This window comes from Anopheles ziemanni, chromosome 3 (genome assembly GCF_943734765.1).
Source record: "Anopheles ziemanni chromosome 3, idAnoZiCoDA_A2_x.2, whole genome shotgun sequence".
Classification (NCBI taxonomy): Eukaryota; Metazoa; Arthropoda; class Insecta; order Diptera; family Culicidae; genus Anopheles; species Anopheles ziemanni.
Window position 1 is genome coordinate 13362588 of NC_080706.1, and position 142050 is coordinate 13504637.

General features: G+C 46.7%; 12 protein-coding genes across 12 annotated transcripts; 6 read left to right on the forward strand and 6 right to left on the reverse strand.

Annotated features, from left to right (window-relative positions):
* Positions 1–1164: 1164 nt before the first annotated feature.
* LOC131287702 (mitochondrial 2-oxodicarboxylate carrier) lies at positions 1165–3058 on the forward strand. Its single transcript, XM_058316779.1, has 6 exons — positions 1165–1416; positions 1485–1667; positions 1731–1828; positions 1898–2072; positions 2575–2679; positions 2752–3058. The coding sequence occupies exons 1-6, from the start codon at positions 1255–1257 to the stop codon at positions 2944–2946; spliced, it is 918 nt and encodes a 305-aa protein (XP_058172762.1). The 5' UTR covers positions 1165–1254; the 3' UTR covers positions 2947–3058.
* A 7162-nt stretch (positions 3059–10220) lies between these two features.
* LOC131284114 (nematocyst expressed protein 3-like) lies at positions 10221–11405 on the forward strand. Its single transcript, XM_058312969.1, has 2 exons — positions 10221–11199; positions 11266–11405. The coding sequence occupies exons 1-2, from the start codon at positions 10221–10223 to the stop codon at positions 11403–11405; spliced, it is 1119 nt and encodes a 372-aa protein (XP_058168952.1).
* A 2560-nt stretch (positions 11406–13965) lies between these two features.
* On the reverse strand, positions 13966–14390 carry LOC131288858 (keratin-associated protein 19-2). The gene is made up of 2 exons (XM_058318037.1): positions 14379–14390; positions 13966–14286 (listed from the first exon to the last, which is right to left on the reverse strand). The coding sequence occupies exons 1-2, from the start codon at positions 14388–14390 to the stop codon at positions 13966–13968; spliced, it is 333 nt and encodes a 110-aa protein (XP_058174020.1).
* Positions 14391–23398: 9008 nt separating this feature from the next.
* LOC131286531 (eukaryotic translation initiation factor 3 subunit F) lies at positions 23399–24670 on the reverse strand. Its single transcript, XM_058315494.1, has 3 exons — positions 24512–24670; positions 24290–24436; positions 23399–24204 (listed from the first exon to the last, which is right to left on the reverse strand). Exons 1-3 carry the CDS (start codon positions 24633–24635, stop codon positions 23612–23614), a joined length of 864 nt encoding a protein of 287 aa, XP_058171477.1. The 5' UTR covers positions 24636–24670; the 3' UTR covers positions 23399–23611.
* Positions 24671–26243: 1573 nt separating this feature from the next.
* LOC131289275 (autophagy-related protein 9A) lies at positions 26244–32491 on the forward strand. The gene is made up of 13 exons (XM_058318492.1): positions 26244–26369; positions 27782–28121; positions 28191–28368; positions 28447–28657; positions 28724–28848; positions 28918–29045; positions 29118–29302; positions 29369–29547; positions 29622–29753; positions 29825–29978; positions 30053–31119; positions 31187–31289; positions 31814–32491. The coding sequence occupies exons 2-13, from the start codon at positions 27968–27970 to the stop codon at positions 32099–32101; spliced, it is 2904 nt and encodes a 967-aa protein (XP_058174475.1). The 5' UTR covers positions 26244–26369; positions 27782–27967; the 3' UTR covers positions 32102–32491.
* Positions 32492–35783: 3292 nt separating this feature from the next.
* LOC131287088 (ceramide synthase 5) lies at positions 35784–48671 on the reverse strand. The gene is made up of 5 exons (XM_058316104.1): positions 48328–48671; positions 42900–43020; positions 36527–36970; positions 36165–36425; positions 35784–36089 (listed from the first exon to the last, which is right to left on the reverse strand). Exons 1-5 carry the CDS (start codon positions 48510–48512, stop codon positions 35928–35930), a joined length of 1173 nt encoding a protein of 390 aa, XP_058172087.1. The 5' UTR covers positions 48513–48671; the 3' UTR covers positions 35784–35927.
* A 2599-nt stretch (positions 48672–51270) lies between these two features.
* LOC131284115 (uncharacterized) lies at positions 51271–57450 on the forward strand. The gene is made up of 2 exons (XM_058312970.1): positions 51271–56470; positions 57437–57450. Exons 1-2 carry the CDS (start codon positions 51271–51273, stop codon positions 57448–57450), a joined length of 5214 nt encoding a protein of 1737 aa, XP_058168953.1.
* Positions 57451–57670: 220 nt separating this feature from the next.
* On the forward strand, positions 57671–60019 carry LOC131284117 (uncharacterized protein C2orf42 homolog). The gene has a single exon (XM_058312971.1). It carries the CDS (start codon positions 57671–57673, stop codon positions 59681–59683), a length of 2013 nt encoding a protein of 670 aa, XP_058168954.1. The 3' UTR covers positions 59684–60019.
* LOC131288895 (uncharacterized) lies at positions 59762–63831 on the reverse strand. The gene is made up of 3 exons (XM_058318075.1): positions 63498–63831; positions 62491–63328; positions 59762–62414 (listed from the first exon to the last, which is right to left on the reverse strand). Exons 1-3 carry the CDS (start codon positions 63744–63746, stop codon positions 60181–60183), a joined length of 3321 nt encoding a protein of 1106 aa, XP_058174058.1. The 5' UTR covers positions 63747–63831; the 3' UTR covers positions 59762–60180.
* A 1614-nt stretch (positions 63832–65445) lies between these two features.
* Positions 65446–66968, reverse strand: LOC131289291 (ras-related protein Rab-7a). Its single transcript, XM_058318517.1, has 4 exons — positions 66706–66968; positions 66414–66632; positions 66184–66321; positions 65446–66107 (listed from the first exon to the last, which is right to left on the reverse strand). Exons 1-4 carry the CDS (start codon positions 66883–66885, stop codon positions 66027–66029), a joined length of 618 nt encoding a protein of 205 aa, XP_058174500.1. The 5' UTR covers positions 66886–66968; the 3' UTR covers positions 65446–66026.
* A 9616-nt stretch (positions 66969–76584) lies between these two features.
* On the reverse strand, positions 76585–86764 carry LOC131287867 (homeotic protein empty spiracles-like). Its single transcript, XM_058316954.1, has 3 exons — positions 85837–86764; positions 77553–77707; positions 76585–76797 (listed from the first exon to the last, which is right to left on the reverse strand). Exons 1-3 carry the CDS (start codon positions 86762–86764, stop codon positions 76585–76587), a joined length of 1296 nt encoding a protein of 431 aa, XP_058172937.1.
* Positions 86765–102222: 15458 nt separating this feature from the next.
* Positions 102223–119874, forward strand: LOC131284118 (homeotic protein empty spiracles-like). Its single transcript, XM_058312972.1, has 3 exons — positions 102223–103075; positions 117375–117529; positions 119629–119874. Exons 1-3 carry the CDS (start codon positions 102223–102225, stop codon positions 119872–119874), a joined length of 1254 nt encoding a protein of 417 aa, XP_058168955.1.
* Positions 119875–142050: the final 22176 nt, after the last annotated feature.

Here is a 142050-nt window from a genome sequence, read left to right on the forward strand (position 1 = left end):
ATCGCACTCCACTTCCTGCTTACTGCTGGCTCACTCGGCATGCTTTAGCGCCGTAGTACCGCGCGCACTTCACCATCCGACCATTTATCCGAATGTTTTCGTACGTGCCCGCAAGGAAAAGATTCCGTGCACATCCACACGGCCTTCCCAAAACCGGACCTGCGTTCGACTTGAGATCTGCGATTTTCCTACCACCGCACGATGCACTTTCTCAAAAAACGTTGGCCGACCCCCAACCGAGAAGAATTCACTTGCTGGAGGAGAACGATCGCACCAGCGACGGTACGACGAACGGTGCTGTAACGCGCTGTTTTGTGCCCCCGGATTGAGACTGCTTTTCTTCTAGCCCGTATCGGGACGATTGCTGCTTGCTTTTACGACACCTTTTCCACAGGCGGACACTATTCCGATAGGGCAGACTACGCGGAACCGTCTCGGAGCGATATGCTAACTAAAATTAGATGACTAATATTCGCAGCATTACAAACTATTTCGCACACGGACTCGCTGAAACTCGAGGCTTGCTTTACTCCTTTCTTTTCTTTGACTGTTTCTTCAAGACTTTTCTTTCCGTCTTCTCGCCCCCCACCGCACTCTTTTCCGCATCAAAGTCCGCTGACAGCTGCTTTTTGACAGCGGCGGACTGTCAAAACCCCCCCAAGGTGCAGATATACGACCGCTTGTGTATACCTTGGGCTGGAAAGGTAAACAAGCACCCCGCGCTGCACACCGCAAATAATCGCACATCATCGCACGAAACTTATCAGTCGTTTTTTAAAGCGGCTCGTCGCTGTGAATTTTTCGTGATACTCACGATCGGCAGTGACCTCGCTCAGTGTTATATCCGTAGTTTCTTATTAGGTAAGTTTAATTTTATGAAAGTTTTGCTAGTTTTTGAAGGCAAAACATCAGATGTAAAGCGATTGTTTACAGCTGGGAGGGTAGCTGTTATCGTTCTTCCTCTTTTTTAAGGTGTCTTAAATTTTGGTTCCTGATGTACTGTACATGATAAGCCGTTTACCGAGGAATCTTTGTTTGACATTCGCCAGGAAAATTTTAAGAAGAAGGTAATACGCTACTTTGCGACGATTTAGTTTTACGCTATCTTACCAAACAAATATTCCGTTCACAGATACTCCCCATACTGCCGTTGACCTTGTGCCTTCCGAATTGTCTGGTGGCGGTGAACCGAAGCGAGAAAGTTAATTGGCTAGATTGATAGTGCAAGACGTAGCCTTCTCACTGCCCTCCAAAATGCCCTCGGACGTGAAGGAATTTTTACGCCAAGCAGCAATGCAAGTCGGCGCGGGCGGATCCGCTGGCTTCGTGGAGGTTTGCATTATGCATCCACTCGATTTGGTCAAAACGAGGCTGCAACTTCAAGCTAGTCCCGCTGCTGGTGCTTCCAAGTCTGCTGTAAAGTACCGCAATGAGAAAACGAATGAGATGATTCGTTATTTATTTCTCCATTCTTGATATTTCAGACATACTATAATGGTGTATTCGATTGCATCCGTAAGATGGCCAAAGCGGAGGGAGTCTTTTCGCTGTATAAAGGTATCTTACCTCCGGTGTTGGTTGAAACACCGAAACGAGCCGTTAAATTTTTAACCTTCGAACAGTACAAGCGATTCTTCATGTTCGGATCTGACAAAGCTACACCTCTGGTATGATAGATTACCGCATTGGGAAATATTCGACAACCACATCAAAACCATGTTTCGTTCTAGACTTTCTCCTTAGCTGGACTAGGAGCGGGTGTAACGGAAGCGATCCTTGTAAATCCCTTCGAAATGGTTAAGGTGACCTTGCAGGCTAACAAAAACAAGTAAGAATGAACATGCCGATGGCACGAAAATAAAATTAAAGCTTTAAAACATATTTTATCCATTTTCAGAATGGGACAGGTACCGACCACTTGGGCTGTTACCAGGCAGATCATCAACGAATCTGGCTTCGGTTTGAACGGGCTCAACCGTGGACTGACGGCTACCATCGGGCGAAACGGGGTGTTCAATATGATTTACTTTGGTTTCTATCACAGCGTCAAGGGCATTGTGCCCGAATATAAGGTACAGAAAATGGTTTGGTTTCATCAGATTGTACGTTCAACATCATCATCGAACTATGTGACGCATCTCTCGTCTAATGCTACATCACATCGAACAATTTGCCTCATATTCATCGTGTTTCATGTTTCGTCCGCTCTAACACAACAGCTGCCCTTAGAGTATGGTTAGGGAGAAATGGTAAGTGGTGGGTGATCTGTTATTTAATGTCAGTGATATTGTTTTCTGGTTGTGGGTAGTTTTTTTTTCTTTTGCTCCATCCCGTACTTGTCGTATCTAACCAACATGATCTGCCACTTTCTTTGCTTGAATGATCCGCTGCTTCCATTCGTATATTGCTTGATTATATAACGCAAAATTATGGCTTTCGCCAATCGCTTCTTCGTTACTAATATTTGTTCATTTCAAAATCATTCCCGATATTACTGTTTGTCCATCCAAACAATAGAAAAAGGTTAACTGCTGCATAACTAAGAACATTTAATATTGATTTAATCTGTATCAGGATCCCGTGCAAGAATTCCTGCGCAAAGTTGGTATTGGATTCGTGAGTGGAACCCTCGGATCGGTCGTGAACATTCCTTTCGATGTAGCAAAGTCTCGAATTCAGGTTTGTAGTGAACAGACTGATAGTTATGTTTTTTTGCTCCTAACCATCCCTACGTTGGTTGTTGTTTCCTAGGGTCCACAACCGGTACCCGGACAAGTGAAGTATCGTACCACATTTGGCTCGATCGCCATTGTCGCCCGGGAGGAAGGCTTTGCGGCGTTGTACAAAGGCCTCACTCCGAAGGTGATGCGTCTGGGTCCGGGCGGTGCAATCATGCTCGTCGTTTACGAGTATGTGTACGAATTTCTCGACGGGTACTTTAAGTAGTTGTATAACCGAGTAATGGGACATGCAATTAAAGGAGGAGTGCCACGAAGAGCATAAAACAACATACCGTTAGACTAACCCCAGCGGCGATCGTTTGGAAGTTCCTTGTTTGAACAAAACTCTTTGAAGATTTATCGTAAACGTGTTGCATTTAAATATTGAGTATTTCAGTCAGCTGTTTGCAGGGTTTTATATAAACATTTTTTTGTTAAACAAACTATTCCAGAACAAATCTTTAGGCCATGATATAAGTATTATTTTGAGGTGTAATGTTACAAAATGGATACCTGTATAAATTGGGTAATTTGTTGTTTTAAATAAAAATGTTTTCTTATTCAAAGTTGAACTTCGAATCTTTTTTAAACATCATAATGCGATCTTAAGCAGCGAAATGAGTATAAATAAACGTGTTACTACTTACGCTGGTTGCAATAAAAAAGGTTGACTAAAACGTAACTAATCAATGTTTTTATTTGTCTTCATTTTGTACAATTATGCTAACATCACGTTCAAACACTTCTTCCACTTAATATTAATTAAGCTGCTGTTCATCACGGTACCCCGTAGTGAAAAAGAATTTCTTTCATGTGTAATGACTGATATTTACAAATGGTGTGAGGATGAGAATTTGTCAAAACTCCGTTCGCTACAAACGGATGCTGCGGAAGGCTTCCGCCTTAGGAAAGATATTTCGCTAAAGGAAAGGTCCAACTATTAGTACCGCTGTCCCCGATAGTTGCCGAATGTTTGCATCTGGTAGGTGGATGCAGCCGGTTCGGTGTCGTCGTGGTACGTGACCAGATCGTAGGGATTGTCGTGTAGCTTCACACGGCTGTGCGACTTGGCGATCGCCGGGGATGCCGCGGCCGTCGGATAGTACAGTCGGTTATCGTACAGTGGCTGGTTACTCGGGTAGCCCTGGCTCGGCTGGACCTGCTGCACCTGGAACGGGCTGGCTAGCGGGAATTGAGCCTGCGCCGGGAAGAACACGTTGTTGCCGAAGTATTGCTGCGCGGGGAATTGCGCCTGGAAACCGGCTGTCGGTGGCCACACCGCTGGTGCCTGATGGACGTAGTGCTGATAGCTCACCAATGGGATCGGTGTCGGTTGGAATCTTTCATCCCCGAAACCGTTTCGCACATCAATCCGCGTATCGGAGAGAGTATTTACCGCTGCCGGATCGATTGCTGGAGCTGCTTCGGTACTGGATGCGCCGTCCAATTCTTCCTGAGGTTGATCTTCGGCAGCTTCTGGTGCAGGGGAGCTTTGATCGAGCTGCTCGGGTTGAGAGGACGATGCCTCGGGAAGTACCGTCGTTGCTTCCGGAAGTTCCTCCGGGAGTTCGGTGGGAGCAATCGGTGCACTCTCGGGAGTAGTCATTGGAGGAGCCTCTGTAGTCGTCGTTGTCGTCGTGGTCGTGGTCGTGTCCTCCGGTTCCGGCTCCTGCGTTGTGCTAAACAGTGAAACTCTCGTCGGTTCGAGTGCGTCCGCTTCGAACGCTTCGCTGTAGGGATTCGAAGTTTTCCGATCCTCAATCCACGTGGGAAGATCATGCTGCAGCGTGGGCTCTCGGTGAGATGTTGGCGAAGGCTTCTGCTTACCCCCACTGAAACCAGAGAATTTGCCTGCCGATGCCTTCAGAATGCTGGTCAGGGGATTCGCGAACACATTGTCCTGCTTCGGTTCCACCTTCTTCGTACCCGCACTCGCACTGGGGCCACTTAGGCCAAGAAATTGAACAAAATGGTTCACCAAAAACTGTACAGTTCTCCGGTTGCGCCGGAGGGCTCGCTCTTCGTCACGTCGATCGTCGCACAAACCACCAGGGACAAGGATGGCCAACGCGGCCAGGACATACAGCAGCACCACACACTTCATCGTAGAGCAGTTTTTCAAGGTAAGTTGCACAAAAATCTTCAAATTCACAATTGTCCCAAACACCCTCTGGCCATCTGAGGCGTTAGTTAACGCACCGCAAGCAGTGTTTCAATTTCACAGATCACCGTCCGATCCGGAGCACGGTCACAAGTAGACTGATTAAGCGACCTCCACCGGGCGTAGCTTATTAGAATGGTTCCTGCCGCCCAACGAGCCAACAGCTCCCCCATCTCGAGCTGACTGATTCATTTCACTGGTTAAGGCCCTCTTTTTCATTTTTCTTAATGTCCACCCTTCACTCCACCGTTTCAGGTTGTCCGGTTCGGCATCCCACCACCCAGAGGCGAACCATTACTCGGGCGACCTGGGCGACTTTTGGAGGTACTTTTATTGCTTGTGGTTGGCTTTTTTGTTTACCTTTTCGTCGGCAAAACGCAAAACCACGCTCGTAATGTATCATTAACCCAGCTGGTGGAGCATAGTACGCAGCAGGCACGGTCCCCATCGTCTGGTTAAGCGGTTCAAACAACCCCTTAAACCTCTTCAGCTTCAGGTGGTTAACCAATTTCATACAAAGTGAGCAGGTTAAATTTGTACCCGTTCAAGATATTCACCACGACCAGCATACCCTCTTCGCCATGGCGCAGGGCGGTCTTCTTGTGCACTGGCCCAGCATTAGAACATAATCCGGTCGAATCGCGCGCACGCGCGTAGGAACGAAGTCGAAAGTTGTCCTGGTCCGGACGAGTTCTACGTGCTCGCGCTGCTACTCCACCCCTAGCGGTGTACATTTTTCGAAGGACCGAAGGATTTACTCCCCTCCTCCCCCCACCCATCCTCGCTTGACAGTCGAGGCGGTAAATTCGAAGCCAAAGGGAGGTGCAGAATAAAAACCTATGTACCGGCCGCATGAACCAGTTTTGGCCGCAAGAATCAGCGTCAGCGATCTTAAAATTCGTATCGATCGGGTTCGGTCGGAAAACCGAAAATTGCAAAATATGCCGTACCTGTTTTGCGTGGCGACACTTTTGAATGGTTGTACGATTTTGAAACGATAGGCATCTGATCGGTTATTACTTTCGGATAACCGGATCTGGCCTTAAGAATCATTCCGAGTACTCGAGAATCGTATTTCTGCATTACTTTCACATTCCGTGATCGCTACTTACAAAAGTTTTTTATTAAGTGGCTTTATTTTATCAAAAATCTTATCTCAATAATATGCAAACAACAATTACGATATTCCCTCCTATTTTTACAAATAGCCCGAATGAAGTCAAACGGATGTAGAAACTATTTTTAAATATCACTAACATAAATGAAACAAAAAAACGAGGTTATCTCCAAACATCTGCCCAACGCCTTACTACCTTTAACCTCATTCGGAGACATATAAATGAATATGATAATGAACTGGGCAAGTAATTATTATGGGTCAGCAAACACATAAAACCGGCTTTGGCTTTGGGATGATGTGTTCAAATGAGCTTTCTATTACGCAACGGTGGTAACGGATACAGTCCGAAGCTGTCGCCAGATTAGCTAAACTTTATTGCCTGCCTAACCTAGTACTTCAAGAAGCGCTTGTTTTTACAATGCATTTACCGGAATGTAGTGTTTGTTGTTTTGCTCTGTATGGAAGAAATATTTTAATATTGTTTTGAAATCATTTTACTCTGTCCATAGTTAATTGAATACTTCACACTCAAACTGCTAAATCATGTCGGCGCATTAGCTCCGTTTAAAACTTCTAACTTGCCGCGTCATGCTTTTTAATATTTTTTTAACGTTTTAGTATAGCCTACATTAGAGGTTTTTTTTTCTTTATTTCCAGAACGAAGCAGATGGAAAGATTCCTAAACGCACGAAACGTTCTGTTGACCGAAAGGACTCGATCGTTCAGATAGTTCTAGTTATTCTTATGCTAACTAATTATGCCTTTGCCAAGCACGATTTAGCTTCGTGCGTCGAACGCCTTTGCTGTTGGAAAAAGAAAAGTGAATGTAGGGCGTCGAGCAAAGTTTAATAGATCCGCGGGCACGATGGACCTTCGACTGCGAGTCCGGCTACTAGCTGGGAGGTGTTTTCGGTGTTATGTTTTTTTTGTTTCTTTGCTCCACTTGTATTCGCCACTGCATGAATCACACATGCATTTAAATTGCCATTTGCCAGGCCTCCAAAAAAGGTGGGAAACGGAGGAAGTGGGTAGATTAAGGAAACACATAAACTTGATCTGATTTAAAGCAACAATTTTGCTGCTGCAAAGAATAACACGCATTTACGAATTACAAAGTTATCTTTGAAATATCCTTGAAAAAGGGGAAACAGCCGAATTAAACGAATAAACACAGCCTATATGGTAACATATACCCGATTACTTTGCCGGCATCGGTACTTTTCGATCGACCCACCAAAGGCGCGATTCGAAGCCGGCACGAGACGTTAATCGAGCCTGTCAAATCGAGAGAGTGTGTGACTGATCCGCTGCAAGTGCATTGTACGACGGGGCGTCTACGGAGCACGGGGAGGCCGGTTTCAGCACGCGAATTCAGGGTTAACCGCCAGAGACACCCTCCCGATCGGTCGATGTCAAACCTGCTGCTCGCTGGATTGTTCGAAAATGTATATTTTTTTACTTCTGCAAAACCAGGTTCATTTTTTAAGAACTAATTTCGGTAAATCCTGAACGAGGCTCGTGCACGCGTGTCCTTGGCTTTGCTGTACCATGCTTGATGGACAATTTAGACGTACCACCCGACATCTGGTGTCCCGCATGCCAGGACTACTTGAGTCGTATCCTGCACAAATTTTGGAGGGTTTGATTTTCATGGGTTTTTTGTTTTTTGTTTTGAATAATGTACCATTTACTTTCACAAAAAACCGGACCCGTTTAGTCTAGTCTAGATGGAACCGTTCAGAACGGTGAGACGGCGTCCTCCATCCTTCGATCGTGGCGCAAGGACTCCACTGCAGCGACCCTGGATGCACAAACCCACTCACCTAGTGTTTCGTTCGACTACGCTTGACAACCGCTTGTTTCCAAACTGCTTGCAGGGCTTGAAAAAAGGGGGTTCTACCCAAACCCATGTGAAAGTGAAAGCATCGAGTCGGGGTTTTTCGGGGCGACAGTTTCCTTTTCCCGCGAGCGATTGGGATTTGGACTCACCACTTCTTGGCGATATTGTTTATGTGCATTCTGACCGTGCGACCGGTGCACTCGAATGGTCTGTTCGTTCGTCCGAAGGACATAGAGCGGTGGTTGATGAATTTTGTTCTGAAGTTGGAACCCCAAGGTTTATCGGGAACGATTTCGTGAGACATAAATAAACTCGAACATTGGAAGCCGTTCTGTATTCTTGCTGGGAAATGAAGGATAATTAAGTGTTCGATGATAAATTTGCGTTATAAATATAGAACTCTTTGGAATTGAATTAAAACCATCTGGGGTGGGAATTCCTGCAGTACCATATTCTACGAGTTTGAGTACATACCCGTGGTGGTAGCGTAAACAACATTTTAAGATTTTTCAAAGAAGCATAAAAGGTACATTATTTATTACTAGTGATTATATGCTGATAATGACCGATATGACTCATTAAGTCATTGAGTTCTGCTAAACATCTCTCTTCGTTTCCTTTTTTATAAACCATAATTTTTAGTTTCGTAAAATGAAAATATTCTTTGAATGTTTATGTATTTCGCTGTTTCAATTTTGTTCTTAACACCAGACTACATTGCTTTGACACCATGCGAAGCGTTTTTAAAATGAGCGATCTAAGCATCTTCTTATGAATAGAGCAACAAGCATAAACATAGTATAAGAATGCAGTTTGTGAATCTTTAGAATAGTTTAAAACATGTACAGCCGTTTTCGAAATATTGAACGAAAAAAGTTAATTCGTAAACAAACCCGTCTTAGTCATCTTTTGATGTAAAGTAAACAGTTCATTTCATATTTAAATTTTTGCGAAGTACGTGTTAACGTACTTCCAATTTTAAATTTCATATAGAGTTTTCTTCGCATAAACCGTGCTGTAGTTTTGTTTCATTTGGAAGTTTTGCTCAACCAAGGTAATAAATAAAGCCGACATTTACGATCCGAATAGTGAGTGCGAGGATTTGAGTCCTTACACCGGTGGAAATGGTAAAAATCGATCCCTCGCCCCCGATCCTTACGCAACCCTCTCGACTGCGTATGCGCAATCGCAATGATAATGCCGGTAAAAATTAAATCCACCACGTCCCGCCCATGTGCAGAACTGGGTAGAAATGGAGGGAAACCCGCATTGAAGATAATCGGTTTCGCATGGTGAATCGATTTAAATATAAATCACCACCATCGTAACATCGGAAGCAGCTCATCCCTTGGTAGAGACAAACCTGGCGGGGGTCAATAAAATTGCAAAACGAAGCTACGCAAAATCGGCATCGCAGAAGAAGAGGAAGAAGGTCCCTGGTACAGGTGGATTACAAGATTACTTATGTATGTATGCGATGCACAGCTGATGCGCCACGGCGTGTACGAATCCCTTTACGCTCGGTCGGCAAAGAAAGCACACCACGAATGGGACGAGGGACCCATTTAGGGGAGCATCGCCAAAAAATCTAACCGTCTGTGCTGCACCGGCCCGGAAAGATGCACTTTTGCTACAAGCAAACAACACACATTCGGGCCCAAAAAATGGCCAACATTCCCAACGCTCCATTCACGGGTTGGCGCACCGGTCTTTCCGCTCGTCGAACGGTGAACGTGCCACGAGAGATCGATTATGCTACCGATGGCGTTCACCGAGTGTGAGAGAAGAGGTAGTGCGTGTGAGAGGAAGTCCGGGTGTGAAATACCAGAGCACGGGGGGAGACAGGGCGGCCGACGTTTTACTCACCCAGTACACGTAGCCAAAAATATAAACTGGCCGCAGTGAAAATTGAAAATCCAGCAAAGCTCACCAGAGTCCGGCGAGGAGGTGGAAGCCGTCCCTAACGTGCGAGACTCATCGTGCATATCAAGAAGCACGCACTGTCCGTACGTAGCCGATGCCGGTCGGCAGGAAAGCAAATCACTTTTCATTTCATTGCGAACACCACGACGAAATACCAACACTTGCCGCGATGGGCAAGGGCTCGAAGGAACGAAGAAGCCCCCCACTGGCGGCCGAACTACTTCGAAGAATCCCTCCATCCTGCTGGAGGTAACGATAGTTCCGCATTATAAATATGACCCACCGGGACCAGTGGTCAACTCATTGTCAAGTTGGCCTTCGGTTGGGTCATTAGATAAGTCGGTGGACATATGCGTGCGTGGCTGTGAAGTTGGAGTTTCCGGTGCCATCCCTATTCTGCTCCTCCGTGAAAGTAGTGTAGTTTCGGTGGACATTCTCCCCGCACAGTGTGACATCATGAACCGGAGCGTAAAGTGTTTGCTTGTGGTGCTTCTGGTGGGCTTGATCGTGTTGGACCAGGTGTCCGGTTTGCAGAGGAAGAAGAAACGCGGTATATACCACGGTCTGCACGGGTACGCGCTGGCCGGCGTCGGTTCTATTCCCTTCCACAAGGGCTACCATCCAAGCCCGTACGCTCGATTCCCGGGCCTGCACAAGGGTTCGTCGATCGGTGGGGTACTTCCGCCCGGATACGCGCTCTTCCCCGGTGGCGCTAGCGTTGCGTCCTACCACCGTAACTTCCCGCGCTACCCGACCGTTTACGGGGCGAACCTGTTCCCAGGATTCGGCGTGGCTCCGGTGAAACCACTCGCCGCCGGTTTTGCACCACCACTCGCCACCGGATTGACACCTTTCGCACCCGCGCCAGCTCTTCCTGCAGTTCCTGCGGCCGTACCCGCCCCATACCCACAGGCCTACTACCCGCTGGGAGTCGCACAGGCCGCCGGAAACACGCAGCAGACGCAGTTCTTTGCCACCTACCCCCAGAAGCCGTTCATCCCTGTGGCCGTTCCGGTGCAACCGGAGCCAGCGCCCGCCAAGGTGCCGGTCGTTATCCAGAAGCCCTTCTTCACCGCCTTCTCGACCGCAGTCCCAACGGGAGTGTACAACCCGGCCGGTGTTGCCGTATCTCACGTGCAGCCACAGTTCGTCGGTGTTCCCGTGGTCACCGGAAGTGCGAGCGGTGTAACGCCTACCTTCGCCACGACTGCCAGCAGCGGCACGACGGTCACACAAGCACCGCAGCAGCCTTGGCGGCCGGTGGTGGTGAACCAACCGGCACCACCAACCCCAACACCACCGTCCAACGCGTACCTACCATCGTACGCGACCTCGCAGGGACAGATCTACATCAGTAGCACACCCGCCCCATCGCTACAGGACCATCAACAGCAGACACAGGCACACCACCAAGCACTGCTGGAGTACGAGCAGGGTAAGCAACACTCGTCCAACAAACCTAAGAAGTCACAGATCCTTATCAAATATCTCTCGTCCATAGCATCCCTTCACCAGCAGGGCGGAAGCGGTGCGTTCAACGGTCAACCGTACGATGTCGCCTCCAACCATGGCCGGTACACGGGTCCCTCGAGCTACGACGTCGACATCACCCACAATGGCTACCAGAAGAAGAAGAAATAGGACACTCCAGCCCGGAGGCGCCGTTTGGTGGTGTTTCCGTGTTAGTCACATGCCAGCAGTTTCTTGTTTCGCTAGACAGGGAGGCAAGTTTCACTTTTCGTGGGCTGAGCCCATTTGTGTAGGATCGTGTTTTTGTTGAACTAATTTAAATCGAATAAATTATTACCTTTTTCGTCCCCAAAATGACACTGTGAGACGGTTTTATTGCGATTGGCCTTTTGGGAGCCGGCATGAACGAACGACTTCAACGTTACCCCTTAAGCGACGAACCCATAAAGACCACCCTTGACACTTTCGATCACGATTTGTCACGGTGAACCGACGGTATGGCACGTTTCGGCTCACAAGGTACGTGATCAATGTTTGAGGCGGAAGTACTGTTGGAGCCCAGGTCGTGACTAATTTCACCGAAATTCAATCTGATGGGTTAAATAATTTTCTAATACCTAACCACAAGCATACCTTCCCTGCAGATGGGAAAGTAAACTGAACGGGCATTCAGTTTCCGAGCACCCCTACGGGACATGCATAATTTTATCGCGGCATATTTGGAAACATTATCGATTGCATATTAATTTAATAACTTTTCCCTTCGGTGCCTTGCTCAATACGCACTTTGCCTATCGATCACGTGCGATGGAACGTGTGTCAGGGTTGTTTGTTGTTAGTTTACCAATTTAAAAATAACGCTCTTTTGGAAGTAACCCATATTGCATACCTTCGGGGGTATTGATACTACGTTCAATAGCGTTACCAAGCGTTACATTGTCTTGATCACAAGAGTTCGCAGTGCATTAACCCTTGCAGCATCAGTTCGTAGCGGTAATTTTACAGGTGCTAGGAGGGTCCGCGACAGCCGAGCGGTAGCGCCGGTTAGAAAACCGGCCCATGAGCGCCGGGGCTCACCACCTCGACGGCGTGGGTTCGAATCCCAACCGAGACCGGACGCTCCCCTGTACGAGAGGACTGACTATCCACGTACAACAGGGAAGCAAGTCTCGTAAGCCCTTAACGGGCAGGCATGACCAAGAGGTCGTTACGCCAAGAAGAAGAAGAAGAAGGGAATGATTTGTAGGTTTGAGGTAAAACAGCGGGAATATCGTACTTTCATCGGGGTTAACGCGTACTAATGCGGAACGAGGAAATCTAAAACTTATCGCTCATTAAAAGATAAGACTCCGATCGGAAAAGGCATCACGATTTGTCGGGAGATTATTTTCTAATCAGCATGCACAATCTATCGCATTAGTCCACAATACAAGTGTTTACCAATCCATTCATGGTTTTCACAAAGTTCATTCATTCAATGAACGGTAAATACAATTCAAATGGCGTGTCGTGGTACAGTTATCGTCATTAAAATAATTAACATATTCACACTACTATTTAAAGGCAATTATTTTCAGGGAATAGGGACCTCTATGTATGTACTAACGATGAATCAAAAATGGGAAGCATAGTGGTATGGGCAAATTCAATTTTAAATTAGAGTCTCATGTATCAATACTAGAAGTCAAAATAATTTTACTTTATTGGTAATCTTATAATACCAAACACATATCGCGGAAGTAAAGAAAATTATTCTAGACATAAATAACATATGTAACAGAACAGTTATCTCATGAAGCAAGCAACATTTGTTTTGATTTTTTTTCAGTTGTAATTAACACTAATAAAGTTATGAATTTGAACAAAAGGTTCTAAGGGTATTCTGTAGCATGAGCTCTTGTTTATCTATTTAATTGATATCCGCTTGAAGTAGTGCATGGTGTTTTAATACTAGAAGACATCAACATTTAGTAGCGTCGTAAAACAAACTGTTGAAAAAAGACTATTAATGGATTCGTTAGACAAAATCTAAATTGAGTAAATTTAGTTTCCATTTTTATTGATACCATAGATTCGAAGTAAGCTTTAAAGAAGACCATTGATATGAATTTGAAAACGATTTTCTCAATAGACGGTTTATATTCATCATAGAAAGCACGCATATTTTACGTAAAAGATTTTTTCCATTCTTTTATTGTACTGTACAAATGCTAGAGACTAAAGTAAAAAAGAGTAGTTGTAATAACACAGTAGTAGGCAAAGTAAAGTAGAATATAAAAAAACACACTCATTACATTAGTCGTATACTTTCGAAAGTATTCACAGCATCGGTCCAAGGGGGGTTCATTGATCAAGAGAGAAATTTAGAGGGGGGCCAAAACTCCCCCGATGGGTGTACAACCCAAAGGAGGGGCAATTGAAGGTGGAAATTCTCTGCAGTACGGATCAAAAAACGCTGCTTTGCGCCAGAGACACTGATCCCATCACTTTCCAAGGGTCCCTAAGGATGTTTCCATGAGCTTGAGGGAACTCCCGAAGAGTTGGACAACTCTTTTATCGGCACCGGAGCTTTCTGCACTCAGGATACACACACACACACCCAAACTAAGGCACGCACACACTTGCACATACACTAACACACTAAGGAAGGAAGCGGTGCTTATCTGGATGCACGGATGTTGGGCTTCCTTGAGGAAGATGATGAGTTCGTGGTGTCTTGGTAGCTGGCAGCTTAGTGAAGTCCGTAGCCGAGACCGTACGGGTAGCCGGAGTATCCACCGGTGTAGCCACCGTAGTATCCGGAGTGCGCGCCATAGCCCGGGTACGAGCCGTAGTAGCCGAGGCTGGATCCGTATCCGAGACCCGAGCCGTAGCCGAGTCCGTGACCGTATCCGTATCCGCCCAGTCCGCCGTAGTAGCCGTGTCCGGCCAGACCCGGGTAGCCGGAGTATCCGTAGCCGAGTCCACCGTAGCCGATTCCACGCTTCTCGGTCACCTTCGACTCCTCAGCACCGTAGACGGCGGCGACGGCCAGGACGAAGAACAGAGCAATCTATTCGGAGCGAGGAAGAAAAGCGCAGACCAGTTAGTCGGTTCGCTGGACACGAAGGATCCTGCCACGACTTTGGTGCGTTGGACACTTACGAAGGACTTCATGATGATGCGTTTGGGTTGGTTGAGTTGGGCTTGGGTTGACGAGTAGAACACGTTTGTGGAGTGATGTACCGTGCTGTACGCTGGGATTGCAGGAGGCGAATTGATGCCGTCGTTGAAAATCGCCATTACTTTTATACGAAAAGCGGTACCGTAGAATTTCCCTGCCCGAGCCGTCGTTTCGCACGCTCGCCGCTGCATTCGTCGCTGGGTTGCCCTTTCCCTTTGGTTCTACAATTGCACCCAGTGCAGCCGGCCCGACTGACTCATTCGTTCGTACGTCGTACAGGTTCCCCCCTCCTTTCAGCCGTTTGTGGCCGGCAACAGATGCATTTTCTCCCTCACGCCACCGAACCGCGGGTTCACGACAGTGCGAATTTTCCTCTCCGTTAACCCTCGAACCTGCGGGGCATGGAGTACTTTACCGATCGACCGGCTGGGGGATGGCGGTGGTGGACGGCATCGACAAATGCAGATGCAACCCTTTGGGCCTCCCCGTTCTTCACCCCATTTCACATCCCTGCAAGAAGGCGGGGAGGGTTGCCCACGACGATTCGTTGTTCTTTTCAAACGCCGGCCACCCGACGATGAAGAATGGCATTTGTTCAGGCGCAAATCACACCACCGGGAGGCACTGTTTTTCCCGCGGCTGGCAAAACAAGCACCTAAAAAAATACCCCCAATTGTTTCCTAATCGTACGGACACGCCAGGTGGAGGAACACACGCGGGGTGTGGAGGAGTTTTATGCTGTCATTCTATCGTTTGAGTGCCGCTTTGCGCCCCCTTTGGCGGAACCCCGAAAGTTCGTTGGGGGTGTGAAATTAAAACGACTAAAGCGCTAATCACACCGGCCTAGAGCCAGCTACAATGTGTTTTCCTTGGGGGATGCCGAAATAAAAAAACACCAACTAACAGCACACACGAAGAAAACGGGAAAATCACACGCAAAACCCGCAGAACCACCGCCGGATCGGTCAACGTAAGTCAACGGATTTATGACTCTATTTTTTGCCACCATTTTTTCCCAGCTCCTCCCATCGAACACCATCCGAAAAACATTCCTGATGCTGATAATGGTAGAAAGAATCGTACGAATTGGGGTCATCGTGCGAGAAAACATCCCCCAATGGTACGGTTAACGAATTCATTAATTGTTCATTAATGATCGCCAAGGGAAGCGATCGGATGCGATGCTAATTTTGTGCAAATAGGCACTCAGTCTAACATGGAGCAGCCAAGCTCATTACATTCGTGGGTACTTGCTTAGCGAACTGACTTGTTAGATCAATAAAATTATGACCATTTACATAACCGCAATGATACTCTAACAAAATGTGTATTTTTAATATCTTTCATTCCACTAAACATTTATCAGGAGCTTCAATGTTTATCATTCTTGATCTTTGATTCAATTAGTACAGTTTAGTACGCAAGCTCTGAGCATATGACTTTTATCGCATCCCAAGAACACCACCAAGCAACAGCTACTGCTGCCTTGGATCGACCCGTCGATGTGGCTAGAAAATATCAGCAAACTAATAAATAACACTGCCGATGTTAGCGAGCCGGGTCGTGAGAAACAGTCCAACCGGCGGACGCATGTCGAGAACCGACAGCACATTTCCTGCCCCAGTCAACATCGCAAGCACCCTTCAATTCACCCCTCAGATGGAGAACCCAAGCAGGAGTATGGCTTGGTACTTAGTTGGCCCTCTTGAGGTGATCTAACGCACGAAAATAGGCCTCGACCGGGGCAAGGGAGGTAAAGAAAGTGACCAAAACCCGATGCGGCCGGGCGCCTCCAAGAGGTGCGTCCATGTCCAAACCGAACCCTAAACCGAACCTCCAGCCACCGTAACACCACCCGTTTACTGACCAGCTGACTATCTCCATCGGCCGCTTGTTGTCGATGCTCTTTCTCTCCATGCCGCACGGAAAAGAAAGGCCACCTATTTGAAGCATTGGAGCTAATGCGCGAGGCTGCTGCAAGAGAGACCGTGCCGGCTCAAATGGGGCTGACAACGGCAGACCAGACCACGCTTCCAGTCTAGACCACGCCAACGAGATATATGATGCAACGCGCGACCAGGGCGCACGCGCGTCCATGTTATCCGTTACGCAGCGCAGACGTCGGGAAAAACAACGCTCCGTCCGTGTCGAGGGGGTTGGGGCAGGAGGAAACAAATCGTTCACGGCCGAACTGAGTGTCAATGCGTCAATTCGACCGGGGCGAGAACGGCGTAGGACAGTGTTGACGAGGACGAAACACAATCCCGGGACTACGCGGAGTGTGAATGAATTATCGTTTCGGCCGCGTGGACGACCGCGTGGAAATATTAAGTTGTTTTCGGTTTCGATCGTTTGCCGACGGTTCGAAAACGGGCCCGTTCGTCGGGGATCATCGAAACCGCGTATTTTGGGTTCCGACGCGTCCGCACCACGACATGCCGATCACGTGTATCCTAGTTTATGGAGAAAACTTTCGGCACCGCTACCGTAGTTATGTTTGATTATTGTTGACTGCTGGGGCATGGCGGAAGTAAAGGGGTGTGTTCAGGAACTGATCAAAAAGAAAAAAATACCACTTTTGTTTTCCATTTCAAAGTAGTAAATTAGTAGGAAATATAAAAGTAGCTTCGAAACAACACTAAGACAAAGTCAAAACTAAGAAACAACTTCAAGTGAAACAAATGTAGAATCCAGGAGAAATATTGTTAAAAATGTAAAAATAGAAAAACTGGTTTCTACAGTGCAACATGAATAGTGTAAGGACTTTAATTTAATTTTCATTCCAACATTCAATAGGATATGATGGTATGATAAGGAATATACTGTGGCAAATAACAATATTGATACCTAAACTACTATTTTTCTCCATAGTCAGTCTTCTGGAACAGGGGAGGTTAAGGTCTTAGTTAGTTTTCAAAACTTGAGTAAAACTGTGTATACAATTCACTTTATTCAAATGATGCCTACACATTATTGCAGCAATCAAAATAAGAGATCAAATGTACATGATCACTGAAGATAAATATCAGTGTTTAGCCCTTATGACCCTAAATTATAATTTTAACAGATTGTAGCATCTATGACGTTGAGGACTTTGTTTGGTGCATACGTTTACTAATATACTTATTAATTGACGTTTGACCTTGTCTATCATTTCTCATTCTGTAAAAGACCCTACGCTATTCTTTACCCCTCTAACTGAAATGTGGACAATTCGTTTTGGTTGGCTTAAAATATGGTCGTGTACAATTTTGACAAACGATGTACCACCAGGGAATATCACTCGTCAACCCCGCTGACCTCAAGACGACGACATTAAGCCGTAAGCTGTCCTATCGGTGGGATAAGGCGTACCACCAGGTTCCTCCGACCCACAGTCCATTATTGGTAGCGATGATACGCGCTGCACGCAAATCTCACCATGCAGAAGCCCATGTGCCGGGAAACAATTGCGCGGTTGCCCTTGCCACACACAGGTACACACATATTCTCACATTTGTAGGGCCCTTGGCAGGGTGACAATTTACCAAACCAATTGCTGCCCCGTGTCGCTCCCGGTCGCCCAGGTGGTGACTAACGGCCCCCGCGGAAGGTGCAGGAGAACATAACGTGACAACCCCCTCACAAGACACCCCACGCGCTCGCACAATCTCACGGCCCCGCTACACACGTTGCAACCCCTCAGGGGCCGCCGACCGAAGTGGCCAACAATGGAAGCTAACATATAACTACCGTGCAATGTCCGGCTGGGCGTCCGACAGTCCCTTTCGGAAGGGCGCGTAATTATCGGAGTCGCCAAATGTTGGCCCTTGGCAACGTTCCGTCACACGCTATCGGATCGGGTGCTCGGTCCATCGGTAGCGTCGTAATCATCCCCGGCTTGGTTCTCCTCGGATAAGGTTCGCTTGTCCCGTCGGCTCCCTGAGGTTTCCTCTTCTCCGAAAGGTTCTGCAAAAAATACCACCAGCGAAACTCAAGGTTCTAACCCTCTGGGAACTATGCTTCTGAGGAGCTCGTTCTCTAGAAGACAACAAACAACATAAAGCCCACCGGCAATGCGCCGGAAGGTGTGAAGCGTGCCGGCGTCTCGCAGCGGCTCGATTGTTTCCGAAAGGGTCGCCGCGCGAAAAAACGGGGGCAACAGTGTCACTGCCGGGCAACCCGTACTTCTTCCTCCAATTTCACCCACCAGCAACGAACCTCCCCAGCGGTAGGTAGGTTCCTAATGGTGGAGATAACCATCTAATGAGCGCAACGGGTGCCATTGCGGGAAACGCTTACTGACTTTACTCCTCCGGCGGCGATCGTCTATCGTTTACCGAGACGGACCGATTTCGATCGCGGAAGACATGCGTCCTTGCTGCCCTCTTCGTAGGAATAAAGCGCGAACCGAATCCAATTCGCGCCGGGCGACATTTCAATCCAACCGTGGATCCTCGTGAAGCCCGAAGAAAATGAGCAATTTATCAGCATGTCAAAAGAATGTTAACTTAATTACCGCCACCGATCGGAGGGTTGATATTTCGCCGTAATCTGCATCGGCCGGTTCAAACCCCGTTGGGAGCGGTGCATGATTAATAGTCACCCGGTTGGGTTGGGAAAATAATTTAGCCCACACCTTGCGGCGGAAAACAGTAGGTCGGGGAGGGGCTTGGATCGAAAAATAAAACATCAAATAACCTTTTATGACGATCGATGGAGATCTTTTCTTTACCGAAGGGGAGCAAGGGTTGAGTTGCTAGAACAAACTCGATCATTACTGCCCTTGACTCTGTGACGAACACCTATCCTAGACGTTGGGTGGAAAACACGATAATAGTTTTCCTTTCAGCTCCAATATCCAGGCCGTTTCCGTGTTGGTTCCAACATACACTGCCTTGGGTTTGAAAACCGCCGTTCAATGTTGTATCAATTTGCCAACTCAACGAACGCCGCGGTCAAGCGTGAAACCGCAAATTGGTTTATCGGACCATCAGGAGTTGAACCGCAGTTCAACCCGCAGTTTGATGCCGTCATTATTCCTATCACAACAAATCAGGCACACCGGAGACCCTGCGCTGGTGACGGTGGAGTCCGAATGGCGGCTCTTTGTCCTACGCCACCAATCTTTCAGCTATCAGGTCTCTAGAGCCCAAGGTACTAAGAATGTTTGATCATAACTTTCAATTAAGCCAAAAGTGCTGATGGGATTATGATTCATCGCGCCTCATTGGAAGGCCTATATTTATAGTCTGGTTTAACTCGGGCATGGATCTAAATTATCTTGTAGAACTAGGGCTCGGAAAGGTTAAGGGCAGAGTAAAGAACAAACACCGCGACAAGTTACACCACCTCATGCACGGTTGACGTCATCTCTGGAGTTTGACTATCGAAGTACTCCAACACAGTTCGTGTTAAATGTTATACTCCTCATTTATTTAGTTTGGAAGCTTCCTTTAAACAAACTCTCTCAAGCCAGAAGATCCGTCGGGTTGCAAACGTTTAGCCCCATCCGATGGGGACCTTGTTTGTAAAAAAGGTTAAAAATAAATAAACCACACTCCGGGAGCGCGTGGTAATTGAAGACCCTCCGGCGTTCCGGTCTGCTCTCTAATGGCCGCTGATGGCAGCGTTCACCATGCCCACCGTGTACACGTGGTCTGTGAGGTGTTCAATCTTCGTAACCACGGTGATCACGATCCAATGTTTTTCTGGGAAGGGAGGATCTGATTTAACACCAGCTTGTAGTAGCAGTCTGGTAGGATGCTTTACCAATCGACTGATTATTGAGCCCGATTCTTCGGCGGAGAGATGAAACAAGGGAAACCGTTCTTAGCCTCCGCAGACTACCAGTCAGTCAGCGAGCGGGAACATTGGTTAGATCCACTCCTAACCTCCACTCACCAGGTCATCGTTTTTGTGGTGGCCAACGAAAATGTTTACCTTCCTCGCAGAAAGTACATTTTAATCACGACCATTATTTATAGCGCAACAGATCGAATTGAAAATGTAATTGCCAACGGCCGGCTACGATCGGTCGGCATGGAGGCTTGCGTTGATCTCCCGCAGGAGAAGGAGTGCGGACGAAAGCTGGAACCGGCAGCGCTTTGTCCCATGTTCTGCTTTGCATTCTGGTTGTCGACCACCGGACCGGTCCATTATTACCAGCAAAGCGCGATCCGATTCGGTAAGATGCCAGTCAGGGGGTGTCAGTGGCCGAGTTTAAGAAGCACTCTTTTGGATGGAGCCGATTTTTAACAGACTCTTGTTAGCCGGATTGATTCATGAACCGATTGTAAGCGGCGGTAACAACGCGGTTTATTCGCCGGAGGATTAAAAACGAAGCAACAACACGATCTTTACCGTTTTTCTTGTTCTTACAGAGATAAGATTAACACACTTTCATAAAGCTTAAAAGATAAACAATCGAATAAATATAATTTGAAAAACCTCCAACGGACAACCCAATAGACCGACTCTGGCTAGTAAATGTTAATTCTGTTCATCGCAATCCATCAGCCCTGACATGCGCATTCTCACAATCGCCAGCTTCCTTCAGCCCGTGGGGACAGAAGAAAAATGAAACGCTACGTTTAGCACCGGCCTGCCATTAATTAAGCCATCACATTTAAAGTTCTTGCCCAAAGGCCTTCGGTTAACATTACGGCCTGGTGCATTGGGTGCCTCGTGTGGGCTTGACTTAAATATCGTAGGCAAATCCGGTTCATGGGGTTAATCTGACATCTACTAGGTATGTCTTGCAAGTTCTTATCTTTTCAGGTGATTATTCTGCTCGGTTTTTCTGTTTTACGCATGCGACAAATACGAACTAAAATACAATAATTTTGGGTTTCAATTCAACCAAATACACAGGAATTTTCATGGTGTACGAAGGGGTTTTCCTGCTCGTTAATCGTTAATGCTAGTAGGAAAAACAAACAACATAACCAACTCTGCTCTAACACGTTCATTGAACGAAATGGTCCTGTGCCTCGCATCCCGTGCGATCGCGAAAAGGAATGCACCTCAACCGAGGGGGGAAAGTGGTCCACTCGGATCACTTTCAACTATGGGTACCGCAATTTGCAGGCGAGGTCTTCGATAAGAACCACCGCCAGCCGGTACGAGCGTATGGGAGGCGGCCGGTAAATAAGTCATCGCGATTACCAGCGTCTCAAGAGGTTCGGTTTGGGTCGGGCCGTTTGCCGGTTGACACAGTTCGACCCAAAGGTTGCGATGGTCCAGAAACTGGTTCCAGCGTTCGGTTGCTGCTGGTCAGTCGAATGCAAGCAATGAGAAAAGACGAAAGGGACCGTCTAGGGCAGACTGATTTGTGTTATGTGTTGTTGTTTTAGCTTTTTCTTTAAATTTCCCTTTCTTTTCCTCCGTTGCTTGGGAAATCTACAAGAGGAATATGAAAAAGGCTCTACAATTCGTAACACGTGCTGATATGCGATAAATCAAATAAAGAAAGTTACCAGCAGGTTGTCAATAGTTTTGATTCGAATAGAATACACTCCACGTGGATGTAGTCGACGGTTATCAATCATAACAACTTCATCGTATGGTGCGACGTAATCTAAAATTCTATCATCGAGTGCATTTGCAGCAACGCGACATTTACCGTCCTAGAATGTCCGAAAGATTTGAGCCAGCTAAATGCCATTATCTTCGTTCTTGCGTTTGAAAAGGGCCGGACGAATTTTCTACCATACACCGAACCAGATATCCAACGGTCCGGGTTGAATTGCACCCGTGCCAGGTACTGGACCGACATACCACGGTCAACTGTTGCCCCCTAGTGGGCTCGTGAGCTATGAGCGCCGGAATGCAACGCCAAGCGGAGACGCCAAGGAGTTGCATCGCACGCAGCGAACCGTGCATCTCGATCGTGTCCTCATCTCTTGCGCTGATGTCATAGAGCGCCGTTCGGTGTTTGCACAATCGATGAAATCGAGAGTGGATAATGACCGGGTACTTGCGTTGCCATCTATTAATTCGCTAATCAGTACGTCCGATGCGCCCGGTTCGAATGATCACCGGTCAGCAAGCGAGATATGCAATCGATGGTTTGTTATTTTATTTCAAACCTGACCTTCGCCGCCCGTGTCCAGAATGATTTTCTAACTGGGCGGATATTACGGAAGATTCGGCGTGTAACGGATCATTGTTTGCGAGATCGTGGTTGATTGATTCCGTTCTATGGCAGATCGATCAATCGGTCCTTGCTGTTTGTCATCAGCTGGGAGATTAATAACTGTGCTTTGGCGATCCTGGATCGGCTGCACGATGATGAAAGCCTCCGGGGATTAAAATGATGAGAACATGATACGTTCGGAGGAAGTGCCCTATGAATCGAAAGTCTGTGGGGATTGATTTATTGCCGGCACATCATGTCCAGTACCGATGATGAGGTCAGCTCCAGTGACGTTATTTAAGCCAACAGCCTGTGTGCAAAAGAGTAGACCGATCGGACATCGTAAATAGGTCACTCGAAAAGTGCAGTTGGTCGATATGTTGAAAATCACGTATTGCCATTTGCATATTGGTGTGCATATTTTTGAACATCTTCGGAAAAGACCTACGAACGGAAGGGCCTTCTCCGGATGGTTGATGGGAACACGTACCGGCGAGTTGGAAGCATGCTGTCGGGTACCAGAAGTGCATTTTAATTTCACAAAGATGTCAAAAGCATTCGCGAGCGCTGATGGATGGTCATATGTGGGACAAAACATGTGTTACCACATTTCACCACCGTTCACGGCGCACGTATCGATCGGTTGGGCGTGTGATGTTGCATAAGTTTTTTTGGGTTCAGTTTTGTAGAAATATAGCTTATTCAAGTCTAGCAGAATAAAGCATACTTAAATGGAAATTTTAAAGTGCACCTGAACTGCTAAAAAATCTAAAACAAAAATTTTTAAAAGTATCCAAAATTTAAAAAATTGATATAGACTAGAAAGAAAAATATTAGTATTGCCATGGCCGTGATAAAGATTCAAACAAGAATAGGATTGTGGTGTTTCACCAGCTCGATGATACTTTTTCTTTTTATTAATACCCATCGGCGGATTCTGGAATAATTTATCGTTATCGTCTCAGTTGTTTGCTCGAAACTCCAAGCGTTCCTTTACCACCCTCGTAACTTTCCTCGCAGTGACGGCCACAGGCCCGTTTCCTTGCCCACGTCGGGTCGATGCCACTACGCCGAGTGCTCTAATGTTCCGATCCGGCTTCAGTTGAGGAACGATGTGAGTGACGTTAGTCGTTCATTAAGTTGCAGTTGAGTTTTAATTAGCTGAGACAACGTGACCACCATCAACAAATCCTTGACGTTCGAGTTGAACATTTGCGCAAATTGATCTCCGCTCATGTTCGGCACCGAGTGAATCAGGTCCAACAGTGCCCGGCCGACCGTATTGTCGGGCTGCTGCTTCTCGCTCAGCACATCCTCCACGTACGCCAGCACCTCCCCGAGCAGTGTCAGCAGCTTGCCCGAGGCTTCGGTAACCTGCGCCAGGTCGAGCATCGGCGAAACGGTGCGCGGACGGTTGGCACTGGTCTGCAGTCCGATTGTTTTCATGCACAGCTGCAAGCCCACCACCTCCGGCTCGTAACTGGTCACTTCCACGTTGATGGGCGTGAACATGCAGCCACTCTTGCCACTCGGTACGCCGAGCGACACACAAACGTACGCCTTGATACCCATCCGGGCGCCCGTCAGCGAAGTGTCCAGCGTCAGATGGATCGGATTCGTGCACTCACGCGCATAGTACTCGTGGATGACCGAGCTATGGTTCGTCACTTCCTGGCCGGTTGCCCACCATCCTTAGAAACAAAACGAGACACGGGGTTTGTAGTGCCCATTGTCCAGAGCAGCACCATTCCTCCTTGTCAACAATCCATGACTTACCCACAACATTCTCGGACGCATTTACCCGCTGATTCAACTCATACAGATCGCTTGCGTAGCCTAGCTCAGCTTCCACCTGATCCGTATGCTCCTTGTGCGGCAAGCAGAAGCAATTGGTCACCTCTACGACACCCTTGTCGGTGGAACCTGCGGAAAAGTGCAAAAAGTTGTGGTTATGTTTGTCGGATACCAACTGGTGCTAGGGAAACCCCGGTTCCTTACCGAGCAGCGTGCCGATAACACGCTCCGAGTCATTGTTTCGTCTTTCGTAGGCATCCACAATCTGGAACAGCACTACCGGATGTACCCGCACGGTTAAATTCAGTGGCAAATTAATCGTCGACATGATGCACGGGGATCGGACCAAAGACACACTTTGACAGAGACATATTAGTGTTGGCAGAATCGGGATTCGGAAGATTCTAAGATTCGATCCCTAGACGGATTCCAAAGATTCGAATCGCATTTGACGGATTCTAAAGATTCGAATCCCATCGGACAGATTCTAAAGATTTGGATCCCATTTGACGGATTCTAACCGAGGAGCCACACGTAACCGGTCGTGCCCGGTTCCGATTTTCTGACAGCAATATTGCTGCCAATGGCCATTTTACACTATCTTCCAAAATCGACGGACAGAAATATTCCTCGTCTATTAAGGGTATAAACAGTAAACAGTAAACAAACAAAGGTTTGACAGCCAGTACCTCTTTCCACTGCGATGCCTCCCAAAAAAATTATTGGTTGGTTATGAGGAGTCCATGCCTACCAAAAATACACTTGGCAAGGTTCTTTTTGGTAGGCTTGTATACCTTTGGTAGGAAAGTGCAGCAAGGTTCTCCTTGGGTTATTATTAACTCGCACTTCCGAACAAGTTGCTTCGATTTCATTAAAAAGAAAACAAATTTTGGCAATCGAAGCCACATGACGTTTCGTTCGGCGATTGGTAGGAAAGTGCAGCAAGGTTCTCCTTGGGTCAGTTGGTCTGCATATTTCCAAAAATGACTACATTGTTCGTGTTGTTTGAATACAATTAGAAGAATAATGTCAACTATACTGATATTATTATGTAAATCATTCTTTGAATTAAACGCATCATATGAAAAATCGGCATTGGATGATCATGATTCGGATGATTCGGATTCGAAGACCCGGATCTCATTATGGATTTGAATCGAAAGATTCGAATCCCTGTTGGGATTCAGTTTCCCCATCACTAAGAGACGTGATAAACGTCAACCTCGTGTTTACTGATTTTATTACTATGACCAGTTCAGTGTTTGACATACAGGTGGCGCTAATTTAGTTCTCTAAATTACATTATTTAAGGCCTCATATGAGTTTTTTGATCTTAAGAATATGTTTAATGTAAAAAGTAAAATTTGATATCATTTATAGAGCTTCCTTGTTCAAATTTAAACGCATTTTTAATCTCTATCTTTGTGTAACCTCCTCTATATCTCACAAAATCAAACGTTACCGCGCCTATCAGCTGTCAATGATAGACAGAAAAACAAATATTCCCCTCGCAGCACCCCCACCGTCGCATCCTATCCCTTCGCTTGTTTTGATTTTCATCACACTTACGAAGTCAGTTCGCGAATTACCAGCAACAAGAGCAGCAGCAGCAGTAGATAGTGTGTAGGTAAAACGAAAAAACCAGCATGATTTCGGAAGAACGCGAAATGCTGTTGATCACCAGTTTGTGAAGTGAATTAGTAAAGATGCTCGCACCATCTTTAACCCGCTAGAAACGTTCGGTGAATCATTTGCGTTTGTGCATTACCGCTGGTACTGTTTCCTTTCTTTCCTACACACCTTCGCTCGCGTGTTGAAGGGAAACTAGGTTTGAAGAAAAAAAGCCAGCCCCCCTCCCTCCCAGACGGTGGCATTGCACTTCCTTTGTTTGAGTGGGTAGCAGTGCTCCACCGGACGACGGGCCTCGTGTGGCAGCAGGAAAAAGGAAGACCCGTGCAGACGCAACGCAAAATATTTTAACTACGCCTCACTCGAACGGTGGTTTAAGATTTTCGCACCGCTTTCAGTCTTCCTCATTGATTCCTACTGCATTAATGGTATGGTTGGTAAAAATAAGGGCGTTCAACTGGAGGGGAAGGAAACATGGATGTTGATATTATTAAATCACTCGGATGGCTTTCAGCACCGCCAGTCATGATCGTCGCTTGATGTGCGCTCTGTTTCGAAAGCAGAATGTTTCGGTAACCTGGTCGTATGTAAATTGAAATCAGCTGGTAGAAAAGTGGTACGATCGTAAACACACAGAGGGTTTCAGCTGTGCGAGCAAGTGTGGCGAGTGCAACTGTGTTCGTTGTTCATTGTATAGCCAATGGGCAATAGATGTGCCAACCGCTTGTCTTTAAAATGTAGCGTATCTCCTCCACCGTAGCTAACCAGTATTTTTTTCCTCTTACCTTCCGATATCGTGCACGGTAAACAGCAGGAAGCTCCCCTAGTTTAGAGTTGGGGAGACATAAAAAAACAAAGTTGTGACGCACTTGCGGGCAATCGTGCAAATGTGACCCACTCGAACCTCCTCAGTTAGGAATCATTATTGACCGTCACCGCAGTCAACATACTGAAAAGAGATAGTGCCTCGGAGTCGCTGAGAATCCTTGCTCGTATCAGCAACGCAGAGCATGCAAATATCTCCACTTTTAACTAAAGAACGAAAAAGGAATTCATCTTGGAAGCCAAAGCGTTGATCATCATCCCATCAACCATAAAAAAAAAAAAAACAATTTCTTACAGTCAACCCAGGTGAGCAATTGGGGTGTTGTTATTATTGCTTGCTGAGCAAAAAGTGCGTAATTCAGTAGCAAGCAGCAAAACTATACTTGATGGCAAAAAAAAGAAATTGTTACCTTTTTTTTCGTGTTGACATTGAACCACAGAAAAGTTGCCCCCGCGACCAGCTGTGTGCGCTAGTGTGTGCCTCTCCGCCCAACTTGTTGTGTGTGTGGATGGATCGCGTAGTTTCGCGTGTTTTTTCTTCACGTTGTCTACGCTTTGCTTCTTGTTTCTTGTTTTACCATCTGTTCGATTGACAACATACAGTGAGGAACGTAAACATAGGTGTACAGTTATCAGAAAGACAATTTTTGTAATTAATATCATATAAAGTGAGAAATTTATGCTTTATTGATAACAAAACGGATAAAAAAACTATTCTTTCATAGTACCGAAAGAAAGTCAGATAGCAATGAAACATGATTCACTATTCAACAACAGTACTTCATTGTTATCAGTAACAAGTGTTTAGTAAACAGATGAATCAAGTGCACACACCGTACACGCGTGGCGTTTCGTTTTCTAAAATGTTTCCTCTTTTTCGCTTCATACTCCACTCCAATCAAGTCAGCATTTGTTTACTCCACAAGGATGGTGCTGCTCCACATTTTCCTCTGACATTTATAAACAAGAAAAATATTGCTGCATTAGCAAACCCATCTAATCGGCCGGCCTTGTTCCCAGATGCTGCTGCGGCTATCCCAATCAGAGACGCAGACGAAATAACCGCACGGAGTGTATTTTGCATCCCTTTGGATGTCGCGCAAACCGCAATCCGACACCGACATTTGAGACGGTCAACCGCAGACACCGCATTCGCTGTTCCCTGGACAAGGGCATTCCACACGCGAGCGCGTGTGCGGCATAACCATGACATCGAACAGGCAGTACGACACCAAAACCTACGACACGCTAACGAACCAGGACACGAACCCGTTCGCCGGCGACAAACCGCCGGGATCGCCCACGATCGAGGAGGAGGACACACCGCAGGTGATCCACGTTGTACCGGAAACGAGCAAAGGTAAGAATGTCGGCGGTGTGATGACCATCCGTACCGTTTTGACGACATTCGGTGTCTTTTCCGTTTTAGCACGATGGAACCACATAGAAGATTTGGATTCGTTTTTCACCCGGGTCTACACTTACCATCAAAAGCACGGTTTCTACGTGATGATGCTGCAGAAGCTGTTCGAACTGTTTCAGTTTGTGTTCGTGGTTGTGCTGATCACGTACATGTTCAACTGCATCAGCTATGAGACTCTTTTCCGGTGCGTGCACAAATGCCAACGGGGACAGTTCGTTTTAATCAAAGCAATCTTTTTTTTTTTTTTTTGTACATTCTACAGTGACAAGATCATAGAAAATGAAACAAAAGTGTCCCTAAGCGATGCCATGATAAGCATGCCGGAGTGTGCCGCCACACTCGGTGGATTCCAGTGGCTGGCGTTGCTGCTGGCCGGACTGTTTTGGATGTTTCGGTTGTTCAAATTTTTCTACCAATTCTTTCAATTTTGGGACATTAAAATGTTTTACAATACGGCGCTGAAAATCGATGATGTAAGTTATGGCATTTCTTTTGGCAGTTGTGTGACATCAACCACTGATCGGTTTCTCCGTTCACAGGCTGACCTGGACAATCTCACCTGGCACGAGGTGCAAAAGTGCATTCGGGAGGTGCAATCCGAGATACAGATGAGTATCAACAAGGAGCAACTGACTGAGCTAGATATTTACCATAGAATCTTAAGGTAAGGTGGTCACCGCACACGAGAAAATGCTTCGTGATGGGTTTTAATGGATGAAACGTTTGGTTTCAGGTTTAAAAACTACATGGTAGCCATGATGAACAAATCGCTGCTACCAGCCACGACCAAGCTGCCATTACTAGGAAACGTAGTACTAATGAGTCAAGCGTTACGCTACAACATAGGATTAATTCTATTCTGTAAGTACACCGTGCGAGCCGCAAACCGTTAGGAACGTTCCTTATTCCCATTTCCTACGTTGTAAATCACAGGGGGGCCATGGTCGCCGTTCGAAAACAACTGGCATCTGCGGGAGGAGTACAAGCGGCCCAGCATGCGCTCCGAGTTGGCCGCGAAACTGTCCAAACAAATCCTCTGGGTTGCCATAGCCAACCTCGCCCTATCACCGTTCATCTTCCTCTGCCAGCTGATGTACTTCTTTTTCAATTATGCCGACGTAAGTTTAAGACGATCGACCGGGAAGACATTAGTCCTACCTTCACCGATGTGTATTCTTTTGTAGCTGATCAAAAAAGAACCCGGCACGCTCGGCATTCGATGCTGGTCTCAGTACGGGAAGCTCTACCTGCGCCACTTCAACGAGCTCGATCACGAGCTGGACGCCCGACTTACGCGTGCCTACCGACCGGCAGTGAAGTATATGAATTCGTTCTCTTCCCCACTGCTGACCGTTATCGCTAGGTAGGTTCGTTGATTGAGAAGAGTTTAAAATCGACTGGCATGGAAGAAAATAATGCTAATTATTTGTCCTGTAGAAACATTGCCTTCGATGCGGGTGGCGTAGCATCGCTTATTTTGCTGTTGGCCGTGTACGACGAGGATGTATTTCAGGTGCAACACGTGTTTACACTCTTCACCGTCCTGGGAATGATCAGCGTGGTCGCAAGGTAAAACGATTTATATCACACCGAAGGAAAGACGATGGATGAAATCTGTTTTAACGCTCCCTTTCTGTTAGATCGCTCATCCCGGATGAAAATATGGTCTGGTGTCCGGAGCAGCTGCTAAGAAACGTGCTGGCGCACGTACACTACCTTCCGGCGACATGGCGTGGCCACGCGCACTCTTCACACGTGCGAGATCAATTTGAGTTGTTTTTCCAACTGAAAATTGTAGGTCTTTAGCTGCGCGTTTACTTTTGTGTGGTCATTGTCTTATGCGAGGTGATATCTTTTTTCTGTTCTAGATGTACATATTGAACGAACTGTTCAGCCCATTAGTGGCCCCGTTTGTGCTGCTGTACGATCTCCGCCCGAAATCACAGCAGCTGGTCGATTTCTTCCGCAACTTTACCGTGGACGTCATCGGGGTGGGCGACGTTTGCTCGTTCGCCCAGATGGACGTACGGAAGCATGGCAATCCAAACTGGCAGGTGCCGGTCGTGGCGGACGACAAGGATAGCGAAAGTGAAACGCCTCTCATCACGCCCACATCGGATCCGGGAGGACCGGCGCCAGCAATCGGTACCGGTGGTCGTCCCGCACCGCCGCTCGGTGCCACGCCGTACAATCAGGGCGAACATGGCAAGATCGAGCTGTCCCTCGTACACTTCACGCTCACCAATCCCACCTGGCAGATGCCACCGGAAGCGAAACAATTCGTGCAGGGCATAAAACGTCACGCGCTGCAAGACCTGAACCGCCAGCGGGGTATGATGCTCGGGCTGCACAACCCCACCGCCATGGGACAGAGTCTGCTATCGATGGAGAGCATGGGTGCGGAGTATTCCTCCATCATTCAGCCGATCCTGCAGACGCACAATCTGTCCAACTCGCAGCATCTGGGACTTTCGATGCATCTCGGTGGGTTCGGTTCGCCCATACCTCCGATGACACCGATGGGTGCTGCGGTTCACCAACCCCCGGCCGTACACCTCCCTCCGCAGCAACTGCAACAGCAGCAGCAGCAGCAATCTCACTACCATTTTTCGCCACCGTCGTACGACTTTGAGCGGATGCTGCAGCAAAATCTGACCGACGCCAGCACGGTGGTACCACCGATGCCCACGCGGAGCACCTTCCTGGCCGACATCAATGAGAACGATGACGAGAATGCGGGCATGGGTGGTCCCTCGATGGAACCACCACCGTCGGTCGGAGCTGGTCGCATGCAAGGTGGCGATCCGGAAGTGGAAGCGAGTCGCTACGGAGCGACACCGGCGTTGGGTGGAGAGGGGATGATTTTCAGCACGCGCGGAGGCATGTCGCGTCGCGAAGGTCCTGCTAGTGGCTCCCGCAATGGGCTGCTGTCGAGGTAAGATCCAACGAGTGCCTTTCTTCAAGGGGGAACCCATAATGCATCCGTTCCTTTCGTTCCACAGTCTCTACGGTGATATGCCGGCGTATGTGCAGGCACCGCACGAATTTACGACCGCCGACATGTGTCTTAGTACGTTGTACCTGCACGAGTTGCATCACAATCATGTAAGTACGGGTTTGGTGAACCCGAATGAAACATGTTGTCTTGTTATCCTTTTGGTTTGATTCGATTAAGTCAATTACGATTCCTTTAGTCCATTCTTTAGTTCTATTCATTTTCAATTAACCATTGAACCGAGCAATTCCACTATTTTCGTTAATATTTGAACTGACTCCTTTTCCTCTAAATTTATAATTTTCCATAATAACAACGAAAAGATAAAATACCTTCTATTTTTTTCAATAATTAACTAATTTTCATCATTTTAGATTCATTTGTATCATATTTGCTACTTCAACTCCTTTTTTCCGACAATTACTTTTCTTTTTTCGTTCATTTGGCGCATTGTTCCTGTTCTCTGGATTCCTGTTATCTCCATTGTTATGTTGCAATTAGAGAATAATGTTTTTAATCCAATTAAAGTTTTCATGAACCGTTTCTGCTCCCATCTTTTTTGTATTCTAATTTCTATTTTCATTAGTTAACGTACACCTCACACTTTCCATCTTCTCTCCTCTCTTCCTTCCAGCTGCGACGTCAAGGTGCTAGCTTGCAGCTTGACATGGACGCACCGCCACCGGGCGCCTTCCATCGACCGTCGGGCGGCGGTGCGGCTGGCCGCTTCCTGGGAGTGGGCAATATTCGCCCGTTCGGCTCGGTAGTCCAGCCATCGCTAGTCAGCCACCCGTTGCGCACGATCGCGCCGGGCATCATCGGTACGGGTGCCGGTGGAGGAACCGCAGGGCCATCGAGCTCTTCATCGTCGTCGGCGGCAGCGGCCGAACGGACGCCACTGCTCGGAGGCAAAAAGTCATAGCACCGGGCCGAATGGGTCTAACGGCTGTGGGAGGACAGACCGAGCGAGGGGGCGGCGGGCGTGACGACGGTGTGCAATGTTAAGTTTGAGCAAATTGTGTGAAAAAATGTACGCGAAGCACACCGAGCCTAGATGAATGCCCCCCGCACCCACTCACCACTGATACTCGTACCCTCATCTCATCGGACCGAGAGATAAAGGAGGAGGTTTACTAGTTTTGCGTGATAATAACATGGGTAAATCCAACTTAATATAAGGGGTAAAAACAGTGAAAGCAATGATAGATACAACGAAGAGTTAAAAAAAACACCTGTGAACGGTGGCTGAATGCTTTGTAAATACATCGACTAAGAACAAAACTGTTATTTGCACCACACAACTAACAACAGTCACGAGAACTACTCTGAGCGATAGGAAACGGCAGCTTCCAACAGTCTCAACCTCCAGCGGGAACCTACTGTGGGATATTATTGAACGCAATGGCTGTTTGTTCAATAAGATATCTTTCCCACATTGCAACCGATTTCGTCAGTTTTCAATACAAGCGCATTAGCACAATTTGTAAATGACTTCAAACGAATCATGTAAAAACAACAAACAAGCCAAACCACTATTCGTAACAGCACCAGAATCAAAACAGCAATACGGAAAATCACGTTAAAGATTGGAGTCGTCACAGAAAGGCGTCGTAAATGGTACAAACGGAAGATTGCAGCAAAGATTGGGGAAACGGACGAACACTCGGGGCGAAAAAGTTCTAGAACGGAGTGTCACAGTGCATCCTGTAAAAAACGACATGAGTGGTTTAAGAAGATCGATTGTAAAAAGCTTACGTAAGATGATAAAATAAAGAAAAGGCATATTTTTTAAATTTTATACCACGTGACATCTTTCATTTCTGCTCAAACCATTTCAAAAAACTTTGGAGTTTGAGTAAAAACTATTAAAGCGATTAATTTCGGATAATTCAACAACACTTTTTACATGTGATATGTTTTGTGTTTTAATTGTATTGTGAACTTGCGAACATTGCCCCCCTGTCCCCATCGTGTTGTTTCTCTGAAACAGTAAGACCTCGTTATTACTTTCCATTTCTATTGGTTTATTTAGACTGTTTATGCGTTTACCCTCTGTAACACGTGACTCGCCGCTCCCCCCAGTCTACACAGTGGCCACTACCCATGACCTCCTCCCTCTGGCACCCGACAAAAGTAGAAGAAGTTTGGTTTGTTACATGTATATAAAGGTTGTTGTTGTGTATTGAAGAACATTTAGTCAAAAAAGCTGGTACGGGGTGTTTAGTTCCTATGTTCCTTGCCAACACCATTCCCTCCATTTCGGTTAACCCGCGTCGAGATGTAAACAGAAAACAATAGGATGCAACAGGAGAATATATGCGTCGAAAAATACACTCGTGGTTATGGTTGTGGCGCAAACGACAGCACCCCAACCCCACGCACAGTACCCCCACAAACTAAGCACAAACACGCTGCAAACATCGCGGCAATGGGGTTATACTAACTTTAATCTATACACATTCGATAATGCAATCCGCGGTTGTTGGTTTGGGGAGCTGTGCAAAAAGATGCTCCACCGTTCGATGAGTGCGGAACGTACGGGCACTCACAAGCGGAACTATATAGTAGTAAATGTACTTCAATGTCGTTTATCTAGAGTTTATAAAAGAAAATCCCAACCCCTTGTTTATCTGTTTTCTACAACGCTTTTGATTACCTTCAACATCGCATTATTTATTCCTTTTTTTTCCTCTCGTTTCGTTAGTTTGTTTTTAATTAATGTCTTATCACTATCGCAATGCGACTTTTCAAAAGCCGCTTTTTCCGCTAAGCCCACTTCTTTTCTGAACAACAGTTTTTCGATCTCTTACCATACGCATTTACATTTAATTTTTGGAGAGTTCAAAATTAATTTGCTTGTTTATACTCGGGATTAACAAGGGATGGTGGAAATTTTAATTAGGTCAAGATCCTACACCTGACGGGCAATTGCAACTAAAAGTGAATTCTGTCCCGCTGGGAACATAAAGAGTATGAATTGGAAGCGAATGCCTTGAAAAATGAGGTAAAAATCGGTAAAGATGGTGATTTACAACATCACAGTTTTCTCAATTTAGTTGTATTGAAAAGAAGTTCTATTGCAAACCAAGGTTCTGGATTAATTTATCAAATATTCACTGGAAACCCCCGCGGTCGGCATCCAAAGATGTTTTTGTTTTCTTTTTCAGCCATTATAGAAGTGGAGTGGTATTAATTTCTAATTTATATTATTCATATGAACAGCAGCCGATTTCCTCCTTCCAACCAGTTTATATTTAAGGTTAACCAGTTTAGCCACCTGCACCACGTCCCGATCGGATCCGTTGGGGATGAAGCTTTGCGCTTATTATCATTCTACAGCTTAAAGCTGATAATAATGTATTTTGGTTCACTATCCAACTGATCCCCGTCGTTTGAAAACGTGAGTTTAAAACATTCCTTTCACCGTTCACCGATCAATTTCAACCAACTTTACTTTGTGACAAAACAAAATGACTGAGAAAAAATTTTCATCATCCGACCAACATATTATTTATGTTTTTGCGTAAAACGAAGATGTAGACACGGAATGTCTTGTTCGGTATGAGTTCGCCCGTATCAGCAAACTTTTTGCGGGTTCTAAGCACTTAACTAATGACGGTCGAAAAGTTTATCATTTTCAATACTCCCAAAATGACCGGAGTATTCCGAAAAGCGGCCGCGTTTGTTTCAACACAAATACAAATGTTTTTTTTTCAGCGTTTCCTCCTTCCAAATGGGACAACAAATGCGACACCGGTATTAAGAAAAAGCTATTGACTCGTTCGTTGGACCATCCCAAGGGGGATTTTATGGTTTGTTCAGTTTTGTTTATGAAGTTTCAGTTTTATTCCACCATTTGTTTACTCTTTTCCTTAGCTAATAAATACTTATCTATGGTTCGTTCCGCCCGCCTAATACGTTCTGCGGATAATATAATCTTTGCCCTAACTGCGCGTCGTACTTCTGTTGTATCAAGTGTGTCTTCGTCCTATTTTTTTGTTTTTGTTCGACTGTTATTATCCCTTCGTCTAGTTTATCATTTCCTCGCTAGCGCCTCGCCCATCCCCATTACAATGGATATTTTCACCTCCCAAAACAAGGGATTCTCAAAGACTGCAATTCTGTGTGTTTATTGATCGCCCTCCCTAAATCTTCTATAGCTTAAGTTTAGTGTGTTATAGAAACAAACAAAAAAGAAAAAAGAATCCACAAACTAAATAATAATGATTTATAACTGGTTTCTGCACAAGCCCTGTGCTTCGTGTCTACCTTATATGCGCCTTATTTTTGGAGCTAATTCCGCAACATATCTATTCTCTAAGAAGAAACCCACCTACCCTCGGGAGTGACAACTTCGAGCTTAGCACACAGTAGTGCAGCCCCCGGTAGGGAGTCGCGATTCAAATGGAGCGGATAAAACCGACGGCACTAGCAAACACACGCAAGGGCTTCAGAGTGGTGGTCAATACGGGTGAAGGTAACAGTCCCCCGTCCCGTTTGTAGGTTAACCGTGGGCAGACAGGCACGCAGAGGAGAAGCGGCAAATTGTGAAGCGAAATTGTTCTCTTCGGTTGGTAATTTTGATTCCCGGCTGTGACTGTGTGGTCTTTTTCTGGTTGACCGACCGCGAGCAGAAATTCTTCTCCTGCTGTTACCGGTGCTGCTGCTGCTGTTGCATTTGCACTTCGTGATGCGCTTCTTGGTGATGAGTAGCCAGATACTAGCGAAACAAGTGTAGGATTATCGCTTTACTGTTTCTTCTTCGGGGAAGCACTTGCTTGCGGTGTGGTGCCGTTCTTGCTCAGCGGGTGCGGCTTTTTCGGCGTACCGCCGTTCGATACGATGGGACGAGAGTTTTCCGAGCTGTCGGAGATTTCCTCACTGGAGCTGGACCGCACGTCACCTTCCATCTGAAAACGGAACAATATGTTGCCATTGAACGTAACGGTACTAAGGAGGCAGGATGATGTTGAGCCCTAACGTACCTGTCCCGATTTGATCGCCTTTATCACGATCTGCATAATCAGATAGGTCCAGCCGATGTGCAGCACCAGCAGCAGTATCAGGAGCGTGTTAAAGATGTAGTACGCCGGGAACATGGGCAAAATCTGTGGCGCCTCAACCGACGAGCTGTAGATGACGCGCGGGAACAACATCAGTCTCGTCACGATCCAGACGACGGTGAAGATGGCGAAGAGCGTATCGCACACCTTCTGGTACTGTGCGTACTTTGTCAGCTTGGCGGACTGGTTTAGGTAAACAGAAGAGGAACAATATATAACCCCGTTTAGGCAAAACTTTGGATACGCTCGTGAATGCACGCACGCACGCACGCACGCATTCCTACCTCCAGGAAAATGTCGGCACAATCGTGCACCAGCAGCACCAGCGACCCAACGCGGTGCAGATTGCACACCCAGCTGAGCGCCATCAGCAGGATGGTGATCATATGGTGAGCGAACATCTGCAGGAAGTCTTTCCGCTTCACGTCGTAGAACTGCGACGCGGTCAGCGACCAGTAGAAGGCCATCGAGATCATGTAGTACCACCAGATGTCGTTCGTCACCGACTGGTGCGGGTAGCCGTACCAGCACTGCTTGATGTCCCAGAGCCACGGCTTGTCCCACATCACGATCGAGCCGAAGATGAAGCTGTACGTGTAGTAGATGCACCGCCAGGACGTTTCGCAGAACTTTACCAGCGTCGTCGGTTTGTCCTGGGCCCGGCGCCTTCTCCACCAGTACTCGATCTGCCGCTCGGTCATGTCCACCTGCTTCATCATCCGTACGATCTAGCGGGTGAGAGAGATGGGAGAAAACAGTGTCATTCAACATGAACCAGTTCCAGTTCCAGTCTTTGAGTCAAATGTGTTCAAAGTCTTTTTCTTCAAGTAGAATTAACACTTTGTTGACAGGCACTTTCTGGGAGAAATATGCCGCAATCAAAGTATGCGTGTATAGAGTTGCTCCAATCTCTACCTACCATGTGCGCTTGCTACGAACATGTTCGTCTTGCCATCACAACGTTAAGCCAAGCTAGCCCGAGTATACTCAGGCTCTGTCAACAAAGTGTTAAGTGTTGCCATATCGAAGTAGCAACTACGAGCAGTTAATTGTTTTGAAAATATAAGTGGCAAATCATCCAATTTCCATAAAAAAAGAATACGTTAGTGAAAATAAAACATATGTTAACGAAAGTATAACATATCTGTAACCTCGTTTTGTACGGATTCATCACTAGTGTGGCTTCATTGGCCACTAGTGAGCAGGCTGGCTTGGCACTTCTTTTACCGAAAAGATACAAGGTGAAAATATGCAGGCTTAACACACTAACGTCCAACACGCTGTTGTTTACTCCGTCAGGAACTGTGGTGGCCTGACATTGCTGGCCAAAATGACTTTCAATATCGAGCAAACATTTAGTTAGTTAAAATTATTTTGAAAAATGAGAAATCAAGTACACTAGATTATAATTGGGGATCTTTGGTACGAACTAAGCTGTAATAATTGTTACAAATTCAGACTATAGTAGAAATCATTGCAAAAAACAATTTTATATCCTCCCTAGTAGCGCTTCTCACTACCACGCGACCTAGAACTGATCCGCTCTTGCCCACCATTGTAACATTGTGCAAGACCTAGGGCGATTTTAGTACATCCACTCGGCATTTCCATGTTTCCATCGGGGTTTACGACCGATGTGACCTCATTAAATGGCATGTTTTTGCTCCCTCGGGCACGTCGTCGTCTTGTGGGATTCCCGCCCCGATTCTCCACCGCCTTTCACATCGGGTTCACTTTCCCTTTCAGCCATTCCAGGAGCGCCATCCTACGGTACGGCCAGGGTGTAGTAGTAAGTAATAAAACCAACCATTATGTACGATCAAACCAAGAACCGCAACGGTTGCATGACGGGAGATTTTTCCGCAAATGAAAAGACCTAAATAAACACTTGGCGCTACAAAATTCTTTGCTGTTGTTGGCTGCCCCGCCGGATGGGGCAATTTAAATCACCCACCGCTTTACTCAAATAAGACCATCGGCACGTCTCTCGGGGCACGATCGATAACAAACGACGCCGATCGCACCACCAAAGATCCGAACGAACGGAGCATGGAGCAACAAGTGGTGATGATTCAATAGCGAAGACTTTCCTTCTCCCGTTCCACCAAGTCGACGAGCACGGTCGTGGCGGATCTTAAGCGCCAAAGTTATGAAATATTATCGACTGGGAAAATCTTTTCTCCGACGAAGAACGAAAGATCGAGGGAAGGAAAGCCCCGACGGGAAATGCGTATCGCAAGCAAGTGTTTTGTTTCAGAGGCGTATTCCGATGGTTCGAAACCTTCGCTCGAACACGGTCTGCGTGCGTTTGCGTCTGTTGGAAGCGGCCACGAGCACCGTTTAGCAGATTGATAATAAACAGTTACGTGTTTGTAACGGATTTCAAGTGGTGCACGAAAGGCAAGCGTGGCATCGGGGATGCAACGGGTGCTCCAAAGTAATATTGACCTTGGTTGCATTAATAATCTAACGTTTGATGTTTGGGCAATGTTCAACTTTGTTTGTCTAGAAAAAAAAGGTTTGAATAATCCAACATGCACAACAACAAAAAACCCAACCAATTGGAAATAAAACTTTACGGTGGCCATCTTCTCTACGCCGGATGTCCCACAATTTCCCTCTAACCTCGTCGGATGAAAAAAAAAATAAAGTAAAATCACTACAGTGAAAACCGATGATAGAAGTAACTTCACGGGTTGACGATAGTTGACCCGAATTTCCCATTCCATACCAAGTGCTCAATGAGGCACGTTCTTCGCTCGTAAGATTTCCTACAAACTCAAACCAACGCACCCGCGTTTAATATTCATGATGGGCACCCGCTGGAACCTTTCGATGTGCGTAATCAAATTGTTTGCCCTTTGTCTGCTCTAGCGAGACGAAAATTCCTATCGAAACGAAAAAGGTTTTCTGTACGAACGCAATCTTTTGGTGCCACAATACGCTTGACGTTTGTTCAACCGAATTCCAGCAAATAATTCATCCCATTTGCAAAGTGGGGATTTTTTTCCCCCTCACTTTAGAACGTGTCGACAGTGTGTGCTGTTGTTTATCCTTCGGCTTAAGTGAATGCATTTTGACTGCGTGTCGCGGCGATAACACGGTCACAGAACGATCTCTTGCAACGGGTGTGTGTCGTGCGCAAGGTTTGCTTACATAATCTCCTCTAACTAAAGACCGGCTGTTGGCTGCCGGTACCGGCAGCATCTACTAGCGATCATACGACCACCTAAGCATCGGGATTCGCAAACACTCCATCATTGCAGTTCGTCCGCAAGCATGGGTGTCACTTGGTAAAGTTCACTTCAATCGTTCATTATCACCCGAAAGCACAGCGTAGTGGGCACGTGCGAAGATGGGGTAGGGGAGTGGGATGGCAACGAACCGGCACCATGCCCTTCAAAAATCGCACCCCTCCTGCACCGGGGATTCGGGTTGTCTAGAAAAGCCACAGTCGTTGCCGTCTAGCGTTATCACGAAAGCAGACATCTGTTTTTGTCTCTTCGTCATGTACTTTTGTCTCTAGTCGAAATGAATAGAATAAAATAGGAATTAGAAAATTTAATAGGAATTGATGCTTTCAAACTAATTTGTGTTAATTACCATTTATTTTTACCCAAAAAAAAAATCGTTGCAGTATATTTTTAAAATTACAAAACTATAATTTGTGAATAATTTTACAAAATTTCCATCTTGGGAACCACTTTATCCTTTAATTGTTAGTAATAACAATAACCTTCATCTTTATATTCTTGTAAAAACCAGATGAACACGAGACAAAAGCTAATGAGTTAGCGGCATAAGTGTGTGAGTTAGTTCAAAACCAGATGTCTGAGGGACAAAAGTTGATGCGCTTCATCTAGTAATCGGTGGGTTAGAAGCAAAGCTAGGTGGCAACGACTGTAAAACCAACACACCATCCGCGGATGAACGTGGACTCACACACTGGTCTCTTCACTGGTAGCACGAGATTAAATATTCCATCGACGTAAGTTCCACTCCTTTCCACCGGCACAGCCGTTGTCCCCGCGGGTTGTTTGTCGCGGAATGCAAAAGTTAAAGGAGGTTCTGGTGATGGGTGTTTTGTTTTTTACCACCAGTGGCCGGACGCCCAAATGGGGAGCCGGGATGGAGACACACCATGGATGCCCATACAATCGCTCGAGGTTGGTTTGATTTGGAAAGAACCTTACTGGCTGTACATGTCTACCTTTGGCTTCCTATAGTAGTTTATGCCATGCAATTGCTACTTGTGGGCGTAAGTGGGAGGAAGGAACTGGACTTCCAATTGACCAGCATTTAACTACCTCGCCACCATGGTTCCGGTGCTGGACGCGAAAGTATCCAGGCGATTCGAAAGGAAGTGAGGCTTATGAAGATCGTACGATCGTAGAATATTCTTGTGGTGGATCGTCATTCCTGTGATGGATCGTCGTGCTTACGGCATCTAATCAATGCACTCGCCGTTCATTTCGATGCAACTGCCATCATCTAATGTTCAGAATTGGGATCCATCTTAGCGCTAAAATGGAAGAAGAAAAATCAGTTCTCGTACGATGCGGTACAGCGTCGCCATGGTTAGTCACTTGTGATCGTCTAATTAAAATGAATTATTCAATATTTTACGCCCGCTAGAGAACGATCCGACAGTTCCAATTTAAACTTCCACCCCGCTCGCCTTACGTCGCTGGGTCAGGGATGGCGAAGATGAAAAGTTTGCGGACTCCCGAACTTGACCGTGTGCGAAGGAACCGGCGTGTTTGTTAATTGAGTTAAATTCATACGACCATCCTCGTTACCGACCGGAATCCATCGGGTTGTGAGGCGCTCTTTCTTTTTTACAATTCTACCAAACTTTGGCTTGAATGGAATTTCCAAAAAAAGGAGCCAAAAGAGAGGTTTCCTAATCTTTGTTCGCATCGAAACTCATCGAGTGCAAGGGCAAATTCGTTAAACATAACAAACATAACACACATTCATATAAAAAAACCATTCGTTAATCAATGTTTGCAAAGTGTAAAACATACATATCTCTCTTTTGCATATTAAATTTGGATTTTAGCCAAGGCATAATCCATTAAGCTTTGGCGTCCCCCTAGCGGAACACTCGTGCCAAGCAAGTAAATAAGGACTTACAAAAACGGATGGCGAAACTTGGAACGAGCAAGACGCTGCCGCGCTGGTGGTGAAAGGTGAAGGTGTCATGAATAAATGGAAATGGGCTTCGCGCGGCATCGGAGTGTGGTCGCTCGAACCGGAGGGTAAACATAGCTCGTGCCAACGCGTGCCCCCGCCCGCTCTTATCGACTGGTCATCAACAACAAAAGGGGTTAGAACCGAGCCAGCATTAGAGCATTACCCATTTTGCCGTAATGAGTCGCCCGCCGTTTCGTTACTCGTCGTGTCGTAGTGGACAAATGACGTAGTGCTTTAGATCTTGCGATAGTGGTGGACACACTACCGTACACCGCCGGTTTGGCACCGTCGCGACATGCCGTTGTGCTGTTCCATCAAATCCGACCCCCAGGGGGTATCAGGTTGTTTGGCGTGTTTTGGAAGTCCAATCGATTGTCGCACTCGTGGAGGGGGCGCGGCATAGCATAGGTGTTCTTTTTATTGTATGTTGTGGCCAGGTGCTTCTGACAGACGGTCACCTCACGGTGTCCACACGCCGGCAGCCAATTCCTCCAACCAGCACTAGAAAAAAAGGGTATTACCGGACGAAAACAGTGTATTCTAGTATCGCATCCATCGCATCAACTGGACCGACCAGGGTTTGGCTGGTGTGTCGTTCGTGATAGGTAGTAATTATTGTTGCACTCTAGAGTTATTATTTTCCTTTTTCGTCCGCGTTTGTTGCAATCCCATCAAGCCCGAAAAGCCCCCAATAACGATCACTTTCTGGCCGCGTTTTTAATGGATATTCAACACCGCCACGGTGCACCGTAATAACTCCACCCCGTTGCATGCATACGTTGCTATCAATATTATCATCCAGTGAAAAACAATTCCAGCTGAAAGAGTCCAGAGTGTGTGGCGTTTGGTGATTCGGTGTCATTCTCCGGTCCGGAAATCCGGAGCAATTTCTTGTCTTCAATCTTTAATCTCACCTAAAACACACACACACACACACACACACACTCGAACTGACTGACAGATAGAAAAGGCCAGAGTGGGACGTCAAAAAAAAAAGGTAAAAGGTGGCCGAGAGTGGAGGCCATGTGCGCCGGCTTATCACTTCCGGTCGGACGAGCTGCGCTTGAGTGATTCATTCGACGTCGACGTCGACGTGCCGTTCGTCTTTCCGATTGCTTTGCTATCGCGCCCAGCACGAGGAGTACGCATGGAATTGGGAGCGTAGAGGGACGCTTCGATTTTCGCTCCGGACTGGGTCGGTTTGACCCAGGCGACACCCAACCTAGATCCCCGAAGTTTGTTCTTCTTTGATAGTTTTTCACACGTGCAGGGGTTTTTTTTAGCAACGTTCCGCTCCGACACTGAAAGGTCGGCTGGTTTAATATTCATTAACCTGGCAAGAGCGGTGATGTTTACATTCGCCCAAGCAGCAGCAACACTTTGGCCCCAACGACCGACCGGAGTGGTGTCCGCACCACTAACGGCCCGTTACCCATCCTTTTCGCTGCTCCGATTGCCTACCGTTTTGTGATTGAGCCGACTGTTGACGTTGTAGGCCGCTTCCAGGACCGCATTTGGTTTCGGGGGCTTTGGTCCGGTGCTCTTGATTCCTATCGCTTTGCCAACCGGGGCAATCCAGAATCTGGAAGGAGAAGGAACGAAACAGAAAAGATGAGTCGTTGTAGTCTGTTATCTTGCGTTTACCATATACCAAACATAATTCATTAGTTTCGATTCAATAGAGCGTCGGAAGCGTGAATTGCCAAAAGTCAAAATTATTCAAACTTATTATTATGAGGACAATTGATTATTTCTTATCATGCCAGAGTGCCTTCAATCACCCGTTTGTTCATCGCTACAATCATCGTGATTACTCATAGCGAACGCTTTTAGAAAAAAAATAATAAAAAAAATAAAAATAAAATAATAAATTCCCAAAGGTTTCCCTTCGAAACTAAAATAAGTACTTGGAAGAAAGCATGGAATCTAAATATTTAGTCAAAATTTTATAATATTAGCGTTTGAACTGAACTAGGAAAATATTATAGAGACTGCACAACATTTCACCGGATATAACAAAAAATCATTTTCAATTAATTTTAGCAGCAACAGGAGTCAACATAACTGACCAAATTTAATTGGTCCCTTTCTAAATGATTTTAAATAATACTTCACAGTGTTGAGTTACAGTATTGGTGATATTTTTTACAGCGCATCTGATTTAACTAGAAACTGCTCGACACACAATAGAATTATTCCCATTCATGATCTATTGGGTGATGAGTTCAATCTATTCAATAACTATTCACGCAAATCATACCCTATGGTGTATACTCGTCGGTCTGTATGTAGGTACACATGTAATGTATGTGTGCACACTTATTACAAAATACATGACCCCAATTTTCGTCAATAATCTCGTCGAGCACCCTAACCCGCACCCCACATAAATAAACCCACGCCAGCGGGGTGTGTTGAGGGAAGAAGAACCGATTTATATTGATATGCAATGGTTCACCCGTTGGCCTCCACCAGTCATTCCAAGCCAACGATAACGGATGGCAATGGTCCGTGTTACGGCGGTCACATCTCTCCGGGCACCGAGAGAAGCAAGGGTTCGAATTCCAAACCGGAGGAAATGCGACTATCGGTAGAATGACTTTGTTGTCCACGATAACTTATCGATGAAGGTAAAGCTGAAGGGACCCGCCGAATTGTCCAAGTTAAACCAACTTAGGGCGAGTTCGGAAAAAAAAATTGAAATTCAATCATGCGAACCTCCTCGCGAAAGTCTTCCGACAGTCAAAACTCATGAGTCGCTTTCGGCTTATCAGGGTGATTTGAACGCCCCCACGTGCTAACCCAGCCACGGGTGCACTTGAATCACACCCGAGGAAGTCTAGCCAGCCGTTGGTCCAAATGGCGCTTTGAAGGATTAGCTACACCCCCGCCCGAAACCTGGACGAAACTGTAGACAGCGCGAAATGTGGCGTGATGCCTCATCATCGCCAAGGGAGTCCGAGTGCATCAACGCAAGCATTAGCGAAGAAAATCGTGACGATATTGTACCGTTTTTTTCTACCCAACCCTAGGAAGCCTTCCCCAAAATTCCCGCCACACACAACACGCGGTGCGTCGCTTATCGTTGCTGCATTATCGCAAGTCGATGGTTGGAAAAAAGGCCTGGATTTAAGCAATGTTTATATCTTCAGATAATACGCACAACGGCCAACCGTTGCCATTTGTGTTAGCAGTGTCACCAAGGGCGCACACCACACCTTCGCTTTGCTGGTCCACCAAAAAGAACCCAAAGTCGCCGAATCATTTGGGCGAAAGTGAACGAACATGCATGAGAACACACAAAAATTAACCACTTCACGAATGACTCAACAAAAATTTGCGTTAAGGCAGCGTGCTCTTTTGGCCCATCAATTTGGGGGATCTAAATAAGGCCTCGAGAGTGGTGCAATTTGAAACATAACGTCTATACGCTTAGGAAAACGAATTAGAAATTAGTCTAAAAGCTACAGAGTGTAAATACTGTTGACAATAACAGTACATGCATCATACATGAAGAAGGCACGCTACCGAAAAATGGTATACACATTGTGCCTGCTCAACAAAATGACCCAACTCTCACAGGACCCACACCACCAGGTGATAAGCTGATACGAGGCGAGGGAAATAGGTAGATAATAGTGCCCCAGAAAAGGCAAGTACGCAAGCGATAAGAGCGTACAAGCGCTGTTGATGATGAATACGAGCAAAAAAGAAAAGGAAAAACACAACCGATTATCGTTTCGAGTGCTACTAAAAAACATTCCAAAAATTGCAGGAAATTAAGGGAAGAAAAATGGGAAGAATGTTTTCAAAGTTATCCATCTAACGAAAACGAAGAACCGGTACAATTGGGTAGGAAAGAACACAATGTGAAATCACTTTCATCCGGTGTAGTACTCTGTTCCCAACTTGGTGTAACGTTATCAAAAAGGAATGTATTTTTGAAAAAGGAAAAAATTATCAAAAGTGACTTATGGTTACGACGTTTGATCCCAAAAAAAACCTTCTACCGCGGGCGATGACTAAGGCTTCCCCGACTGCGCGCGATGCGGTACGTCATTCTGGTGACGCGTTATCGATAACGGAAATCAGCGCCGTAGCCAAAGGTTCGTCGGTGAAGTACCAGTTAACGGTCCGTTTGAAGTGCATTTTATATTCCTCTATCATTTTTCCTCTCAGTTTTCCTGAAGTGTTCGCACCCGGCGAAACGGAATGATAATAGTTTTTCAGAAGGTCATTGGCGAGTGCTGGGAATGCAATTGTTCTGGTCGGTCTATTTGAAAGTCATTTCTGCACTCATACTAAATTAAACAGAAATAAGACCAAGTCCTAATATAATGGTATCAGCTTATGAGGCAATCTACTGCTCGTATCGCTGAGAAAGGCAGATGGAAGATAAGAAATATTTGAAAGAATTCGACTAATTTTTGAATTCTTCTTCTTGCATATTAAATGAAAAATAAACTGTCAAGTAATAAGTCAAGTTTATCGTATTAAAATAATATATAAGTTAACATAAATTTACTACAAACACAATTTGTCTGATTACTTCAGGGAATCCGTCGTTGAGAACCGGCACAATAATCGTTGGCGTACGCACAACACCACGACACCGAGTGCGGGTGATTCACCTGTTTTCAAAAGAAGTCCCCCGCAGCATAGGAATGTGTTAGTCATGATTCCGATCAAGCCTGATTACGGTTCTCTATTACCTCGAATTTGTTGAATACGAAAAAAAATCATGATCGACATTTGTTCGCGATACCAAAATTGAGATCAATCGTACGATTGTTTTTCGTTTTGTTTGTTTAAACAACTGCCGTCATATGTTAGTGTGTGTTTTTATGACCATGACGATTCATCATCGAGGATTAATCATTGCATAACGACAGGCCCGAACCTTCGCCACTTCCTCCCTTCCCGGCTCGGCCGGCCTTGTGTTTCCGTGTATATTCAGCTTGTTGGGCAGCATATTTTGCAACGTTTGGCATGCGGGGTTCGATTAGATTACCCACTATCACCCGGTGGCTGCTAAGTCCTCGCCGGGGTCTGAAGCTCCGCAAGTCCGTGTCCACCGGGGTCGCGTCGGTTTTTCGTTGGACGTTGAACGAGTCACGGCGGTGTAGCTGGGTGATAATGAACCATTGGAGGTCGAAGTCAACCGATTCTTATCGTCAACGTTATAATTTGCCCGGATCATGCTTTCGTAGCGAATATTATTCGTGCGTTCGTTGGTCACCACATTTTTCAACTGGTTACATTTTTCGAATGAACAATTTTAAATGTGTGTATTTCGTGACGGTCGTTTCCAAGCGATTCTATAGGGATTTACAGCACGCAGGAATCAGGATGTTAAAAGGGTCAAACTGAAAAGCAAACAACCATCAGTTCTATGGAAAAACGGACGAGCAAAATAATGCAATAAAACTAGCATTTACGGCGCTCCCAACTCATCGATTGAGCGTGTCTAATAGGCACATCGGACCGTAAATCATGATTAATCCTATTAACCGAAAACTTACTTGGCGTGTCAATGGGTCAAACTCTGACTACTAGCTTGGGTGGAGTCAAGCTAGGGAGGAGGACAGTACAACCTCGTGCTATCGAAAAGCAAATGGTCCTTTTTCTCCTGAGTAATAGCTACACGTTCAACTCTATTTGGTTTACAAAACTCGGAAAGACCCAAGAAACTGGCCAGGGACCGTTGTCGCTATGTAACCCTTATGCTACTGGGCCGTGATCTAACCAGCATAAGCTTCAATAAAGTATTTTGTTCCATAGAAATCTAGTATACCAAAACTCTGTTCCGCCTGCATATGTCTGCATGTCCAGCAGCTCAAGTCTTAATATATATGATATGTCCGGCATTTTTCAATTTTTTTCTAATATTCAATGAAGATTGGTTCTTTCTGAAATTGTTTGGGAATTAAAACATATTTCAGAAATAATTGTATAAAGCAAATTCACTACTTAAGGGCTATAGGTAACTTGCCCTAACCATCCGGTAAAGCACCACCAACAATAACTCTTCCGCTGGCCAAACACTCCTCGTACCTTCCCTCTGCCAAACCCCGTTCCAACATGCACGTGAGCGTCGGTGTTAAAAGACCGGACCGGTGTCTGGTTCACCGTTTGCATGCCGCCCGAATGTCACCTCCATTCCGAAGACATTCCCAAAAATAATCAATAACAAAATTCCCCGCGTAGTTCCCTCTGCATCGTTAAGCGAAGGCTCACACGGGAAAGAATATGGTGAACGGAAAATAGGTACGGTCATTTGAAACCCACGGACCAGGAAAAAGGTTATCGCTTGAAATACAGAGGTTTGGTAGGAGTAAAACTTGCGGACGATAATGGGCGAGTGGGGTAGAAAAGAAAAATAGAAATATATAAGACCATGCACTCCCTTCCTTTCGTACCGAGTGGCCACTTCTATGCCGCGCTTGAACGAATCTTCCAGCAATAAGATGATGTGCGTCTCTGCAGTGATCATTCGACTCCTCTCCTCCAGATGGACCGAATGAATGGGTTTCTTTTTCGATTTCTCCCGTTTCGGGAAGTTATAAGGGCGTAACCGTTTTCCCGTAATGGACACGACGACGCGAGAGAGCGACGTTCCACAGCGCAAAAACATTCCGGACCGAATTTCGCGGGCACGGGTTATGCTGCGCGGCGAACGCGCGCATCCACTTTGCGCTAGTCGAGAAAACGGTATCATCGTTCGATTGAGGTTATGTGTGCGCGGCGGGTGTTGTTGTATGAGCGCATTTGTTTTTTTCTAACCAACAACAGACAGAACGCCCGCGTGGAGCGTGGAAGCGTATCATGTGGGCTCCATAATTCCATAATGCTTTTATCCCCTCTACAACCCTTCCACCCCTCTACGTACCGTTCAACGACGTTGCGCAGCAGCAGGATGACAGCTGCGATCGGGATCGGATAGATCAGATGCCGGTAGTCGGCGTAGCTCACGTCGTCCCGCACCCCTGGCCGGATGTCCTCCCAGGTGATGTTCGGCGGAAGCCATACTTTCGTCGACCAGAACGTATCCGACACGGCCCGAAATATCTCCATGTTGGCGTGCTGCTGTTGATCCCGAGAGCCGTGGGAACTCGGTCGAACCTCAAATCCGTTTCACTATTCACTTCGATTTCACTGCACACGCTGTGACTTTTCTTCCGAAGAAGTGGGTTTTTTACTATCTTGCCTAGTATCGATGTTGTTTATCACTTGATTATCATGCGCTAGAACGAGTCGAACGGGGTGATTATTATAGCTACCCTGCGGTTTTACAACACTTCCCTCGGTATCGTCATCCGCGTGACCATGTGTCACAGAGATACGGCGAGAAGCGAGGACAGAAACATCACAATTCACAATGTAGGCGGCGTGGAAATGAATAATGCTTTTGCACAACTTAACGAGCGAGAATGATGAACAAATGCACTGTACCTCCCGCGAAGGAAGGAATTTGTCCGCAGAATCCCAACCACCCCTTGTTTACCCACAGCTTTGGGCTTCAAATCTCGAACGAATGCTGTTGGAACTGAAAGAAAATAAAACACTGAAAATGCTGGAAACCCGCAGCCTGCTTAAATGCTAATGAAAATAAGAACGCGTGATTCACAGTCACTTGTAATGGAAGGATGGTCGCTGGCAACGCGTCGTTAACCGAGATGTTTTTTTCTCCGTGGATCAGTTGGTGAATCGATAAAATGGGCCACGAGTGACACTTGCAGCACACCTGACCGATTCTTGGCGCATCAATGCACTGACGTCCGTCGCATACCAACACACTCTGGCTGGCGGCCGTCGATGAGCTCACTCCATAAACATACGGTGTGCGGTGTGGCGCCTCGAAATTTTGCCCGTGTTACTTTCGTCCGGCCGGCCCGAAACGGATGATCACCAGCTTTCTACTTTCGGGGCGTTGGAGCGAAATTTCCTACAAAGTAAGTGGATTGACTGTTGATTACACTCCGGGCACGTTCCCTAGAAAGCCTATGTTTTCCTTCACTTGGATTCCACGGCGATCAATAATGAAATGTGGTGTGCAAGCGCGACCTGACGACGTAGAACTTTGTTCCACCGGGAGGGGCAGTTCCGCCAATGGATGCAGTGTTGCCCCCGTGCAACTCGTGTGTGGGATGAAGTGGAAGCACGTTTTTGCACTTACTGGACGCCGTTTGTACACCACACTTTTCGGCTTCTGCAACACAGCAATTTGCATCGACCGCAAGGGGGGTGGAATTTGGAAACGCGTGGATGAAACCCCGCTTTAGGAAGAGTCGCCGGAACCGACCGAAAAACCGTACCGTTCCGTGCAACTGTCCGCTTATGACAGCTGCGGCGCATCGTACGATCAAAGTGATTACTATCCAAATTAGAAGGTGAAGTCGTCCAGAGTAAAATGACATTTCATGACTTGACATAACACTACTGGAGAATTCATATGGGAAATAGGACGAAGTAGCACGATTGCTCGAAAACGTCCTGCATTTGCCAGGACGAGCTGCCTAGCGTGATTATGATTTGAAAAAATAATTCCAACATAATTTTAAATTATAATGCTTTTTCTATCCATTAACTTTTTGGAGGTGCTCTTCGCAAATTAACTGATAACTGCTCGACAAGTTCTAACCAATATGAAAAGTCGAGCACCTCATCGAGCACTTTCGAGCGCACCATCGTCACTAGACCGTGCCAGGTTTTGGGTATGGTACGCTTAATGTAGTCTCTCGGTAAGGATCCCGCTTAGTGATTTCGAGCAATCGTTCTAAAAACGTCCTAAAGCGACCCAAACAACGAGCAGTTTACACCGGATTCAACCGGATTCAACAGGATTCAACCCAGATTCAACCTGACTCAAATGGGTTCAACCCGGATTCAAATTCAAATCGACTCCCACATTAACACTAGAATACATTGCTTTGGAAACTTGCCCGAATGCTTTTTTGGGGGCAATTTGAACCCTTTTTTGAAAACGCTATAACTTCACTATTTTTGAAGATTTTTCAAATCCGTAAACTGTTACGTTTTAGTATATTTATTGACTATCTTTTGGTGTTTTTAATTTTTTGATGTACCACTTCACCATTCCGCTGGCTCGGTGTATATAAAAAAAGATTGATATTAGTCGAATTTTAATCCTTTTCAACTTTTATTCTTTCAAAATGTGTACGATATTGCGACGCCTAAAGGTAGGCCACAGAACTCTACAAGGTTCTGAACAGTTAGGAATTTTGAATTTAACGAAACCCTACAAGTTCCGGAGTAGGCCGTACCCTACATTTTGGTCCTTCGAACCGGATCGGCGCAACGAACCTATCGTGCGCAGATTATTTCATACATTCGTCGTCGGAAGAGGAACTTTCGTCAACCGGACGGGTTGATTGAACATCGGTGGCAGACCACGGACACCACACGAGGCCGATCCAGTGCGCATCGGTGCCTCAAGGGGAGAGAACCCAAGTCGGGAGTTCTCTTCAGTGGATCAGTCCAGCGCTTCGTGCCCAGCGTTTGTTCAACCCAGCGTATACAGGAATCGTGTATCAACCGGACGGGTTGATTTTCCATCGGTGGCAGACCACGGACACCACACGAGGCCGATCCAGTGCGCATCGGGGCCTCACGGGAAGATAACTCAAGGTGTGAGTTTCCTTCGGTGGTACCGTCCAGCGTCTCATCGCCACGAGAAGTTTACTCAGCGTGATTGTGAGTACCAGTCCAGAGTGTCGTAGCAGTCGACGCTGACAAAACAGTGAAGTGAAAAAGTGAAAAGTGCAAAAGACTAGTCAGAAGTGACACAATGAACACACGCAGGAATAAAGTGATGCACTCCCCGCCACCAGAACATGATGGGAGTGATAATTCCGACCAAGAGGCTACGGAAGCCAACGTACAACAGTGCGCGAGTGACCACGTGACGGAAACAACACCACAGCACGTGTCACCAAAACCGTCGACGTCATCGCCAGGGGATCGCGAGTTGGCCGTGTTGCGGGCCAAAATGAAGCTGGCCTATCGTCAACTATCACAGCTTCAGCCGGACATCACCAACAACAAACTCCCTCCGGCCACTGCGCGGGTGCACTTACGCACATTACGGGAACTTCAAGGCACCCACGGCAGGATTATGCAGCACATCATAGATCTCCTGCCAGATGACCTCGAAATCGACATGGACGCCGACGATGCCTTCCGGAAGATCCACACCACCTGCACAGCCATTCTGGAGGCACAGCTGGACGAAACACCAACACCGTCAGCAGCTCCGGTAACTTCGGCAGCGCATCACCTCAGTGTCCCGATGCCAACCTTTGACGGACGCTACGAAGAGTGGCCCAAATTCAAGGCCATGTTCCTCGACATCATGGGAAGGACACCTGTTTCGGATGCAGCAAAGTTACACCACCTGAACAAGGCACTCACCGGAAAGGCAGCAGGGATAATTAACGCAGCAATGGTGAGCAGCAACAACTACAAGAGTGCCTGGGAGGTGCTAGAAAAGCGGTTCGCGAACCCGAGAGCAATCGTCGACAAGCACATTGCTGGGTTACTGCAACTTAAACCCGTGCAACGCGAATCAGCCAGCGAACTTCGATCACTAGTAGAAACGTGTAAGGGTCACGTTGATGGGTTGCAGTTCTTAGAGAAGAACATTGATGAAACCAGCAACCTCATCATCACCCACATCCTCGCGTCGTGTATGGACTCCAGCACTCGTAAGGCATGGGAGCTTACATTGCAGCACGGCGAGTTTCCGGATTTGTTCCGTACGTTCGACTACATCACGCGACAATGTGAAGTGTTGGAGAGCTGCGCAGCAGGCAATACGGACAAACCATCTCGTCCAAAGCCGGCTCCTACTAAAGCGTTCACGTCGACCGTTACTCCATCATCGACCGCAACGTGTGTGATGTGCCTGGGTCACCATATGCTCAGCAAGTGCGCGGATTTCATAGCACTATCGCTACCAGACAAACGGGACAAGCTCCGAAGTTGGAAACGTTGTTTCAACTGTTTCGGAGCTGGTCATCTCAACAAAAGGTGCCCCTCGAAGTGGACGTGTCGTCGATGCCAGCAAAAACATCACACCTTGCTCCACGACGAAGGGACTAGTTCCGCCAGCGAGATCCGCCACGAACAGCCAACATCTGCAGCAGAACACCGTACAGCTACAATATCGCTTCACACAGCGATACCATCCACAGTGTTGCTGTCAACCGTCATGTTGTACATCACTGACAGCGCAGGGAAGAACCATGCTGCAAGGGCTCTCTTGGACAGTGGAGCACAGTCCAACTTCATTACGGGAAGGTTGGCGCAATTCTTAAACCTACCTCGGAAGTCGGTGAGCATTCCGCTGTCGGGGATTGGTGGCAGCCAAGCGACGAACGTAAAGTCATCAGTACGAGCCACCATCCAGTCGCGCTGTTCATCGTTTTCGACGTCGCTGGAGATGCTGGTACTGCCCAAGCTGTCAGCAGATGTGCCGGCCCATCGTATACACCACAGCCAGTGGACGATTCCAGCAACCTGCGTCTTGGCTGACCCAACATTCCACAAGCCTGGTGGAATCGATATCATCCTGGGTGCGGCGTGCTTCTACGAGCTTTTAAAAACCGGACGCATCTCACTTGGAGAAGGTATGCCGTCACTCCAAGAAACAGCATTTGGGTGGGTTGTAAGTGGCACAGCCCAGATAGCAGAGCAGTCGCTGCCAGTTGTGTGTTCAGTCGCCGTACACACCAACGAGCTGACTACGATGATGCGGAAATTCTTCGCAATAGAAGACGTAGGCAGTCTCCCTAGTTGGAGTATCGAGGAGAGAGCCTGTGAGGACCACTACGCGGCCACTACAAGCAGAGACGAAGCCGGCCGATATGTCGTCCGACTTCCGAGAAAGTCTGACATGATCGGGAAACTAGGTGACTCGCGGACGATCGCCCTCCATCGGTTTCTGGCTATCGAGAGACGTATGCAGCGAGAACCCGAAACAAAAAAGGCATACGTGGAGTTCATGGCCGAATACCTCCGCTTAGGCCACATGACAAAGGTGGCAGCAGCAGTTGATAGTCGGGAAACATTCTACCTCCCACACCATCCTGTTTTTAAGGCCGACAGCACCACCACGAAGTGTCGGGTTGTGTTCGACGCATCCAGCAAGTCATCGACAGGAGTGTCGTTGAATGATACGCTGATGATCGGACCAACAATTCAACAAGATGCTACATCGATCCTGATGCGATTCAGAACTCATCAAATTGCACTGACAGGAGATGTGGCAAAAATGTACCGCCAAGTATGGGTACATCCCAGCGATCGCGCCCTACAGCGCATTCTGTGGCGAGCTTCGTCCCATGATCCCATCGAAGAATATGAGCTGAATACTGTAACTTATGGAACCGCATCTGCACCATTCCTTGCGGTGAGATCTCTGCAACAAACAGTATTGGATCATGGGAGCGAGTTTCCAATAGCAGCAGCTCGGTTCGCTGACTTTTACGTGGATGACTTTGTGTCTGGAGCTGATTCACTCGAGGCTGCTCAAACCTTGCAACAGCAAACCGAACAACTGTTTGCCAAAGGTGGATTTGAGCTGCGGAAATGGGCATCAAACGAGGAAGCGGTGTTGCATCATGTGGACCAACAAAGCCGAGCATCCAGCCCATATCCCAACGACGATGACGACGGATCGTTGGCAACACTTGGAATCATATGGGATACGTCAGCGGACACTCTGCGCTTCAAAGTCCAAGCCCCGGAGGTCATCGAAGATGCGACCAAACGCAAGGTATTGTCCACCATTGGGAAGATCTACGATCCGGTGGGGTTTGTTGACCCAGTGAAGGCGGTTGCCAAGCAACTTCTTCAACGTGTATGGACTCTGAAACACGTCAACCAACAACCCTGGGGATGGGATGCTGAACTTCCGCTGCAGCTACGAACAGAATGGCTCAACTTTCTTGAGCAACTGCATTACCTTCACAACATCAGCATTCCGCGAGTCGCCATTAGATCTTCAGTGACCACCATCCAATACCACGTCTTCTGCGATGCTTCAGAGAAAGGATATGGAGCATGCTGCTACATCCGTAGTTGCGATGCCCAGGGACATGGCACAATGGAGCTCTTCGCCTCAAAAACCAAAGTGACGCCCCTCAATAGCAAGCACTCTATCGCTCGGCTTGAACTGTGCGCAGCACAGTTGGCCAGCTTGCTATTCGACCGAGTAAGGACTGCGGTAAACCCAGGATCTCTGGCAGTTTTCTGGACAGACTCCATGACTGTGGTACATTGGCTGCGAGCATCACCAAACTCCTGGAAGCCATATGTTGCCAACCGGGTATCGCAGGTGCAACAATTGACGGAAGGTTGCACGTGGCGTCACATCGCAGGAGTCGACAACCCGGCTGACCTTGCTTCGAGAGGATGTTTGGGCAAAGATCTCCTCTCCAGTACTCTATGGTGGCAGGGTCCTTCCTGGATGAGCCTGCCAGAAGATCAATGGCCTCCACCATTGCTTGCGACACCAGATCCTTCAGTGCAAGCAGAGCAGCGAGTAGCAGTTGTGGCATGCGCTGCCATTGAGCTGCCAGCTCATCGCATCTTTACGCTTTTCTCATCGTACTCGAAGCTCAGACGGATGACGGCGTACTGGGTTCAGTATTGGAACCGATGCACCAAACGCCGGGCGTACGAGAACCCCGGCCTGACGACGAAGGACTTGACGGATGCAGAAGAAGTGCTGTGCCGCTTGGCTCAACGAGACCACCTGCAGCAAGAAATCAAGGCCTTGCAGCAAAACAAACCCGTTCCTGCGTCGTCCCCGCTCAAATGGCTACATCCGCAACTGGGAGCTGACGGAATCATCCGAGTTGGAGGACGTTTATCCAACTCATCGCTAGCGGAGGATGTGAAGCATCCACTAGTTGTTCCGGCCAGCCATCCATTCGCTCGTCTGCTGATGGAACATTTTCATAAACAGTTACTTCACGCGGGACCGACTCTGATGCTAAACACGTGCAGACAACGCTTCTGGATTACAAGTGGCCGAAATCTCGCCCGGAAGGTATTTCACCAGTGCCACACCTGCTTCCGCGCCCGACCATCATCGTCAGCAACTATCATGGCTGACCTGCCGGCTGTCCGAGTAACACCGGCCCCTCCTTTTTCGATCACCGGTGTTGACTACTGTGGTCCAGTGTTCCTGAAAGGTGGCCACCGACGGGCGGCGCCCGTGAAGGCATACGTCGCCATATTTGTATGCTTCACCACCCGTGCCGTACACATCGAGCTGGTGTCAAACCTGACAACGGAAGCATTTATAGCAGCATTACGACGGTTTGTGTCTCGTCGTGGTTTGCCATTGGAGTTACACTCGGACAACGCGACGAACTTCAAGGGAGCAGCAAACAAGCTGAACGAGTTGTACAAGCTGTTGCGTACAACTGAACACCAGCAGAGCGTTCAAGCTTGGACACTAGAACGCAAAATTTCATGGAAGTTCATCCCACCAAGAGCTCCTCACTTCGGTGGACTGTGGGAAGCCGCCGTCAAAACCATGAAGTACCACCTAGTGCGCGTTTTAGGAACGACATCACTTTCGTATGAGGACATGTCTACGCTGCTGGACGAGATAGAATGCTGTGTCAACTCCCGACCTATAACATCGATGTCAGATGACCCACACGATATGACAGCACTCACTCCTGGACATTTCCTGGTTGGAACGAACCTACAGCTTGTTCCGGACCACTGCTTGCTGTACGAAGCCGAAAACCGGTTGAACCACTGGCGTCATGTTCAACAACTTCGCCAGCACTTTTGGAACCGTTGGCAGAAGGAGTATTTACAACAACTGCAGGCGCGTTCTAAATGGACAAAGGAAGGTACAACCACAGTAACGCCAGGAACGTTAGTTATAATTAAGGAAGATAATGTGCCTTCGGCGTGTTGGCCATTAGCACGCGTAACCGAGGAGCATCCTGGAAAGGATGGCAAAGCGCGTGTCTTTACATTGCGTACAAGTAAGGGAAGTACAGTGACTAGGCCATTGGTAAAGCTGTGTGTATTACCAAAAGCAAACAGTTAAAATTATTCAATTTTAAGGTGGCAGAATGTACGATATTGCGACGCCTAAAGGTAGGCCACAGAACTCTACAAGGTTCTGAACAGTTAGGAATTTTGAATTTAACGAAACCCTACAAGTTCCGGAGTAGGCCGTACCCTACAAAATGTATCATGTAAATTTAGAAAAAAAAAGTGTGCGCTATGATGTTGATATATTAGGCCACCTTTGAAAAATAATATCATATTTTTAAATTAACAAATAACGCCACAAATTGATCTTAAAGATGTGGATTTTAACATTTTCCATAGGAAGTTTCCGTTCTGCGCTTTGTTCCGTTATTCCGTACGCGAGCGTTTCGAAGCGTTATGCGCGATACGTTACTATGGGAATTGGCGTTATTTTTAATCTTTGCGGCCAATTTATGGAGTCATTTGTTATGGCAAAAATATGATTTTATTTTTGAAATGTTGCTCAACATACTAACTTTCTAGCGCAACCTTTTTTTCTAGATTTAATTCAAAGATTTTGAATGAATAAAAGCTGAAAAAACGCAATTTCAAACGTTTTTGCTATACACCGTGCTTGCGGAATTATGAAGAAATGCATCGAAAAACCAAAAACGCCAAAAGATAATCAACAAATATACTAAAAAGTAACAGTTTACGGATTTGAAAAATCATCAAAAATAGTGAAGTTATAGCGTTTTACAAGTAGGGGTCAAATGACCCCTAAAAAGCATTCTAGGTATAATCAAGTTGGTTCTCGGAACTGGTCGAACAGAAAAGTCTGAAATTTTTTTTTTAGATATAGCTTTGGATTTTAAGAAAAGCCTTATTTTTTTTTGTAAAAATATTCAGCCGTTTTCGAGATATTAAAATCGAAAATTGCGTTGGGGTCAAAATGACCCCAATTTGGATTCTAGGGTTAAAGAACTAGAACAGAAGAGTTTTAAGCCTGTTAGTTCCTCTCGTTGCAAATATTACCAAATATAAGTTTTGCGAAGGTATTTTATCATTTAAAAAAGATAAACCAATCCGAATGTACGAATTGGGAAAAAAATTGTTTACAGCAGGGTTGATCATCCACCTTGACGGCAAACTTCAGCTGATGTTATTGTATCAAAACAATTCGTGTGGTAAAGCTGCTTTTCGCGATCATGTCCATCAAGCTGGACTACAGAAGCAATTTACGAGGCATAAGAAAATGCCCACGATGCGAAACGTTCAACGGGAATCGGGCTACAAGGTGCAAAAATCGATCCTGCCAGCAAAAGTTGCGCGATGATACCATTCGCGATAGAAAGGTGCTCCCAACGCAACCGGCAAGTGCTGTGCAGCTGCTTCCAAATTATGCCCATTTGTACAGCGTTCACCTTCGAACGGGTGTCCGATATTTTATCAAAAAAGACACCCAACCGGATGGAACGATCACTGTGGCATCGATTACATCGGGATTGGCCAGTATCAGCATTCAATCAGACGAGAAAGAATTGATCAAACAACATGTAAGTGGTTGCAAAACTATTGCCAGTACTTTACCTCTTAAACGGGCTACAGTGGATATGCTACTAATCCCCGAGGAGGAAAAACGAATCCTTTGGGAAAAGGAAACGCTATGTAACGTGCCATTGGTGCAACGCCTGGGGAATGACCTTTTCGCTGTGGGTCGTTTGCAATCTTCGTTCGGCTTGCGTCACGTAGCAGCACAGAAGAAGAATCTAAAATATACCCAGTTCCACTGCGACTGTCGATCGGATGGGCACCAGCACAAGACGTCTCCTGATGCCTGTTGGCATATACTGGCAGTTGTTGCTGGCCTGATGAGCGCCGCAGAGAATCCCGATGATCGATGGCTACCATTGCTTAGGCAGTTTGTAGGACAAGAGCCAGTACCCGTACCATCGGATCACGATCTCCGTTGCACCTACGAAGCGGTTCCCCCAGTAGAAGCACACATATTGAACGATCAGCTTCCAGTTGTGGGTCAAAGTGTTGAAATGATCGATTGCATTCTCAACCCAACGATGATGGAATTGTTCAGCGATGATGTCGACGTACAACCCGGCTTGATTTCACTCGACTCCCTGATGGACATGCCGACCGACGGACCGGTATTCGAACTGGCGATTGGGGATACGATGATCGACCCACCGGCGACCGAGCGGTGCAGCCCGGACGTGATAACGGCCAATGCGGAAAGCCTGCAATTAATGGACTGCCAGATCGAGCTGATGGATGAGTTTGATCTCACCGACCGCATCGATTTCTGTCCGTCGGACATTGAGTGCGACGAAAGTATGCTGCTTCCTGCCGGTGTATTCGATAATCTGTCCACGGAGGTCGAACCAAAGGAAGGGAAAAAAGAAAAGCTGATCGAAGTTACGGCAAAAAAGGCGGCCCTTCGCCAAGGTGGCCGCGTGGAAAAGGAAAAACTAACGCGCGGTAGCTACAACGTCCGCAAGCTGATGAAAGCACTGGAATCGAACGGGATTATATTCAATCGTCTGCAACGCCACCGGAGTAGTGAACCAGACGAAACTTCCAGGAAAACTACATCCGTTCCGGCGTACGAGGCAACGCTTTGCCATCTATCGTTCACCCACTGGCTGGAGTCTGTAATCGAGCAACTGAATGCAATCATCGATTACAACACGAACGGCAAACCAGAGGCACAAACGTTTCGTATTCACGAAGATTTCTTCCGCTGCCTTCGGGCTCGTTTCTCCGTTGGACATCGTTTGCGCCAACCAGAGAAAACGTCGTCCCCGGAGGAGGGTCCTGAATTAACCGCTGGGGCAACCGAGCAACACACACAGCTGTTCCGATTCACTCACCACAAAAGCCTGTTGCATGTGTTTCGTACCGATCGGATAGCGCTTGCCTTCGAGAAAAATTTCGCACGTTCCGCCGACGAACGTTTCGTCGAGATGGATCCACCGGAAGATATGCCGGAAACTAAAGGTCGACCGGTACGCGCACAGTGCTATAGTACATACATCAAAATAGGCCGGTACAAACACGAACCAGACCCGGAGCGGGTGTATAATTTTTCCCTCGAATGGATCGGAGGTGTTCTACCGCGCAGCGGTTTCGGTGATCTGCGAATATCGTTCGAGTACGGCCACCGGATGAACAATCAGTACGTGCCGCCTCCGGGTGAAAAGTTATGAAGCGCACCTAAATTGTGATAAAACACCAATTATCCTTCGGGATTTTAAAATAAAATAATCGACAACCACTCGTTTACATAACATCTAACGTGGGGCAGTTTATTTCTATTAAAAAGAAGCCTGTTCCCCTTTCCAGGGCCTACTTTACATTGTCTCAAATACACCTTTGCTCACGTAAAAAGAACTAATAGGAGAGCTTCCAAGCGTCGTTTTTGGAGAGATACAAAAAGAAAAGCTGGGCAGTATGTTGTTGTATTCCTCGCAAAATGAATAACAAAAAAACCATAATTGATTTATGAAAACAATTTTTCCATCGCTTGTCACGTTGTTGAAATGGAATGTTTGTTGAATATTAAGACAATTTTCGATAAAGTAAAAAAGGATAAAACAATAGAAAATCTAATGCATTGCGCGTACAACTTGTAACAAAAGTCGCTCAGATGCCATCGTTGGTCACAGCCTTATGGGAATCGGGGGAGAGGCGGAAATCACGGGAGCTAGAGTTCCGCGTTCGGCTGAAGCCGAAACAGGATCGTTTCGGTCAGCAGCCGTCGCCAGTCGTCCCGATAGGACGACCGATTAGCCGCCCGGTACAGCTTACACTTAGCCGAACCGCTGATGTCCGAATAGAGGAAGTAGTACGTCGAAGCGACCAGCAACTCCTGGTTGTAGTTCTTCAGCGACCACTCGAACACGTTCAGCACGCAGTCGTCGTTCAGGAGCGTCTTGACGATGTTTAGCACGGACCGTTCCACGGCCGGCAGGAGATACTTCTGTGCGAGACTGAGCGCGTCCAGACTCGCCTCGATCACCTTCGGCGGAGGTGCCATGCCGGTCAGCTTGTTGACCGTTTGCAGCCGAATGAGGTAGAAAAAGTATCGCAACCCATCGGCGCTGATCGGCTCGCGCAGGTGCACCTCGTTGTTGACCGACTCGATGAAATGGTCCGCCTCGAACATTCGCCGGAACACCTCGCTTCCTTCCATGAGCAGCGCTTTGCTGACGAGCACCAGCTCTTCCGGTCCGGCCGGAGTGCTTCGCACCCGAAACGTGACCCGCTCGTCCGCGCTGGCAGGCGATTCATCGCAGATCGTGAGCGTGTTGTCGAATTCTTTCGCCTCGAGCTTCTCGCTTGGCGTTCCGGTGTCCTCTTCCTCGCCGTAGATGGACAAATTCTGTGCCAGCTGCGTTATCGCTGAACAGGCAATGCCACGCAGGCGCACCTGCTGCTCGTCCGGCGATGCCGAACAAGTTGCACCGCCCACCTCGTCCAGGATAAAGTCTATCACCGTTTCGAGCACCTTCATGTCGAAGAGCAGCTTATGTAGTAGGCGCGTGTCCCGCACGACGAACAGCACTATGATCGAAACGCGCAGCTTCAGATCCCGCTCACCCGTTCGCAGTATGTGCGCAATCTCCCCCTGTCCGTAGCCTGTCTCGCCGACCGAACCGAAAAGCGTCATCAGGTCGTTACAGGCCGTTCGCATCTCATCGCAACTCCAACAGCGTGCACCATGCGCCGGGTATGGCAGTTTCATCTCGTGCAACCGAAACACAAAGTCCTGCTTCAGCAAGGGCAGAAAGTGCTTGACATGCTTCAAAATATTGGCCAGCGTTTGAAACGCACGACCGCGCGGTTTCTTCGCGTGTTTGCAAATCTTCAGCAACGTCTCGAGCGTGCTCGTTTGGACAAACTCCACCGCGGGGAAAGACTTCGACACCGACCAGAGCAACGTCAACGTCGGCTGCATCGGATACTTTTCGAACGTTTTGGCGGTGGCGATTTCCAGCTCAATCTTGAACATTTCATTATCATCGATACAAACGTCCGACGTTCCGCACCTGGACGGTCGCAGCCCGGAGCTTACCGATTCCTCCTCCAGCAGTTCCCGCTCCTCGACCGTATCCAGCCACTTGGCGTTGGAACTGTCCTCGATAAGATAGGAAACGATGTCGAAGTCTTTCATTTCTTCCGTCCCGTCCAGCCCATCGCCCTCGTCCTCTTCGTTTCCCTCTCCGGCAAAGGGAAGATCGCCGCCAGCATCGATCTGATTTGCCGGTGGTCTCGTTCGCTCCGCCGTTGTATCGCCGCGCGTGTCATCCTCCTGCTCGTGGTCGCTACAGACTGGGGAGTAGATTTCCGTATCGTCCTCGAACGCTTCGTCCCGTGGTGGACTTGATTCGACACTTGTCGCTGGGCTTCGGACTGTACCGTAGCTGGTACTGGCGTACCCACTGCTCCCACTGTCCGGAGATTCCGGTGCGGAGCAGTAAGGATCGAGCTTGGACAGTTTCGCTGCCCGATGTTGATGTTGTTGATGCTGCTGGTACCCGTTGCCACTTTTGTAGTGGAACAAAAGATCGCTACGTCGCATCTTCCCGGCCTTGGCTGAATTTGATCGGCGCTTGCTGAATACACTGGGGTTGCTTTGCTGTTTGTCTTGTTCGTCGTGCCGTATATGGGTCACCTCCTTCTCGTCAATGATTCCGTTTAAGATTCGAACTAGAAAGCTCACCAGGCCGTTGCTCAGAAGGATTTCGTTGCTAAGACTGTCGAATCGGTACTGGTACAGTGCGTATAGTATCATCGCCTGTTCGCGCTTTTCGTGCGATTGTTTGGCAATCTTCATAAATGCCTGCAGGGCACCGCTCCTTCGAATGTGCCCCCGATTACAGGCTTCCTTGGTGAGCAAGCACATCATGTTGATACAGTATCGCTTCTCCGACTCATCTACAAATAAAAAAGAAAACCCAACAATCAGCACATAAGTTCCCATAGCAACTCTCCCGACTTCGTCCCTACTTACCTAAACTGGCGTACATTATCAAATCGGCAGCCATTTTTATCACACCGCACGCCGTCAATCGATCAATTGCATCCGGGTTAGCGGCCAAATTTGAAACCACCTTCAACGAGAGCGCCCGGAAGGGACTCGTTTCTCCGCAAAGGTACACCAGACAGTCCAGCCCCGTTCCGGTTCCGCCGTAGATTTCCTCCACCACCTGCAGCATCACCGTGGTGGTGATCATCTGTAGACACTTCAGTACGCTCTCGAACAGTTTGATCGTTTCGTCCGACTCGGGCAGCCTGAAATCGGGCCGATCCTTCCAGCGGTAGTTCTGTATCACCTGATAGCCGACGATATCGCACAGCTGGCTGTGTTCCATGTTGCGTACGATGTTATTAAACTTCTCCTTCGTCACCATCCGGTCCGGTGCGTGCCAGTGCTTCAGCACAACCTTTTCCTCCTCGTCCTTACCGCTGCTGCCAGGTGGGCTGCCACCCGACGATCGTTCGCTGCTCAGTAATGGATCCGCATCGGATTCGATCTGGGCGTAACGTATAAGAATTTGGACAATTTTTCCAATACACCCCTGCTCCATCAGGGTCATCCGGAGCGATTTTTCACGCCAAAGCTGTCGGATCGCACGGATCACCATTATCAGCACAGCCATGTTATCCGACTCGGTTAGAATCGAGCTGAGCGCATACGCCGTGTTCCCATTGTCACGCGCAATCTTGTAGCTGATCGGTTCATGCTGGGCCAGGTTGCCCAGCAGCCGGCACCCCCGACACTGGATGCTGGGATTCGGAATGTTGGAAATGATCGAAATCAACGGACTCAGTATACCGTAATCGAATGCCTGCAACGAAAAAAAAAGTCAAGAATCGAATCGATTAGTCAAAACGCTGCTCTCGCTATCTCGCTCACTGCGCACTGTCTCCTTTGCACACCAACTGCGCTCCTCAACACCCATCACACCACCCCCTCCAGGGGAAGTGTGGAAAAACTGTTTTCTCGTAGAAACGCACCTGTTTGCAGCATTCCTTCCGTGTGCAGCAGTTTCCCAGGATGCTCAGGACCACTTCGATGACCTTTTCGTAGGGTTTGCTGAGCAGGCCGACCAGCACCTTGATTCCATCGGTCGTCGACAGCAATCGTATACCCCCTTCCGACGTCACAAAGTGCGTGCGGATGGTGACCAGATTGCGGTAGATAACGTTCTTGTCGTTCGATTTTTGTATGCTGCCCAGCAAACTGACCAACTTGGCTTCCTCCATCACGCAGCAGAACGTAATTTCGCAAGTCTGAGCATTCAATAAAACACTATTTTCCAGGCACCAACGATGTGCTCGCGACTTTTTTTCTTCTGAAATGTCAAAACCCCACCCTGGAGCTTACGATACCGAACAATAGAGTGCGTCGCAGTATACTGCGATCTAGCGAAGACACACACCCGATTGGTTGTCTACAAGCTTTAGCTTTTTATCTGGTTTTTTATGTAATTTTTCTAATTGCTTTAAAGTTTGCAAAAGAACATATTTGGTCATCAGCATCGAACATCTCACACTTTCTTCATTTATCATAAAGGTTTATTGTTTTACTTTTTGTCTGCCACACACTCACATAGTCATTATCCTTGTAACGATCACGTATATTTCCATAGCTAAAAGTTCACGAATGTTCAGGGGCTTGTGTTTTCGCTTGCTTCTCGGATTCCACCGGTTCCCTTCCCTTCCCAAAGGAAAGAGCGTGCGCGTACGCGCGGGGCACACTTCCCCGTTGGGGGTACTGTGGGGATTCTTCCTTCATGCGCAATCCGCCAGTGTTATGTCGTACTCTAATTGCATCTTGATTCTAGTTCGTTTACCTAATTGTCACCCGGGTGCACTTCGAATTCAAGTGGTGCAAATCTATTTTCCCGTCTCTATCGGAACTGTCCAAAGCTACAAACGGGCTGCGTTGTGGGTGGTTTTTGCAAAATTTCGCGAAGAGCGAAACCCAGTGGCTCGAGTTGAGAGTAACAGAATGAATGGATTTTGTTAATAAGACTGTTAAATCTAACGCTCCGAACTTTCTTCTGTAAGATGAAAAAAAAACAATACGCAAATTCCCGCATCCAATCCGTTAATAAGCTTTAAAAAAAAGTTCGCATCACAGTACTAACGCCACAGTCCAAGAGAATTGAGACATCTTCTGCTTTGCAAACCTTTTACACACAAGGGACGCCAGGCCAGTTACTTCTTTTAGCAGGCTGCCTAAGAAGTACGACCAAGCCGACGAGATAAAAAAATTATAATATTCCACTAATGTTGCTTCTGCTCTCTATGAGATATAATTGTTTTTTTTTTCTTTAATATATATGTTTATGTATAATGTTCGATAGAATTATCAATAAGGGCATTACTATTCCTACAGATTTTCGTCCTCTGCCGCGTCGGTTACCCTTTTTTTGCTCCCCCCGCTTCGAGCCCTCTCACCATCACCTTTATCGTTAGCTGATCCTCTTGAATTAACTCTCTTGTCCTAGCTGTGCAACGATTGTAATTTCATGTTGTTTCGATACTGGATGACAATTGTTTCTTCCCTTCATGCGTTGCTTTTGTGACATTTCACATTCTTCCATCGCCTTCGGGAATCGTATATCGATACCAATGCAGCCCCCCATTGGGAAGCAATATGCCATTCCGACGTAGATGAATGTTGATTATATTTATTTTCACTGTTTTTTCTTCTTATCAACATGTTGCAATATGTGCCTAAAAGCGAAGCATAACTCTTCCACCTTGTGACTGTCCTGATTAAATTACTGCCAAACGCGTTCCATTGATGAATGCTTTGTCAAATGTTGTTACGCAATGCGATTTCGCCAAAGCAACTGGGTTGTAATGTTTTTTTTTTTCTCTCTCTCCTTAGTATTTCATTTTAGAGCTCCGTGTGTATGTGTTGCGTGTATAACAAAATCGAATCAAAATAATATCCAATGGCTAAATTTATGTTTGCAGCCTCTGATAGTTGCCGTCACCGTTTTCTCCAACACACATCCGACAGAGAAGAATTTTATCAAAAGTTCCCGTAGAGCAGCTGTACGTCACTCCTGAAACTGTAGTTTACCATTTACACGCTAGTGTGGGGAAATGAACAAGCGCTGGGAAATACGCCAACAAACACCTTAACCCGCGAACGGTTTACGACGGACACACGTTTTTTCTGGACATTTTGCATTTTGCGCACTATTTCCTCCTCTATTTTGATCAGCTTACACAGCACACACGCGCACCAATTAGTAAACAGCTCGTCTGATCTTGTCTGCCACGGTTACCATTGCTAAAGGTCGATCTTTTTCATCTGGGAAGTATTTTGTCTATCGTCGCACGATCGTTAGCGATGCTTACTTGATTGCTGCTACTGTCGCTTAGGCTGCTTTTGCTGCTGTCGCTGTTGCTGGAACTGCAGCTACTGTTGCTAGTACTGTTGCTGGCGCCGCATACGTCAATGTGGTCGCTTATGTGGACTGTGTCAGAAGAAGGGGGGCGGTCAATTTTACTAGTTCGATAATATTAGCAGTTGCAGTTGTCCCCGCTTCGTTGCCGGTTGGTCGGAGTCAGGGTGATCTGGTCTGGGAAGTTAAAATCGTCAACCTGGAAAAAACAAACACGAATGCCGACAGTTAGTTTGGTGTTTTTGTTTTGTTTATCTCAACCTCTGCGCGCGTACCTCCGTTTCTTGGGCTATTGCGTTTTTGGCGATAGTTTGGAACGCCAGATCGACATTGATGCCTTCCTTGGCCGAAGTTTCAAAGTATGGTATGTCGTTCTTCGACGTGCACCACTGCTGGGCACGCTTCGTAGAAACCTACGAATGTGGGTCAAGGAGGGGGAGGAAGCAATCGTGATTAGATAAACAAATCTCCCTTCGCCTAGCTGCGTGTTCATGTGTTTACTTACAGCACGATTTTCCAGATCCACTTTGTTGCCCAGCACAAGGAACGGGAAGTGTTCCGGGTCGCGCGGGCTAGCCTGTATTAAGAACTCATCGCGCCAGGACTCGAGATTTTTGAACGTGTTCGGTGCAGTCGTGTCGTACACTAGCACACAGCAATCCGCCCCACGATAGAAGGCTACACCGAGCGATTGGAATCGTTCCTGGCCGGCAGTGTCCCAAATCTGGCGAAAGGGAAATAGTGCAAATTGGTGATCGAACAACGAACCTCCGCTACACACTCCGTCAGGGACATACCTGCATCGTCACAACCCGCTCATCGATCACCACTTCCTTCGTCAGGAAGTCGGCACCGATCGTTGCCTTGTATTGGTTCGAGAAACGCTTGTTTACGTACTGGTTCATGAGCGACGTCTTTCCAACGCTGCTGTCGCCGAGGACGATCACTTTCAGCAGCGCCTTTTTCCTGGTGGCCATCTTCGACGGGTTGCTTGAATTGTTTTCTGTTTTAATACAAATTAGTTTTCCTTTGTCCCTCGGCTTTGGGCGTGCAGTTGTGGGTTAATCTGTAAGTAGGACAATGCAAACACAGGCAAAACAAAATATGTAAATCAATACTGATTGCGGCGAAACACGTGAAAGACGCCGTGTAAGCGATTTGCTCTGAAACAGCGATGAGCAATTGCATGTCAATCGGGGGGAAAAAAGTGGTGCATACAACGGTGCTACTGTCACCAATGGCAAACGGATGCACTGATAAGAAGGCCCCACAGGACAGTGCTTGGATAGCACTAAGATATGGAATATTTCTTGGAAGCCCCATTTAAATTTTAAGCACGTGGTTCTATTTAAGTTTTAACCATCAAGACGACGTGGCACGTACTTTTTTTTTAACATGACGCCCATTATCATCGTCCCATTCCAATGTATGGTTCACGTTTCGGTTTGTAAAGATTACGATTACAAGTTCGTTCTTCGTCTATTTTAAACGCATTCCCGTGGCTCATAATGGCGCTCTCTTCCGCCGGGAAGCGAAAAAAGTAAAAAAAAGATTCATGTAACAATTGACTGAAAGAATCTGTTACTCATAAGAACGGATGATCATGACCAGGGGTTGAAAAAAGGCAAACCGAAACGAGACGCCCTTTACCCTCGGCCTAAGTTTGTGATAATTGGTTATCAGTGAATCATTCCCTGCAGGCTACCAATACTCGAGTGCATTCATCGTCATCCGGGTCGGATCGTTCTCTCCGTCGTCCCAAAAACCTCATCAAAACGGCGCAGTCTAGGTCCATTGAACCGATCGTGGTGGCGAAGAATTTATGGTGTATATTGAATGAAATGCATCATGCTGGTTTTTACATGCCCGCTGGAAGGAAAAAATCTTATTAACCGATAACGGCCCTTCCCTGCAGTACCTTACGTTCCCCCTCGTTTTCATACTGATTTATCGACACCGCCAACTCGGACCACCGTCGTAGAATCAAGTGTGACGATATGTCAACAATTTGTATTCGCTAAACAACTTGGTCGTCATAAAATGGAAAAGTGGAATGATTCACTCGCAACACGACCGCTCGCTGAACTTAGCAACACACAAAGTAAATGGCTGCTACCAGTTCAAGGATTAACAGCCACACAACAAAGAGTGCAATTTGCTAGCGAGACACAGATATTGGCAACGGACGATGGCACGGGTTTCTTGGATAGATAAAGACGTAGAAACCAAATTCACAAGGACGCCAATGCGCACTTTGCGATTGATTATGCTTTTTCCGCACATTGGAGAGAGGGTCAGCACAGATGATTGCCACTTGTTTCACTTGGCGAGCGAGGATGGTTTTTGTTTTTGTTTTCCCTCGGCCAAGCTGTTCTAGCAGGTTCCATATTGCAACGCACGCGGAAGGGACACGACGGTACGAAGTGCGATGCGCCGATGTCGGGAAACCATATTATGGCAGGTGACATACTACTGTGGGACACTTTACGTCATCATTCGCAGGTATGATGATATGCACGATTTGCTTTGTTTCACTAGCCTCTGGTAGCCATCATGTAGCAATCATGCTTCCAAAGAATGATCACCGAAGTCTACATGCGAAGCGTAGAATTTCCTGCCAACATGGACCGAATATTCGCGCAACGTTTTAAACAAAACGCAATTTACCGTTTCTGGTCAATTAGCACACAAACACACGGACACGCACTTGAGGGTTTACTTGCGAAAAGCAGCAACCAAAATGTCCATGACCCGCACGGATCGCTTACACGAGTGTCTCGTACAGCAAGAAGTAACTAAATCCAGCCAACGATACGGCAGACAAGACACACAGGGAAAAAAATTAAAACCATTAGCTACGCGGGGCGACGACGTAGAAGACGATGGCCACCACTGTGTTTCGCTTATCTCTGCTTCACCGCGCCCGTCCACCCAGCGACACGGGGGACGTAATGGTGCTTTCGATTTTCCGAAACCGTGCACGAGAATCCAAAATCCGGAAGGCGTTCCGTCGATGGCGATAAGTGTTTACTCGCGACGGGCAACAGCAGACAAAAGAATTTCACGCCATTACTGCACAGAACGCTTGAATCATCGTACCCCTATTGACGTGTATGTGTGTTTTGAAAGTGCAAAACGCTCTTCCTTCACTTAATAGGCACCACCTTTTTACGAACAACCAAATGCAAGCTTTGCTCCGTTACACCGTTTTCGCCAAAAGATACCTACACTCGCTGTGCAGTGGAATTGCGTATTGACTTTCGTTTCCGCTTCTGGTAGAAGCCTTTGTTTTCTTTCCGCTGGAACGCAGCTACAATTATTTAGGGAGTTACGATTAGTGTTGGCAGAATCGGAATTCGGTAGATTCGAAGATCGATCACTATACGGACGCTAAAAGATTGGATCCCATTTGACGGATTCGGATCAGATTTGATTCGCTTGGGATTTGATTTGTTTTGGGGCTCGAATCAGATTTGATTGTGTGTTTCTCATTTCTGTATATTTTTAAAGAGAACAAGAAATGACTAGCATGTTATTTGGATTTCTGGTAAAATCCTAAATCCGGACGAACCTCAAAAACGGATCCGAGTCCCAGACCGAAGTCCCAGACCGGACTCGAATCCCTACTGCGATTCGACTGTTTCATCACTAGATTTGTCGACAAATGACGTTCGGATTGCACCAAGGTTAATGAAGTACAAGGTGCAATACACAATATTTTGTGTACTCTTTGCGTCACTTGCGATCAACTGACAAATGTCATGTTTCTGATTCGATAAGTCAAACTGTTCAACATTACCGTACCTTTGGCACGGAATAACCTGACTTTAAAAATAAAAGACGTTAAACCTGGAAGGCTCAACTTACAGGGATTTTAAGATGATATTACAACAGCAGCAGCATTTTTTCTAACAGCAGTGCATGATATTCCTACTGCATCTGTTGATTTTATAACGCGATCATGTTTATTATAACTTTGACAGTTGAAATCAGAATCGTAGCAGTTGATATTAAAATCCTGGTACAGCAGCTTGAGCGGAGTACGCAACTAGCATAGGTCCCATCGCTGCATAAGAAAGTGCAGGCTAAAATCGATTAGTTCCACAATTTCCGTTTTGTTTCACTATCCTCCAAGTTTTTATTGCTTGGACGGAAAAGGAGTGACATTTAAAAAAAACTAAAACATTTTTATTTAGTTATCAAAGTATGATCATATGATTTACTTGGATTTGCGAAAAGGCCATGAAAGCAAAATAAGAAATTTGAGAAAACAAAGTCAAATGGATTACTTTTTGGAGCATTTAAAACGAACGAATCCGATCCCACATTGAGCAGCAGTTAAAAGTCATAAATTATCATAAGAGAATGGAAATTATTTCCTGAGCCGCATATTTCGCTGCCATGTAGGGATGGTGCGTTGATGCGAAAAAATCATTTTCTCAAGACAATACAATGGTTGGCTTGAAGGAAACCTCGGGAACCGGGTGAACCAATCCTTCTCCGGACTTTCGGGCGATAAGTTTCTAATCCTATCTGCGCACAATTGGGCAGTTGAGAAAATCCAGCAAAATCTTATTAAATGTAGCTACGTCCCATTCGCGGCATCGAATGGCCCGTCCCGTCGAGTCGGGGTAACCGGTTGAGGTAGGCACCTTTCTAGCCGATACCTTCACAGGGCCCTTTCGCATATGCCATCGCACCGTGTGTCAGTGTCCTGTTGACGGCCGACAATGCTGCCTTTTAATCTACTTTCCCTAATTGCATTAAAAATTCCAAGATGAAGCGTAAAATCGACAAACATTGTCGAAAGGTGTCGGCACCGAACGCATCGGGGTAGAAAGGATACCCAGCCTTTGTTGCCCGCCGGTCGGCAACGGGGAGAAAATGGCCAGTGAAAAAAGGACCACAGTCCGGAGGGTGCGGTTTGCGATAGGGGATAAGACAATAAGAGGATATAATCGGTCGGATCCTCCCACCGAGTGGCTTCCGTCCGGGGTGTTGCCTGTTCGCTGGGCTTTTGGGGAAAGCACGTCACCGACACGAATCCTGGGTGACAATCTTGCGCACAGCGTGACACATGGCGGAGCAGTTTTTCCCCGCTCGGTGCACGATTGGGCGCGTCGGAGGATGTAAAACGATTATGATAATTGTACGGTGCGGCAATAGACTCATCATCATTGTGGTTTTACACTCGGGGAAAGCGGTGGCGTGGATTTTCCCGGGCCGGGTCGATCACGAAGTATACGACCGCTTACGGGGTTTTTTATTGCCAAAATTAAGGACATTCGTTGGGAAAACTGGCAGGGTGATTGTTCAAAGCATAACCGATTTTAAATATGGTAGAATCTTTTGATTAACATGCTAAGCCTTTGGTGCACATCATGTTTTAACATCAGGACAGGGTAAACTGTAATGAGGTATAGGGTTTTTAAAGGTTTAAGATGTTGCCTGTTTATTGGGTAGGTAATATGTTTAATTTATGTCATGCATAAGCCATCAATGAGAATAAAATGTAATTGTGGATGTGTGTTAAAATTGATCGCATTCAGCATTAGGAACAGAAAAAAAAAGTTTATAAAGACATTGACTATTACCAGCATGACTTCTGTTTCTTAAAACGGTTCCAAGACTTAATAACATGCTCCTATTCAACACCCTCTTCAAGGACACCCATCAAACGAAAGAGGATACGCTATCGAAAGGAAACGAGCAGAAGCTAAAGAAGGCTGAGAAATGATTGTCAGATCCACCCAGATTCGGGGTGGAAAAACAGAATGGTCACAAGAGGCTCGCCCAGGGATCGAGCATAACCGATTACGATGGGATTGGAAATGCATTCCACACACCAACACACATTCGACTACATTCTGCCAACATGTAACAGAGCGGCTGCAACGAGGGAAAGCGGTGGTGCAACGGGGCGGGCAAACTTTCGGCAGGTTTCTTCCCACGGCATCCGAAAGGCGACGAGGCCGCCCGTTTCCTTCGCAACCTGACAAAAGTTAATTTACTTCGGTCCATTATTCGCAAACACACGCTCGCTATTTTAACGTTATGCCATCGAGTGGTCTATTATTGGCCTCGGGGAAACGACCATGCCGACGCAGCAGGATGGCCGTTGCATAGACAACGCACCCCCGGGGATCGTCCAGTCCGGGTTTCTGGGTCAGTTTTCGTCGCTTTTCGGCCACAGCTTTTCAGCCGGTCGATAATGAGCAAGTAATTAAGTGCAACAGGAATGCTTCGGCATTTGCTTGAGTGTGTGTGTGTGTGTGCTGCTCAGTTTCAATTGACTTTTGACGGCCGGTGGTGCGGATACCGTTTTTCCCATCGATTATGTTGCATTGTGCTTTGATTTCAGGCGGACGGCATTTGGCCTGTCGTCGAACGTCCATCGCCGAGCGGCAGTTAATTTCTGCAACAGCTACACGTGGACGGCCAACATGTTTGCAAGTCCATCGCGAAGGAAACATAAGGGGAGAGAAAGAGACAGGGACGATACTTTCGCGCACAATATCGGCCTTAATTAGGTTAAATTGTGTGTGGATGGCCCGCGGTCGTGTTCGGCAGGTAATCAACGATGACGACGATCGACAGGATAGGACGCCAGGCACGCCGAGCTGTGATGATGACGGCAATGATCGATCGGTGGATCGATTTTCGGCCGAGCGACCGGTAGCCAGCCGAAAACGGGCTCGTCCTGGTTCCGGGGGTATATGCAATCCATCATAGCCCTACCGGGCGTCCAGCCGGAAACCGGCCGGAGAAGCAACGGCCAAAGTGAAATGCGTTGATGTGTCTCGTTAATTAAAGCGAGTACCAAAAACAAGTCATATACTGTCAGAATGCCCTTCCCCGTTCATCGCTCGCGTTCCCTGCACTTGGGAAATGGTAACAACGGGGGACAGAAACGTCAACAGGCGCGGACGGATCGGCCACCGATCCGGGTTCAGGGGCAGGCATTAGCCGGAGGATTCGAATGGCGGCCGAAACCGAAAAGCCCCTAAAGATGATGACGATTGCACGATTAGCGTTGGCGCACGAACCTTCGCCCAAATGGACGGAACACGAAGGCAAAGGAAAAGAAAAGTAAAACACAGTTCTCCCGGGAACAGAACCGAGCGAGAACTGTATGATTATCACTTGTATATTACGTATAATCTCGCATACTTTATAACGTATAATTATGTTGTTTGTGCTGGATGAAGGATGGATGCTGAAAACGGCGTACGCATTTATGAAAACTTTTCGGCCCATTCGGAATGTTGGCGTTAGAAGCGAGAAATGATGGATAAATTGAACGAGATTTTGGCTCGGAGGAAACTTCTGGTTCTTGTTTACCGTCCAACCGAACAGTGGGAATTCTAAGGTTAGTAAAAACAACAAGAATATTATAGAATTGCCTAACAAATCAGATGAAAATATATCAATTTTATAGATAGATTAGAAATGAGAATAATTGTTCAAAATTTAAATTTATTTGTCTTTTGCGGTTCAATTCAACAGTCCAAAATCCAAATTGGAAATATAAGTTGGAAATCAAAATCCTGCAACACCATATGAAGGACTTAGTGTCTGAAGAAAGAATGTCAAAGAATTATTAATTGTTACAAAGTAAAAAAGCTATTCAAATCAATGGGTAACGTTGGTTTTTTGGCATGCATGCAATGCTGCACAATAATCTCTTTCAGTGTGTAATTTTTGTAGTCTTTTAAACGCCTCTTTTTTACATTTACAGATAAAAACTGGGTCTTTATGAAGAATTTAATATCAAAACAATAAAATAAATAAACTTCTAAAATCTCGTTAATGTGTTGCTATTCAATAAAATAAGCTTTAGAATTTTTATTTTAATTTTCATCTTTCATTTTTCATTAACCAATCTGTATCTGCATCAGAAAACAGGAGATAATTTTTAAAAGTCTAAGATTTGAAAAATCTTATATGATAAAACGAAAATACTGACAGGATAAAATAATTTGTGTACTTCGAATGTGATCTTTCACATAAAAGATACAGATAAAAAAAATTGATTCAGAATAATTGGTTTTCTCGAAGAACAAGTAATGATAAATATTTATTCATTCAAATATGTCCAGCTTCTCGCACACCGTGTTCCAACAGCGCTGCGTGTCAAACAATGAACATACTTTGAGGAAGAGTTCACGTGTGCGGCACTGTGCAGTTTTAAACTGTACCAGCACCACACAGTTTCCTTTAGAATTGCAAGAGAAACCAACCTAACCAAAGTCGAAATCCACGGTGTACTTTTGGAGGACGGCGTTTGAGGCATCGAAAGGAAAACGAAACCCAAAGGGGCCCGCAGGCCTTATCGGTTGCCCTGTTTTCCACCGGGTCCACCCAGGACGAAAAGTGCCGTCGTGCCTCAACAAGTGATTTCTGTTGGTTGTTCAATTTTCGAAAAATTTGTTCAACAACTCCCCACAGCTCCGCATCCTTCGGCTCAACGGAACAGTTTCGTTGAAACGATTTGACGGTTTTTTTCTACTGCTGCACCCTTCCTTTCGCCTCCTGGCGTCCTCTTTCCACGGCGCAAATTATAAACAAGTGTGGATAATGAAGGAAAATAAGCTCAAATAGTTTTTCCTTCCCCACCACCGCCGATCCCTTCCCCACCGGCCACCACCGTTTGGCAGCGTCGGATCGCGTTTTCTGCGCGTTGTTGGAAAAGAGCATCCTTTTTTTTCTTTCTGCGCCGCGGAATGCGCGTTAGGGAGCGAACCTACCAGCGAAGGGAAAAATACAAGCGCACGTAAGCGAACGAGCGGCCTGCACAAATCTTTCCACCACCGAATGCGAGTGTCGATGATTAGAGATACTTAAAAAAGTGGTGCGTGTTGGTAATCGCTTTTTGCGTACTTGACGATAATCGGGCATCAGCAAAATGAGATCTCGTTTAGGAGTGCTGGAGGCGCAAAAACATTCCCCTCCCCGCCGTTGGAAGAACTCTTTTCCGCCCCTCGACCCGGCCTGCGGGGCAGCGCCATTGCGACATGCTCGCGGCATTGGTTGGGATGGATGGTTTCTTTACACTGCCAAATTGAACGGTAGCCCGTTTAAGCGGCCCATCATTCGCCAGGCTCGTTTGCTGATGAAATGCTCTTTTAAACGCACAAAACGGTGTTCACCATTTTCTCGCAACCACTCTCCTCGCCGCTGCCTTTTCATTTCGACAAACACACGCACAAACACGCCTCTCTGCTGTTTTGTCCTACCCCCGGAAGGCCCTTGATGGCGAAACTCCCCACTCCTCGTGACGGTGTCGATCGGTACTAATGACTTCAAAGTGCATTTCGCGAGCTGTCGTGTGAGTGCACGGTGAGCATTGGTGTTGGCCGGCTGGTGATTATGGTGCTGAGGTGAGGGAACAAGAGGGAAAAAATCGGGAAAAGAGAAAATGCTATGCGTACCAATAAATAAATGTTTCAAAACGAGGCAAATTTTTGAAAATTGCTTTCCCGCAAACGCCACGGTGCGAGTTGAGTGAAATTCAATTGACTATTTCCTGCATTTTCTCCCCCCTCGGTTGGCAAAATAAGGCCTCCTGTACACTCCTCCCTTATAACCTTATTACAAGCTGCTTTTTTGAATTTTTAAGTGAAATAGCTTGTCGATGGTTGATGTAAATCATCTTGTTTTTCATCGTGTGTTATTCAATTATTTAAATCTCTCATCCATTAAATGCGTGTTTTCTTCCACCGTTCAACCGATTACTTGTTGAAAGAGAAAAGCCTTTTTCCCCACGAAAGAAATAAAAAAATCTCCCTCCCATCCATCGTAAACGCGAGCTTCGTGTAATGTTTGACGTTATTTTTATTTATCGATTACAGCTGATTTTTGCTCATGCACATCCGCACCTTATCCGCTAGGCCTTAGTCTGTGTTAGGGGTGTGTTTTAAATTAAATAATCTGATTATTTACAACTTTGCCGACGTGCCCCTTCAAACCGCGCCCTTTCCAATTGGCGATTTCAATTGGCAGGAACACAAGAAACGGCAGCTCGTCTTCGCTGCTTAAAACAACTACTACAATCCTTTTCCTACACTCTTTCCCCTCGTAACTCTTTCGTTCTCCTTCGGACTTAAACACCTGTAGGTAGCCTCGTCGTGATCAGTTTGGGTTTTGTTTTGAACAGCTATCGTATGCGATCTTGCTATGACTTATGGAGAAAAAAAACGAACGAACGGTACACCGCTTTCCGCTACGGTTTATGTACAATTAAAACAAACGCAAGCTGCTGGTAATGGTAGTGGTTCACTTATGCTAGTACCGGTACAGTTCGAGTAAAACAAAAGAAAACGCAAATAATACTATCGTTCACCCAACGTTCCAGTGGGTTTCCTTGCATCTTCCTCTACGAATTTCCTGATTTAGAATAACGTTTTTACACATTTTAGCTTGACATTTTGGATCTAAAACAAATCTTAACCTTTCTTGGTTTCCTTTTTTGTTCCGGATATATTACAACTTCATCAAAATATGGTTCAGATTAATTTTTATCGAAACGAAAAACTAACGAAATACACAAATCACTGGTACCATTGCAACAATCTGCTCGGCAAAACTCGGGCGAGGACTCTAGGGGTGCGAAACATTTGGCACTGGCGACTACTGTCCACCCTTAGATCCTTCCGCTGCTACCGGACGCTCGAAGTTCAACCGTTGTGGTGCATGTTCTCTTCGTCGCTCGGGCAGTCGTCCATGTCGATGAACTCGTCCTCGTCGTCCTCGTCCTCGCAGCTACCGGCCGGGCTGGACGTGGACCGATTCTGCTGATCCCCGTCGGTCGACTTGCCCGAGCCGGAGCCTCCCTCCTCCTGCTGCATGCGCTTATGCTTGGTGCGCCGATTCTGGAACCACACCTTCACCTGGGGGAAGACCAAGAAGGGAAAAGGGAGCGATTAAATACCGTGAAATATGTCTCAAGGGGAGAAAGTATCAAGGATTGTAGGAGTAGGAATTGGGCATTCGATCGCAGGAAGGATCACACGTTCCGCAAACGTTGGCGGCTTGTTTCAAACTTGATCGCCCTCAACTCAACTTTGTTTGGAGCAGTTGTAACATGACACGCTGTCCAAACTGCGTTCGTGACAATTGGGCGTTGTTTCACACTTCACGCTTCAGGTGTACAACCGAACCGTGTGATCGAGCAGTAAGCCAACCGTATGATCGAGAGCACCACCAACTACCAACACAACTTGGAAGTCAAGGGCTTTCGGTTCCTGGCTGCGGCCACAGACTGGATGTAAGGTAATTATGAATGAAATGGGGATATTATTGTAATTTAATCTCATTTACTACGGCGACACCGGCGTGCACAGCGTTGTGGGAGGTTACTGATGAAGCTCCCAGACAGTAACGGCGCCGGGAGTGGAGGACTCCCAGAAACGCTAGAGACCGGCAAGATTTGGTATAAGTATGTTATGTTTCCTTCAGCCTTTGGAGCTCCGGATCAAAGTAAAGCCGATTTAGGTATATTCCATATTTTTTCGTAAAAGTGGGGCTTCCACGCCAAGGCGCGACAGTAGCTCTGGCTAAGAATGCTGCCAGCGTGAGCCAACATCAAAAGGACGTAGAAGAGGAGGCCCTAAGGGTAAGAGGGTAAGGTGTGCACACTAATTACCTGCGTCTCGGAGAGGTTCAGGTTCTGGGCGAGCTGTTTCCGCTCCGCACCGACCACGTAGTGGTTGCTCTCGAACGCGTGCTCCAGCTTGAGCAGCTGCGAGGGCGAGAAGGCCGTCCGGACGCGCTTCGACTTGCGGAACGGGATGAGGTAGTCTGCGGGGGAAAAACGGTGAAAAAGAGAAGGAAAAGAAAATTATTAGAACAGTGACATAAGGTTAGGGGAAACAAGTCGACGCTAAGTAGCTGGATGAGGCGACTAATATCGATCACTAATATAAGAAGATACACTGCTTTGCAACTGCCTTTCCAATTCTGCGGGGGATTATCACACATACATGTTCTCCTGTTCCCCGAAAAACTGTAAAGTTTGTGAATGTTCCCGTAATGAACAAAAAATAACCAACAAAGAGGACGATTTTGTGCGTTTTCGTCTTTTCACGCAAGTGTGTGAGACTGGTTTTTGTTTTTTGCCTCAAAACGCCGCCGTTAAACGAAGGAAAATTGCCCCCCAAAATGCAACGACGTGGAACAAACTGGACCACCTCCAATACCCCCTCCCGTTTCCCTTCTCCCTGTCAGTGTGTGTGTTTGTGTGCGAGAACGAAGAGCGTTTGTAATCGGTGTTAAATATTTGTACCTTTTTGCCATAAACATACTGCAGCAAGTTGGCGGCAACGATGGCCACTCCTGGTGGCAGGCCGGCCTGGTAAAGCCATCTCCCTGCCCTCCAACAACCTCCCTTCCCCCACCGCCTCTCTTCGACTTTCCCTCCCTCTACCTCGCTAAGCTGCCCTTCCACCATGTCATGGGGTGATGTTCGTACGTGTAATTAAATAATTATATATCATTATGGCAAATATATTGCACTCCGTTGTTCGCACTCGTTCGGGCACGTTGTTGTTGTTGTTATTGTCGTTGGTGGTGGTGGTGGTTGTCCTCCGTCGCTCCCGCATCGTTATTGACTCCTCTTTCACGGCTCCAACGAAAACTTCAACGCCCGATGCATCAACGCCCCGCGAACGCACTAATTCCAGCGCGAACGTGTGTAAACCACCCCTTCGCTGTGAGTGCGTGTGTGAGTTTAGGTTGCGCGTCACAACAAGGATACCAGCAGGCTGTGGGAGTTCTGACTGGTGGTGAAGGGACCCACTTGAGAAATCGGACAAAAAGCAAGAAAAACCGGTGCGAAACGAAACGCGAACGAAACAAAGCGAAACATCGCGGAAACGGACGTCTGCGTGTGTGTGTGTGTATGTGTGCCCGGTGCATCTACGCACCGGGTATGTTTATCGCATGTGTAAATGATTTTTTAATGGAAGTCCAATTGAACGATAATTTCACCGAACCGCCGCGGAAAACGGGGAAAACCCGACGTCGAGGGTGTGACGGAGCGAAGGCAACCGAATCCCTGCAAACCCATTACGGCGCAAATGATGCGATGAGTACATCAGATAAGTGCAAGTGCAGCCAACTGCAGGAGTGCACTATTTTAGCGAAACACAACAGCGTTCGAGCGGATGGGATCGGGAATGGAAGGCGGAGATTTAACCCTCCGTCAGTTTAGCTAAACATTGCTTTATTAAATTGCCCCCCGTGTCCTCCTTATCGTTGGGATCCGGTGCAAATAATCGCGCGCACACACACACACACACAGTCCCGGGTGTTGCAGCTCAAGTGTACAAACGCCAGCCCGAGGGTTCCGGTGGAGGACCTTTTAAAACTCGATCGATGGTGTCTAGCAGTAGTTGGGCCCGGGTTGGCCGCAATTAAAAAGCAATCAACACGACCCTCGACTTTAACGCGCCTTCGAAGAAGTCGATCTGGTGGGCTAGACCGGCACAAGTGCTTGACGTGTGTGTGTGTGTGTGTGTGTTTGGGTTGAGGGTACCTCCAGCTTTTTCACCGCCTCCTCACCCTAGGGGATGGTAGCGTAATTACCTTTTAATCAACTCCGAGCACACTAATTAATACATTTTTGCATCGGCTTATGGAAAGCCACGAGTTCCTCCCCTCCCTCATCCTCCTTCCAGGTGGGCTACCCGTTGAGGCGCGAAAGCATTTCCACCTCGCTTCCACCCTCCGTGTTGTGTTTTCGGTGGGCGAAGAAGAAAAACAAATGGTGGTCCAACGAATGGCCGACGGTTGAATGGTGGTGTCCAGTTGGGTGGCAGGGGTGGGGTGGGGTGGAGAAAAAATAAAACATTACTTCCAACGCACCAGTCAGCGCCGGTCCTCAACCCATACAACGACACGGTGTGACCACGGGGCGACCAATGCTGGCGTGTAATTCAATTAAAAATAATCGTATCACCACGACGCGATCACCTTTCGAGCTGTTGTGTGTTTTTTGTTTTTTTTTTTGCCAGTGTATGGGTGTCCGTGTGTGTGAGCTAGTGGCCGCGGACATCCACCGGGCACCACTTGTCACGCTCCGACACTCGATACGCACCGCCCCCTTCCACCCCCAAACCTTGGCACCATCCAAACGTTCGCTAGAACTCGGTGAGAAAGAAAAAAAGGGATCACGCGGGGTTGCGGGTGCCTTTTTCACCACGATCGCACCCCACCAGCGGGAGGGCGGTTCCGATGGGGTCGCGAGTTTCTGTGTGTGTGTGTGTGTGCTTGTTCGTTCCTCCACCGCTCGCCCTCCTTGCATTTAATGGTAGATAAATCGAATCGAGTGGAAGAAATAGGCGAGAAGTTGAAAATTAAGTTAATTTAGATAATTCAATTCCACCGCGCTTCAACTCAACAGCACACAGACACAAGCACTCAACAGCACACCCAATGGGCGAGTCTTAAATGGGTACAATTTTATTTGCTCGACACTCCAATTCCCCGTTCCGCTGCTCGCCCTTCCCCTGGGAAGTCTTCCTGCGGAGGACCTGTTTGTGAATTGGAAAAGCTCATGCTCATGCCAACCCTCTTATGGCAGTTGGGGTGGTAAAAATGGATCGTTTTGTGAGGGGCTAGTTTACTGGCCAACCATGTTCAAATCAATTCACACTTGATTCGCGCCCAGTAACTCCACCAATTGCCCATCGAGGGGGAACAAAACCCCGACTGCAATTCACTCGTGGGCATGCAGTGGATTTGATGTTTTTCTTTGGACTAAAAAAATAAACGATCATGTAGCGCGGGCTCATATTTAACGCATAGATGTCAGGTTAATTAGCAGCGAACGAGATGATTGATTTTCAAAGAATAATCCACCAACATGCCTAACGGTCGCTTTGGATGGATTCCTCTCGGACGCCGTGCAAGGTTGCATAAAACGTTCAGCTGAACATGAACCGATTTTGATAGGATTGATTGCGTCCCGTTTGTGCGTGTGTGCCCGTGTGTATCTACACACGCGTTTGATGTTTACTTCACTCGATGATCGGCACGGGGCCGAGATAAGATCTTTTTTCCATTTAAAATTCATATAATATTATTGTTTTTTTGTTGCTGTTATATATGCCGTTGTTACTGTTCATCTCGTTGTTTTTTGTTTGTTGTTGTTCAATCTTTTCCACCCATTCTTCCCTTGGCATCGGCCTTATCTGCCATCGTTTTGATAGTTGCCTTTTTTATATTGTTTCCTTTCCATTTTCTTACTGTTGTTTGATTGTGTTGTTCCGTTTTTTTTTTTTCGTTGCCTTCTTTCCCGCTTGTCTTTCTCCGTACCGCCTCTTTGAACGTGCGTTCGTCCTCGTCAACACGTTACCCATGTCCGGGGGCGTGTAGCCGGACGCGCACACTTTGGCGCAAATGAATATTTCATCATCCTTTATCTTGCGGCGCGGCGGCGTTTCGGTGCAGTTCCTTCCCTCGCCAACCACCAGCCCGGTCAAATGCCTTGTATTATTATTATGACTGTTTTGTTAATTTTGCATTCGTTCGCAATGAAAAACGTGCGTTTTGAAGGCGCATGTTTGTGTGGCGCAGGCGCCACCCGCCCGCGTTCACCTGGTGGGCCTCGTCAGCGGGTTGCGATGTTTTTCGCTGGACTAACGCAATTCAAACGGAAACGGTTGATGGATGAAATGAAATGCGGTGAAAGAAAATCAGCAAAACCGAAACGGCTAAAGCTGCACCATTTTCCACGTGATGACGGTGAGGGGCGGCACAAGGTGGTACATACATTTGTGCACATACACGTATAAACGCTTCTGAAAACAAGCAATTAGACGCATGGAAAGTGAAGCCCGGCGAGAAAGGGCCGCCTGTTCGAGCGGCATTAAAGGTGGACCTAAATTAGTGCATAATTAATTAACGACCAAAGTGGCTCACGAAAGCGCGTGTGCATGTATATGTGTCTGTGTGTGTGTGTCAATTTGTTAATTGTACAGGTGCTCGCACGTTGATGATCATGAAGATCATCCACACGAATCAAGGCCCCCGAGCTGATCGAGCTGATAGTCCGTGTGACTCTCAGGCAGTCGTTCCCGCCGAGCGCTGGACGCTCGTAAAAATCGCAAAATGCTGATTTTTATTCCTCGATTGGGTGAGAAGATTTCTGTCTTTTCCTGCCTCCGCCGTTTGCCCATCTTTGCCGAACCCTCATCCTCATCTTCGCAACGGCAACGATCGAGTGTGTAATTATGAATGAAGACGATCTTGCGAATCGGTTAAGCTGGGCTCGTCCAACGATCAAACGGGTTGTCTCACCGGGTAAGGGGAAGGCGAAGGAGGGTGAGAGACGGCGAATCCGATCATATTTCCATCCCCAATCCACGAATGGGAGGGAATAAGAAAGAAACCCAGCTCCGAACCTGAGGGGCTGAAGGGGTTTTTTGATCGAAATCGGGCGATTCTTCTTGGAAGCGAATGGATCTTTTTTCTTCCGCCTGTCTCTACTATTGTTGTCTCTCCTCGCACTATGTTGACTTTTTGTACCATCGGGGCCCGACGAGAAGCAGCAAAAAAAAGCACATAAAACGTTGTAAGGAGGCAGGAAAATATACGGCGATCCATCGCTTTTGGAGACGATATCAGCTATAAACATCTCATTAATTTATTTTCATCGCCATAAATTAATGGCTTGATCAGAAGGGCTCGGCGAGGAGAATGGGAAGAGGGTAGCTGGTGTGTTTGTGTGTGTGTATCAACTCGTTTTGTTTCACAGCTTTTCGCGATGAAAATGTGTTTCCATTCCTCCCGGTGTTGGTTCGGGAGCGAAAGAACCGAAGGTGCAAGTGGCATGTCATTTTCATTTCGTGTGTAAAAAAAACAAAACATTCTAAATGCGTTCCCGTACGGTGGAAATTTCGTTCCACTCGCCAACCTTTCATCGCGCACGAAAATATGTTCAACCCTTATTATTTATGAACCCTGTTGCCAGTGCTAAGTATAATGCTGAGTGAAATCATTGTCCAAATTTTCTCGCCACCGCCCAACACGCCCGCAAGGGCTTTTGCGGGCAGATAATTTGCACGCACAAGCTCCAAAAATTGGCGAGTTTCTCCGACGGGTTCCTTTTCTGGTGCCCGCGAGCAAAGTGTGGCATTTAAATCCCAAACGGAGGACCCCAAAGGGCCACCGAAAGCAAAGGACCGGCAACGGGTGGGTTTGCAATTTTGAGGTCCCACCAAAACAAATGTCCGTAGCATGCTTTCCGAGGTTTCATTCGGAGGCGCGATGTCACTCTGGAGTTGGTAATATTTATTTTCCCTTTTTTTACATTCCAAGGAGTCCTACGTCCGGTGTATGTGTATGTCTGTGTGTGTTAAACGGTGGCAACACGAACATCTATTTGGTTCGGGGGGAGAAGAATAAAACGGGGAAAAAATAAAGAAAAGAAAAGCCGGAACGAAATGCCTGAAGGGGGTGTCTAATAACATTGGCACGAATTTCACAACCCGCTACCTCCATTATGTCCTAATGTTTACGAGTTTACTTTGGGTGCGATGTGATAATTTACCGTCCTGGGCCGCTTTCCGTAGGCCCTGTTGCGATCCGGGAGCATTTTTTGATGGCATTTTGTTTCCCTTTTTACCGAGCAAAGGATATGTCAATGCCACTCAAGAGGGAAGTTGTGCTGCACTTTATGAATTTCTTACACACCACCACCTTTTCCGTTCTATCCAACGATTTTGTGTTCTCTCCTGCCAACACTTTCCTTTCCGTGCAGACCAACGCGGGTTACATACTGACGCGTATGTAATTGCGTACTTAAAATTCCGTACAAGCTCCGAACATACCTCGTTGGGACCGAATTTGCGTACAGGGAAAGGTGGGGAGAGTGAAAAAGGCGCCTCGTCGCGGGAAATGGCAGGCTGTAGTGTACAACAATGCAAAACTAACAGGCCCCAGGGAAGACACATCGGAAGCATCTCGGAAACGGGAAAAGGTATGTGTTGAAAAAGCACGTAAAATAAAAACACAATGTGTCATAAACAAAACAAAAGTGTATCGACACAGAGAGAAAGAAACATAAGGTGATAAGGAACAAGAAAAAAAAAACCAGAACACCGGAACGTACCAACAGGCATAAATTATCCGCCTGCGACGTAGTCGTTAAAATGCGTATAAATTCCGGAATTCGATTTATTGCCCCAGCCTCCGACGAAATTATGAAGTTGTGAGCAGCGGGAGGCACGAAACCAGCCGCCCATCGCACTTCTTCCCTCATTTCCCCCTCCTACTCCCCACGGAATCGGAAAGGCAAAAGCTCGATCGGCAATCATCGATTGGAACGAAACGGCCATCAGGATGGCGCAATCCAGCCCGAAGCTCGTGGCATTCGCGATGCACCCGGGTTGGTTGTGTTAATCATCTTTTTCCTTCCCCGCATTCCTCGATTCTTTCGCTCTACCGACTCGGCGCGAACCTCGCGGGGGCTACGGCTGTTGCGAAAGGTGATAAATTAGCGATAAATGAGCTTTTATTAACGGCCTGCCCGGGCGCACCGGGAAACACTTCCGAATGGCAGGTTTTTGCACCAAAATGCAAAACCAGGAACACGCCCGTTCGGACACTCCACGGAGGGAGCGAAGGGAAGAAGGAAAACATCTTTCCCATCGGAAGCTGCCAAACGTTTGCACGCTCGATAAAACATGATCCCGTTCAATCGGAGCAGATTGTTTAATCTCAACGCCACCGTTCGGCGAGGAAACACCTCGTTCCGCTTGTGTTCCAAACACTGTCCGAAGATTTGCAGCTACCGTCCGATCCTTGCACTCGAGTCGAGTAGAGAAGTCTTGTGACGAGAAGTTTTGTGCTGATGGGTTTCATGTTATTATTGACATTTTTCTCCCCGACCATAAACGATCATATCGCGCTAGTTCATGTTCCCATGCGACATTTTGGAAGCCTTTCGAATGTAACATTTTTATGGCTTTGACAGTGAGCACCACATCGGCTCGGGATCGTTTATATGGGCCGGGGTTGTTGTGTAATAAAACAGGGTTACACACACACGCACAACCGTGGCGTAGCTTTATAGCACTCCGAAGAAAGCACCCCGACGAGACGAAGCTGATCGTCAACTTTATTAGAAAGCGGGTCACAATAAAACCGTCGACCACGCCACAGGTGTCTGTGTGTTTGAATACGTGTGTGTGTGTATCTGTCTGTGCGCTCTAATTAGATCAGAGTCATCATTTTACGATCCATCGGCAGGAGTTCCTCGCGCGCAAAAAAGTTAAAGAAAAAAAAACACACAACAACAAGCGATAAGAAATGGGAATGACGTTTGCCTTACGATCTTTTACGATCCAGGCGAAGAAAGGTTGCCGAGAAAGCAAAAGGGAACCCATTACGATCCGGAGTGTCCGATTCCGAGAATTTGGAAAAGAATAGATCGCCTTGTTTTGAGTGTGGTTATTCTTCTGCTGTTGTTTTTTTACGGTCCCAGTAGGACAGCTCCTTCCAGCATCGTCCTTTCTTTCCTCCAAGAACTTCACTTTTGTTGCGGCACGAGCGAAAGAGAAGGAGAGAGTAACGACGTCTCGGTGATGGGAATTCCAATTAAAACCCATCCAGATTTGTGTCGACGCCCCGTCGGGAGTGCTCCTTTCTTGGGCTCCGAGGGGTAAACTTTGGGCTACTTAAACAAAGACGAACAACCTCTCGAAAGCTCCCTCCTTGTTCCGTGTGTTGCCGACGGAAGGGTAAAAAGGGTGCTCGAAAGACACCACTTGGGATGCGCTTGTTGATTGGAAAGATCGTGATCGCGATCGATATTAGGTCCCAATGTCCGGCCGCTAAACTACCCATTAAACGCGCCCCAAGTTCGATTTTGACGCCTGCTTTTTCTTGTCTTGTTGCCGATAGGAAGTAGTTTGCGGAGTACTTACTGCCAGGGAAGCCGATGGGGAACACGCCGCGTCCGTGGCGGCTCAGGAGCCACGGGTAAAGCGGGTAGCTGTCGCGCGGGGGCAGGTTGGGGTTGTGCAGGTGGGCGGCAGCCGGATGCGGTGGAAACGGCTGGCCGGCCTGGGCGTGGGCGAGGGCGGCCGCCTGGAACTGGGCCGCCAGGAAGTGCTGGTTGTGGGCGGCTTGGACCATTTCCGGCGTGTGCAGGAACGGTGGGAGACCCTTGAGCTCGGATGGCGCTGGTGGAGGCGGGCCGCCGGTGGACGGGTGCTGTGGGGGGCCCGGATGCGACGAGGGGCTGACGGGGAAGGGTCGCACGAGACCGGGCGGCAGGCCGGGAACGACGATGGGCCCCACCGACGGCGGGTGGGACGGTGGAGGTGCTGGACCGCCATGCCCTAGCATTCCCGCGGACGATCCTGGCGGAGGTGCCGGCGGGGACGCCGGTGGCGAGGGACTACGGGGACGCTTCAGAGAGATCGGGCCGGACGGGAGGGCCACGGGGGGCGACAGGCGCGACTGAAGGGCCTCCAGGGAGCGGACGCTTGCGTGGCTTCCCTCCAGACTCTGCGGACTCTCGGGGAGCCGGGTGATGCTGTAGTTATGCGGGGGCGAGAGGCTCTGGAGGCGGTTCAGGCGCACCGAGTAGCTCTCGGTGGAGGTACCGAGCGGGCTGGGGGACCGCTGGGGCAGCAGGTGCAGCATCGGTTGGCCTCCGCCGCCGGCACTTCCGCCATCCGGCTTGCTGGAGGCGGTGTGCGAGGCTGGCGGCGACGGGGGCGACTTCGGCGTGGTGTTGCCCACGATCGAGTCGATGCTGAAGCCGATCCGGGGCTGCAGCGTCGGCATCCTGTAGCTGCTTGGTGCAATCTTGAACACCTTCTCCTCCGTGCGGCACGTGTCGATCATGAAGCTGGCACTCGTTTTCGGCTCAATTTTGTCTTCGACAACACTCGGCGCAAAGCAGAGAGTCTTCCGACTAGCGACCGTTCTACTGCTCGTTGCGATTCGATTCTGCGTTGCTCTAAACAACCATCACTTGGCATCTGCACCTTCGGAAACTTCACACAATCACTACTGACACAACTGGCAGTTCGAACTCGTTGGAAACAATTTTTCGAAATGTAACACCGTTTTTTACTCCTTCTTCTTATTTCGCTCTATTCTTCTCGCTTCAAACGTCACATCGATCGGATGAAACACTTGCCAATCACAACAACGATCACGGACAACCACTTTCGCACATCGATCTCTCACGGATCAATCAATCGAACACTCGGGTGGAAAAATACGCTCGTCCGGTTTTGAGGATGGGGTCGGAAAAGCCCTCCTACTAGTCAGAAGACGAAGAAAAACGCACACAATTCCAGTGGAGGCGTTAGCGCTAGACCAAAACACCAACGGACACAGCGGAAGATCACAATCCACAAAAGGTGAAACGCGTCGATGACGACGAACAAACGACAACCGATCTGCACGCAGCGAACGTTCGACTCGGAATGAAAACCTGCTCGCCGTTCGTGTTGTGTGTTCAGGTTTTTTTCTCCACCCTGGACTCCTTCTCCGCTTCGAGGTCCAGCTCTCTCTCTTTCTTCCCCAATGTGGCGATTCCGATCGATTTTGTGTCTCCTTCACGCCTTATTGTTAGCAGTGCATGCTTTTCATCCCCTCCACCATCCGGTGGCACTTTTCCGGATTCCTTTTTTCTCTCTTCTTTCTTCGAACATCGGTTGTTCGAAAACGGGGGGTTGCAGCGGATGCCTCGAATTAACACCGGTTGTTCCATTAAACATAATTTAATGATTATTTTGAAAGGTTTCAATGGTTTTTCTGTGAAATCGCTTCGACACACTCTATGAGTATGTGTGTGTGTGGGGTGGTTAAGCAAACGTGGTTGCGAACCACCTGGTGAAGGGTGGTTTTTGAAAGGCTCTGATTCGCCACCAGCTGCTCACACAGCGAGCGGGAAAAGGAGGCAGCTATTGGTAGAGGAAACAAAACAGATTTCGTTGACTCCGCCCCTCTCGGTGGCGGTTCAATATGGTGAACGTAACCAACACCAGCAAACCGCTCGTTCGCTCGATGGAAGTACATAATTGAGGCTGACGTTCGTACACTCCATTCCGTGGCTGTGGCTTTTCTTTTTCGCCTCGTAATTACCTGAAAATGTGCGAGGTGAACCTCGGAGCAGTTCAGAAAAACAGAAGGAGGCTGCTGAAATGGGTCTTGTGTCATTTGGTGTAGATTTTTCCAAACTGCCTGTTTGTATTGCGTGCTGCAGGACAACGGGCTGTCATTATAAGCCACAGTAGTGGAGTAGCTCTTTTAAATTGGGAAATAAAGCGTCCATTTATATCGTTTCAAAAGGATTGTGGTTCTAAGAACCTTTAGAAATTTCCATCAGCCGGATAATGTAAACGGAAATTCAACACTCTTTCGACCACTTTGATCCTTCGCAGCCATCGTTTTCAGCGTTGATGCAATAAGAGAAATAAGGTTTGTTGTAGACATTGATTTTGCTCACAACTTTTCTTTTTAGCAACCCAATTTATTGTCTGGCTTTTCTATTTACTCTATTTGCAATTTTCTTCCCCAAATCCTTGGTTGACTAATTTTATGTTTCCCGAAACTCGTCACGAAACCTTTTTTCATGCGCTGACGTAATCTTATCAAAGTGTACGCTAATCCACCGAAATAAAAACAGGCACACACACACACACATAAACACACTTTCTCGAAACGAGGTGCGATGAAGGCACCGAAAAACAGACCTGCGAGATTGATTTAGACGATAATTGTCTTTATTCGTTTAATTAATGTATGTTTTTATGAATGCTGTCGGTGGTAATGCTTGCGCCCGCGAGTGAAAATGACGGGAATTAATCGTGCCTTACAAAGCGTGTGCGTTTGTCGGTCCCTGGGCCGTCTGTGATGCCGTTCGATGATAAGCACAATTAATTAGTCCTCCTTCGTTCGGGCTCCCGGGGGCCACGCCGCGGTTTCGCGCCACGTCGCCGTTTAGGTCGGGCAATTTAATCATTTATTCGTTTTGGATGTTTTTTTTTTCGCGCGCACAACTTACCAAATTTGTGCGTGTTAAGAAATGGAAATGTTCGCGGAAATGTGAAGGCCAGATTGATCGTTCGGACGGCGTTTTCTTTCTCGGAAAGGGTCCTTGTCGTAATTAGTGGGGTTTTGTCATGCGACGGAGCGACTGGTTAGGGGTCGGGATAATGGTGACGGAAAGGCAGAGTTTCATGAATGTGAAAGAACAGTGAGGCAAGATGTGTGGTTAGAGATGTCCAATGAATTGTAATGACTAGCTTATAAAAGGTGGTAAGGCAACTTTCCAAGGTAATTTAATCAAGCAACAGAAAGAGATAAAAATGAAAAATACCCTACCCTGTTTGAACTCTAATTTAATAACGTGAAATTGATCCAATCAAAGTTAAGTAGTCGCATAGGTCACCGTTCGAACAGATTACGGGTGGAATGTACATGCTGGTCGCCTCGATCGTGGCGTTCGTTAATTTCCCATGCCGAAACATTCCGCTGGCAGTAATCGGGTTTAAAGCGAGCGTTACGAGTCGAAAGATCAACAAGCTCAAACCGTTACGGAACGGAACGTTTTAATCTTGTTGAATGCCACTCAGCACGGGGTTGGTGGCGTCATGTTTGTGGCCTTTTTAAACACATCCATCCACAATTACGCAATCGCAAAATGCGTACACGGACGTACGATTGCTCGGGCCAATAAAACGGCACAAGCGAGAAACCCATCAAGAACAAACCGGACCATTTGCTGGTGCCATCCTGGTGTGGTAGGGATCGTTTCAGAAGCAAGCGCCATTCCGGGATTGATGAGTGAAAGGGACACGCTTAGCGGGCGACTCGGAAGATTGTAAATCATTACCATTTGCTTTCTTCGGTAGAACCGTATCGAGTGTCTGCGGCCAAAGTCCTTGGGGTCCCGTTCTAAATCCTCTTCCCCCCAGCACCGGAGGGAAGAACGTTCTTTCCGGAGGGAAGAACGGGCCAAACTGCCAGTATTTAATCGTCGAACCTTAACCAACAATTACCGCACGAACAGGGAAGGCGTTGAGGTGGCGCCCGGGACGACGAATATTCGTCCCCGAAAAACTCCCCGGCGCCACCGAACGCGTTTGATGTTTCGAGAGCAACCATATGTGGGCAATAATTCCCATGCACGCCCTAGTGAGGTTTCTCGCCCCAATCGGTCATGTATGGGGCTTCCTGGAATATCTTTGTTGCTTAAAAATTAACACCCTCACCCGGACCTTCTCCCCGCGACGCGCCAGGGGCCACAACGGGCTGAGTGTGTCGTTTGAAAGTAATTGGATAAATGATGTCAAAGTGGCGCCAGGGTGATAAAGATTTAAGCTCGGGCTGGGGCTCAACGAAACTGAACTCAACGCTCCGCTGAAATCCCTCGAGTGGAACGAACCTTGGCTCATAGAAGTGGGCCTGAACATTGAAAGCCGACGCAAGTAGGCAAGAAGTTAAAATATTTATCAAAATTACGATGGCGCGCCTTAATGACCAATCATGTTGATAAAGTTTCGCTAGGCTCCGGACGCAATCGTTGCCTCGCTGATTGATCGTTAATGGAGGACAGGGATTGCGTGACTTGGCCGATTTGAACACGTCCCGGAAACATAAACAATCAACTGTCTCATTTCTTCTGCCATCTTTTGCTCGTATATTTCGCTCCAAGGATTTTGTGTTCCTAAGGCCAAACGCTGGTTGTAGCAGGAGCGAGGAGGAATGAAGTTACACACATTTACCACTTATTAATTAAAACATCATGGGCATAAACTTTGCCTTATTAGCAAATAAATCAGCGCGTTAACATGAAATATTTATGAGCTGGGCGGAGGACGTTTCGATTCCTCGAGCACTCCGGAACTCGAACACATGTGCGAAGGTAAGGCGAGAGACAGCGTGAAGCCTTCCAGGATGATGTTGTACCATGATCTTCTGGTTCACCTTTTCTTCGACACTCTGATGGTAAAAGGCGTAACTTCTTACATCTTACACATTGAGAGCATATACCTATTGGGAATGGAAACTGATCGCGCGGGAAGTTGTTCGAGACCATAATTTTCCTCCAAAAACTCTAAGTGATTGTAATTTCCAGAGCCTTTGCCAGGGACCCGTAAATAACAAGCGTGTACCGAGCGGTAATTGAGTGTAAAAATAAAGCCCAAGCTTGATCGAGATCCCAAACAACTCGACCGCCTTCCATTTCCGTGTGATCTCATCACGCTTCACTTGACGGCGAGCCGAGTAATAATGTTGATGATGATGATGATGGTGGTGGTTTTGATGCTGCTGGACGGGACTGATGGATGGGGGGCAGCAGAAGAAAAATGCCCCCAAAAAGGTCGAGTACGCCAGCGGTCGCTCTACTTAAAACCAGGAAAACAGGGTCGTGGGTTTATTTGCAACCAAATATTTGTTTTCTCGAGTTCGCGATCCGTTTCGTTTTTCGCATCGTACGGTTTTTCGGTTCTTCCCGGTTGATGGAGTGTTGCATCCGTTGAAATATGCATTTACAGCTCATTTCGTGATGAAGGAGGCCAAAAATGAACAACTGATGAACCAAAGTAATGACCTTTCGGAAGATTACCCGGTGCCGGGAAGATCAACGGATGGCGCGTTAATGAGCGAAGGATCATTCTCATCCCGAGATCTTTTAACAATTGAAAATACGTTTGTTCTTTCGTAAAACCATTTGAATGTTGTTCGCTTTCAGTAGCGATGGCAAAGAATTTACCCTCGGTGTGATTTTCTTCACTCGCAGAAACAAAAATGAAACCCACTGCAAAAGGCAAACCATTTCCAGGGAAGAGAAGGCGCCTTCAATGCAACATGTTGGCTGACAACTTTGTTATTACTTCAACTTTCAAACGGAACGACTGAAGGATCGCAAGCAGAAGAATGTTGCAGCTCGTTTTCCGGGAAAAATATATCCTTCACGCTTGTTTCCACTTCTTTTCGGAAGCAGGTCATTAATTAGACGATGCATTGCACGCTATTGCTGAACATCTTTCATTATTTGAGGCGAGTTTTCATGTACCAGTAGCTCATGATGTTAGCTTTTGTGGCAAAAGGAGCACAATAACCGAGAATTGTTAGGTTGAATTCATGAAAGTGATTTATTTCATTCCCTCAAAACAGACTACGTTTTGAAATCTGGATGTTGTAATGAAATAAATTGAGTTTATTGTACTGTTTTCGTACTACAGGCTCGCCGAATTAATTATTTGCATTACAAGTGCTTGAGATAATGAACTATTCTTTGATTTAAATAGTATTGTTTCTTAAAGAAAATATTTTCAACTATTTCTTATTTGCATTGTTTTTCATCACCGGACATAGTTATCAGCACGTCGATTCAATACAATGCTTGTCTGTTTTTTAATACTTATTCAACGTTTTTAAGTAAAAAAAAATGGTTTACAATGATACAGCTGTTTCAAGGCTTCGTCTATCTGGCAGGCAGGAAAATCGTCTATCTGGCAGAGCCTTGCTTGGCTTCAGATTGATAAATATTCACCGTCCTTATTCTTTCTTGCTTCATAACAATTTTCATATTTTCAAAAAGTAGTACAAATCATTTTTGAAATCTGGAAATTTTTAACAATTACTGTCATGCATAACTGCCCTACACCAAACCAGAACCTCAACAAAATGGACCATGATTTCTAGTGAAGCAGGAAGCAATTACCGAGTATCATTTCCCAACGTTTTCCCAAAGCGCCTTTAACGAAACCTTCTTAGCCTCTACTCAGTATTTTGCACATTTCCCGCTACCCAAAACGTACGATTTCTTCACGCAGCTAGGAAAGAAAAAATCATTCCTACATTTGGTGGCTAATGTGCGCCTGAGTAACGTGGCTAATGGTTAGCAAGAAAAGTGAGGACGGAAAAAAGCTACCAGTTCCCATGGCTCAATTATCTCCAAAGCGGTACGCAAACACCAATTTCTAAGCTCCACGGTAGCTCCAGGACGGAAGGGGTTTCTGCGAGTAGTGGCGAGGGCCGAAGTAAAGTAACTTCATCAAAGCCATCAAGCCCATCTGCCTAATTAGAAGGCCCAGCAGGGCGATGGACGTACTACTACTACTACTAGCAATTCTACTAGCACTTCGCTAGTGCTAGTTAAAGCGCGGTCGGAAGCATAAACTACAGCAACTTCTCATCCGCTTCCCAGTGCCCCGAAGTTGGCCATTGGCACCTTTCGGAGTGGTCGCAATTACCTGCCCCCGGGTGTCCGGTTGGATGGAATGAAAATGGAACCGCGAGAGAACACGGCAACACAAGATGTCTTCACCTGAAACACCGCGCCGTACGTGTCCATTGGCTCACACTTTACGAACGTTAATTGAACGCCGCTCCAACTGGCCGCCGACCAAGTGTGGAGTGGTTGGTGGGGCTGTGGGGGGATTTTTCTCGCGACTTCGAGCAAATTAGTGGAAGCGTTACCGGTTTCGTGCTTAAATTAAGCCATTTTTCCGTCGTAGCGTTCCCAACCGAAGCCAGCGCCAACTAATCAACCCGCGGCATTCGCCAGGAGTTGGAATGGCGTTTGCGTTCGCTCGCTGACGGACGGAATTTCATCCTTGACGGGTAGAAGAGAAACTTACAAAAAAAAAAACACACACACACACACAAACGCACATAAAACCTGCCCAAGCGTCTTATCAGCGTCGGTTAGATCGGTTTCCGCGAAGACAGAGACATTAAACTCACGGTTAATTATGTCGATTCTCATGATCGCGCGTGCAAACAGTCAGACGACGAATGCGACAGGCTGGGGCCCGGTATGGGTAACTTCCCCGAATGACCTCCCCCCCCATTCTCTGCTTCTCACCCGTCCACTTTGGTCATCGTATGGAGGACACTTAGGTCCGCTGTGCCTCGCGGCCTAATTAACTAATGATGGGCTACGTTCACATATTTTCCAGCACGGGATCGCCACAACATACGCACCCAAGAAATTGATAAAAATCCCATAAAATCCCATCTGGGTCTGGGGTCGCAGCAGCGGAAGGGCTGACACACACATACACACAGCCAGCCAAACACATTCCCGAGCGAAATCGTCATCCCCAGCGAACAAACTTCTAACGTCGAAAGCGCAACAAGCCATAAAAGCGCGCCCGGTTTCGAAGTTTTACGACCCAGCTCCCGGCCCGGGGCCCACTTCCGGACCCGCCGGAGGGACGGATCGAATTCAAATAACAAAAAAAAAAAAAAAATACAACAACAACTGCCTTTGGCCCTGACACTCGCGAATGGGCCGCCTGATAAGGGCCCTGTTGTGGTGGCTTTAAAATTCGGTTCCGTGGCGATTGTTTTGTCGGCCGAAGAAGGATGCCGCCGTGTGGAAGGTTCTATAGTTTCCCCTCCTTCATCCCGACCCGTTTGTTTCAGTTTCATCCAACCTTTTCTGATAACTTCGATCCGGTTGATCTCGGGAGTCGGCATCGGAATCCGTCGATCCGTCGTGCAAGGTTTTCGGTTCTACCCGACGACGTGCAGTGCCAAGATTGCAGCCGAGAAGGGACGTGAACGAACAAACGGTCCAAAACTCCTTACGGTCCGCATCCTATGGCCATCCCCGTCCACTGCGGACCGGTCGTGCTGGACCGGAAAAGACGCACCGAGCGACACCGAGAGTGGTAATAAAATAACAATAAAATTATTATCAAATTTAGATAAGAAAATCCGACACATGAAACTTAATGAGAGACTAAATTATGCTGATTAACTTGCCTCCCGTTGATGGATTTCTACTCCACGCATCGGGGCAGGTTGTTTGCTTCTTGTTGGTTTTATTTTTTCTTCTTGTTTGTTGTTTTGCTGTTGCTGTCCAACCGGAATCCGTTTCCCGGATGGTGGCCACCCCCGGCGGGTAGAGAAACATTAAAGAATCGTATTTTTTTCCTGCGACCATCATTTAATTTTAATAAAGCACGCGCTGTGCGCTGGTTTAATGTCCGAAATGTTTTACACGCAGGGTTTTGTCGCCGAGCGGTACCGGGGAGGGTGGTTTGTTTTTGTCTGTTCGGTTGACAAATGAGCTATTTTGGAGCAGTTTACCATGGGCTTGTTTTTTTTTTGGTCTCAATTTGTTGTTTAAGGTTGAAAATTCGTGAGAAATGTATGCGACTTCAGAACGGACGTACTTGTTCAAAGGTTAATGTGAAATAGCCCGGTTCTTTGATGGAGTTGCTTCTAATAATAAAAATAGTATACCTAATTCCGAGCTTATTAAAGTGATTTATTGTACAAATTGTTTTTAGATTTTTAGGTTCAACATCGTTAACCAATTTACAATTAATTTGCAACAACAGTTAAATTTAAAAAAGTTCTTTTACCTATTCCTATCCAACTGTTATTGTTTAACATTGATTTCTATAAGTTTTGTTTATTGAACTCTTTCTGCCTCTTAAATTCTTAATGCCTATGTTGTCCTTTTTAATTTGTTTCATCATTTGGTATATTATGCACTGGTACAATCTTTGGCCCTGTTTAGATGAATGATGAATGATGAATTAAATGATCTTTTACAAAATTTGCTGGCTTTTCCTTTAAAACTACCCCTCTGCAATGAAGATGTTTAGTTTTTCGGTGTTCAATAATGTTAATAAATAAATAAGGTTCTCCACTGCTCAACAAACCTATAGTAATATAGCATGAGTTCAAACATACTTTCTTCGAAATTGGTGTCGCATCTTCGTTGCAAAAAAAGATTGATACCAAAAATGTGTATATGTGTGTTGGTGTATGTGTTTCGGTAGGCTCTAATATTTGTTTTCAAATTTAAATTGATATCGGTCTCGGGTTCGGAAAACCCCTTCATCGAAGGTCCATTGTGCCATTGTGGTTTCGTGCAAACGACGTGACGTTGCCTTCGTTTTTGACGAAATCGTGAGCAACAGAGAACCCTCCCCCACGGAGCCCCAGATGGAACGGGCCAGATTTGCAGAAAACACACAGATTTCCAGCTGTCACGACTGCAGCACCGAAGTCGTTCGGTGTGAAAATGTGGCCATTCCAGCGCAACGTCTCAATTATGATGTGGAGCGCTTTTTATAACCGATGCCCTCGCGCCATCTTCCTCCGGGAACACACGTTTGCTTGCCCCTCGTAGAGAGACCCGTTGGCGCGACCATGTCTAGAGGAAACCAGGGGGGGATAGGGAGAGTGCTCGGAGTGGGCCCATTCACTGCTTGTTGGTTTCAGGGAGGATTTAATTTTCTCTGCCCAAATTTACCGTCTAATGCTAATGTATCGGCGATTCGCACCGGAGTAGGTTCGCCCCGCGTTGCTGGCCGTCCCGGGGGCTTAAACAAATATTTGCCACACCACTGAACACCGCCCGTTGGACACCCATCACCCAGCTACGGCCCTTCCCCGTTCCCCTCCGAAAAACTGGATCAGCGGGAGGGCAATGAAGGTAAATCATCGTGAAACATTTCGGTTCATTTCGGCATTCCGCCAGGACGAAGCGCCCGGAATGACCTGTTGGCAGGGCGCATCCCTTCTCCCGGAGCCCCGAACCAGCCGAGCGGTGTGCGCCCCGTAATGTGCTGTTGTTCGGGCGGTTCATGCTGGTCACCTCCACAGCGGGCTCATGCTCCGACATCATGGCTCATCATACATATTTCATTTCGTTTGCGTCCGTCCTGCCGAATCCGTCCGTCCATCCCGGGGATCCGCGCCGATGGTCGATGGCGTTGATTTATTCGCTCCTTCGTCGAGCCCAGGAGCAAGAGTCGTTCGTTCGACGATGTCCGAGGGGCCAGAGAAGCAAATGAGAAAAAAATGAAACGAAAATCGTGTGATGTTTTAATTATCGTTCACTGCGGCTGGACGCAATTCTGGAGGAGAGAGCGAGAGGGCGAGTGAGGTAAATGATAAACGCGCACATCCGAAACACGCGGGGGGAAAAACGGGAACGATCGACAACGATCGGTGAGAGAAATCTTGTTAAAGTGTAGCCGGGCGGGTGTAAGCCCATCGAACAACAAGCATGGCCCATTTGTTAACGGTGGAATGGAATGCTTGTTTTCGGGGGAAAACTATTTTCGGGCAGAAGACAATCGCAATTCATCCCTAATCGAGCGTTCCAGATGCTCGATGGAGAAAGTTGCAAGTCTTTAGAGTGTGAGAAAACTATCTATTGATGGATTGATTTCGTATTGACGAAGATCGCTTTAGATAACATGAAAATAATCTATGTGTTGAAAATATCAATGTTTATTTAACATATCAATTAGTAACAGATTGAATTAGGCAAAATTTACTTGTTAGGTTTTTTTGTTGTGTATGGATACTAACTAAATTTGTAAGAAGGCAAAATCAGCGTTCCATCAATGTATTCCATTGACTATCGATACGATTGAAAAGATATGAAAATAAAGAAAACAACACTTAATTTAAACATAAACAGTTGTGATTTGCTTGTTTAGTCTGTATAACATTAAGAAGATGTATGCATCAGGGAACAAGCTTTTTTCAGATGGTGTACTTTACCACCTAAGAGTTTAGAAAATCCCTAAGTTCTAATTAAAAGAATAAAACAAACAGAAACCCGGAATGATGAGTGGAAAAGGCTAACAATCAAAAATTTATGAGCGAATGTTTGCTTTACAATGGTAAACAATAAAATTTTAAAGAAAAGTGTGTAAAATCGTTGCGGCGAATCTTTATTAAGAGACATTCCTTTACAAGGATCCTTCCATCCATAAATCTTAATTCGATTTCAACCAACTAGCCTGATGCGTGCCTTCGTTTAATTTTCCATTTCGAAATGGCACTTCCACCTAGAAAAGGACGTGTTTTAATTCCTTGAACCGAAGCTATCAAACCTTTAATAGGAATCCTCGCACCAGCGGGAGTTGCATTCTTCGTGGCTTCGAGACGCATGGCGCTAAAATATAAAACGGGGCTAGCAAGCAACAGGGCAGGACACTCATACGCTTGGGTTGCGATATAAATAGGAGAAAAATGGTAACAATAAAGAATGTGTCAGCCTTAACATCGGGTGGTTGATATATACGTTAACGTTGGATCATAATTTCCTTCCCGAACACCCCCGGGGTGTTTGCCCGTGGTGTGAAGTAATAGTTGTTGTCCGTCCGCCTTGCAGGGTCCTTCTTTTTTTAACCTCCGTTACATGCCCAGGATCGGTCGCAGGATGTACCTCTAGCAGTGTTTCAGTGCTGCATAGCAACAGGTTGTCGATTAATAAAATAATTGATCGAACCGAACGCAGGCCTGGAGTGGCCTGTTGCGTGCTGGACACACAAACAGCCCCGGTGGGGGGTTGTTCATCAGGCACTGGCTTCGATCCTATCGAACCGATCCGACCGATCGTTTTTCACGGAAGGTCCTCGCGCCAGAGAAAGGTGCTTCGATGTCTTGTTTTATGGTTCGAGAAAGGACATTCGTCGGTCCCGGCTGGAGGACGTACTTGTTTGTTATTCATTATTGGGAAAGGTGTGAAGCGGCTCTAATGAGGTAGATTTCCGTGAAGGCATCGCAGCTTCGGGACGAAGGTACCTGTTTCGTTTGTAAAGCCATGACTTGAGAACGTATCGGCGAAGCTTCGATTACCTGACGATTTCTGGGAGACATTCTGGGTACTCGTGTAGCAGACATTGTGACTGTGGCGTTCGCAGACAGTTGGTGACATGGGTCGACAGTCTTTTTAACGGCGTGTGCAATGGGAAGCATGGGAATGTTTGCAGACATGTGGGAACCATGGGCAATGCATCGGATTCGGGTCGTACGAATTGCGCAGCGAATGATTGCTAAATTGTCCCTAAACACATTCTGTTTGTAAAATGTTCATCCCAGATCCTTCATGTTTACTGTTTCTATGCTCATAAAATGAAGATCTTGATTCATCGGGGTCTTCAACCTAAAAATCTAACACCATAGGTACAAGAACATTTTGAGGGGTATATTTGAAGTGAACAAGAATGTCTAATACATTGGAGATGAGGGAAGTGGTATGTTTCAATTTTGCTCAACCGTTTAATAAGATAGGTTTAAACATTTAACGAAAAATGGACTTTGCTAAAAAGTGATTTCTTAACAAATGGTAGAATTTAACACACTTCAAAAGTTAAATTTGGTCAAAAGGTTGAATTGAAAAAAAAATCCAATAAATGGAAATAGATAAACGGGTTTCTGAAAAATATAAAAAGCGAACCCTCAATTACGTTCAATCAAAGTAATAACGATATAATTTGTTCATAGCTTTTCAAGGATTCTTATTTTTTCTCGTCGAGATATTCATAAGCGTAAGATTCTTTCACTTTTTAAAATAATGTTCAAGCTTAATGTGCATCGCTATTTGGCTGAAATGACAAACTGTAAATGTAAAGTCTTTCAAATTAAATAAACATTAGTTTACCGATATTTTTGCTACATATGCCAATGTATCGCAACTCTACAGTCGTTCAAGACATAACATCTTTTATCACAGGTAAATTTGAACCTACGATTCAAAGGACATGAATAAAAAAGTCTTTTGTAGAAGAGATCTAAAGAAGGATAATTTAAAAGAACACTCAGTGAGTCAATCTTGTGAAGAATCATTAGCGTTCGGTCTAATTTAAAAGAACGATAAATAAAACTCTACGAACTAGACGTGCCTAGGACTCTGTTGATTGTCTTCTACAACATAAGTCATAATTATGGTGCTGCTGCGCTGATTACCCAGTGCTTCTCTTAAAGCCCTTAAAATCACGCTTCGCCTACATCATTACCCTCGTTCTGACAAATCAATAATCGGGTTAAAAAGTTTGCTGCCCCACGAACGAGCTGGAATGGACAATGGAAAAGCGAAACGAAACGGTGCGATTGTCTCCTAATTGCAAACCATAACTTGCGTCCAGCACTGTTTTGATCTGTTTGCCCAACAACAATATTTTACACGTACCATCCTGCCCTGGGTGGACCAACAGTCCGCCGCCAGCCAACGTGGAAAATGGAAACAAAATGGCCAACGCAATCAGTATCGGGCAGTGGGGGGAAAAATACAATTAATGATAGTCCGGAAGGCGAAGTGAAAAGTGAGCAAAACAAAAAAAAAACCAGGCAAATTCCACTAGAAAACAAATCAGCAAGCAATTTCACTTTGCACATACACACAACCATACACTCGTTTCCCTTGTGACCCGTCCGGGCGCATCCTTCGGCCGGGGGAGAAAGGAAACAATCCGCCATTTGCACGCCAATGCTTCGGTCACTACTGTCGCTTCGGTTCAGTTCTCTCCCGGAGTCCTGTTTTTGTGCCGTGGCAAACCGTAATCAGATTCAGCCTGTTCTCAGCCCTCCTACCACCCCTGCAGAGCCCGCCACGACCCTGGCTGGCGAGAAGCTGCGCCCCAAAGAGCAAATGGCGATAATAACGAAAATAAAACACCAAATAACATAGCAAGCAATTATAGAATGAACTTTTAACAAGCTTCTAATAATATATAATAAATAAAGTAAATATATGCCATTATGGCCGAGGCGCAAGAAAAACCTCCCATTTGTTAAGCGAGCAAAACTCGGGCCAGGGACTCCTCCCGACCCTCGGACCGTCCGGTTTCCTTCCTGGATCAAGATGGGACAAGATCCATCCCGGACGGGTGTGGGGACGGGTAGCTCTCGGGAACCACGGTTTGCAGCTGTTGTGAATTGAGCATTGCTCCCCTTTCTACCCCCCGGAACCTCTCCCCTTGCGGTTTTCATCCACCCTTTCACAGCATCATGAGGAACACACATAGGCACATAACACGATGGCGGTAGCGACCAATGGCGGATGCCGCGTTGCCCCCCTTTTACTTCATTGTTTACATGCCCGTTCACCCACAAAGCCCCCTCTCTTCCACCCGCTTTTCGAAGAACCAAAACTGACAAAACATTATCACCCCGAACGGTGAAGCTCCGCCCCGTTTCGAACAAACGTTCGCCTGCTTTTTCGCCTCTTCGTGTTGATGCGATTTTCTTTCGGAGGGGAATTCGAACGTGAACATGTTCGGGCGCGAAAGCCTTCAAGAGGCACCCTGCTCGGAAAAAAGGGGAGCTCGGGCACGCGTTTTAGTCCGCGAGTCTGTGTTGGTGGGGATTTGGAGCTTTTCTGTGGCCGTTCGCCAGGGGGTTGAGGGAAAATGGGGAAACTTGAGCAGCAAGGAAGGCACCCTTGGAGGCGCTAATGATATTTCATTATTCGTGAATGGTGTTAGTTAGCGGTGTTACGTTACCGTGGCAACTGGCGCTATGTTGGTTGGTGTTATTAAATAGAGCGAAAGGGAGAGAGAATGTGCGAGACAGCGAACGGCACGGACTTGCCAGGACAATCGGCGAAAGATTACTGTTCAGCAGTGTGTTCGTGCGGTGCCGTGCGCTCCCCTGGTAGTGGTGCGAAACAGAGAGAGGGAAGCGTAGAAAAAACAAAAACACTCACCTTTTTATTGTGCGCCCGGACGTGGCGGGATATGGAGCGCCATTGGCGTGCGTGAACGTGAACCCTTTTTCCGGCGGTGGAAAGGTGCGTGCGAGCGAGAGGCAAACTGGGCGAAAGGATTGATCCGTCCGGGGCTGGTTTTTGTGTGATCCGATGCTGGCCCGATGACGTCGTGAGGCTGTCGTGGCAAGGGATTTCCCAGGCGAGCTTCTTCGCCACCGTCGGTCCGGGACTGTTCCGTTCCGTTGCTGGTACTAACACCTCACCGTTTGTCGGCTCCAATTCCGCTGTGCTCGTGTGTGTGTGTGTGTTTGTTTGTTGGTTTATTTTTTGCGTGTATCGATCGCCTCCCTTCAGCGTTCAGCGGTGCATGATGATTTTTGATGTGCCACTGCCGAAAAACAAGATCATAAGCCATAAAGACGCGCAAATGGTTGCGCTTCGTGTTGCGTGACGTGCGGCGCGCCGTTGCTTAGCGGTGTTTATATGGGAAGAAAAACGGCCTCCCCGTGGGTCGAGAAGATGTGCCGTTCGAAGTGCGAGTGATTGGTACATGCTGTGTGCCCGAATGGAACCCCCGGAAAAGCTCTAAATTTTACGCCAAAATGAGTGACACAACTCGTCAAATGTGTTGTGATTGAATGTGATTTCCGTGATTTTTTACTTTTGCCGAAATGTGTACGGCTGAGGAAAGGTTAGACTGGACAAGATAAGGCGATGTGTGAGTGACGTTCGAAGGCTTTTCAGTGAACCGCGTGAAAAATGCGACTGACATTATGTGGTTGAAATTTATAATAAATCCACACCTCAGGTGGATCTGAGTTAAAAACGGAAAAGTGAAGCAACATCCGGTGCCTCTTTTCCGGGCATGCCTATGGCAGCCGGGACGACGATCGTCATGGCGCTGCCTACACAGAAACCTCGCATCGGCTTCAGCATCGAGTCGATCGTCGGTGGTGGCCAGAACCGGCGGCCCCCGAAAGCCCCGTCGCCAACGCCGCCACCCTTCTCCCCCAACAGCGAATCGTCCGCCGAGCAACCGTTGAGTCCACTGGGCGAAGGTCACTTCCCGGCGGCCGAACAGCAATCACACTTCTTCCGAGGCCAAGCTCCAAACGGGAGTGACAGTTTCCTCCATCGGCCGTACGGGTCGTTTCCACAGCATCAGCGCGAGTTCCAACGGGTACCTCGAGGTTCCGGTATCTCCGGGACGTCTCCACTCGATCCGCATGTCCGTGGTGTTGCCGTGCAGTCGCCGCGGAGGACCCCGGACGATAATCAGAGCCCTCACTCGCGGTCCCTTCGGACGATAGATCTGAGCAGCAATTCTAGTCGAAGTCCACCCGCGGGCCAAACGTGTCTCTCGCCGGAACCGGCGCGGAACCATCGCCGGTCGGTGTCTCCTCCGACGCGAGGGCCCATCATGGTGCCGGGTGTTCCGGCCGGGCTGGTCCGACCGTTCCCGATGGGAGGCAGTGCGGCCGAGCTGGCGGTTCAGGCGGCCCACAATCAGCACTTGTTGGCGGCCCAGTTTCAGGCGGCCGCCGCCCATCTCGCCCACGTTCAAGCCCACGGCCCTGGCGGGTTCCATGGCCATCCGGCGCATCTGCACGGCCACCACCATCACCATCCTGCCAACATTCCGCGCGACAGTTACCCGCTCTACCCGTGGCTGCTGAGCCGACACGGACGTAACGTCTTCCCGCCCCGGTTTCCCGGAAGTAAGTACAGTATCTTGTGGATAGATCTTTGAATATTCTGTTAGCAAAAATAGAAACATCAATATTTTACATTTTTATTCAATCAAGATCTAACTTGATTTTTTCCAGGTTAAATATAAATACTCTGTGCTTAAAAACTGGTTGGGGAGCAACATGATCTTTTTATAGTTTAAATTATTCGAAACTAACTGAATGTTTTGCTGTACGATTATTTAAAGACAAGATCATTGATGTTTAACTAAACATCAATAAACTTGTGGGTAATTTGAGAGAATATTAAAATTCATTAAAAGCATTGAATCAACTCGAGGAAAAGCTTTTTCTTCATTGTAAAAATTGGTTTCAAGAACAGTTGAGAAAAATTCCATTCGAAACGAAATCTAAAACACGCCACTCGTTAAATTATTTGCACTTTCAAACAAGCAAGTTGGATCGTTTACAAACTCAACTTCAATACACGGAGGGGTGCACAAATTTAAAATAAATATTATTATTTCGCACCCGATACGATCCCATATCGGCATAGGGTGGCTTTGATTCTCACCCTCGTAGAACTTCCAGGGCGCAACACGGACTCACTTATCCGATCCGATCACGCCAATTCCCATCTCCGTTCGGATGCTAGATAAAATGGATGACAAACAGATAAGACCAATGGTGTAAAAAAATAGAACCCCAGCCGTTTGTTTATTAGCACGGATTAACGCGTCAAGCCACGGACGGTTCGAGGGGTTAAAATGCACACGGTCACAATGATTATTTACTTTTCCGTGGGTTTTTTTTCTTTCTCTCTTGTTCTTCTAATTGAGTGATAGATCGAAGCCGCACCAGAGACGCACCACGATCACGAGCGATAATGCGTCCGGACGGGCGGGAAAACATTTTCCCCCGGTTTAATGTGAGAAAATCAACATCAAAGTCAACCAGAGTGACGCAGATGGTTCGTTTGGCCGGTCCTGGGTGTCTCGAATGAAGAAGCGATGCAACCCTCGGAAAAGCGAAAAGCGCTTCCGAATGCGGTATCTGATGGTCTCACTTTGATTGACACCACAGGGGCACACATTGTTCGTCGCATCTCACAGCCGCTTCGCTTTGCACTGGTACAGATTGTGCCCAGCTTCGGTTGGAATTATTCCGGAAGGAAACTGTTAGGGTGGGGGAATTGAGGAGAAGCTTTTGAAGCCTAAGAATACCGCAGTGGCGGCCATTGTAGAGTATATAGAATTTAATGATGTTGTATTGTTGGTCAGAAGTTTTTGAACACTTCATCATAGGGTCAATTGGAAAGAAGTGAACGAAAAATTAATTTGTTGTTCGTGTCGCTCTAGTCAAAGAGAAGACCCATTACCTATTATTGATTAGCTATTTTATGTTTGTTAAATTTCATAAAATGATCTACTTTAGCTAAATCTTATAGTCAACTATAGAAATATTTTTTTAATGTTAAAAACATCAGCAAATTAGAATCCCTTTAGTATTTCGTAACTTTAGCGAATACGTTACACGGTATTACTTTTGTTCACATATTGTTTTATACAGTTTCATTACTCTTAAATTTCCTTACAGTATTTTTTGAGAATAAACTTAGATTCCTTGATAATGTCATCACATATTTAAAAAATAATAATATAAACAATCGTTTTACAAAAGTAAAACCAGTTGAAGCAATCAAAAACTGTTTGAAGTTTTGTAGAATCCTTACAAACAGAAGTAAAAACACAACAACAAGAAACATAGTCCTTGAAATTTCAAAGATTGCATAACTACAACCCGCTTGCCTTCAACTTACAACACTGTAGCGAATCGTTTTTTCTAGTCCTTTCTGCAATTCGATAGATTCTTTCACCGGAGAGCGGAAGTTCGATTCGTTACGCATCTCACACTTTCTTGCATGTGTTTCCAGTGGCCAATGCAGACACCCGGTCGCCTGCTGAGCCTCTCTCTTCCCCGAACGATAGATGCTTTCCCGGGCATTTCCTTTTCGGTTTCCAGTTGCAAAATAAAAAGACGCCGGTGGCCACGGTGGCTCTTCAAATTGGGCGTCCCGTTCGGAACCATCAAAGAAAGCGTCCTCTTTTGGTGTGTCCATTTCGGTAGCCTTCACGCACCAGCTCGGTATCGGTATGTCAACCGAATCTTGCGTCGCGTTCTCGACGCCTCTGCTTGTGCTGGACTGTTTTTTGGGCATGTTTAAAAATTGAAAAATAAAGTGCCAGACCTGAACCGACGATCGTTCCTTTCAACGGTCGGCGTTTTTTTAGTTTGTGACAAACTAATTGGTCCGATTTTAGGAGCAGATACATGCACATGCCATGAGCAGACGCATGCACGAAGTGATACATCGTATATGCTTATGAGCGCGATGATCAGGAACATCTGTATTCTCGGGCGGGAGACCACCGAGACGATAAGCGGTTGAAAGAAAGCATGAGAAAGGAGGGTTTTTTTTCGGAGGGTTTTTTTTGGTGCATGTCTCGTGTGTGTTCTTGTCGGTCTCAAGTGACAGCCGACGAGTGGAGAGCTCACACGCAACACTACACCGTTCGAATGGGACGAATAACTAATTCAACCTTTCGGGAAAACGGGCAAAGAAAGGCAGCAGAATGCACGATGTAGAATTAGTCGCCCGAAAGTCAATAATTGAGCGTGTAACGAGAGTCGCCCGGGTACAAGGTTTGTTCTCATTTCATCCCATTTAAAATTCCATAAATCTTCGCCTAGTTTCGGACCGCCCTGGCGAAAGGCGAAAGGCGAAAGGCGGACGGCGAGGGTTCTACATTACCATACAGACGGGCGAGACGACCGGTTAGTGCCGGCGAAAGTTGGGAATTAACTTCACTTAGCCTTTTGTAAAGACGGTGTGGGATGTGAGATTATCTCATGTCGGCCGAGGGTGACGAAAGTAACCGGGTGGGTGATCTCGCGCGGGAAACATGCACCAACACCACTGCACCGCTACCGATAACAACCCCGGCGAACTATTCAAGATGTAAGGCGCGAAGGGGTGGAAAAAGTGGTGCAGATTTTCCACCGCTCGATAACGACGCTCCTGACCTACAGTAGTTTGTTGATTTTCCTAACCGATGCCGAGGTCGGGCCGCCCGGGTCGTGCCCTCGTTTTCGCACCGCCAGCGACTTTGATTAACACAACGGCTTGCACATTATTGTTCCATTTGGATGGGACGTGGAGGTATTCGGGCATTCCGCTCCTCTTTCGCCCGCCATGTTTGCTGTGTTTTGTGCAAATAATAAATCAATATTGCCCACCGCGTACCTGACTACAATGCAAATTTGTTTCAATTTTAAAGAGAGTGAAACGAGAACCGATCGCACGACGAAGCGCTTGTCTGTGCTTTGAATAAAATGCGATAGAAAAACAAGGATGTTAACATGGAAGGTGAATAAGATTAAAACCCCTATACTTAGATACAAATTGGTTTAATATTTTGAAAACAAACAAAATGTATCAACAGTTGTTGAAATATGAAAGTATATTTTAAGAGTTTTGAATCATTCCTATTGAAATCCAGGTTTAAAGCTTATTATTAACAATATTTCTTATTATAACAATATAAAAGCTGCTTCAATAAATATTTAACAATATGATTAACGGTTCCCTTACAAATTTTTTGAATAAATTTTGTTTTCAAACGTAGCTTTAATTTCATTGAACTTATTCTAAATAATTGTACATTGAAATTTAAATTTTAATAACTTTTTTTTTTGTTACAATTTGGTCAAATAGCAATTGTCACTTCAATTTGATTTACACATATGTAAAAATTTGAAGTTGAAACAGAGGCATATTTAAACTGTCCAACGCAGCGTAATTACTGTGGCATAAGGTGTCGTGCCAAACTGCGTAGCACAAATCCTTCAACACCACCGGCAGGTCTGGGCACGTTCGCACATTTATTCGCCGTTGGAGAAAGAAGTCCAGCACACGAAGCGTTACCCTGCAAAACGCGGATCTCGTTTGCTTAAACTGCTGGCCCGGCTTAAGTGTTGTAATGCGTCTCGGTGCGTACGAGAATTCCAATTAGTGGATCAATCCGTGGGCCAGACGTAAACCAGGGAGTTTTGGGTTTGTCGTTACCGTCGCCGTCTTACTCGCCGTCATGATCATCACGATCATCATCATCGTCGTCAACGTGTTGGCCCCAGCGATGTCTTCGGATGCATGTGTTTTGATGTCGTCTGACACCACACGAAATGAATCAAAAACCCTTCGGGGAGGGTGAGGATCGTGAGGGGAAACGAGCTGGCTGGACAGAGTCCGGGGTGGGCAATGGTGTAGGTGTACCTTCGGTGCAACCGTGCGCTGGTGTGTGACATGCATAATTGACAGTAGCTATTAACGCGCGACGAAATGGTTGTCCTCCCCTGAGCGGCCACTCGATGCAAGAAGGGCAGGGTATGAGGATCGACGACAAGGGCAGTATATGAACCAATTTGCCTGCCGGCGAATGCAGTTCGCCCTCGGACGCGTAGTTAAGTCCGCGCTCGAACTTTCAGCAGCTAATTCCTCATCGAAAAGTGAGAAAAATAAATTTCCCCCACAATCGAGCGGGTTTTCCGCCGCGTTGTTCCGACCACCGATCGCGGAAAGGAGCCGTTCATGTTCGCCTTGCTGTCTCTTCCATTCGCCATCACATTTGTTTAATTCCTTCCCACCGTTGTCGTTTTCCCCCTCAATGTGAATCGACGAATGAAACTCTCCCTGCGCCGCATCCAAACGGAAAGGGAAACGAAACCGACAACAACGGGAGAAACTTAAAACAAAACCACGGAAGAGAAGGAACACAAAAAGAAATAAAACAAACCACAACGAGCGAACTAAATGCACAAACGAGTGTACGAACGAGCAGCCGACAATAATTAATTAGTTTACATCGTTCGGAAAAGGACCCTCTGTCCGTCGCAGGACGGAGGAGAAACAGAACTGCAAGCAAAAGACAATAGGGTGAACCGAAACGGGGGGAAGAGGAGCGGTTCGGGATAAATGTACAACTCCCAAAGGTGTTTTCATATATCAGTGCGTATATAAATAAAGATAATCTACGCCACGTTCCATTCTCCATTGCTCATCCTCGTGGGGTCGAATGGCATGAAAAAGGAAAATAACAAACATAAAAAATACTGTTGCATTTCGTTTTGGCTTGAAATTTTTCCTTTGTTGTCTTAACTGCTACTCCCTTTTGCGCCTTCCGGGCACCCACGACTGAGGCTCCGCGGGGCTTAAAGCAGTTTGACGATTTAGTACATTAAAAGGACCCCTAAATTGGCCGGCGAGGAAGTGCATTCCGGTCCCGAATGCAACAGATTCTAGCGTTTAAAATCCATAACACATTTATCGCGCGGGTGCCCAGCTCACAATAAAAATGATTAGTGAGATCTTATTTTCTTATTTCGCGCCCGGAGATCGCGTGCTCGGTTGTCGTGTCGTTTGTGCGTGCTTGGTGCCTCGGTACGTGTGTGCGTTAAAAGGAGTCGATGAGTCCATCGGCCGATGAGACCCCAGCTGGGACCTGCTTCCCTTTTTCCTCCCCTTGGCACGTCCCTTCTCCGTCAGGAAGAGTGTTAACTAACACGCAATGCTTATGTTGTTTCTTTGGGAACAGATATGCAGCCCGACAGGGATCGTCTGGCTCGGGGGAAAGGGGCCCGGGGGGAAACGATTGCGATCAGCTTGTGTTGTTTTGCTAGACGTTGAAGGCATAATACGTCCCACAAAATGCCAGCCACGAGAATGTGATTCTGACCATTGAAAGATAGCTTCTCCGCCCACTGGAAATCGTTGAGAGGTGGAAAATATTTCACCTAATCAAATTGGTGATTGGTGATTTTCTTCTCCGTTCAAAGACGTTTTGAGGACAGGTGGTTTCATTTTCTTATAAGGACAGGTGTTTGAGCTTTGATGAAAGGGAATTAATAGTTTGATTTAATGTTATAAGGTGCACCAAAACCTGGGAGGGAACCTGTTTTTCCCGGGATTAAGTTGCTTGCGTTCGGGGGCGTTTCCTCAAAATGGTGGTAAACAGTTTTGTTGCACAGCAATATTTGTTCGAGATATCAAATACTTTATGGGTAAAAATCAATCATTCTAAAATTGGTTTCTAAGGGAAACATTACACAAAAGAAATACAACAAGTTTGAGACAAATAAATTATCAATTAAGTATATTAAAGAATGTGGGAGGATATTTTTTTTGTGCTTTTGAAGACATGGTGGCAGTTTTGGCCGTTATAAGTTTTATTAAAACGTAAATAAATTAATTGAAGCCAAAAACGAGCTTTGTTGGAAATGTTTGCTACATTCTTGCGGTTTTCAAATTAATTTATTTTTTAAGAATTTCCAACTTACGGCCGTTTTCTATAAATTTTTAAAAGTGTTCCATACATTTACTGTGTGAATTTATTAAATACTTTGGCGTGTGGGATAAAAATTATCCCTTTTTATAATGTTCCTTACTTGAATTAAGAAACATCAACCAACTTTTGTTTACATACACCAATTTGCCAATGATCCGTACCTTGCCGATAAAAAAAATGAAACATTTCTTTCAAATAAAATAACTAATGAGAGATAAACGAAACAACGTCAGTATAATCACTTATTTGGCTTATTGGAGCGTTCATGCAACGTACACCGAGCATGTAATGAGCTGCCTGCATTTCTAATCATCATACACGCGCTCGTCACTGGCCATCAGCTGCACTTTGTCCCCCTTTCCCCCACTCGCGGCTCACGTCTGCGTCGAGCAATCAATTTGGTACCATTTTGATTGGCAATTTATGACGTCCGATTGCATCTGCGCGCTCCATATTCATCCCGGTTGTTTTGTGCGCGCTTAATAATCGGCCCCATCTCCCGTGACCGTGGTTTCGGGTATCAATTATCGTAACCGAAGGAAATCCAGCTGAACCAGTTTTTGGACCTGTGGAATCTTTTTTGACTTCTGTCGAACGGTTACTTTTGTTTATTTGTCTGTTTGTTAGTTCGATACCCGTTCCGAGATCGACTATCTTGATCTCGATAAGAAGCTGACGTTGCATCGGGCGGTAGCAGGACGTCGCGTTCGACAGCATAAATACTCTATCCGGCAGTCTAAATTAACCGTACCGTGCAGTTTTCCTTCTCCCTTCTCGGATACGGTTAATTAGGGTCGAATCAGCATTTTGCCGGTGTGTGTTTGCTTGTGCATTTTATTTATCCACCCAACGAGATCTCATTACGAAATGTTTAGCTCCATTCTGGCATCGGGGCTCGCACCCCTCCTGCGCTAATGGTACATTGTCCGGTAGGGTAATGAAATAAATTTCTGGTCGCGAAATGGACGACGTTAGAGCAATCAGAATCGGGGCCAGAAAGGGGTGAGTTCTTTATCTGCACGAGGGGAAACAAACCACACGCCATCGTCACTGACTTGGGGAATGCAAATAGGAAAAACAATTGATAATGGTAGTGATGCTTGTGCTCGTGATCGTGACGGTGGCCGAATGGGGTCAACGGTTGGTGTGTGCATATTATTATTAAATCAATTTTGCAGACCCCACGTTGGCCAGGGTTCGAAGGATGCGGAGAAGCGAGGAGGCAGATTTGGAGCGCAAGAAAGCGCGAATAAACATCGTATCCGTTCGCGCAACGGCTAACTGTGGTAGCGAGACAACAAATTCATTAGTATCATAATTAAGCCGGCTAGCCACGCCATCGCCCGCATGTTGATTGGGTTGATTGGAGCAAGGGCACTCGAAAAGAGGGGGGCTCTAGCACGGAGGGAGGGAGCTTTTTGTGCCCGCAATTGATCGTGATCTTCTCGTGATCAAAGACGTGATTTTTTGTTTTTGCTCAACAAAAAGGCAGCCACAGCTAACCACCACGGTTGGAGTATGTGCTTTGCTGCCTTGTGCTCTGACACACATAACACGCTTCTTGCGGAATGCACCCGTTCGGGCTTCGATGCAGCGCTGCCAGAGCGCTGTAATTATTTTCGTTTATCTTCATTGCTCTTAATTGCCACCAAATTAGAGATAATTTAATTAAACGCTACATTTTGCGCGGATCTTGCGGATTACGTGAGCTGCGTGTGGTGAATAATTTTTCTTTTTGTAACGTCATGGAGTTGCTGTACACGCTTTAGTGAATCTTTTTTAATGGTATACAATCTGGAAGTGACTAGGCTCTTCTTATCGAAACTCATCGATATTCCGTTGGTTTTATGAATATTTTAGAATCTCGTAGATAAGGCGTTACAGCTTAAGCCTGCTCGTACTGCAAGATGGATTGAACGGTTGTGAACAAACCAACTTTTCGCTGTGCAATTTCATCAACGTTTATGTTATAAAAGTACTAACCTGTTGCCAATCTATTTACATCGACCATAATGAGTAAAGAAAATCCTGAAGCAGCATGAAACAAAAACACAAAAAGTCGGCTCAGTGAGTGATCTACTGAATTAATTTGAAGCCCGCTCGAATGAGCTCACACATGCCTTTTGATTGCACCGCACATAGTTGGCAGTTAATTTAAACATAGATTATTTATTCTTCCCGACCACGCGGGTCCGGGTGGAAAACAAAATAACAGCACGGATCGATGAAGCCGCCGAAACGGATCACCACTCGGGACCGCGCGAGACCGTATGCACCGGGTGTGCATGTAATGTGCATCACGATTAGTGCACATTATGCACCGAAATCAATCAAATTAAGCATCGTTAAGGTGAGCGAACCGGGGAAGACTCCGATCGAAAAACCCGGCCGATCGGGAAAGAAGGTGCACACGCACACACGCACATGGCGTTCGCCCCGGGCACTCATTAAAAACCCGCGCGAACGAGCGCCGTGTCCTGGCGGTGTAACGCACGTACGTCAGCGCGCCAGAGGAACGCCATTATCAAAATGATGGACAATCGAAGCAAAATGATCGCCCTCGGGGTCGGGCACGGATGTTGATCGGGAGAGCCCGCGCTGTACTGCACATGCTATAATTACACCGCCATTAATACGATCCCGATCCGATCCGATGCCCCCCCTTTGCGTCGCCTGCTTCGATGCCACCGTCCCTCCACCTTTGGCCAATTTTCGCCATTTGCTCGGTCGGTCGGTGCTTTTCTTCGCCGCGGTTTTTTAAACCCCGCCGGCGATCAATTTAGTGCGCGAAAAACTGATGCGAAAGGCGCACGAACCAGGAGGGGGGCACCGGGGAAGGAAGTTGCCGCGGCCGCCTGCGAAAAAGGTTGCCCGGGTTGTTTGCTTACTACCAACCGGGAATTACGGGGTTTGATCGGGCGAAGGGTTTTGCACTCCTGTTGCATTCCCCAAGCGGGGGAAAAAAAACCAACTGCCCCGACGCCGTCCGGTGGGCCTTCAATTTGGCTGCTTGTGTGTGAATGTTTGCGAATTAATTCGCTCGGCTTGCGGAGGACGGGGTTGATTTGGCAGCCGGGAAATAATTGGAATCAATTGTTGAACACTTTACACGCGGCCCGAAGATCGGCCACGATGTGTTCGCGGTTCCTGCAACCGATGGGAACAATCAACCACCAATTGTCCTGCCCCACGCACACAAGCAAAGGCACACACACACACACTCATCGGTCGCCGTGTCACGTTGGCGCCTTTTTTGTTGCAGTTTTCCCGCGTGCTCGATCGAACTGCAGTGCGTTTTTCCTCGCCTCCGTTCGATGTTGATGCACCGCACTGCGGTTCTGCGATGTCGATCAACTAATGCGATATTAAACGCTAGGTTTGGGCGAAAAGTTTAAAAACAGATGCAGCGTGATAATATGCACCCCGCGTGGGGCACTTCCGTTTGAAGCGGGGGAAATGACAATGTTGCCACAATTCGTTGCCGTTTTCGAAGGTTGGCTCGCGATAGCCTCATTAGAGGCTGGATTCCGATAGTCTCAGCTCGTGCAGCTGTCAGTGTGACATTAGCGCTTATCCATCACCATCATCTTTGGAACGTTTCCGTCGACCACATTTGAAGTTCGTTTGGAAGTTTGCGAATCCGCCGATTTTTATCTCTCCGCAATTGGCAAACCTATATTCCGCCAAACAACCAACGAAGTACTCCTGCCCCCTCTGGCACGTTGGTTCGCAATGTGGGTGACCTGATCGATCACCCGGGCCGGTAGTGACGTTGATATGATGCACCAGCAGCACACCTCCTGCTCCTCCGCCACCGCTTTTTTTCCGTTGGCCTTTTAGTGTTCAATTATAAAGCCATTAATCACAAACTAGTGAAGTTCTGTCAGGTTTCGAGTTTGTTTCTTTTCGCCGCCCAACGAGCAACGGGCACCGTTTTCGGAAGTGGGCAGGAAGGTCCTCCAGCTCGGTGGTGCAATTCGATGGTTTTATTTGTACACGGAAATCGCCGCAATCCCACCCGAACCCCAGCCGTGCTTCCGGGGGTTCGGGGGTTGCCGGTTTTGCCGTTCGAGACTGCGCGAATATATTTAGCGTTTTGACGATCGATTTGCGTTGACGGCGACGCGCAAACCTGATTTGGCATTTCAATTGGAACACCGTTTGTTGATAGCCCTGACAGGGCCCTCGTAGAATGTTTCAGCTGCCTGCTGGAAAGGGTTCGAGTTGGTGTTGGATTCATTTTCTGGGCCTTTTTTTGGGTGGGGCTAGTATACACAGTGCAGCCCGTTGTTGGGAGCTTTCGCGTGCTGGATTGTTTATATTTATGTCGGTATTATGGATTTTGGCTAATGCGGCAAATGTACAGCTTCGTCCGGCGATGAATTTCGCCACCGAAAACGACACAAAGTTATGTTTGAAAAAGATGTTATATGTGAAAGGAATGATTTCCAACAGTTTCTTTATTTGGGGAAAAACAGAACTTATCTAAAAGTAACAACGTAAATACAATGTTTTGGTAAAAGGAAGGTTTACGAATGCTACAGAACATTGATTTCAATTTAAATAAATTTACTCTCTTTGGTACTCCTTTTCGCATTTCGTCTGCATAGAGTCATTGCTCAGATTATATCACATATCTGAATTATAATTTCGGAACCATTAATTTTGTAATTTCCAATTAACATAATAAAAACATTTACTTTGCTACAATAAAAAACTTACAACAAAAGCTTATCACGGATTTATTTATGTTGAATTGTGTATTTATGGTGAATGGAAAATAAACTTGATTGAATTTTTCAACATAAAACATTTTGTTGCTTGCCCTGGTTGCTAAAAATTGAATATTATCCGCTCAGAATAGGGTAATTTTGAACAATATTTCGTATGCAAACTACTTAAACTCTACTAGTTTTGTTTGTTTACATAGACTTGTGTGGGTGCTGTAATTCGGTATGTTAAACAGTACATATTTTAAAGATTTAAGACTCTTTGCAAACAAAACTGTACGCTTGTTGAACAAATAACAAAAGTTTGTGTTGTACCTCAGAAAATCAGGTCAATTAGTTTGAAAATCCATATCCGAGAAGCGTTACGAAACGATTGCAAGTAACACCCAACAGTGACGGGAAATTTTCTTTCAATAATTACAAGTCTCCACAGCCTCGTCCTGACGCCTGCAATTGGCATCCGTTTGTGCAGCAACTCTCTATCTCGCTGTTTGATCTTGCGGCAGCTAATGCGTCGGTGATCGATCGCTCCGCAAACCGGTCGCTCCGTCGGTTGGTGTCCCCGGCCCAATGACTCTCTGGCCAGGCCTGATTAGAGCCTGGGTGCGTAATCAACAGCCACCGCACTGCGCTCGGGCTCGGGCGGCGCAGGAGTGTTGTTGATTTCCTTTTTTTTTACGCTCTCCCCTGACTTCTACTTTATTTAACGCTTGCGTTTAGTGCCAATTAGTAGATTAACTATTTATTAAAACTCATTAGGCTTGACAAGCAAAGTGACAAGTTTATAAAATATTGCACATAAAACCAGCATGTGATTGGCCGGTACTCCGGTCGCACTTCGCACTGGCTGCTAGTGGCCGGGGTCGGTAATAATAACCGCCACCACTACGAACGCGAAGAAAACGACGACGACGACGACGACGACGACGACGACGATGATGATGATGATGTTGCTCGATGGGCAAGTAATGTGCCACATGATGGAGTCGCTCCGGGTGACACATCGGCCGATTGGCACGCAAAAAAGACGCAAATGAGAGGGAACGAGAGCGAGCGGGAAAGGGGGAAGGAGAAAAAAACATTGCATGTGCATGTGCAACGAGCGGCGGCTTCGGTGGAGAATGGGTCGATGTCGGGAGCAACCATCAGACACCCCGCCATCGCTTCACCCTACGCCCTCGAGATCATTAACGGTTTTGCGATAAATTAGTCCTCCTTCGTCCTCCCGCCCCCTCCCGGGGTGCCCCTGCCCCGGTGCGCCGCCCTGCTCCTGGGCGCAATGATAGGAAACCGATTAAGAAACTGTTTATTAAAGACCAATTCTTTTCTCGTTTTCATCATTTCAGTGCACAGCGCGCGAGCGGCTGCGGTGCACCCATCATGCCCTAACCGGATGGACAAGCACCCATATAGAGCCTGTACTGGTAGTGGTGGTGGTGCTAGTGGGCCTCATTTAAAAAAGGGCTTCTCTTTTCATTGCTGCTCGCTACTGCTGCACCCGCGCGTGTGTGTGTGTGTGTGTGTGTGTGGATGCAAATGCATGCACCATAATGATGTGTAATTATTTAATTATATTGTGTTTTATAGGCAGACCGTGGCTCGGCCGTGGGTCGAACCGACGACGTCCCGGGGGAGCCTCGGTTGAGTCGTGTCGAGCCGGGCGGGGGGACAACATGAAATATGCAGAATAAAAAGGACCGTCGAACTCGAAAAACCGATCACAATGGACCGACCGGTGGCAATCATGCCGGCGGGAAACCGGGCTCCGATCTGGTAGCGATTCTGGTGGCGATGTTGATTGCCTTCAAATTCGTTAATTTTTCCCCGAACGCAGGAGGAGATGATTGGGTGGAACGAGTTTTGTTCCAGCATCGTATTTTGGGATGATTGATTTTTGCGTAATTTCTTTTTAATTTCGATGCGATTCTTGCTTATCTCTTCCGAGACGTTTGCAAATTTTACTGATAAAGTTCACTTCATATTCACAAATTATTTAGTACTGCTATAGAAATTATTTATAAATTGAGTGAGTTAGTAGAACTTTCAATTTAACATGCAAAACAATTTCATATTGTCTACGGATTTATTTAAAACAATCTTTCAAACTCTCTACTCAAATTCCTTTTCTTCAGGCGGTTGCATCGTAAAACGGGCGCAATGTAAAGCCAAATCAAGATTGATGAGACCCGATGATCTTTCTGGCTAAATTTATTCGTACGGTTTCAGTCAAAAAATCAAAGAGAAATAGTTACCACTTCGAATTCCTTTCTCTACGTCGTCCGAAGCAGAAGGCCCCAAGGCGAGCACGAACCTTTTTCCGCTACTCAAATCAAATTGTGCACGCAAACCGTCAACGGGAAAAGGGAACGGGGTGGGATCGAGCTCCCCTTCCCCCTTTCCTTGCCCTACCACTTCTCCACTACGTGTCCGACAGGGCCTTTGCAGAGCGTTCGCGTTCGTCCTGACGTCCATCAAATCAGCTTGTTAGTAAATTATCACATCGCGGCCAAAGTAAACTCCTCATAAACATTAGGACATAATGGAGGCAAGCGTAGAAAATCGTGAAAACGTTATTATCGCCGCACGCATTTCGGAGCATTCCTGTCCGGGTCCCGGTTCCGGTCTCTGGTGTGTTTGTGCGCTGGGCGGGTTGAACGGGGAAAAACGGAGAACAAAAAACGTCATGAAGGATAGAATAAGGGGAGCGTAAGAGAGCGCACGTATTTCCATGCGCGCTCGCATTCCCGGGACAGCTGACAGTGGCCCCCGGCGGCCGGTGAGAATTATCAGGCAAATTACCTTCTGTCAGTTTCACCGCGGTGGACGCCGGGCAGGGCCAGGGGAAAGCCGGGAAGAGCCAGGAGTGGGCCCCCTCGAGGACCGTTTTGTTCGCTGTGTCGAAACGCAATCACGTTGCCAAGTTCTAACGAGAACGGCACGGCCCCTTCAAGGGAGCATCTAAGGGAGGGCTGGGCGGGACGAGAAGGAAACTTTTGAAATGGTCCTTCTGGAATGCAGCATCCTCGACGACGTAGAGGCGCCCGTCCGGTCACATTAGCCTCGATTGCGCTGGTGGTAACACTTTTTGAAACATTCGAGAAAACGCGTTTTCCATCACTTCCATCAATATATTAAACAATACTTTCGCAAAACACAAACAAACAGGCCTTGTAATTGATAATGTTTTCCTATTCGCAGACTACCTGCTGCCATTTCGAAAACCGAAGCGAGTGCGGACGGCCTTTTCCCCATCGCAGCTGCTGAAGCTGGAGCACGCCTTCGAGAACAACCACTACGTGGTCGGTGCGGAAAGGAAAACTCTGGCGCAAGCGCTCAGTCTCACCGAAACGCAGGTAAGTTGGGGGGAAAATGTGTTGTACATAAGGGCTGAGAGAGGGTACTTGAATCCGGGGACGTATCCAAACGGTTGGTCGAATCTTCGAGGCGTCGGGAGATGATGATAGGTTGGAACGTCTATGAAAGCTATCAAAACGGGATCAATATGGGGGGAAATTTGTCAGGATTAACAACGCCACCGGTTGTTTGTGAACTGTTTTTACAAGGAATTTATTTTGTTTTTATTTAATTTTATACGTTTTAACAGTTTTAGATGTTTCAAAAAGGACACATGAAAATGATTTTCAGGATAAAGATTATGGAAAGAATAGAAGAGGCATGAACTTCATCTTAAACTAATCGTACAGTTTATTGTTTACTTCCAAGAAACACCGGGCACTCAAATCATGTCCCCGAAAGGACGCGAGAAAATTGAAATCAGAGGCGAGAAAATACGATGCCACACTCGAGTCGGGTGTGTTTGCAAACTAGTTTTCCATTTTATGTCGAACCTACCGTTCCCTGGTGGTGCACGTTTGATTGTGGTGCTCGTATAAAGGAGCTTCCTTTAGGCGACTCCGTCGTCTCATCTGCATCGTCACCAAAGGATGATCCTTGTGGCTGGAGTTGAAAAGAACACAATATACTTGTAAACATAAACACACACACACAGAAGCACTCGATACAGCTCAAACTCGTTAGCGAATAGCGTTGAGCGAGCTTTGAAAAAGGCACCGAGGTGGATGATGAAGGCAATTTTCCCTCCATTTTATTGGATTGGCTCGAAAATTTGATCACGTACGGGCGAAGGGGGATTTGCCACTCACCCCAGCCCTCTCAATGTCGTTTCGTTTCGGCCCTTTTTCGATTCGACGTTTGAGTGTGTTTTTTTTTCTCTTCTTGTTGTTGCTCTGGTATCGGTTTTCCTTCTCGATTATACCGCCTAGGGTCGGCACACCGGAACAACCCTCGGCGTAGTGGAGGGAAAATAAATTGTTAGCACTTTGTTGAACAAATATTCGCAATCTGCCACGAATCCTGCTGCGGGGCGAAAGTGTGACGGTGGAATGGGGCCAGCTTCGAGCAACGAGCGTGCGCCGAGACAACGTGGCTCGATGCAATGCGGCAAGGAAAATATGAAAAACCGCGTAAACTCCCCCATAATCAACCGGGCCAGCCGAAGATCTGAAGCCCGCTCTGATGTGCTTGTCGTCAGGGACGTCGACGATGACGACGACGAGGGTTATAAGGGATGCTGAAATAACATTAAGTTGGCAAGTGGTTTTCTTCGGCACATCCGCCTCGCCGTACCGTGGCGTGGTTTCACGAACCGAGAGGGGGCCGCGCTGATGATGAACCGACGCTTCCGTGTCGTTTTGCCGGAGCAGCCATTATCGGGCGAGTAATAAAATGGAGGATAAGGTAGTTAGCAGTTAATAAAATGCGTATCAATTCCCAATTGCACACGATCCGTGTTGTGTAGGGGAAGTTCCGGATGGAAGGGGAGAGAAAACGAGGTCAAGCGCGCAGTAGGAGGAGAGACTAAAGTGGTTGAAAGTTTACGCACCGAAGGGTTCGGCTACAGTGTAGGGCGGAACAATGGAAGATGATTATGCGGAGGATTAATTTCCAAGTAGATTGATTTTGCATGACCGATTTTGAGGAGGATTGAGATTCGATTTAACTTTACGCCTTCTAATTACCTGAAACCGATTGGTAAGACATTAAGTAAGATTTTAGATTGCAGAATAGTCATTTTAAAAAAAAACAGTCAAACACAGCAAATTAAACATTTTTAATTTCAATAATACTGTTGCTGTTTGAATAACATCTGCCAATCACAAATATTTTACTACTCTGCATGAAATAAACGAAGTTCAAGTGAAATAAATTACCCGGAGTAACTAGTAGAACATATTTGGATGGGATTAATACTAACAAAGGGGGTTAGTGACATTATATTTTCCTCTTAAACGCTCCATTTCCCCCGGAGTTTGGTCCCCGCTTTCGTGGGCACGTGGCTCGGTTAAGCAAATTTAATGGTCCGTGCAGCAAGCGAAGTGATTTATCGAATTATAACGCTATTTGACTGGTGGCTTTGCCTTCTTTCCCGTAGGTGAAAGTGTGGTTCCAGAACCGGCGCACCAAACACAAGCGCATGCAGCAGGAGGAGGATGCAAAGTCGGGCGGGAACGGTGACGGCAGTGGCGGAGGAACGCGCAGTCCCGGCAGCCCCGGAGGCACCTACGAGGACGACGACGAGGAGGACGAGCTAATCGACATGGAGATGGATGACGAGTGTCCCAGCGGGGGCGAAGACGACGACGACGACCACGGCGAGGACGACCATAATCGTGGATAAATCGAAACGAGCGGAAACCTCTCGCAAGGAAAGGCGCTTTCTTTGGGAATTAAGAAGGGTAATGGAGCATTTTTCCGATGGAAAATCTTATCCTTTCGATTTCACGTCGCTCCCTGGAGGATGAGAACAATGTCCTGTACAAACAAACAGTCAGTGACTGTGGCGATCTAAGTTCCTTTCTGTTGATAAGTGTATTGTGAGTTAATCAAAGGGACTTAAATGGTGGAAAACAGTGGTTCGGTGACAAATACGAGACGAAGGAGAAGACAGGGAACACCAGAGAACACAGTTAATTAGACGTAATGGCAATTACGAGAACCTTCCCTGAGACAAGCAAACATGACGTGCCAAATCGGTATTGGTGAAAAGAAGATTCAGGTGGAGTGCCAAAAACCAAACGACTTGCGTAGAATCGTAGTCTATCTTGGTATGTGCTCAGTATCCTATGTATTTATTCAACTGTTGTGGTTATGTTGGTGGCTTCTATCCAGCGGACATAATTTGTAACATAAATGAAATAAAGCAAGACACCATTTGCGACGCCATCACTGATTGAAGTGAAGTAGTAAAATTCCGTAATTCCGCGAAGCACAATGTTTTACACTGTAAATAAAACGATGTAAATACTATAAACTGTACAATTCCAATGTTTTTTTTTATTGTGTTTCGATATAATTTGTATATCCTTTTATCGTACTTAGGGAATATTTCCAAGCCGAACAAACTGTTTTGAACGACTTTTGCTAAGTGTATATTTAGATTCAATAATAAAATATCAAATAAAGAATACCTTAATTCAGCGGGAAACGTGGCGGTATATTGGTGGAAAACAACAGAAAAAAGTGTAGATAGATGCATACCGCAAACACCTATAATTAGGCCCGGCACCGGACGACGCTCTTCAACGTCGAAGCACTCGAATTAGTGCGAAATGTGCTCAACACTCGGTGCCCGGTTCTTATCCTTTCGCAGCTTACTCCTTGGACCACAAGGAGGGATTCGGCTCCGTTTTCCTCCGCTGTACAGCAGACGGCAGGTAAAAATCAATTTTGTTCTCTTCATGCAGTGTGGAACAGGGCCGGGGGATGCTCGGGAAATGCCGCAAGGAGACGGCGACTTTGGGCCCAAATGGGGTCCATACACCGGTCGGTATCCCCAGGAGTGGTTCGGAGGGGACGGGAAGGTAGCAAGAAAAAAAAATGAAAATGAAAACAGCCTGCACGCCAACGGGAGAGCGCGCTGGTTCGAAAATTACCTCGCTAAGAGCCTGTAATTTAGAATCGAAAATTGATGCTCTTGTTATAATTAATTCGCCCAATAAGGCAATTTACACCAGCCCCTAACCGACTGGTGCTTATGTTGCGAAAATAACAATACATGGATGGATGGGGGCAAGCGTAAAACAAAAACCAAAAACGAAACAAAAAACACGCGAAAAAGTAAAAATACAGTGGATAACAAACCAAAACGCTGAGGCGCTGAACGGACCCAACAACTCATCCTGGAGCACGCAGAGACAAATGGTAAGGACACGGAAGCGGAGAGATGAACAACGAAACAGAAAAACAGCGCGAAATAACGACATGGGGGCCATGGGCCTTGTTGTTTCGGGGCTCTCGCCATCGTTCGTTGGCCAGATGCTGGGATGGGGCTCGCCAACAAGGGGAACATTATTTCGGCCGCTCTCGGGGGTTCATTTTCGATCACCCCAAAATTTACTACTTCCTTTGACGCGGGTCAGTTAAGAGGGCGAAAAAGGGCGTAGGTTCAGGTCTCGTTTTTTTTTTTTTGGTGGAAGCTTATTTTGTACACCAGAAGGAATTGAGAAGTGGACTGCGAAAGCACGGACACCAGAGACACCATCGATCGATCGGGCGGACGATGTGTAAATTAAGAGGGTAAAATAAACTAGTTACCACCGGGAGGGAGGGGTCGGTCGAAGGGCGAAATATTAATAACGTTTCCAATAAATAAATATTGGTGATTTAATGTGAAACTTAAATATTTTTCCTCACCGCCTCGGAACTACTACCGTCCCGGGAGGAAGTGGTCGTCAAGGAGGAAAAAGGGCCAAAAACAAGACCAAAAGATGTGAAAAAGGGTCTCTTGGTGATAAACGGTTACGATGAAACGGTGAAGTGAAAACCGTCCGGTTATGGCGGGCGAGTTGGGATGCTGGAAGGAAAGTCAATTATAATACGTTGTATAATCAACACTTCATAACTCATCGCTTAAGCCGGGACGTAGGGTTCGTACGTGTCCGAATCTGTGGCGTGGAGTGCGTTAAAATTTAGCACATTAAATTGGAGGAATGCATTTGCCGTGGGCTGCAGCAACCACTGCATTCGTTGGTGCACTGAAATAAAAGTGTTGAATCGTTGAACGCATTCGCTTCGTGGCTGCTCCGTAAGCTTTCACGCTGCTCCTCGGGCAGCGGGAAGGAGTTGGCCCATTTTGAGCAGAGGCGGCGGCATCACGGGAACAATTTGTGGCTACTTCTCATGCGTACCGTGCCACGCCACTGTTCTGCGGGGTGTTTTATAGGGCGACCGTCAAATGCTAATAACCGTGCGCCTTCCGCCTTCCACCGTTGCGCTAGGATGGGCTATTTGGAGAATGTGCTGTTCGATTCCCGGAAAAACTATAAACTAATGTGAATTCATAGTTTTTCGGTTGCTGCCGCTCCTTGCGTTAAGCGTGTGAAATCGGTACGCGTTAGCTACGTTCTACAGGGTGATTCTAAATAATAGCCATCGGGTATGTTGTATAAATATGAATGATTTTACAGGTTAGAGGCAAAATGTTAGAGTCTTTACCAAACCTCGTTACAAGTTTTTTGAGAATTTGTTTTTCTTGTTTAATTCGATATTGCCATTATGCTGTCAAAGAGTTAAAATATGTATTATGTTTTATTTAAAAGTACATCATTTTTATTCATGTTTTCAAAAAGAGAACTTTGATTTTATTTTAGCTACTATCGTATATAATTTTACCCTTTTTAGGGAAAAATATCATTACAGCTGGGTTGTCATGTGGTTGATAAGGTTTATCCCCTTTATATTCACGTTCGTTGAGAGCCGTGTTCACTGAGCAATTCTATGTTCAACACTGTGTTATTCTGTCATTTTGTCCACACGGTGAGCGAAAATAGAATGGATCTTATCACTTGACACCATCAGACCGTAGGGGCAGTTTATTCATTCTCCACGGGTCCACCGGTGTCGTTGGGCTGCCCCGAGTTTCGCGGTTCCCGGAACGAAAGCCCACATCCAACATCGAGGGTCCACGATGCCCGCGAGGGGAAGCCGAACTCAAGGGGGTAGATTAGCTTTATGGCAAGCGGGCAGCCTCGGAGGCAGCAACTTCCAGGAACAATAATTATACCGAAACAAAACACAGTAAGTACCTACCGCCAAGACGGCGTCTGCCCCTTTCCCCGCCGGTGCCAAATGGCCAATGTGGACTGAATGGAGCAATTTAAATTCCATTACTTTCCGATGGGCCGTTTGGCCCGGGTGGATAGTGACTCATCCGTGCGATGACGTTTAGCTTTTTGTTTTCGGCTCGATCGACCGATGCCTTCGACCAGTCAGCTTTCATGTTTTATTTTCGTCCCACAACATCGGCAATCAATTACGGTCCAATAGGAAAATTATATTAATTCCAGCCAGAGCTATGAAGTCGGTTTCGCGTGCGCCACGGTTTGGCCGACGGAATGACTTCTCGAAATTGGCCATGCCAGAGACAGACCGCCAGGGAGGCCGATCGGGGCGGAGGGTTTTTGTTCGCACGCTAATGCGTGGTGCACAAAATTGAAGGTTACTTTTCTACGGTCGGCAATCTAATGTGGGTTGCTGAGCTCGATCATCGCTCGCTCAGGTAAGGAAGCAATCGTGGCGTATTAGGATCTGTTCCAGGAAGAGCATGGGAATGATATTTAATTTGGTCTAATTTGTATCATTTTCTCTGCGGATTTTATATTCATTCACGCAAGCGTGTCGTTGGTGAATAACAGGAAGGGTTCCTCACAGTTTACCTTAAAATTGTGTAATTTAAGTGATATAAAAATAAGTTCACATTTGGACAGTCGTTCAATAGTATTTGTTTGTAACCAAGATAACATTATATTTATTCCGATTGATCGGTTGTTCGTGAGAGACGTTAACTTGATTTTCATCTCAGATTTAATCCACCTGCTTGAAAATCGCAATTTAATCATCACTTATCTAAAAGGATTAATTTCGACAGTGCTTTTGGAGGTGTCGAATAGTCTCGCCACAAATTGTGCACCAAATCCAGTCGTTCGGCTTCATCTTCTTTGAACAACGTGCATATGTACATAAATATTTGTATATTTGATACGTGTAGCTTTTAAAGGTGTGCAATGAAGCTGTTTCAAATAATTAAATATAATTATTACCAGTGCGATTATGTCATCATAATCGTTCAAATTGGTCAAATCATTTACAAGTCCGATGGAATGGAAGATTATAGGTTCTTATCAATATACATAATTTCAAACCGACAAAGTTCTGAAGAACTCGAGATCATCTCATCCACGATCGCCTATATTTCCCTTGTTTTGTGACTTTCATGCTTTTTTACTGCACTTGGTTAATTTGGCCTTCTTCTACAGTTTAACCCACTGTTTAAGATTTATGTCTCACACTGTCCTTTGTGGGATGTACATTAATCTGGTCGTGCATAAGGTAGCCTGCGCTGCTTCACGCCGCTCGTTCGCCCGGCTCTGTTCCGGTACCAGATGGTCAGCGAGGGCAAAAACACGGCCAAAACTTGCCAGCGCAATAATAACGCGATCGATTAGCATCTAAAGGTTGGAAACTAGCACCACCAGAAAATGCATTATGAGGTCGATGGAAGAAGAAAGAAAGAAAAAAAACACGGGCGTAATACGAATGACTAAAACCAACCAAATCAACCATCTTTTTCAGTCTCGTTCGGTTTTTTAATGCTGCTCGCCGGGTCATCGGATGTTTTGGTCTTTTTCCTCCGGCCGGCACGGAGTTGGGTTCGAACAAACAAATTAATATGAACCTTCCAAAAAGGTGACCATCGAAAAAAAACGGGGTGAAAAAAACTCCAACCCGAGCGGGTTAACTAACTATCGAGCCCAAACGATCTCCAGCTCATTTATCATATTACAAAGCAGACTGTCATTATTAAGAAATAAGTTCAACCGAGAACAACTTTATTTTCTTTTCGTGCTGTTGGCTGCTTCGCTACCCTCCTTGCTGCCACTCCTCCGCTGGTATTTGTTAATGTTTTGTTTGGTCCCGTGCATGATCAATTTCATGGTGTGATTCCCGGGTTTTCCTTCACCTTTCCTGCGCGATCCTGCGGCGAACATGCGCGGGTTTCCACCGCCGGTCAGCCGCAACTCGTAGCTCGCAAGGCTTTCGGCTTGGAGGCGTTATGCGCATTGTCGTCGGCCACCGTCATCATCTTCATCATCGAATTCGGGGTGTACGATCGGCCGGGACCCTAGTTAGCCGGGTTGTAAATCAATTTGAATTTTCTCCTTCGGGACAATTTCGGTGATTATTAGCCTTTCATGGCGATACCCGCACCGGAAGAGTGGCTCGAGGGAAAGCTGGCTAATTTGAAGGTTACGGATACGGCCTCCGAATTTGAAATTTGCGGTAGGACTCATTATCTGTTAACAGCAGTGGGTCATTTTGCGGTGACTGCGAATGCAAGCGAGTTGTCCACCCCCGTTGCCTTCGGAAGGCATATTAGCATTAGAACGACGAGCAACGGCAGCACCGGTCAGTGATAGCCGTGTCACAAACGCTGGCCCAGCCCCGAGGTCCAGGTAGTGTCGGTAAAGATCATCGGTAGAGATCATCTCCGGACGAAGGTATACGGCCGGAGGGCGGAGTCAGTAGATTATCTTCTCTTATTGTCAGCTCGATTGTCCCGCGGAGAAGGGCTCGGCCGTGCGACAATCGTGTTTCGTTCCTTCGTGTCCATTTTCTGCGTCACCTAAAGGCTGCTGGCGGCTTATCCCGAGCGGCCAGAGGGGGTCCCGGACACCAACACCCAAAGCGAGGCCAACAACCAAGGGTCATTTGTTTGTTCTTTCGCAGATCAACGGTGTTTTTTTTACCGTCGAACAAATATTAATACAATTATGCTAATCGGCTTAGCCGTGGCCCGCACAACCTGACTGCACAAGCGCTTTTGGCCTCCGTTGCTAATGGGATTTACATGACACATTTTTTTTTGGTCCCTCCTTTCCGGGTTTCAACGCCGAACCCGGTGGCACACCTTTCCAAGGACTGATTTGGAAAAATGGTTTGCAAAATGGCAGCGAATATGCGGAAGCCTTCTATTTGTTATGTAGCATTTGTATTTGTCCTTGGAGTTGTTTTACAACAAGCTTACAGATGGTTTCTACTAACGAAAGAATATTAAGTTGATTAAACTCACTATTTCTTCCTTCGGTACAAATACTTGGTAATCAATATCTCTCCTAGTTTATTATTTCAAGCGAAACTTCTTGTCTAAATCTCTACTTTCAACCAAACCTCTCCGGTTTTCGACCACAAGTGTAATGATATGTTGCTTCTTCACTCGCAGCAAAACCTGCAACCGAATTGCAAAGATTTCGTCGGTTGCCAAATATTTATTCGTTTAGTTTAAATACCATTTTAATCGCGCTCAGCCGGTCTGTGTAATTATTTATGATTTATGGCTGGTAAGTATAACCGTCGTCTTCGCGAGTAAATGATAAATGCCCGAAACGGTTGTCTATTCATCTGTAAACGTGCACGCCTTCCTTCTTCTTTCGGTGTCAGCGCTCGTGAGCTTACGACGTTCGTACCACGTTTGTTCTGTTTATTTCCCCTTTCGGGCTATATTTGGTTTGTCCCGGCCGTAGAATACTCTTATCGATTAGAAAATGCTATAGTTTTATTTCTATACTTATCACATGTATGTTTGAATTTTTGTAGACGTAATGATGGATTTAGATAAATAGAATATATCAAGATTCCTCCGATTTCTGAAAATAAATGCTTCATATCTAAGGGAATGCTATTGAGAAAGCTATAATTAAAGCATTGATTCATAGGATAAAGCAAATATGGATAAGACAGCCAATTCATGAGTCACTTATGATTATTATGTGTGTAAATAATAAAGCAAAGCAACTTCAGTTTGATGGGTGCAAAAGACTCCCTTTTCCATCCCCGGTCCGTGCGCTCGAACGCTGCCCATTTCCGTACGATGATCAATCATGATTAAGAAAATGCACACTTGATCGTATCAAAATCACGTGTGTGCACGAAGCTCGATCGTCGACATTAAGCTCACGACTCCCATTGATACACACACACACACACCGAGGGATAGGACGGGGCTGGAAAGAAAAGCCAAATAAATCGAAGACGCACAATACGATCGTTTCAATTTCTCGCTCCGAAACGAAAGCGAGGGTACCACATTTCCAATTTTAAATAATAAAATTAATTGAATGATTTGTCACGGTACGCGCGGCCGTCGAGTTCCAAAAATGTCGATGAGTCCCGGCCACGTCCCCCGTCCACCCGCAGGTTTATTGTAATTTGAATGTCCAGCGCGTTCCATCAATCGCGTTTTTGAAGCGCAAAGTCACATGTCATCCCAATCAGAGGGATAATAAATCAATCGGGACCCCAGCCACAGCCATATTTTCAGGGCTCGGCCGGGCCGCTTGGACGAACTGCTCGGTTTGGTTCGGTTCGTTTCGGGAACAGACAATTACAGAACCGACCAAGTCGAGCGCCCGTTCGCAGCTGGGGGAAGGAGTGAAGGAGTATTATAAATTTGACACATTAATCTACTATATGGGCTTCGCATCTACTAACCGGAGTGGCAGCTTCGCCACAAACCGACAGGATCGAGAAAGACATTCCTTGTTGATGAGATTTGTGTTTGACATTATTTACAACTTCATTCTCTCTTATCGCAGACCATCGAGGGGAAATCATCTCGATAAGTTTATGCGGAGCCGTTGCTTGCAAGGGAGGTTGTTTGAAGTTGAAAACATTAATCTTTGGAACTAACTAGGTAAAACGGCCCGGTTACACGGCCCAGTTACAGGTCCCGGTTCCAGGGCCCGTTGGCAGGTCCTGGTAACACGGCCCGTTTACAGGGCCCGGTAACACGGCCCGTTTACAGGGCCAGGTTACAGTGCACGTTTACAGGGCCCGTTTACAGGACCCGTTGACTGGACCCGGTCACAGTGCCCGGTAACACGGCCCGTTTACAGGGCCCGGTAACACGGCCCGTTTACAGAGCCCTGTAACACGGCCAATTTACAGGGCCCGGTAAACGGCGGTAAGACGGCCCTTTTACAGGGCCCAGTAACACAGCTCGTTTACAGAGCCCGGTAGCACGGCCTGTTTACAGGGCCCGGTAACACGGCCCGTTGACTGGTTCCGGTTACAGGGCCCGGTAACACGAACAATTTACAGGACCCGTTTACATGGCCCGGTAACACGGCCCGTTTACAGGGCTCGGTAAACGGTGGTAACACGGCCCGTTTACAGAGCCCGGTTAAATTGCCCATTTACAGGACCCGTTTACATGGCCCGGTGTCACGACCCGTTAACAGGACCCGCTTACGTGGCCCGTTTGCAGGGCCCGGTAAAAGGCCCGTTTACTGGGCCCAACCTTATGGATGTAGTTTTATTTTGCGTTGGTTATTTTTATTCTGCGTTGGTTATTTTCATCACGTTGAAGAACCACCTTTCCCAAGAGTAAATGCAATGTTCGATTCGAAATTGTCCCCAAAATCACGAAAACGTTTCATTTCGTTTTGTATGCCCAGAGAAAACGGGAACTATTTTACTACGATGGTGCAAACATTATTACGCATACGGTATGGTATACACGGTGGTGCAAACATTATCACGCATACGGTATTTGGTTTCCCTTAGCAACAGAATAGCGGTTAAGGGGAAATTTCGACGCTTAGGGGAAATTTCGACGCGTAGAAATTGTGCATCTTACTTTGGCGCTCGCTTCGCTCGGCATCTTCGCTATTGCTATCTAAGCTCAAGGTAGAAATTGTCGAAATTGTCTGCATCTCACTTTCGCACTCCCTTCACTCGCTTTCAATGCTATTGCTATCTAAGCTCATGGCATGGTGTAACAGTAATTTTAGAGTGGACTAGGTAAAACGGCCCGGTTACACGGCCCACTTGCAGGACCCGTTTACAGGGCCCGTTTACAGGGCCTGTTTACATGGCCCGGTTACATGGCCCGGTAACACGGCCCGTTTGCAGGGCCCGGTAAACGGCGGTAACACGGCCCGTTTACAGGGCCCGGTAACACAGCCCGTTTACAGGGCCCGGTAACACGGCCCGTTTGCAGGGCCCGGTAACACGGCCCGTTTACATGGCTCGGTTACATTGCCCATTTACAGGACCCGTTTACATGACCCGTTTACATGACACGGTAACACGGCCCGTTTACAGGACACGGTTGCAGAATCCATTTACATGGCCCGGTGACACTGCCCGTTAACAGGACCCGTTTACAGAGCCAGGTAACCCGGCCAATTTACAGGACACCGTTACATGTCCTGGTAACACGGCCCGGTAACACGGCCCGTTTTCAGGGCCCGGTAATACGTCCCGTTTACTGGGCCCAACCTTATGGATGAAGTTTTATTATTAATTTTAGTCTGCGTTGGTTATTTTCATCTCGTTGCCACCTTTCCCAAGAGTAAAAGCAATGTTCGATTCGAAATTGTCCCCAAAATCACGAAAACGTTTCATTTCCTTTTGTATGCCCAGAGAAAACGGAAACTATTTCAGTACGATGGTGCAAACATTATTACGCATACGGTAAATGGGGGTACACGGTGGTGCAAACATTTTTACGCATACGGTATTTGGTTTCCCTTAGCAACCGGCTAGCGGTTAAGGGGAAATTTCTACGCTGTAAAGGGGAACCTAACGCGTCAGCACAGTCCATCTCACTTTCGCCCTCCCAACGCTCGCTCACTTCTCGCTATTGCTATCTAATGCCAACGTTACGTCTAACTGTAATTTTAGAGTGGACTAGGTAAAACAGCCCGGTTACACGGCCCACTTGCAGAACCCGTTTACAGGGCCCGTTTACAGGGCCCAGTACCAGGGCTCGTCTACAGAGCCCGTTTACATGGCCCGTTTACACGTCCCGTTCACATGGCCCGGTTACAGGGCCCGGTAAAACGGCCCGGTTACAGGGCCCGGTAACACGGCCCGGTTACAGGGCCCGGTTACATTGCCCATTTACAGGACCCGTTTACAGGACCCGTTTACAGGACCCGTTTACAGGACCCGTTTACAGGACCCGTTTACAGAGCCAGGTAACCCGGCCAATTTACAGGACACCGTTACATGGCCTGATAACACGGCCCGGTAACACAGCCCGTTTTCAGGGCCCGGTAATACGGCCCGTTTACAGGGCCCGGTTAAAGTCCCGTTTACTGGGCCCAACCTTATGGAAGTAGTTTTATTATTAATTTTATTCTGCGTTGGTTATTTTCATCTCGTTGCCACCTTTCCCAAGAGTAAATGCAATGTTCGATTCGAAATTGTCCCCAAAATCACGAAAACGTTTCATTTCCTTTTGTATGCCCAGAGAAAACGGAAACTATTTTTGTACGATGGTGCAAACATTATTACGCATACGGTAAATGGGGTACACGGTGGTGCAAACATTATCACGCATACGGTATTTGGTTTCCCTTAGCAACCGCCTAGCGGTTAAGGGGAAATTTCTACGCTGTTAAGGGGAACCTAACGCGTCAGCACAGTGCATCTCACTTTCACCCTCCCATCGCTCGCTCACTTCTCGCTATTGCTATCTAATGCCAACGTTACGTTTAAGCGCAATTTTAGAGTGGACTAGGTAAAACGGCCCGGTTACACGGCCCACTTGCAGAACCCGTTTACAGGGCTCGTTTACAGGGCCCGGTACCAGGGCTCGTTTACAGGGCCCGTTTACAGGGCCCGGTTACATGGCCCGGTAACACGGCCCGTTTACAGGGCCCGGTAACACGTCCTGTTTACATGGCCCAGTTACAGGGCCCGGTAAAACGGCCCGGTTACAGGGCCCGGTAACACGGCCCGGTTACAGGGCCCGGTAACACGGCCCGTTTGCAGGGCCCGGTAACACGGCCCGTTTACATGGCCCGGTTACATTGCCCATTTACAGGACCCGTTTACAGGACCCGTTTACATGACCCGTTAACATGACACGGTAACACGGCCCGTTTACAGGACACGGTTGCAGAATCCATTTACATGGCCCGGTGACCCGGCCCGTTAACAGGACCCGTTTACAGAGCCAGGTAACCCGGCCAATTTACAGGACACCGTTACATGGCCTGGTAACACGGCCCGGTAATACGGCCCGTTTTCAGGGCCCGGTAATACGGCCCGTTTACAGGGCCCAACCTTATGGAAGTAGTTTTATTATTAATTTTATTCTGCGTTGGTTATTTTCATCTCGTTGCCACCTTTCCCAAGAGTAAATGCAATGTTCGATTCGAAATTGTCACCAAAATCACAAAAACGTTTCATTTCCTTTTGTATGCCCAGAGAAAACGGGAACTATTTTACTACGATGGTGCAAACATTATTACGCATACGGTAAATGGGGTAGACGGTGGTGCAAACATTATCACGCATACGGTATTTGGTTTCCCTTAGCAACCGGCTAGCGGTTAAGGGGAAATTTCTACGCTGTAAAGGGGAACCTAACGCGTCAGCACAGTCCATCTCACTTTCGCCCTCCCATCGCTCGCTCACTTCTCGCTATTGCTATCTAATGCCAACGTTACGTTTAAGCGCAATTTTAGAGTGGACTAGGTAAAACGGCCCGGTTACACGGCCCAGTTACAGGACCCAGTTACAGGACCCAGTTACTGGGCCCGTTTACAGGGCCCGTTTACAGGACCCGTTTACAGGATCCGTTTACAGGGCTCAGTAAGGGGCATGTTGACAGGTCCCGGTAACACGGCCCGTCTACAGTTCCCGTTTATAGTGCCCGTTTACAGGGCCCGGTAAGTGGGTCCGTTTACAGGGCCAGTTTACAGTGCCCGGTTACACGGCCCAGTTACATGACCCGGTTACAGGGCCCGGTAACACGGCCCGCTTGCAGGGCCCGTTGACAGGTCCCGGTTACAGGGCCCGGTAGTACGGCCCGTTTACGTGGCCCGGTAACACGGCCAGGTTACACGCCCCAGTTACAGGATCCAGTTACTGGACCCGGCTACAGTGCCCGGTGACACGGCCCATTTACAGGGCCCGATAAAAGGCCCATTTACTGGGCCCAACCTTATGGATGTAGTTTTATTGTTGATTTTATTCTGAGTTGGTTATTTTCATCACATTGCAACACCACCTTTCCCAAGAGTAACTGCAATGTACGAAAAAATTATCCCCCAAATCAAAAAGTTTCATTTTCTTCCTATTACAAACTTTGAATTAAACTGTGTAGCAGATTTCCGCTTTGCTTTGTTTTATTTTCTAGCAAAGTAACCATCGATCATCAAAGTAACCATCGATTACCAAAAAATCGTTCAACATTCATCAGCTCGTGGAACCAATCAGAGCGCAAGGAAAATTTCCTCTTCCATCCTGCATATTTGGTATCCTTAGCAACAGCATAGTGCGTAGGGGAACCTAACGCGTTAGCACAGTGCATCTCGCTTTCGCGCTCGCTTCGCTCGTTCACCTTCGCTATTGCTATCTAAGCTTAAGGTCGAAATTGTATCTCGTTTTCGCGCTCGCTTCACTCAATCGTGCTGTCTAATGGAACCACTCAGTTAGCGGAGTTTGTATACGGGATAAAGCTATTGTCTTTTTTTTTTATCTCAATAATTTCAGGAAAAGAATTGGGGGCAAATGAAAAAAAAAACAATCCCAGAATAATGAAGTACAAATAATGTATCACACATCGTTTAAAATGGCGTGAGTCACTCTATTTGAGGCAGCTTATAAAATTGCTCATTTCTAGGAGAGCCAATTTTTTTTCCTTGCCAAAAATTTTGCTTTTTTTCTGTCGTTGAGTACGAATAATTTTAAGCACCTCGCAGGCATCGTTGAATCAATTCCGGGTGTTTCTCGTTTTTCCCTCCAAACACCACACTCTAATTTCTGTAATTTACCTAATCGCAGATAAACATCTATAATCGACGGTGGTAAATAGTGCTGCGTTTTGCTCGCGTTAGGTGTTCTGTGTTGTTTTTTCAGCGGTTTGTGCCCATTTCCCACTGTGTCCGGGAAAGACATTTTTTCTCCCCATTTTCAAACGATCTGGTCGCGGGGATTTCGGCGGAGAACTACCGGCGGAGCGATCGGTGCCGCTGAGGAAGCTCACACGACGCACGGCGTATATCGATATAAATCAAAACCGGAGAAAACGCCAATAATTACCGGGTTACCAAACGGGGTTGAGATGTGTGTGTGTTTTTTTTTCGGTGGTTGTTTTGTTGTTTTCCTCGCGCAGCAACTCAGCATTAAGTCAAATGCCTCTTTTGGGGTACGATGGACCGGAGCTACGGATTCGAATCGTCTAATCGAATACATCCTTAAGACCGTGGCTCCGTTTGGGAGCAGGCTTCGACCAGGCAAACCTATCCCGCTTCTCTTACCTTCCCGTCACCTCCATGCTCCGGGCAGCATCCAAACATCGGGGCGCGCAATTTGCTGACGCTGGTAATGGGCTTCGAAAACTATCCGGCGCCAACCTGATTCGGCGTGGATTAGAATGCAGGGCGCTTCTAGAATTCCCACCGCCCCAGACGCGGGTCCGGCACCGTGACTCTCGCAAACGCCAAGCTTATAACGCAAGACGCTCGCACCAATAAACAGCAAATTACACTTAATGATGTCTAATTTGAAATGTTTAACGTTAATCTTCCCGGCTAATTGAGTGGGCTGTTATTAGATTTTCTAATCTTTCATTATAATTAGATTTATCAAAGATCGAAAATTATAGGTGCAGGGCTCCAGCCCGGTGCGTGCGTGCGTGCTTGTGCACTAGGTTTACCGGGTGGGTTTGTTTGTTGGTTCGGAAGGAGGCAGATTTTGGGCTTTTACCCTTCCCTGCAATGGTCACGGTGTTTAACGACCGAATGGAGGAAACATAGAACTCACGATGGTCTGGGAAAATATCGAACGAATGGAAGGCGAAGATGGCAGCATCCCGTCCCGGCCAGGTCATACGTTCACACCGCGAGCAGTGGAAGCTTATAATTTCTGCTTTTATGACACATTTTAGTGCCGTTCGTTGCACGGTTCATGAGTCCTCCGAACCTTGGTCCAGTGGTCAGAAGGGAGCGCGGGAGTGACAATTTGCGACTTCAAAATGTCCCATAATCAGGACAGTTTTTTAACGCGTCGTAACTCGTTTCCTTCCACCTCCTTCGCTCGAACAGTTCGCGCGTCCAATCGATCGCACATGGAGGAACAATTAATAACGGCTTTACGACCGTCATCATTCTCCATTATGGCGTTGCCTTTCGCTTCGTCAGCAAGGCTCCTAGGCGAAGAACAGCCACCTTGGTCCTGTGTCTGTTGCGATTTCGTTGCCGTCGTTGGCTCCTGTTGTGCCGGTTTGTGACAATTGCGATCGTTCTCTCTGGTGCGAACATAGCGCCTGTCGAGTTGTTCCATATTATGGAGTAAGCGAGTTCGCGTTTTCTTCACTTTATCGAGGTCCTATTATAAGCGATCACTACAATGGAAAACAAAGCGACGAACCCTCTGGTTTGGCAATGGTTTATTAAGTCACTTCCTGAGAGTCGAACCTGAGATTGGTGCCTGGTTATTGTCCAATCTGAGCAATGAGTTTAGCTACGACCGATGATCTAAACTAATAATATAAATTCTTCCTTGTTTTTGTCTCCGTGATGCTTTCATCTTATTGGAGTATAGCAAAAAGCGGTCGTTCAGCAAAATTGATATGGTGTCATTTATTCGGAATCTGTTTTGAATGATCGAGTGATAAATGTTTAGAGCCCTTGCAAAACAATACCAAAGTGTTGATGACAAATATTCGATTTTATTTGTTTTTAAAGTAGTGAATACTCTCTTAAGCACTTTTGAGCATGGACAATGTTTAGTACTGGCGGACTTATGAGAAAGGAGTCTCAAAAGCTACATGATTTTAGTTCATCGAAACTCTCGAATATCAGAAGACTCAACATTTTTTGTGCCACGAAAAAAATATTGTTTTCTCTTTTATTTTATAAATTTGTTTTGAACGTAACATTTCCTTACATTACATTAAAATACGTACTGTTATTTATAATTAGTTGGCCGGATACTGTTTTGCTTAATAATGTCTTTCAAATGTCAATTTTTGACAATCCTACGAATATGTCTATTGAAGAAGACATTTTATGAACTGTAGTTTCAGATTCGCAGAGTCAATACATTTTAACTAGTTTTAGAATGAATCAGTCAACTTGTTACCAACGAAATGTTTTTAATGCAAATTTCTTTGCCTTATTTAATTAATGGATCGATTATCTTTCTTGCTTATCCTCATTACTCCTTGGAAATTGACACGAAACCTTATTAGCTTTTACGGCTTGAAATTTATTTCATTTTAATACGAAACGAACAATCCGCTCGCAATTCGAATCGGTCCGTAAATTGAAAGAATGCCGTATTTATGACGGGAGGAACAATTTGAATAATCTCACCGGACACCGGCCGGGACTGGTGCGGCTGTAAACGGGCCGGTTCTGTCGCTTATAGTCCATCAAAACTGTGGGAACGCATGTTCGGTTTGATTATGTCCCTGTTCCTTCCGTCACCCCCCACCGGTAGATGCCTTCAAACGGGCACCGAGGGGGAGGGGGAACAGGATGATAGACGGGAAGCAGGCTAATTTGGATCATTTTATCTGAAACCGAGGCGTCCGCGTTCCTGCCCCAACGATCCCCAGGAACGTTCGAATCATTTATCGGCGCTCTTTAATGAGCGATTCATTTTGGGCAAATTAAAATAAGCTCAATATAAAAAAATATATGTTTCGGAACTGGACGTTCTGGCAAGTGACGCTTTCGGGGCAGTGGGAGCGAGGGTGAGAAAGGGTAGTAATAAAAACATCGAACTTGCGCGGCCATCGAATGTCGGCCACGGCATCCCACCGGTCGGCTCGTTAGGACACGCTGTTCCCGCACTAAACATGTTCCGAAGAGGTAAAAACAACACTTCTAGTTTGTTTTGCGTCCCCCGTACCACCATCCCCGCTCCACCGGAAAGGTTTAAGAGAGTGAGTTGTCTCGTTTCTTCAGTGTTCCTCTTCGTCGTGGTGCTTTGAAATTTTACACTTCGCCCCGTTGGTGAAGTGTTGGACGAGGGTTCTCACGGAAGCGGATCGCGAACCCGCCGTCCCGATGTGTGCGCCCCATGGAAGCAGTTTTTATAGCAGTTAAGAGTAGCATCCAAACACCCAACAGCAACCCGCTCAGCATCCCGGGGTGCTGCTGCTGTTGCTGCTGTTACTCGTGTGTGTGTCTCTGTGTATGCACGCGCGCGCGCACGATGCATCAACGACCGACGACCGGAGGGAGGCCGGAGGAAGGTTTAAAACACCAAAACCATGCACAATAAATTTGTATAAATTCGACCATAAAACAGTGTGATATCTCTAACATTTTCTCTTGTTGTCCCAAACCAAACCGGGAACGGAATTTCGTTCGTGCGTTCGTTGCCACAGTTAGCGGAGGAGGTTGGCTGTTGGTTCTTTTGTTTTGAGAGTTTGCCTTTCGTTCTACACCTCCGGATATTTTCTCGGAAGCCACAAGACGAGGGACGCATCGTATCTGGACCGATCTGATTACTGACAAGGGGTAGCTTATTAGTGTCTAAGCGAGCTGCGCACGTTTCGGTTGGAATTGGCTGTGTCGCGGACCCGATCACGGACCAATAAACTGTGACAGAACGCCGAGGCTACGGCTTAATTAGTGATCGAAAATGTTTTACAAGTGAATGCAAGGATCCGCCTGGGGTAAGACAACAGCAGGATCAATTTAATAATTGCTTATTTCGATTCATTCTCTTAGTTAATTGTTTGTGATAATAGAATTGCATGTCCGTCAGAGTCTCAAGTTTCTTCTTTAAGAGGAATAATTTACTACGTTGCAGAGAAATAGTTAGAGTCAAACTTTCGTGACCGAAAAGCAAATACATTTTAATTATCTAACCACTTTCTACCCGCCCGTCAGCTTGTTCAGAGAGATTCAAACTAAGAAAAATAACTACATCCATCTTCACAAAAACAAGAAGACAATCAAATTAATAACAAATAAATAATACACGAGATAAAGATGTCGACAGTGTCAAGCATCGCTGTTATAATAAACGAAGACATTAATCAAGTGAAAGCCGTCCTGACGAGCCAATCGTCCCGTCAGCGTTCGATCAAATCGGCGACTCATCTAGTGGCCATTCTCACGATCAAAATAATTCCATCATCCCCCTCAGCAACAGGTGTAATCGATAGCCGCGTGTTCGCCCTGCCAGTCCTCCAGGTTGGACTGCTTTCGTCCGGAATCGTGTTGACAGTTCATGCTGCATAATCAATTCAAAATGATGTGATTTGAATAGCGCTTTCGGACTCGCCAACTGGAAACTTGCCCCCTGCGCTCGGTTTAGGGTGAACGTCCCGGCAGGGAAGTTTTCGTTCGGGTTGGTTCCTTTCGGCTCGGGAAGCAAGTGGTACGGCTGTGCGAAGCAAAGATCAGACGAGATCGATTCGGCTTCCCACACCCCGGCATGGCGGACGTGTGTGTGTGCCCGCAACGGATTTATGTTCATTCAGGCTCGAATTTTATAATTTTCCACATAATTTAATACGTTATTTGGTTTTATTATGCATAAACATTTACGGCCGCTTGCTGCTTTATATCGGTCCGGTTTCGGGCCGGCGTTGGGAATTGGCGCAACGGAACCGAAACTATGACTGAATATGAATTATTTAATTAAAGGCTAACGCCGTGGGTTTGAGCTGTGGATTCGGTTCCAGCAAGTGTCCCGACTGGGCGCATTTTACGAGCCTTGATTTTTGCTTAGCAGAACTTCGTCCCAGCGATTCTTCGCAGAATTTCTTTGGTTTGATTAAGTTGCCAAATGTTTGACCCAACATTTTAGGTTATCGACGATTGGCGAATGGCATTCCCACAAATGTTGCAAATTTTATGCGCCACTCATTTGTCAGGGCACTATGTGTGTGTGTATTTTTATTCTGCATTAAAATGTTCGGCCTGCCCAAATGCGATCGATCGATTTACGGTGGGAAACACTTCTTTCCGCGCGGGTTCCTTTGACTGCCCAAATAATTCCATCAAGAACTCCTTTCGTGCACTTTTTTCCTCGCCACAACGACACAGATCGGTTGTCCACTTGTCGATGGGCAACCCGTTTGGAGAATTGTTTTTTTTTTTGAGAAGTGCAGGATCAAACTTTACGAGGCCGACCGTCATGTTGGGTCCTGGGCGAGTTGGTTTGTCATAAAAATGTACTGCTGGTAGGGCAACTCTGTGGCAAGTTTACGACCCATCGGTGCACCGGTGAACCGGTGCTGCACGCCGTCGCGGTGCATAATAATCGGGCAAAATGTGAACGATTAGGAAGCGACGGCGCGGTCCGACTCTGGGTGGAAAACCGTATAGGCGGCAGGCGGCGATATGTAAGCATACGGGAAGACGTATTTATGAGACATGCGGGTTACGATGTGGAGATAATTTTATTTAGCCCGGCTCTGGTAAGTTGCATTTTCGAAAGCATATGTTGGAATACCTAATTGCGGACGACACAATGTACGCTTAACATGACATGAAGCGCATTTAAATGTACCGCTGGCGAATGTTAAATTAAGATAACAAATTGAACGTTTGAATTAATTTAAAGGTGGGAAAACGGTTATATAAGAGAATCATATTAAGAACTTATAGAATGTTCCTTTATTGCAATAACTACTATATTTTTTAATATTGTGGAAACCCGATACCGCATGAAACTTTTACAATCTACAAGACTGAAGAGCGCACACAAAGAACAAACAAAATAATATAAATTACTGCTAATTATTACTGATTGCTCCGATACATACGGTCGATAGAGGCGCACTGGAGTTGCCTTTCTGCACGACGTTCTCGGTGCGGGATTTGCGAGCGGAAAACCCGATCGAAAAAGGACGGTTGCTGCAAGCGAAAGCACTGAGCGCGCGCGCACTATAATTTATCGATCGTGATTTGCTGCGCGATAGACGTGTCTTGGGGATTAGTTGAAGAAATTTTCCAGAACCACGTAGGTCTCGAACAAAATCACTCCAACCGCAGCGCATCGGGAACCAAGTGTCTTTGGCAGGAGAGAGGGAAAGGCGGCTGGTAGTTCTGGGAATCTGGGTGTCGGTGGAAAAGCATATTTGGGGGGAAGGAGACTCTGTGCCAGGGAGATGGGTGGAGATGGTCGCGAAGACGATGCCGCCGGTGACGGAGGTAAACTTGTTATTTACAAATTGATTTTAACAAACATGATTGTTTTCCGCGCCATTTGCGCCTGTTACAGTTCTGCTTCCAACTAACTAACGGACTCCCATCGCCTCGGGCAAAGCACAGGAAAGTGGGCAAGGGCGTCGCTAAATGTGGTCAAATAAACTGTCCCTTTTTTAACCTAATTTACCTATTGAGTTTTAATATTTAACTGACAAAATACAGAATTTTATTTAAAATCCTAAATCATAATGCCATGTGGTGGTAAATTCATGTTATCAAGACAACCATGGCATTAGAAAACTAGTGGCTTTTGAATAACTAATTAATAGATATTGGGGGGTGCCCATGGCGCAGCGGTAGCGCGAGGAAACACCACACCACAGGTGTGGGATCGAATCTCGAGTCTGGCACCCTCCGGTATTACGAACGGCTGACCACCGATCTATAATATACCGTCTTTCGGTCACACAAACTCTCTTCGGAGAGAGGCCTTGTCCCACTAGGGGATGTCGTGCCACATAAAAAAAAAAAAAAAAATTAATAGATATGTAAAGCAACAGTAATTATTTTAATTATTGCACAACGTTAGTTACGATTAAATATTTACAAATAAATTGTGGACAGGAACCCAAGTTTTTTTAAATAACTTAGAAGTGTATAATATTTTGACTTTCTTCACGTCCGTTTTCGCCACAGTGTTCTCTTACGGATTAGCTGAGGATTATTGGAATCATCAATGCTTCCCTTTGAGTGAGATGAAATGGCTCGCTGGCATCGCGAGCAACTCCGAGCAATATCGAACCCGTTGTTAGTTAGTTGACCGTAATTTTCATCCCCCTCCGCTCATTTGCTCCCACCCATTTCCGCTGATCCTTCTCATGTAATCCGATCGTAAGCGGTGTTGTTTGGTTTCGCTCCTCATTCGCTCGCTTGCTTGCCTTGCGAGTTGGTACGGAACAGGAAAGTGTAATAAAAATTTAAATTAGTACATAAAACAACGCTACAAAATTGCATCCCCGTTCGATCGATCACCGATGGATCGGCTGGTCGGGGGGTTTGATTTCGGTAGGCAAGATCACGGACCGCCGACCACCATTTATCCACCTTCCAGCGGGCGAAAGGTGGTGGTGACGCTTGTGACGCTTGGCTTCGGGGCGGGTAATGATGGGAAAAGTGTGTTAAATTTTCACTCAATCACTTTGAACGCCAGCTAGAGTGAGTGATCGTGTGCTGATCGAAGCCGATCCGCTCCGGATGCAGCGGCATTAGAAAACTCACGATCGCTCTCGCATCCCGTTTCAGGGACCGGGCAATTTCCCCACCGTTGGCGAAGGAAAAACGGATGTTTGAACTGCTTCCCCGTCAGATGAAGGAAGAACGCCGGGGAGCTGCAGAACGTACGGCGTTTTGCATTCCGTTTCAACGAGCGAGAAACCAATCCTTAAGTGTATCCGCGGTACTCTCTCTGCATGCAACTCTGCAGTCACCCTGGCTTAAAGGGCATTCCGGAGATAATTACCAGCTGCGGTGTGTACTGCCGAAGCCGAAGTGATGTGGCTTCCCCGGCTCACCTCGACGGAGTGTGGAGTGTGCAATTTAAGTCGATTTGCTTTCTTCATGACATTAAAACAGTTCCATTTACACACGCTCCTTTCCGGCACTGTGCGTGAGGGCAGCATTCGCAACATTGTAGGCAGTGAATTGTATTTCGGCAAGAGATGTAGAACACGCCTTGCAAGTGCCACAAGAAAATGGTTTGTTTTCCCTCACCCAGCACCCGCCTTGATTTCGTCCCATTCGGAAGCTTGCGATCGCTGAAGGATTTCAATGTGGTCAAGTCTTTGTCTGCACAATCCGGGTGTTGTTTTTCCCTCCCGTCGATAGGATGCAGTTCGTGGAAGCGGACATCACCCGGCCACACCGGGAAAATGTGTACAATTAACGTTAAATCGGACTGCCGCACGGTCACGTCCGCGAACGCCGCGGCCTGCCCGAAGAAGATTGATGGAAATTATAGCCAACGGACGGGGAAAAACGGCTGACGGCAATGATGAACTTTAGCGGACGGGAGGAATCGGTTCTTGTGCGGTGGCCAGCTCGTCCGAACCAGCCCGAGCCCCGGCCAAGCCCGGCTGGAGTCGCGTCGGAGGGTAGAATTATGGCGCACTGGCCGCGAGCGTAGCTTCCAGAAGTTGGCAGTCACTCAGTCCGCCAGTCAGCCGCTGCAGTCAGCGTCATATGTGGTTCAAGGATTTCGCTCCGCTTAGCAGGAGCCGGGGAGAGGTAGGCGGGACGATTTCCCTACGGGGGCTGTTGATTTGAAAGTTGAACGCAAATTGATGATCGCGTGATCGCGAGCCAGCAAATGATCGAAGTGAGGAGAAAACAACAACCGTTTACCATTAAAGTTAAATTAATCTCATTCTGCCGGTTTGCGGAGGGCTTGGGATTGCTTTTTATTCCTGGAAGTGGACGGCGAAGACCCGAGCGAGTAGCCCTGTAGAGGTTTTGAAAACGGATCACTAGAAAGCTCTTGCTTGGTATAGCTCGATGTAGGAGACGCTTGTCTTATGGTTTTCGGAAATAAAATGGGTAAAATTTCATTTTGAAGAAAACATCTCCTTCTATTTGCTCCGTCCATTCCCCTCCACATATGTAAAATT

Coding starts and splice junctions, on each gene's coding strand:
- LOC131287702 (XM_058316779.1), top strand. CDS start 1,255: ATGCCCTCGGACGTGAAGGAATTTTTACGCCAAGCAGCAATGCAAGTC. Junction 1,668..1,730: donor CTGACAAAGCTACACCTCTG/GTATGATAGATT, acceptor GTTTCGTTCTAG/ACTTTCTCCTTAGCTGGACT. Junction 1,829..1,897: donor TTGCAGGCTAACAAAAACAA/GTAAGAATGAAC, acceptor ATCCATTTTCAG/AATGGGACAGGTACCGACCA.
- LOC131284118 (XM_058312972.1), top strand. CDS start 102,223: ATGCCTATGGCAGCCGGGACGACGATCGTCATGGCGCTGCCTACACAG. Junction 103,076..117,374: donor CCCGCCCCGGTTTCCCGGAA/GTAAGTACAGTA, acceptor TCCTATTCGCAG/ACTACCTGCTGCCATTTCGA. Junction 117,530..119,628: donor TCAGTCTCACCGAAACGCAG/GTAAGTTGGGGG, acceptor TCTTTCCCGTAG/GTGAAAGTGTGGTTCCAGAA.
- LOC131287088 (XM_058316104.1), bottom strand. CDS start 48,512: ATGGAGATATTTCGGGCCGTGTCGGATACGTTCTGGTCGACGAAAGTA. Junction 36,426..36,526: donor GTGCCGACATTTTCCTGGAG/GTAGGAATGCGT, acceptor TACCTAAACCAG/TCCGCCAAGCTGACAAAGTA. Junction 36,090..36,164: donor AGGCGATCAAATCGGGACAG/GTACGTTAGGGC, acceptor TTCCGTTTTCAG/ATGGAAGGTGACGTGCGGTC.
- LOC131284115 (XM_058312970.1), top strand. CDS start 51,271: ATGCACTCCCCGCCACCAGAACATGATGGGAGTGATAATTCCGACCAA.
- LOC131284117 (XM_058312971.1), top strand. CDS start 57,671: ATGTCCATCAAGCTGGACTACAGAAGCAATTTACGAGGCATAAGAAAA.
- LOC131284114 (XM_058312969.1), top strand. CDS start 10,221: ATGAACCGGAGCGTAAAGTGTTTGCTTGTGGTGCTTCTGGTGGGCTTG. Junction 11,200..11,265: donor ACTGCTGGAGTACGAGCAGG/GTAAGCAACACT, acceptor TCTCGTCCATAG/CATCCCTTCACCAGCAGGGC.
- LOC131289291 (XM_058318517.1), bottom strand. CDS start 66,885: ATGGCCACCAGGAAAAAGGCGCTGCTGAAAGTGATCGTCCTCGGCGAC. Junction 66,633..66,705: donor AGCGGGTTGTGACGATGCAG/GTATGTCCCTGA, acceptor CCCTTTCGCCAG/ATTTGGGACACTGCCGGCCA. Junction 66,322..66,413: donor TGGATCTGGAAAATCGTGCT/GTAAGTAAACAC, acceptor CCACATTCGTAG/GTTTCTACGAAGCGTGCCCA.
- LOC131287867 (XM_058316954.1), bottom strand. CDS start 86,764: ATGATCGACACGTGCCGCACGGAGGAGAAGGTGTTCAAGATTGCACCA. Junction 77,708..85,836: donor CCCCATCGGCTTCCCTGGCA/GTAAGTACTCCG, acceptor TTTCCCCCGCAG/ACTACCTCATCCCGTTCCGC. Junction 76,798..77,552: donor TGAACCTCTCCGAGACGCAG/GTAATTAGTGTG, acceptor GTCTTCCCCCAG/GTGAAGGTGTGGTTCCAGAA.
- LOC131286531 (XM_058315494.1), bottom strand. CDS start 24,635: ATGTCGACGATTAATTTGCCACTGAATTTAACCGTGCGGGTACATCCG. Junction 24,437..24,511: donor TGTTATCGGCACGCTGCTCG/GTAAGGAACCGG, acceptor ACTTTTCCGCAG/GTTCCACCGACAAGGGTGTC. Junction 24,205..24,289: donor TGCGTCCGAGAATGTTGTGG/GTAAGTCATGGA, acceptor TTTGTTTCTAAG/GATGGTGGGCAACCGGCCAG.
- LOC131288895 (XM_058318075.1), bottom strand. CDS start 63,746: ATGGAGGAAGCCAAGTTGGTCAGTTTGCTGGGCAGCATACAAAAATCG. Junction 63,329..63,497: donor GGAAGGAATGCTGCAAACAG/GTGCGTTTCTAC, acceptor TTTTCGTTGCAG/GCATTCGATTACGGTATACT. Junction 62,415..62,490: donor GATAATGTACGCCAGTTTAG/GTAAGTAGGGAC, acceptor TTTTATTTGTAG/ATGAGTCGGAGAAGCGATAC.
- LOC131289275 (XM_058318492.1), top strand. CDS start 27,968: ATGACATCGAACAGGCAGTACGACACCAAAACCTACGACACGCTAACG. Junction 28,122..28,190: donor TGTACCGGAAACGAGCAAAG/GTAAGAATGTCG, acceptor TTTCCGTTTTAG/CACGATGGAACCACATAGAA. Junction 31,290..31,813: donor ACGAGTTGCATCACAATCAT/GTAAGTACGGGT, acceptor TCTTCCTTCCAG/CTGCGACGTCAAGGTGCTAG.